This window comes from Paralichthys olivaceus, chromosome 7, assembly GCF_024713975.1.
Source record: "Paralichthys olivaceus isolate ysfri-2021 chromosome 7, ASM2471397v2, whole genome shotgun sequence".
NCBI lineage: Eukaryota > Metazoa > Chordata > Actinopteri > Pleuronectiformes > Paralichthyidae > Paralichthys > Paralichthys olivaceus.
This window is the reverse complement of record NC_091099.1, coordinates 25,877,793-26,021,971: the sequence shown is the minus strand read 5'-3', so window position 1 is coordinate 26,021,971 and position 144,179 is coordinate 25,877,793. Positions and strand designations below refer to the sequence as shown.

The 144,179-nt window shown below is 39.7% G+C and overlaps 5 protein-coding genes across 7 annotated transcripts in view; 4 read left to right on the top strand and 1 right to left on the bottom strand.

Moving 5' to 3' along the window:
• The window catches only part of LOC138410786 (anoctamin-1-like), a 44,721-nt gene extending 16,328 nt beyond the window's left edge, over positions 1–28,393 (top strand). Inside the window, exons 5-25 of one of the 2 annotated variants that reach the window (XM_069527932.1) lie at positions 1,959–2,013; positions 2,308–2,356; positions 3,646–3,701; positions 4,065–4,106; positions 5,052–5,116; positions 5,997–6,131; positions 7,174–7,334; positions 8,804–8,886; positions 11,114–11,125; positions 16,230–16,304; positions 17,008–17,076; positions 17,245–17,446; positions 18,656–18,767; positions 18,874–18,931; positions 19,751–19,851; positions 21,280–21,422; positions 21,697–21,849; positions 22,059–22,111; positions 24,623–24,807; positions 25,913–26,018; positions 26,876–28,393. In XM_069527932.1, coding sequence (XP_069384033.1) covers positions 1,959–2,013; positions 2,308–2,356; positions 3,646–3,701; positions 4,065–4,106; positions 5,052–5,116; positions 5,997–6,131; positions 7,174–7,334; positions 8,804–8,886; positions 11,114–11,125; positions 16,230–16,304; positions 17,008–17,076; positions 17,245–17,446; positions 18,656–18,767; positions 18,874–18,931; positions 19,751–19,851; positions 21,280–21,422; positions 21,697–21,849; positions 22,059–22,111; positions 24,623–24,807; positions 25,913–26,018; positions 26,876–27,130 — 2,170 coding nt within the window. In that variant the 3' untranslated portion in view covers positions 27,131–28,393. The remainder of the gene's footprint in view (positions 1–1,958; positions 2,014–2,307; positions 2,357–3,645; positions 3,702–4,064; positions 4,107–5,051; positions 5,117–5,996; positions 6,132–7,173; positions 7,335–8,803; positions 8,887–11,113; positions 11,126–16,229; positions 16,305–17,007; positions 17,077–17,244; positions 17,447–18,655; positions 18,768–18,873; positions 18,932–19,750; positions 19,852–21,279; positions 21,423–21,696; positions 21,850–22,058; positions 22,112–24,622; positions 24,808–25,912; positions 26,019–26,875) is intronic. The other variant, XM_069527933.1, reaches the window with a different exon arrangement.
• A 7,554-nt stretch (positions 28,394–35,947) lies between these two features.
• LOC109624210 (olfactomedin-4-like) lies at positions 35,948–41,128 on the bottom strand. Its single transcript, XM_020078743.2, has 7 exons — positions 40,911–41,128; positions 40,665–40,787; positions 40,297–40,515; positions 39,785–39,938; positions 39,018–39,245; positions 38,089–38,257; positions 35,948–36,893 (listed from the first exon to the last, which is right to left on the bottom strand). The coding sequence occupies exons 1-7, from the start codon at positions 40,962–40,964 to the stop codon at positions 36,458–36,460; spliced, it is 1,383 nt and encodes a 460-aa protein (XP_019934302.1). The 5' UTR covers positions 40,965–41,128; the 3' UTR covers positions 35,948–36,457.
• Positions 41,129–43,642: 2,514 nt separating this feature from the next.
• Positions 43,643–47,041, top strand: LOC109624211 (olfactomedin-like). Its single transcript, XM_020078744.2, has 5 exons — positions 43,643–43,834; positions 44,005–44,163; positions 44,275–44,487; positions 44,588–44,720; positions 45,964–47,041. The coding sequence occupies exons 1-5, from the start codon at positions 43,709–43,711 to the stop codon at positions 46,809–46,811; spliced, it is 1,479 nt and encodes a 492-aa protein (XP_019934303.2). The 5' UTR covers positions 43,643–43,708; the 3' UTR covers positions 46,812–47,041.
• Positions 47,042–70,109: 23,068 nt separating this feature from the next.
• smpd3 (sphingomyelin phosphodiesterase 3) lies at positions 70,110–130,234 on the top strand. Its single transcript, XM_020078198.2, has 10 exons — positions 70,110–70,320; positions 98,263–98,976; positions 100,881–101,126; positions 101,266–102,217; positions 117,630–117,705; positions 121,661–121,822; positions 122,422–122,511; positions 125,393–125,456; positions 126,489–126,657; positions 128,595–130,234. The coding sequence occupies exons 2-10, from the start codon at positions 98,675–98,677 to the stop codon at positions 128,694–128,696; spliced, it is 2,163 nt and encodes a 720-aa protein (XP_019933757.1). The 5' UTR covers positions 70,110–70,320; positions 98,263–98,674; the 3' UTR covers positions 128,697–130,234.
• Positions 130,235–140,657: 10,423 nt separating this feature from the next.
• Positions 140,658–143,694, top strand: LOC109624246 (C-C motif chemokine 4-like). Of its 2 annotated transcripts, XR_011243378.1 has the most exons (4): positions 140,669–140,951; positions 142,333–142,447; positions 142,540–142,762; positions 142,838–143,694. XR_011243378.1 is itself a non-coding variant. In XM_020078794.2 (3 exons), exons 1-3 carry the CDS (start codon positions 140,885–140,887, stop codon positions 142,652–142,654), a joined length of 297 nt encoding a protein of 98 aa, XP_019934353.2. In that variant the 5' UTR covers positions 140,658–140,884; the 3' UTR covers positions 142,655–143,694. The 2 variants fall into 2 exon arrangements, 1 of the variants encoding a protein (XP_019934353.2); XM_020078794.2 differs by having other exon boundaries at positions 140,658–140,951; positions 142,540–143,694.
• Positions 143,695–144,179: the final 485 nt, after the last annotated feature.

The following is a 144,179-nucleotide window of genomic DNA, read 5'->3' as shown; positions in this document are numbered from 1 at the left end:
TGATTGTTAAGGGCTTTAAATGTGAGGAGCAGGATCTTGAATTCTATTCTGAATTTTACAGGGAGCCAATGTAGAGAAGCTAAGACAGGAGTGACATGATCTCTCCTTCTAGTTCTTGTCAGCACTCGTGCTGCAGCATTTTGGACCAACTGGAGACTTTTTACCGATTTCCTGGGACATCCTGATAATAAAGAGTTCCAGTAATCTAGTCTAGAGGTAACAAATGCGTGGACTAGTTTCTCAGCATCCTTCTTAGACAGGATGTTTCTAATTTTGTGAATATTGTGCAGATAGAAGAAAGCTGTCCTAGAGACTTGTTTTATGTGTTTGTTAAATGACATGTCCTGGTCAAAGATAACTCCAAGGTTCCTCAGAGTGGAGCTGGAGGCCAGACTGACACCATCCAAGGTAACTATCTGGTCAGACAGTGATTCTCTGAGATGTTTAGGGCCGATTACAACGACCTCAGTTTTGTCTGAATTTAGAAGTAAGAAGTTTTGGGTCATCCAGGCCTTGATGTTCTGGAGACATTCCTGAAGTTGAACTAAGTGATTAGATTCATCATGCTTCACAGAAATGTACAGCTTGGTGTCGTCTGCGTAACAATGGTGGTGGACATGGTGCTTTCTCATGATGTTGCCTAAGGGGAGCATATATAAGGTGAAGAGAATCGGTCCAAGGACAGAAACTTGTGGAACTTCATGATTAACTTGCATGTGCATGGAGGGGTCATTGTTGACGTAAACAAGTTGAAATCTATCTGATAAATATGATTTAAACCAGTCTAGTGCCGTTCCTCTGATCCCTACATGTTGTTCTAGTCTTTGTAACAGGATCTTATGATCTATGGTGTCAAATGCTGCACTAAGGTCCAACAAGACGAGGACAGAGACAAGTCCATCATCTGATGCCATAAGAAGGTCATTAGTGACTTTCAATAGAGCTGTTTCTGTGCTGTGATGGATTCTAAATCCTGACTGAAAGTTTTCCAATAAACCGTTACTATCTAAGTAACCACACAGCTGGTTAGCAACAGCTTTTTCTAAGATTTTTTAAATGAAGGGCAGGTTTGATGAGTCTGTAATTAGCTAAAACCTCTGGATCAAGTGTAGGCTTTTTCAGAAGAGGTTTAATAACAGCTACCTTAAAATCTTGTGGTACGTAGCCGGTTAACAAAGACATGTTAATCTGATTTAATATGGAACTGGCAATCAGGGGAACATTTCCTTAAAAAGTCCAGTTGGGACAGAGTCTCACTGACAAGTTGTTGGTTTACATGATGAAACTAATGAGGTCAGTTCAGGAAGGTCAATAGAAGTAAAATGGTTCAAACATAAATCTGGTTCTATGGTTTCAGGACCAGGCAATGTTTCTATGTATGTGCTATTCATTGGGAGGAGGTGGTGGATTTTATCCCTGATGGTTATAATTTTATTTGTAAAGAAGCTCATGAAATCATTGCTTCTCAGGGTTAGAGGAATAGATGGGTCAGTAGAATGATATGGCAGGCTAAATGTAGCCACTTTAACCCAACGCTCTGTTTGTGCAGCTGTCATAATGTCATCTGAGGTTCTAGTCCAGTGTGAGTAATCTGAGTTTCCTCTGTGACGTGAGGGTTGAAAATAAATATACAGAATGTTTAACAGGAAACTTGACTTAAAATAAAACTGAGCAAAGTAATTGAAAGTATCTCAGTGTATATGTGTGTAGACAAACCATTTCTATATTCTGTTGAAGTATTTTGCGATCAGAGATCAAAATAAGAATTGTCCACAACTGTTTAAAATAGACTTTTTCATCTCAGTGCTACCAATTCCAGTCTGGATTTACCAAATGATCACTGCATTATCACCTAACTTTACATCGAGTGAATACCTTTCACAGTCCAGGAGAAAATAAAACTCCTCTATCTCTGAAAAAATGTCAGCTTCATCTTTTGTGTGTCTGTGTGTTCACAGGTTCGACCTCTCAGACAAAGATTCTTTCTTTGACAGCAAAACCAGGAGTTCAATAGTGAGTCCATTGAAGCTCCATTGTGATTTATCCAACTGATGGAAGAGAAGTATTCATTCTGTTCTGACATTATTTCAGTCAATGAACAAATGAAAAACATATAGTGAACAGTATAGTGGTGGGCGGGTAATTCTCAGTTTAATATACATTTGAAAAGAAACAATTGGTACTTTGTTGGTGACCATTATTGAAGATTAGAGCTAGACCAACAAAAAATAAATATTTGTTGTAATTATTTTTCTTCGGCAGCACAGATAATTTCATTTACTTCTCATGTCTTTCATTTCCATTCAGGTTTTTGAAATACTAAAGAGAACCAAATGCAAGGCCAAGTACAGCATGGGTAAGTGTGGAGCTCTCTTACATCTCGACAAAATGTGTGTCAAGTATTTATAGCAGAGATGGAAATATTTCAAAACATCTTATATGTGACCCATTGCAGCTTTTGAAGCCCAGTGAAATAAAAAATAAACGAAGAAACTACAATAATCTACTTACTAACTAACCTAACTAACCAACCAACAAATGTTAGTTCACCACAAATTGTCAAAACCATAAATCCAGTCTAACAACACACCTATTCACATTCTCTCACAACACAAAGGAATCACTCGTGTTGAGCAGGACTCAAATAAACTGGGAATGGGAGGCAGCATGATGGTGATGAAGATGATGATGAAGGCAGGGGTGCTTATTACATTACACTCTGAATCCCTGTGGAGAAGCCCCCTCCTTCTGGGTCTGGGGACTGCTCATTGTGGAGCCTCCAACTGTTCAGTCCCATCCCAGGGATCAATTTAGGATGCCTCAGTCTTTAGTGTGACTAAGCTGGAAGCACTAAATGCGTGTTTGGCGGCGGTGCATACACCATACCGCTACCACGGTTACATGATTCATAAGCTGGATAATCTTTTGATTCTGCAGACTGGCCTGTTGTGTGAATGGATCATGCACATGTAGCAGGTTGACAGGGATTCACTTTTTTAAAGGTCCAGTGTGTAAGATTTAGGTGAAAGCGATCTATTGGCAGAAATTGAATGTAGAATAATCCTCATGATGTTTTCACAAGTTTGTTTCATCTAAATTGTATGATTTGTAGTTTTCTTTACCCCATAAAAGGCCCTTTATATTTAAATACTTTATATTTACATCGAGGGGACCCTCTCTACAGAGGCTGCCATGTTTTTTCACATTAGTCCTGACTGGAAAAACTAAACACCTTTAGAGTTTTTAACAATTAAAGTCTACCACAGTTTCTTTTTCATGTTTGGAAGGGGAGGATGAGGTGAGGGGTGTTCAGCTGCAACATGTAACTTCAACACTAGATATCACAAAATTCTACACACTGTACCTTTAAATATTAATTGTTTTTTAAATGGAGAAAATACAGACAGCTGAAAGGGCAGAAAAGATTCACAAAGAGGTAGCATAGACCGCCCTGTCCAAACCGTTAAAAAAATATTTTTCTCTTGTCTCCTCGGTCCAATAATGTTGATGGTATTCTACAGAGATTTGAGAACAGGTTTAATTGAATGGATATTGGACCGCTGACTATTTTGTAATAAAAGGAACTGAGCTAGGATCAAAAGATGTGAAATGCATAAAACATGTGCCTCTGTTTTCCCTTGGCAGGTATCACCAGTCTCCTTGGTAGCGGTGTCTATACAGCAGCTTACCCTCTTCATGATGTGAGTAGTAAAAATGCTACTATATAATTACAGATGATAGTTCAACAGTATGGTTTATACTATACTGTATATACTCAGGCTTTAGAGCTGTTCACCAGATGATAAGCTAAAAAGACAGTGGCAATTGACCACTATGGCTTCACCTCCACTCTTTGGGTACAGCCAAGTACTGTTTGTCTTTTCCTGTGGAAGTGTAACCCTTTTGCTAATTATCCGAGAATTCCACAAAATGTTTTCAAAAAGAAATTCCCTTTTATGCTGAAAACTCTGAGAATTTAGACTCATTTATTCAGAAAATGAAATGAAATAGAGTTAAAAAAAACTCAGGTGAATGCATTATGATTCTGTACTTTCCACTTACAGGGGGAAATAAATCAGGAGAGTGCAGAGTCCAATGACAGAAAGGTAAGAGAGTTTTTTCTCACTTTATACAGACTGATGTTCATGGGTAATATTCAGACAGGTTCACACATGTTCACATTTAGAGCAAAATGCACTACCGCCCTATGACCAGACCTGATACTCTGGTCCAACCCCCTGTCCGTAGTCCTCTCTCTAGAATTGACAGTACCCTGGATACTGTTGATGAAGCAAATCAGAGGAAAAGTCTTGTCTTTTGAGGCAACGTGGCTGGAATGTAATAGTTGCCCTGTGGAGGTTGGCTGCAGGGGTTTCATTGCAACATCCGCCATCAAGTTGCTCAAAGATCTGGAGATCCATGGACACGCCCTGCGCCAGACCATAAATGTAAAAGAGTTGCTCATAGTCATGAACCTACAGAGAATAAGCACCTGAATATGCAGCTCTCGTCACCTGTATGGAGCCTGACAGGGTTTTAGCTGATCCGTCAGCTGCCTGCTCTGTGCATTTATTTGTCGGACCAATTCTCATTTTTACTGTTCCCATCATTAAACTTTGGTTGAAGCTGTTAAAAACTTCATAAAGCAACTGAACACTACCCTCCCATCTGCATTCAGCAGCTAAAGAGCCGCAGGAGGAGACCAAAAACAGAGCTAAAAGCTGAAGGAACTTTTGACTAGTAGCAAGAAAAAAATAGTCCAATTGAAATGTTGTTGTACTATTTGATTGACTGTCGGTGAATACATTTGACAAATTAATAATTCATAATAATGATAAAAAGGGGGGCTATAAATCAATGCTTGTTTACACTGCCCCAAGTGGCCAAAATATCAGTCATCGTAGTTTTGACTCAGATTAAACTGCCAGGCAATACAAAGAAGAAGGCTAACAAACTTTTGTAATGATAACAGTTATGTTAATAGAAAGGCTAAAAGTGTGATACAACGAGTACAATAAATGTGTAAATAAATGTCTGATTGTCTTCTTCAGCTTTTGTATGAGGAGTGGGCAAACTACGGTGTCTTCTACAAGTATCAGCCTATCGGACTTGTGCGGTAAGTACCTATTTCTGTAGGTTCATGATTATTGGCAATCATCCTTTTAAGGCTTTTATTCACAGCAGATGTCGTCTTTGACTGAACAACATACAACGAATGTCATCTTGTATCCAACAGTTTTAACCTCTTCTAGTGTTGCCTCGAGGGCTGGTTAATAACACGATGTTCATAACTGCTCTGTCTTCTTTATTAATGGCCTGGCTTGTATAGTTTGTGATGAGGATAAAAGAGTGGGTGTATGTGTGACAGATACAGACAAAGGAAGACAATAATTCAGGCAGTGATGAGGACAACATAAAACCCACCCATTGTCTACTGGTTAGTTTTTATGCTTTCTCACCTCCTAAACATGACAAGTACCAGAATCTTTACAAGGAAATGGGAGCTTAAGTATGTCCCCTGTAACTCAGCTGTTAAAGCTTATGTTTAATACACTGAGACCTGAGTTTGTCATAATGCAGACTGTGCCAGTAAGTTTATACATACGCAAAACCCCTTTAAGTTATAATACAGTAAGATTGTGCATAACTTACCCACAATAGTACAGAATAGCATTGAGAGGGGCAGGAAGGCCTAAAAATGGCAAATGTTCATGAATGTAATGCAGGCAACCTGACTGACTTTTATCATATGCCTAATTCTTATTTATCTTTATATTTATTCATGCTAAGTCTTCTTAATATGTCATTTCTTCCTCTACCTGGATTGTATCACTTATCTCACCAGCACCTGAAATAACACCACTGATCATCCCTTCCTGCTTTACTGCACAGCTCTTTTTGTCCGGACAAATGAATACCTTTACCTCTCTCTCTCTCTCTCTCTCTCTCTGTATGTGTGTGTGTGTGTGTGTGTGTGTGTGTGTGTGTGTGAGTAGAAAGTACTTTGGCGAGAAGATTGGTCTGTACTTTGCCTGGTTAGGCCTGTATACCCAGATGCTGATTCCTGCCTCTCTAGTTGGGGTCATTGTCTTTCTCTATGGATGTGCCACAGTTGATGACAACATACCAAGGTAACCATGCACACTTACATGCACAAACACACACACACAAACTTTGTTCAACAAGCACAGGAATGAAGAGAGCATGATGGTCAGTGTGTTGAATTGTCACAGCAAACTGAATACGTGTTGCTTTTGCTTAATGTGCAGGAAACTGTTTTGGGCCTAAATCTTATGGTTGACACAATATGTTCTTAAAAATCATCAGACCTGCAGAGAAATCGAATATGGAATGTGGTGACATCACTAGAGTGGTTCTACAACTTGTAAATTGTTTTATTATCATAAAGGAACAACATTCTATACTGTACATTGTTAGAATCAAAACTGTTTTAAGTGACTTGATATTCTTAAAGTTTACAACATTGACTTCTTTTGTTCGTCATTAAGAGAAAATGAAATCAACGTGGATGAAAAAATGAAAATCAGAAATACAAAGGGGGAGACAAAGGAAGCACATTGATAAATGAGTTGAGAAAATAGAGGGGCCTCCTCTCCTTCCTCTGCTTCTCATCATCCACAGGATATTATGACACACACTGCCGGTACATATTTTCACCTGCTGCAGACACCCACCACACACGCTTAGCAGAAGTGTTAGGATCAGAGTGTCTCACAGCACTTAACCACACAGTAAGACAAAGCAGAACCCCAAAGCAGTCAGGAAGCTGTCTGTCTAATGGAACTCATTCTGTGGAAATTAACACCTCAGGGGGAACTGCAGGTGATATAAATAAAAAATGTTCAGATCTGAAAGAGAGCAAAGAGATTAGAAAGGTTTTACATGATTTGTGTGTATATAAATGTGTGTGTGTGGATATATATACTGTATATACACACACCACACACACATATTATATATATATATATATATATATATATATATATATATATATATATATAGACCACATTTTTAGGGTTAAGATTTGTCAGGTTCTGGTTAGCATTTGGTTTAGGTTAGGGGTATGGAATAGGTTTGGGTTGGGAGCTTTTAAATGCAAGCCTCCTCCTTGGGGGTAGTAAAACAGGTGTGTGTCTGTATCTTGTTTTCCAGCATGGAGATCTGCCATCCAAAGAACAACATCACCATGTGTCCTCTGTGTGACAGAGTGTGCAGCTACTGGAAACTGAGCACAGCCTGTGGAACAGCTCGGGCCAGCCACCTGTTTGACAACCCTGCCACTGTTTTCTTCTCTATATTCATGGCTCTGTGGGGTGAGGAACACAAACAATTCACTCAAAAATATGCTAATATAACCAGTGTCCACCTTATGAGGTCTAACTAGCTACACACATTTGCAGTTGAACCGACTCATTAGAATAGTATACACCTTTAAATTCCAATGGGCACTTTATAGATTGTGTATAGAAAGTTTAAACACTGCATATAACTGTGTTTTCAAATGTTACATTGAAAATAATTACTAAAGGCAAGTAACACAGATATAAACTGTATGAAATAAATAAACTCCACAATGGCTGCAGCCTAATAAAACATATATTGAAACACTGTTTTTAAAATGGTGTTTGATTTTCACCAACAATGAAATTTGAGGCTACCTACAATATGTAACAAATCCATGTTTAAAAAAAAAACATTTTTAACATGTAGTTGGACTTAGTGTGCACTTTTACATCTTGCACACGAAGTCTGGAAGGTTTTATTCTTCTATTTTTTGAGACATTTGTGAAACAAATTGGAGTCACTAAGCAGTGAGAATGGTGAAGGGATCCTCTCACTTCTTTTCACAGCTTCAATTACAAAGAGAAAAAATAAATGATTGGTCTCTGCACTAGCTGCAGAATTATCCAGATCATTTTCAGTTTTCAAGTCTGAACCTGCTCTGAAAACGTTGATGTCTGATAGAGTTAGTTTGTAAAACTGACAAAACGTGAATTTTTACATAATTTCAAATATGTGACAATAACTGATGAACTTGGATTTGTTTTGCAAAATACTTTCCTGCGTTGTCCAATGTGTGTTTCTAACGTCGCTCTCTAAGTTAAAGAGCAAACCAGCAAATGACAAATTGTTTCACTGTTTCCCAGTGAAGACTTTCAGTAAACAAGCTGAGCCACGTGTTTCAAATAAACAGCAGCCCTCACACTACTTCTGCGAACGTTTCAGATACTTTGTATCATGTTTTAGATCTAAGTCTGTGAGTTGGACCTGGATTAATATCTCGGTGATTGCTAGACTGCAGGATAACTCTTGAGAGTATTCCAACAATAACACACCAAAGCTGACATTTAGTCACTATGTCTCATTGTTTAAGCATGTGAGGAAATTATGAAGATGTACTGATTTACAGAGTTGCTACAAGTGGCACAGAAATCCTCTCACATTCCCCCTTCACACTCGACTGCTCACAGTATATGGCACTACATACTCTGTTTGCTGTCTGTAAGGAAGAGGTGTCACACTGATTCACTTGTGACTTTCTTGTTAACTTACCTAGTTATCTTGGTCATCTTGTTACCCTGCAGCAGTCTTTCCATTCACTTTACCTACAGCATATAAGTTAGCAATCTGTCACTTTCTATCAGCGACCTGAGTATCATCATGTTCCTTACCTAGTGTATTAATCAACCCATTTCAGTGAAGCTGATAGATGACATTAACTTCACCCAACCAGTCCCCCCCCCCATATTACCTGAGCCTGATCTTTGTCTCTGCTTCAAAGCTGCCATGTTCATGGAGCACTGGAAGAGGCTGCAGATGAGACTGAACCACGAATGGGACCTGACAGGGTTTGAAGATGAGGAGGTGAGTGGTGCTGAAATCATAGACAGGTAGAGGTAAGCTACATTAACTAGAGTTAACATAGAGTATATAGTATATATATATATTCCTATTAAAGGAAAGGAAATTCCTGGTTCTGATAAGTGAATACATTATAATATATATTTTAAATGTAAGTTGACAGTACTCAATAGTCTTACTTGTGTTAATCACATGTGCGATATGATTTCCTGAATGTGTATGGTGGACCCTATGGACTAAAACACAAAAGATCAAAACCAAGGAAACGGAAAGAGACTCCAAATCCAAAGTGTTACAAAGTGTAACAAATACGCAAACAGAAAAAATATACTGCTGCAATATGTGTGGACGTGTGGAAGCAGAAGCAACAAGCGAACACAACATTTACATTCAAAGATTTTCAGTTGATGCAGTGAACCTGTTAGCCAACAGATGCTTCTTGACGTATCAGCTTTTATGGAGCAACATTATCATTGATTTTGAAGTTGCTTTTCAGGCACTTTGTTTGTTTACCAAGCGGGATAGTCCCAATAGTCCCAAAGTCCCTGTCACAAACATTTCAATGAATAATGAACATGGACAGAGAACACAGCAGTTTCATTTAATTGATATATTCAATTCAATTTTGTTTAATATACATTTTCTCAAGGCATTTCCCATAGGAGGTCAAGACATTCAAAATTATCAAGAGATCCAACAGTTCCCCCAGTGAGCAGGCATTATAATTGTTGTGTGAGCGTTTAGGTTTATGTTGAATCCTGTCGCCTGCCTCACAATCTCACTGTGACTGTGTCATTGTGTTTGTGTCGGAGAGAGAGGAAGGATTCAAGGATTCAAACGGTGCTGTCATCCTGCTCTTGTCAATTAAGCCCTTATAGTGGATGGAATGGGATTGGAAATGAACGGGTCGTTATGGGGATGTTTTTTGAGGGATTAAGGTGACTGGCATCCCCCCTCATCCACAAACAAACCACTGGTTGTATTTGTCGGAGTAAATTTCCATGAATGTCCACTTTTGCACTTTTGTATGTGTTTTGGTTTTTCTCTAATTATTTCAAGTGCAGATTATTGCAGTAATTTTCTTACCATCGAGCACTTAACTGAAACAACAATACCCAAAGAACTGAGTAACATCTATTATTTCCCTCTTCATTCTTTAAAACAGTTGTTATTGGACATATGTTATCATCTGCAGTAGTGCGTGGTCATTGTTTTACTACTCATTTTACTAAATAATGTGTGTTTTGCTCTATTGTTTATGTGCCTTTCTTGTTACACTCATGTATTTATGTTGTTTTACTTATAATTTTTACTTTTGTGCCTTTCGTGTGCTATGTGCTTTTGTACATGCATACACACGTGACTATAATAGTGTAAGTCATTGTATGTTTTTAACATCCACCTGCATTTTATTTACATGATGGACCTAAGTGTGCATCTTTATTAATGTGCACATTCCTTTTTAAAAAAATAACATGAAATACACACATTACATGTGTATCTTTATACAATATTTTTCACAATTATACTATTTGTGAGTCGTGAGTGTTGGTGATTTTCCTCCTCTTTTGTTGTAATGTTTTTCAGAGCACATTTTCTATGTGTCTTGTCCCTGGAGGCTGCAAACTATTTTTTTATACATGCTAAATATTAATAGTACAAACTTATCATGTTGTATTTGCTATTTCATGACACAAAATGTGCAGCAATCCACAATAGAAATATACACCATGAGTGGTCCCGACATAAACAGAACTTCACAGATAAAATGTAGAGTTGGTTGTCATTGTTTGTTTAATACAATACTGACAGTTATGTATGATGTCCTTGTCTTTTATCATTAACTGTGTTGGAATTGTGATAGTTTGCAGTGTTACAAATGTTTGGTTGGTCATTTCTGAAATGTCAGCACACGTCACTGTGGTCAAATGGATGAGGTCATACTTACTGTACAGGGCATGTTGCTGAGATGTAGGAACACGGTAACATCGTCACAGCAAAGTGTTTTGAGGAACAGAAGGACATGACAATGGCAGCACTTCAGTGTTGTGCTCTTTTAGTTAAAGCTTGACTTCCCCAAACAACATCACCAGAGCATTCAAGGCCTCTGCAACACATTCAAAACATGCCGTGTTACTTGCAATGGTATAATCTGACTTGTTCATACTAACTCTGACATCCCCTGATCCCCCCCCCCCCCCTCTGTCTCTCTGGGTTCCTCTTTTCACAGGAAGCTCTCAAGGTTTGGATACATTCCTGTTTTTAGATTAAGTTCTCTGTTTCTGTCCTTTCTGCTGCTGCTGCTGCCAATCTCTAACATAACAAATCACAAAGACGACTGCTGCAGTTTCACTGTAAATAATATTTGCAAATGTAGTCTGTGTCTACAACACTCTGTGGCTGCGGTGACTGTGGTTTTCTTCCTTCGGTATTTCACTAGATTTTCTTGCTTTAGATTTATTACAATTTCACAATTACACTAAACAAATGGTCACACCTAATGCCTGCAAAACAGGTACAAGTGATCGTGATTCAAAGCTCAGGAAACCAGTCTGAAAAAACTTGTTTCACGTATTTCTCAGGAGAATGAACAAGGACACAAAGAGCACACAAACCTGACCTATCGAGGTCATTTGGTATGAAAAGTAATTGACCATGTTTCCTTCCATGTATACACCTAAGTGCACATTCCACATAAAAACTCTCTGTGTGTATACGAGATAGAAATCACCAGCACAGTCCATAAATATTTGGACAGTTGTGCATTTTTGTTCTTCAGATTCCAGGCTTCACTACATTCAGTTTGAGATGAAATAATAGCTGCTGAAGTGTAGAGTCTCTGGTTTGATTTCAGTTGGTTTACCTCAGTGTCAAAGAACCGTGCAGGAGATACAGTATCACCCTTTTGAATGCATAGTGCCAAAGGTCCAAGTGTAATTGAACACTTGGCTACTGTCTCGAGCAGCTGTGTGTTGTTTCAAGTTTTTGGAAAAATCATTTGCAGAATATGTGCTCACAGAATTATTCCTCCCATCACATATCTTCTTCCTGACCAGGACACAGAGGTCATCTCCATGTGCCTGGAAGCGCTGGCTGATTTTAGTGGCAACAACTTTAAGTTGTTTTAAAAGCATGATTCAAAAAGCAACAATTAGTGTCTGTATTCTTACAGGAGCACTGCAGTGGACGAGAGAGCTTAACGTACTGCAACTGAAACTCCGTTCTCAGTGATCTCAATGTTTCTGCAAGTGAACTCCTTCCAGAAAAGACAGAAACATGCATCTGTATTCTTTCACACACACACACACACACACGTGTACACATGGTTCTGTTATAAAACAGTGCTCCGGCTCTAACATCAGTTTCACTCCTACTCATTAACACTGAAAGGATAAATATGTACATGATCAGCTGTCTGCTCATCCAACAGTACTAGTCAGTACTTTAAATAAAATAAAAGAGGCATTGTGACAAAATTGTGGAAGCAAAATAAGACACCACAATAAAAGACAAAGAAGAGTGACATAGGGAATAAAAATGAATGAATAAAATAAGAAATAAAAGGGAGCAAGTAACGTGCAGTGTAAGAATTGAAGATTTAATAGACAGCAGAGTTAAACTGGAAATTCTTAAGCATTTATGGATAAGAACTAAGAGTGTTGTGGTTATTGTTTAAGTGGACCCAGAAGCCGACACAGACACAGCAGTGGAAAATGTAAATGGCTTTAATAATTCTAATCAGGGGGTATGATGGTGGTTGAAGTACAGGACAGGCAGGCAGACGAGCGCAGGGAGAATGGAGAAGACTGGAATTTGGCTGGAGTGGAGGCTACAGCAGGCATGGGTGGTATTGCAGGTGATTCTAACAAAGAATTCCTGAGCACAAGAGAGAGAGAACATTACTTTATTTTTTTTTACTTGTAGCAATAGACACTATAGAGAAACGTGCGGTTAAAAACAAAGCGACCGAGAGAACTTACACCAACTAAACTGGTCAAACGATCTGGCAAGGAGTATCAGGAGCACTGTATTTGTATTACTGGGTTGATAAGCGGATGGAATACAGATGTGTCCTCAACACACACACATAGAACACACAGGGTAGGAGGGGGCAAAGGGAGACACAGGAAGAACACAGGAACACATGGGAAACACGGTGGTCATAGCAGGAGTACAAAAAACTGAATGCTGCTTTTCTCTGTTTAGTTTCGACTCTGCAGACAGAGAGCAGACCTGTTCCAGATGACCTGAGGGGTCCAGATGATTCATTAAGTGCTTCATGTTGTGATCACGGTGATCACTCAGTTTTGATTGGTTGCTCTTGTAAGGAGGGTGGGTCTTAACTAATATGTGTGGGGAAGAAGACTGATGTATGGTTTATTTTCTCTTTGTTAAAATGGGGGGGGAACCCCACCGAGCTTGGTGATTAATTCTTGACATAAGAAGATAGGAGCTTTGACAAGTGCAGACTGAGCCAACCACAGAGGAGTGGAGCTCTGGCAGAAAACTATAGCTGAGCTCCTCTGTGTTGTGGGTAATGCCGTCAGTGTTTCTGCTGTTGGCAGCAAAGCCATGTCTCCTGTCAGTAGCTGGTGTAGACAGTGAGGCTTGGTGGTAATTCTGTTGTCCAACAGCAAATCATTTTCTCCATCACAATTTACAATCAGGAATCAGTTAAATGATCAGAAACTTCTCTAACCTTATTGCCCCATCTGTACCATAGTGCATCGTGCTCAGGTCAGTCTAGAAAACCATGTGTACACGTGTGTATGTGAGAGGTGAACAGACATAGCAGATTTGTCTTTTGTAACAGGCAATGGCCTCCTTGACTGTAATCTTATTATAGCAAGATTTAAATCAAATAAAAAAATACACATGGCTTTAAACATTATGTTAAATGCTGTTTTCCATTGACAAACTCTAAAAGCTCAGGGAACTCACTATTAAACAATGTGTACACACCGAACACAAAGGTGTGATGCATATGGCAGTCACCATCCTTCCAACACATTGTGAGCTCATGTTTTTCTACAATACACCCGATCCCAATCCAGCTGTGTGAGATCATCCTGGGAACAAGGAGCTTTGTGATTGTTTCATATCTGAGTCACTTTGCTCTCTTGATTGCTGCTGCTTCTCTCTCTCTCTCTCTCTCTCTCTCTCACCCAGCCACACAGACTGGAGCCTGGGAAAGATTCAACTACACCACATACTACAGCAGGGGACAGGCAACATACAGTAAATAGGATCATTTAATAATGCAGCTGTATATATATTCTAAACTCAAACGGACCCTAACAAGTTTTCTTCAAATATTAATATATTTTGCACGTACTACAATCTTTTTTTCAGCTTTTTAACTTCATGAAAATTGTAATGCATTTAACAAAGTATTAACATGTGTTGCAGGGTTTTTTAATTACTGTTTCTGCCTCTTAAATAAAATCACAAAAAGCTATACATTTTAGACATTTGCTTTTATATACATGTATGTGCGTATATCTGTCCAGTACAACAGCACACAAACTGCAGTGCCAGTGGGAAATGTGAAATCAACACATTCTTACTGCCATAAAAAGAAAAAGACATTTCACTGATTAATGTTATTTTTTACCCACATATTTAACATATGTTAATTAACTATCATTTTCCAGGGTAAGAGAATCCCTCTCCCAGGCTCCATAAACTGCTGCTTCTTCAATTACCATCAACCTTTATAATGGTATAACGTGCACTCTATCACAGTGCTTTCACTTCAAGCTTTTCCTCTACATCAGTGTTCACTTCACTGTCTTACAGTCTTTCACTTTAACGTTCCTTTTGAAACTGTTTGATATTAAAACACTTGTTCAAGTGGTGAGTATAACTGGACTCTACATGTGTCTCCCTGCTCTGCGTCCCTGAAGCTGTTGGTGAAAATAGCTGCCACTGCAGGGGTATGAAGGGTTGTTGGGTGATGTGGGGGTTGAGACGTGTTATCTGGGTGTGCGGGGGTGGAGGGGAAAGAGAAGTTGTTGGTTTGTGGGGGTGAAAGGTTAAGGGGGGGTTTTGGTGAAGTAACTGTAACCAACTGCAGATTTTCTGCAACTTGCTTAACACTGCTAATCACTCAACTATTCCAATCAGCCAAAGAAGAAAGCGCTGAGGGAAAAACACTATGTGCATGCTCTTACATTCAGACACCCTGTCCCTGTGTATTTTTAGAACTGATAAATGTTAACTCATCACAGTACATGAATGAGTGTCAACAGTCACTGATGAGAGGTGAACTCCCCAAAGATATCAGAAATAATCTCTGTATTCAGACAGACAATGTAAATATTCATTTTGCAGAATATGCAGCATGTGTAGGAAATGTGCCCAGCATTACCTTCTTGTTTTCCAAACAACATTGTTAAGCAGGATCTAGCCAAGTCCTCCACATGCACTCCAAGTACCATAATCACCTGGTGTACAAATAAATGACATATGATTAGGTTTGGATCAATACCTTAGGATCCTTCCTGTTGCTGTTTCTAAGGAAATAATGACACCTCATTAACAACATGACAAATATACATGTGCCCCACTTTATCATCATCACTTTCATACCAAGGCAATATGTGTTTGTGTAAAATAAGAATAACGATTCCAATGAATACAGACAACTTCATTTGTGAGATGTTAAACGAATTAGCCTCCTACAAATGTGCTCTTTCCATATAAGGCAAGTACAAACAAAGCAAAGGGACTGTCAGTAGGACCTACTGATCACACCAGTACATTTTTGAGAAAAAAACCAAAACATTCCTTAAAACTAGACCCCTTGAAAATGCTCACACAGCATTGAAATATTTAAAGGTACAGTGTGTAGAATTTTGTGATATCTAGTGTTGAAGTTGCAGCTGAACACCCCTCACCTCACCCTCTCCTTCCAAACATGAAAAAGAAACTGTGGTAGCTTTTAATTTTCATAAAAACTCAAAAGGTGTTTAGTTTGTCCAGTCTGGACTAATGTAGAAAACATGGCAGCCTCCGTAGAGAGGGTCCCCTCGATGTAAATATAAAGTATTTAAATATAAAGGGCCTTTTCTGGGGTAAAGAAAACTACAATTCATACAATTTAGATGAAACCAACTAGTGAAAACATCATGAGGATTATTCTACATTAAATTTCTGACAATAGTTCCCTTTCACCTAAATCTTACACACTGCACCTTTAATACCCACTAGTTTTTAGCGCTTATATGACACTAAGCTGATCAAACTCCCCACCTGTACAATACACATACATCTGGTCATTCTGCTTCGATTCAACAGCCTTTCTATGTGTTTCACTTTCATTTCTCTTTGTGTCACTGTTACAGGACCACCCCAGGGCTGAATATGAATTCAGTGTGATGCAGAAGTCTATGAGCAAAGATCAGAAATCACAGCACAAGGTAATAATATATAGGCTCTGCATATTTGTATCTCTAAAGTTATATGTGTTAATTCACATTACATCACATACATTATTTGCAATACGCTTTACATGCCAGGTTACTTGGTTGTATCTTATTGACTTGTATTTGCACTTTACATATGTTTGAAAGCTGAACTGGAATAGATAATGACTCAATTGAAGTATCTTTAAAAATGCACCCAAACCTCCAACAGTGGTTTGTGCTTTGCAATTTGTGTTTTAAACGCATGGTTACAGAGATTTTTTCAAAGATCTATTTAAAGATGCAGTACCAAATCCACTCAACAGAAAAAAGGTCAGTCCACCAGATGCAGGGTTAAAAAGGGTTGTTCTTAGTCTTTTCATAAATCTGTATGGTTTTGGTGTAACATTGATTGTAACCAAAAAAGTATCACCTTCTACTCGTGAAGTTAGTCAAATATAAAATGTCATATCCTTAAGTGCCTTTTTGACCTTCAAACTTAAGGTTCAGACTGTATTACTCCTTTTCTTCAGTTCTATGGTGAAAAATCAGCCGAGCTGTTTCTGTTGTGATCATCCTAGCTTTGTTTAAACGTCTCACAAAAGACAATAGATCATTTTCAACATCCTCTCAATGGTTGGAATATCTGTATTTACAACACGCTTCACTAAATCTGGATGTTGCAGCTTTATTGAACATCTTTGTGTATCTACTTCAGGTGGAAAAGCTCACCTTTCGAGACCGCCTTCCTGCCTACATGACTAATATTGTCATGATGTTGTTGATGGTGAGGAAAACGTCTTGACGTACTGTGCTGGTGATGGTGAGTGTGGTGTTGACACCAGGCCCACCCTCACCCTCACACGTATGTTGTAAATCACTGATGAATGATTATTCCTTTTCTCTCAAGGTCCACGTATCCTGTGTTTAATTCTGCACACCTTTGCCTTGTCAGATTGGTGTTACATTTGCCATTGTGTTTGGTGTAATCCTCTACCGGATCTCCACCAAAGCCGCTCTCCACATGAGTTCCAATCCCACCACACGGAACCATGTACAGCTGACGGTTAAAACCACCGCAGCCATCATCAACCTGGTGGTCATCCTCATACTGGATGAGGTGTACGGTGCTGTGGCACGATGGCTCACTGTGTTAGGTAAGTTAAGTAAAAAACTGGCATAGCTGTAAAAACAGGCCCCATGTCATCACAATTGGACCTTTCAACTGTTTTGCAAGTGTATTTTGAAAACATGATCATGGCTTGCATTGATATAGGTGTGACATAATTCTTTGTTTGTTACTACGTTGCACAAAAAAAAAGATTATTGTTGTTCTGCCATTGTAGGTTTGTGTCTCTTAGATGTGTACATTGTGTACATTAGGTACATCAGTCGACATTTGATGTGATGCATTTAAATATTTTTTAATTCATGAAAAGCTTTTCGGTGAATGGATGTTCTTTAGATTCAATCAATGAGTCAATCAATCTAGAGGCATCATTTCAAGACCATATTTTTTTTACACCAAAACTTGGCGTTTCAACGTTTTCTAAGTGCAAAGGTGTTAATCTATGATGGCAGAGATGTTTCAGACAAGCGTAGTGTAACACTTGCTTGTGACTGCTGTGGGTTTTCTCAGCACAGGACACAGGGCTTTGATCACTGATCTTTATTGCTGCGTTTACTGCTCAGCTGCCCTGGCACACAGGCTCCTTCCAAAGTCTTTGTCTTTCCTGCATGTGCTTTTTCTCTCTGTGATCAGTCTGTACCTCTCACATGCTGCCACCTTTAAACAAGGGAGTCAAGGTGAACTATTTGTTATGGGAGGAGCTAAATATTACATGTTATTGGACACATTCAAGGTCTTTACCAGAGAAATGGCTAATAACCATTACACTCGTACCCGATGCACAGCGGTTGTCATGGAGATGAGTCAAGCCCCCATTCCGTCATTGCAAATATGGATGGGGGGGCTTGTTTTCAGCTGCATTTACTGTCCTGTTCCTTTCTTTTGTTTAGTTTTTTCATATGAACATCTCTTTGCAGATTGGGTGACTTTAATTTGTGCTGTGTTTATTTTTTTTATTTAGTCGTTTAGCAGACGCTTTTATCCAAAGCGACTTACAAGGGAGACATAACATTCAAGCTACATAGCAACAAAGATCTTAATTGGCCGAAAAAAATCAAACAAAATCTCACTTGTCTGTAACGGCTTCTGCAGGCAGCTTCACTTACCTGAACGTTTCGTGAGAGAGGTGACGGTGTGTGATCTGTTTGACTGAATGGTGGAGGGCCTGTGCTCAGAAGTACTTTTGGTCTATTTGTCATTTTAAGTTAAAATGAAACAATCTAATGTTCACTTTTAGAGGTTCCTAAAACAGACAAGAGTTTTGAGGAACGACTCATCTTCAAGACCTTCATCCTGAAGTTTTTCAATGCTTTCACCCCCATCATCTATATTGCTTTCTTCAGGGGAAGGTTAGTAACATTGTTATGTACTCACATGAGTAGTAATATTTATTCTATGAATAGTAAAATGCATTATATTGACGAAATGTATCATATTTAAATAACTCTCCTCCAGACTGGTAGGCAGACCAGGCAGCTACCTGTATGTGTTTGAGTCCTACAGAATGGAAGAGGTAAGGTTTACACATTTGCAAATTAAATGCAAACTAAATACTTCCTAATCAGACACAAGGATTAGAGTTGAAGTAAACACCCATGTTGTGTTGACAGTATATTGCTCTGGAAATAAAGTACAGGTAAAAAGTTGATATAGTTACTATTATACAGTAACTAAAGGGGAACACTTGAGTAAATTAAACTATCACAAATAAAAACATCAATCATTGGAATCCTTCACTTCACCCTTCTTATTGTATGAAGCAGAAGTTATGTCAGGGAATTGTTCCAGATTTTTTATTTGTATATTTTGTCAATATTTGTTTTCATTATACTGCTAAAAAACTGCATATTTTCAAATATGTATATATATATATCTTATATATGGTATCACCATATAAAAAACATTTTTTTTTTTGCTTAAAGATTCTGGCTGTCACTTAAAAACATGGTGGGCCAGATTAAACCAAAAAAACCTCCTTTGTGGAAACCATATCAGCCTAAACATATCTGGAGTTTGTACAGAATTTGACGTAACGCCTCCATGTGAATGTGAAAAAATATGCTCCAGCTTGATGCTAGACTGCATTTTTTGTATTGTGCATTTGAAATAAATAAAAAAGAAAGTGTAGTATGTTTAGGCATTAATAACTATACACCCTTTATTACCTAACTCCTTTACAACCAAACGACAGCAGCAGCTTGTGGGTCTTGTTTCTGTAACTACTGCAACAACACACACAGTGCTGCTGTATGTCTTGTGACGTGCGTCTACAGAGCCATGCAAGAGCTGTTTCTGTGGTTTTGGTAAACACAGAACATGGAATGTTTTGCAGTGTGCTCATGGAGGCTGTTTGATGGAGCTGTGTATCCAGCTGAGTATCACCATGTTGGGAAAGCAGCTAATTCAGAACAACCTTTTTGAAATTGGAGTACCGTAAGTATGCAAAACTTGCACGTCATGAAGCTTGAACATGATAATCACTGCATATTTTTAACGAGGAAATGCATTAACACCAAATAAATTATCTTCTTGACCATCATGGAAATTAAATTCTGTGCAACTTCACTCACTCACACTTTTATATGTCCCAACGTACAGTACAACAGAAACATTGCAAGAATAGAAAACATGCTCTTTGTATAAATCACACTTTTTTATTATTTTGCTTTATTATTACTATTATCTTTGTGCAAGAGCAGTTGCTTCCTGTCAATAATTATGAAGACATAAACGCATGAGGAAAATGATAATAAAGAATCATTTTCTTTATTTTAGAGATTATTAAAGTAAGTTGGATTATATAGTACATACTTTCCCCCTTTTCCAAATAGAATTATGCAATTCAATGATAAGAGAAAATAACTGTATGTAGACCTGCATCTTTAATCACTTCTCAACCACACTACCCCATGAAGTTCCACTATACATGCAGGTAGAGCAATTACTTACTATACTATTACTATGGTATAAAATCATTTTTAAAGCTCCGAATGTTTCCAGAAACTAAATGGCCTCCATATTAATGTCAAAGGTTTTGGATTCACCAGGACTCTCACTAGGAATGATAAAGTACTCACTAGTCTCTCTAACAGAGCTGCAGAGGTCCTCTGCTGGGATGGGAGAACCTGCTGGAACCACGACTATCTCCATCAGTCAGAACTTCCAGATGAGTGGTTGGGTAGTAAAAGACATTGAACAGCTTAGATTGTAGATTGAACGGTACTGAAAGAACTCATTGGGGAAAAATATTATCTGCTCCGAAGAGACACAAATTAGACCCTTTAAACAAAACTCCATACACAGTGTTTGGTTAACCTCATCATCTGGTTAATACCTTGGTCAAAAAGGAATGAAGACAGCCAAATACAGAGGTTCTAAAGAAAACCTGCTCCAAAGTGGACACAACCTGAGACGAGCTGAGGCAAAAACAACACTGGAGTAACTTCGGGACAAGTCTCTGATTTAAGTGGCCGACCCAAACTGCAGTCTTCTTCTGCTTGTCCTAAATCTTTTTAAAGAAGTTAAGATCAGGGTCAGAGGTTTACAGACACGAACTGTCAAGATGAGTGAGATCCAGGTGGAGACTGCTGATGGATAGACGGAATTAGATGGAAGATTATTTCATATTCAATTTCTGCCAATAGATCCTTTTCACCTCAATCTTACACACTCATGACAAAAACTGAAATGTACATGTAATTATTGCTGCATACCACTCAATCAAGAATATGTCTGCATGCTTGTGTGTGTGTCTGTGTGTCTGTGTGTGTGTGTCTGTGTGTCTGTGTGTGTGTGTGTGTGTGTGTGTGTGTGTGTGTGTGTGTGTGTGTGTGTGTGTTTGCAAATGTGCATGTTCCTCAGCAAGCTTAAGAAGTTGATTCGCTACATTCGGTCAAAGCAAGGTGCTTTTCAAGAAGAAGAGAGAAAGAAGAAGCTGATGAGATATGAAACAGACCACTTTCTGGAACCATTTGCAGGGTTAACACCAGAATATATGGAAATGAGTCAGTATCACACACACACACACAGTCATAAAATATTTAATTTTTCAGTGTTTTCCTCAGGTTAACAATCCTGTTAACCCCTTCATACAATATTAGTCCAATGTGACCAAATACTTTGCCGTGTATAATGTAATGTTTAGGGCTTCCAACCAAACCAGGCTGGATTAAAACACACACATATATATATACAGTATATATATATATATATATATGTATATGGCTGAGAGCTGTTGGTGATAACTTCATATTTTTATCTGTCGTCCTCTATGTCCAGTCATCCAGTTTGGTTTTGTTACCTTGTTTGTGGCATCCTTCCCGTTGGCTCCGCTCTTTGCTCTGCTCAACAACATCATTGAAATACGACTTGATGCCAAAAAATTTGTGACAGAGTTGCGGAGACCAGTGGCAGCAAGAGCCAAAGACATTGGTGGGTTACATTTATTATACTGCTGATATTATAAAAAGGCATGACATGCACAGTCACATATGTAATATTAAAGGAATACAGTGAGATCTGGGGAAATGTAGTTATTTTGTCCTATGGACTTGCTCTTTAAGACCAACAAGCTGTGAGGACATATCCTTTCACTGTTATCACTGAAATTCAGTAATCTATGCATGTTGTTATATCTACAGGTATATGGTACAACATACTTAGAGGAGTGGCAAAAGTGGCAGTCATCATCAATGTAAGTAACATATGAATGTATTGACTTGTGCTAATGCATATCTGTATGCAGTCTGACTAGATATTGGCTCTGTACTCCAGGACTCTGGGTTTAAAATGATGCAGGGACGGACAGACAAAATGGGCCATGAAACGCTGTTTGCTCTGCTTCTGCTCAAACTGTGACTCAGATATATTGTTACTCACCACGATTTCCTGCTCTCCACGGCTTAATTATATGAACTTCCCCTGTCCTTTTATTCCAAGAAGTCAAAGAGAAAGCAAGGGGAAGTCCATATAATTAATTCGTGGGGGTTGGGAGTGGATGAACCCGGTTAAAGAGTAACCATCCACACGGGACACTCTGAAGTAAAGCCAACGCACCCGCAACGAGACAGGGATCATATCCTTCATTTCATTGGTTGGCCAGTGGTCAACACGGCACCTATTGGTTGGGGAATTTTGACAGGGTTGTAACACAAAAAAATCCAAGAGCAGGGGAGAAATCTGAGAGCAGACGATTCACGAGCGCACAGAAACCAGCCCGGGAGCTGACAAGGGCTGAAGCTTGAGAGCAGGAAATCCGTAGGCGCAACAATATATCTGAGTGCAAGCACTGAAAGACCACGCTCTTGAATAAAGATAGGAAAAAACCTCCATACATTTATAGCCTGAAATATCTGCACAGTATTAGTCATGGAGCACACCTGTAATATTGATGTCCTGCCAATACACCTGATCGATCACAAGCCAATGACAAGTAACTTATCAGAACTAAATTTAATCTTTTGGAAAAGATATTTGGAGTAGTGATGTCCCATCTGCTAACATGGAAAAGACAAGACTTATGATAGGTAGCCACCCCTGCAGTGATCCAAATTATTTTCACTTAAGGGAGTTGTCATTTTTTGGTCAAATCAAGGTAGAGACATTTTCTTTGCAATTTCCGTCACAACAGTGCTTAAAGCCAATAGAGAATTTAAATGCTTGAGGAAAAAAAAGGGTGTCCTGCTCCATTTTAATTACACTTCTTACTATTACTATTAACTGTTCAGCTTACTTTTTCATTCAGCTCCTCCGCTTAGTCTTTCTGTGACACTTTGGGCCATGTGCTGGTTAAACAAGGTAAAACACATTAGCCAAGAAATGACACAGCTCTCTCATAGGAAGTAGGTGCAGCTTTTTACCCAATCATCAAGTGCAAATGATTAAAATACATTTTTGTTACATAATTAACATCCGTTAATTTAATTATTTAAATTGTATTTGTAAAGCATGTTACAGTGCCAAATCATACCAAGCATTATCTCAAGGCTCTTGAGACACTTAAGGCACTTCAAGGGATAATTCCCCCCAAAAATTTGATTCACTATTTAACTACTCAGCACTATGCCGGTGGAGGGATTGATGAAGTGTTTGAATCGCAGGGGTAAACAGTGTTGCAGCCAAATCCAATATAATTGAAGAAACTGGTGACTCCTTCTTAAAACACGATGCAAATGACAATGTTTCAAGTGGAATTTGAATGTCGGGGCTTCAGGACACAATATCTTAGCTATAGCTCACTTCAGTTCAATTCACTGATGACCACACAGCTAAACTGATGGGATTTGATTCTGACACAGTAAAGTTCCATCAACACTGCTGCACAGCCAAGAATAAAAGAAAATGATATCATCAGATATAAAGAAACTAAGATCGTAGTTACATATAGCACAGCAGTTACCTATAGATTCATAAGGGCGGGGTTGAGGAACAGTCACATAAGCAGGGCACACAAGAATGAGGAACGTATAGGGGGACACTACTCAGCCACCATGTTGCCAAATTACCAGAGATCATTGACAGAGCCACACCTCTGTCTGCCTCTACAATTCATCTTGTGACTCAATCAAAGCTGCAAAGTTAAAAAGCCCAAATTACAAAATGAACGGAGCTTATCTCCTTCATAAAAATACTGTGGCCTCTTTATGAGTGATAGAACAAGTTCAACTCAAACACTGTAGTCCGGTGGATTGTTTAATTTCAACTCAACACTATGCTATGGCCCACTTCAGGGGTTTGCACTGCTGTTCCACATCTGGTCTGATTTTATTTTTCTCATCAATTATTTCTTGTTACTCGGCACAAATATATTTATTCTTACCTTTGTGCCAATAGCTATTCGCGTGAGTTAAAGCCTGATACTCAAAAATCCTGGTCACTGGGGTGCAATGAATCCTGGGATAGGTTGGCCAAAGAAAGATACACTCATTGGATCCTTCGTTGGCCAGGAATGAAATAATGCATTTGTTAACCACTTTTGAAGGAGCCTTCAAAATGGCATGTCCAAGTTGTCCAAGCCTCCAAAAGGTCTTCAAAATCCAAAAGATTCAGCCCCTGAATTGTGACGTAGTATTTTCTTTTGTCACATTCCACACAGTTTTGATTGTACAAGGTAAATGACATATATTTTCACATTAGCCTAACTCCCATTTGTGTCTCTGACCTTTGAACCCCCACCCTACCACTCCATCCCCAACTCCAATTCCAGGCGTTTGTCATCTCCTTCACCTCAGACTTCATACCTCGGATGGTCTACCAGTACATGTACAGCCCAGATGGCTCCATGCATGGATTTGTCAACCACACGCTGTCCCATTTTAATGTCAGCCACTTCCAGGACGGCAAAGAACCCATGGATCCATTGCAACTTGGCTACCCTGTTGAGATTTGCAGGTGGGAAATACATTTCATTTCACAGTTGTCAATTTCTTGATGAAACATGTAAGAGACATGAAATGTAAGAGGACTATGCTGATAGGTCTAGAAGTGGGAGGAGGCAACTCGCTCAGGAATACACCTAACAACACTTATATAACTCAGTAATTAACACATTGTCCAAAGTTGTGGTGTTGTTGGGAGTTACATGCTGGTAACACAACAACTTGCTGGGGTGGTAATAAAATAGCTTTTAATGGTAAAAAAAAACTTTGAATGGAAAAATGGCACAGCTGGTGGCTGTCACTTTTTGTTTTGTATAAATAATTTAAACATTGATACACTTCTCCATTCATGTTAGACACTGACTTCTCTCATGAATATTGTAAATATTGTTATTTTGTTGATGTTCGGCTACACTCTCTAGTGCAGTCCTGTCTCCTGACATACACCTCTCTCTGACGTGTCTACACTTTTTCATACCTCCGTGCCAGCAACAGCCAGCAGAGGAGTTATGTAGTGGGGTTGTCCATCTGTGTCTGTCTGTCCAATTCTTGTGAACGTGATATCTCCAGAAGGCCTTGACGGAATTTCATTACATCTTAGAATTTGGCGGTCAAAGGTCAAGTCACATGTTTTACCTTGTGAATGTGATATCTCAGGGATGCCTTGAGGGAATCCTTTCACATTTGGGACAAACATGCACTTGGAGTTATAGATTAAATGATTTGTTTTTGATGATCAGAGAACAAAGGGAAAGGTCAGGGTGGCCTCAGAAAACATACCTTTGCCTCTTGAATGTGATATTTAAAGACTACATTAAAAATAATTAATTAATTATATTTCAGTGGTCAAAGGTAAAGGTTGTGGGGATCTTATAATTATCTGAGGGGAAAAAAGTGAAGATAGAAACTGCACCTGTTGGTTGAAGAATACAAATGCACTGTGGTAATTTTGTTTTATGGTTGTTTTGACTTTTCCTTTTTCTCACTGAGGGTTAAGGGCAGAGGATGTGACACAATGTTAGGCCTTTGAGACAAATTGTCATATGGGAATATGGGCTATACAATATATAATGATTGATTGGTTGGTTGGTTGGTTGATTGATTGATCTTCACTAAAGGTATAAGGACTACAGAGAACCTCCTTGGTCAGCCACTCCATATGAGATCTCCAAGGAGTTCTGGGCAGTACTGGCAGTGCGACTGGCCTTTGTCATTGTTTTCCAGGTAAGTTGACATATGCAGAAAGTCATAGAGATGTATGTATTTATTATATGTTTAAATCAAGGCAGCTGTCCCCTGGCCAGTTTGACCATCTGGATGGATTCGCTGACAGATCAGTTATTCTCCATCACCAGTCCAGGCACTGTTGGGTGCCATCTGACAGCACATTCAGCTCAGAATCAACTGTGAACTCTTACAGCAGGAATTGAAGACTTCAGAACAGAGTGGAGGAAACATAACCCCATATTGACATAGAAGTTGGACAGAATTTTTCCATAAATGACCAAATTTTGTCAAGTCAGCAAAAACCACTTGCCAGTCTGACTTGATATCGCCATCCAGAAAATCAGGCTACTGGCACTGTGCTGATGTCACGCTGCCATCTAGTGTTGCTCCCTTCATACAAAGTGAGTGTGGTAGCAGTAAGTCAAATGCAAACTTCCACATCATTGGAAAGATTGAGCAACCAACTGCAGTGTTTTCAGGTGTGTTAATACAGTATGTGTGGAGATTATTTCTGAAAAATCTGAAACCTTCAACTGGATGGAGATTGTTTTCATTTTAGAGTGAAAACATATTATTGTGGATGTAGCCTTAGTCAAACATAATCATTATCATGTTGTCTCTGCAGTCTCCCTAATTTATTTTGCATCCAAATTTGACTCAAGCTTTAGTGATTTAATGTTTTCTTTAACTTCATGTTTTAATATATGACATATATTCCTTTATACACAGTGTAGGATTGAAGATTCTGCATTTTCTTTACACATTTCAGCTGTAACAATTAGTTTTTAATATTTCATTAGAGAAAACACAAACAAAGACAAAAGAACTGATTTTCTTGCATTTATCTCCACCAGAATGTCGTGCTGCTGATGAATGACGTTGTAGACTGGCTAATTCCAGACATCCCTAAGGACATCAGCCTTCAGATCCACAAGGAGAAGATTCTATTGGTAGACCTCTTCATGAAGGAAGAGCAGGGCAAGATCCATATCCTTGAGAGCAGATCCTCTACTGGAGGCAAGGAGAACTGCAGTGGGAGCAACAACAACAACTGCACAATGGCCCACCCGCGTCCTGGACTCCAAAACAACAACACTAAGAGTTTCTAATGCTCGTAACAGCGATTTCTTGGTACAGTCTTTGTTAGCAAGTCAAAGCTTGCTAGCAGCCTGCTTGCTCAGGCCAACCTTAACACTTTGTATTTGTTCTTGTTCAGAACATTCCATCAACTGGGAGAGCTGCTGGCTGATGATGTGTGTGGAAAATGGGGCCAAATGTGTTGCAGTGTGTGTGCACAGCTTTCAAACTGAAAACTACTTCGTAAATGTACATTTGTGAAAGTGTACAGCAATCTTTAAAAGTGTAGTCAGTTTTGTGTATGTGTACGGGAATCTTTGAACGTGTACGCAATCATTTTTATTACTAAATATTTTTTATTTTAAACAGTATTAGACAACATAGCATGTGGATATATAATTTAACGTAGAAGGGCAGTAAGGAATATCATTTTTGTTTTCATCAAAGTTATTGGACGAGTCTGTTGTTACTCCCATCATGCTAGAAAATATTATATATATATATCTCACAGCCACAAACAGCCATTTACAGTCACATACACATTTACTAATGACCTGCATTTCTTTGGAGTACTGGTACGGTTATGTGAGGAACTTTAATAAGGACAAATGAGTGAGTGTTGAAATGAGTGTTAAATGAGTGTAGAAAAGGGAAGGGGTATTTAGTATCAAGAGCTGGAAAAAAGAATACTTCGCCTCCATCTCAGGTACACTTGTCACTTGACTGTTCTCTGTAATATGACTTGCACTACACTCCTAACATATCTGAACATTTAAGGTTTTCTTAGGCCTGACACAAAGCTCACAGGCCCACAGTGCCAGCGGCATTCTTTTCATGCAGTTTAGAGAACTGCACCATGGGAAGCATCCAAAACAATGATGCTGTGATGGTGCGCTGGAGCTGCAAAAGCCACTGCACTGTCACCAACACCTCTGGAACAAATAAACAGGCTTAGCCATGTTTTCACTACTTTCCATCTGTCAAGTAACTGCCAGCTTGATAGCATTGCCTACTTTGTACCTGAAATCTGTTTTGGGCTATCTTTAAATGACTAAAGCAAAATAGCATCAACAGTGTTTCTTCAAAGTAAATCTGACTTTTATTACTTATTAGAGTAGCTTCCCATGTTCTGTATTTTATTGTTGAAGGCCAGCTAGCACTTTTCTGGTTTCTGTAAGCGAATGTATATGTAACATTAAAGCCTGATTTGTTATTATTTTGAAAATGCTATACAGATGGTTATGTTGGTAGCTATGTAAGGATAAGGATAACTGGATTAAAGTTCACCCACTGCATGTTGTGACCGTATATTTCTACAGTAAGTGGTCGCCTTAGTTCCATTTGTAATAGCAATCCATATCTTACACTGTGAGTCAGTCACTGTGTTCCTAAAGACAAAGTAAATTGGGACACTGTGCTGGGCTCAGAAAGTAACATGACGTCAGTGCGACTATGGACACATCATCCCTTGAATACTGGGAAAAATTACATTTTCATATATAAATATAATTTAGCATTTGGAGCGTGGTAGCTGAAACATAGCAGTGTGGGCGTGACTGAGGGGTAGAGCGGTTGTCCTCCAACCAGTAGGTCAGCAGTTTGATCCCAGGCTTCCCCATCTGTATGCCAAAGTGTCCTTGGGCAAGATGCTGAACCCTGAATTGAAAAAAAAGTGCAGCTAATAGATGCACTGTGTGAATGGAAAACTCTACTGTTTAGCGCTTTGAGTGGTCATCAAGACTAGAAAAGCTCTATATAAATACTTACCATTTACTACTGCAGTGGGATAATAAAGATTAAAGTTGCATGCATTTAGCCCCCTAGAATATTGAGTGAATGCATCAGTAATTATTTTTTCTGTGCTGTATTCAGAGGGGGCGACAAACAGCCGCAGTGTCACCCACCACTATCTTACACACAGCAGTGAGGATATTGCTGTCACAACAGTCTTCAGATATAAATGCCTCATATCTGATAGAAAATGATCAAGGACAAACTTGACAATATGGTCACTGGGCAGAACAAGGCTCAAAGGTTCAGTGTGTAAGATTTAGGTGAAAAGGATCTATTGGCATTGAATATGATATAATCCTAGTGATGTAGTGAATAATGTGTGATCATCTAAATAGTATGAATTGTTGTTTTCTTTAGAATGGGCCCTTTATAAAAATACTTTATATTCACATCGGGAGCGGGTCCTCTCTACAGAGGCTGCCATGTTTTTGACATTAGTCTAGACTGAACAAATCAAACACCTTTTGAGTTTCTATGACAACCGAAGGATACCATAGGTTCTCTTTCCTGTTTGGAAGTGGAGGGTGAGGTCAGGGGTATTCAGCTGCAACATGCAACTTCACCAGTAGATGTCACTAAATTCTACACACTGAACCTTTAAGATATCTTCCTGTAGACAAGTTAACATTACTGCTACTGGTACAGGTAGACAGCATGATGTGTGTACTACCTTTCAACAAGTCAGGGAAGGCACTGTTAACAGGTAATGTAACTATAAGATAGTTCTATTATATACAATGTGTGTAGCCCTACACTGCAGTGTGCAAGATTAATGATTAGATTCATGATTGAAAGTCTTTCTCTGTCATTTCTGGGTGGGATTTTTTTGCTACTTTCCAGTGTGCCACATTATCAAAATGTCAAGTGAAATTTCAGTTTAAACCTGATTTGGCAGAACATGACAATCACTGTGCTGCCCAATTTTCATTTCAAACATGAATGCCATACCAAAACAGCACTGTATCAACTACCTAATAAATCTCTTTACTCCTACATTTGTGAAGATGGTTATAATTGGTCTGACATCAGCCAATTTGACAGATAATAATGTATGGATGAGTTTAACACCTTCTCACTAATGTTAAAGGTCGTACAAGGAACCTTTGGTTGATTTTGTGCCTCTGTGGACAGAAGCGGTAGTGTTTCCACTGTCACCTGTTGTAAAAACCTTGGTTCGGACGGCATGTGCATTTGTTTTTGAAAAAAAAAGACTCACATCTAGTGTGTTCAGGACACGAACCAAGATGTTTATACAATAAAGTTACATAGAGTATGAACCCTTTTGTCTTTAAAGACATCTTCTAACAATATTAGAACTGATTTAACATAACCATTGAGTATTAAATAAATGTATACAGTTATGAGAAATCCATACATGGAACATCCCACCTGAGACAATACCAAGTCACTCAACGTATAGGGGCTTAAAGTTGGCTGGAATATAAAACCACACCATTACACAGCTGTTTGAAGGATGCATAGCGATGAGGTCATCTTATAATCAGAATTCTCATTCTGATATCATCTATCTTGCTTGTAAGAGACGTGGAGTTGGCGAGGAACAGACTCAGAAGCATTGGTCTGTATGATTTAACCTTTAGCCTAGAGCGTAGCCCAGCTCACTGCCCCTGCTCCGTTTCCTATCCCTCTGCCTAAACATAAGCATTTCCAGCCTGAATGTCATAGATTGTTGCTCTGACATCACAGGTGACATTCTTCCTGAATGTCTCATTTGCTGTTGTAGGTCATAAAGAGGCAGCAATATGAAAATAAGACCATTTCACAACCAGTTAAAAACACCTATAGTAGGGGCTTAAATACCGTAAAAATACTGTATTAGTTTTAACTAATAGTGTCAGTTTAACTGACACTATTAAGGCTGATTCATGCTTCTGCTTTAAAGCTACGCCGTCAGTACACACATTAGTCACACTGCAATTACATTGCCAGGACGCTAGTGGTGGTAGAGTTTCTATGCTGGTAATGAGCGTCTTCCTGGTTCTGGTCGGCTTATTTACAAATTCTCTGGCATCTCACTTTCCTTCAGAACAATGGTGAGTGTTACTAAGCAGATTGGGTTGAAGCTGATAGATGTTGAAGAGCAATTAGTTTTTCTTGAAGAACTGCAATGAAGAAAAGATGCTGTCCGTATTAGTTCCTTCAACTCAATTCAAAAATGGCAACGAGTATGCTACCAATCACAGCACTTGCGGTCTGCGTCGCCTCGATGCTCAGTTACACTTTTGGGGAGGTGCACGTCAGGGTGCAGCATAGGGCTCTGCGTAGGGTACATGTCTACGCATAGTCTATGACATAGCTTGGACACAGAAGCATGAATTGGGCTTTTGTAATTATACTTTTAATGGAGACATGTATCATGGAATCAATACTCAAAAATCCCAGCACCATGATTCTTACACATTAACAAAGATAACAACATTTAGAGATTCTTGTACACTTTCATACATTTGAGTACAAATGTGGAGAGAGAAGCAGTTTCACAACTCATCACAGTAGTTATTTTGTTCCGAACAGATGTTTCCTTACATGCTGGTAGTGTCACAATAGGGGCACATAAATATAAAAAAATAGTCATGCTGACTTCCATGCTTACAGTGTTTCATTTTTGGAAGCATTACTTAATTTGCTAGTTTTGTAATACACTGTATTATCAAGCTTTAAACTATAGAGTTGTGTTAGTTGTCTATTATTTATATTATTATATGGACTGCCTGCTAGTGTAACTAGACATTTTTTGGAGAAAAAAAAACTTGCTTCACTTTCTAGAAATGTTCCAAACTATTTTTAAATTGTACTTTCTGTCTCAATTGCGTAATGAAATATGAAGAGGAAGTTCCATGTTTCTGAATAAATATATGTTATATAGCAACTTTACTGTGGATATTGTGATTACTATGCATGGCTTACCACAAATACATTGGCTTTATAAAGATAATAACGCAACACTAAATGTTGTCAGGTTCCGGAGGGTGTGAGGCGGGAACGAACGTAGTAGGAAAAAAGGGAAGGGAAGGACCAAAATGCAGAAACTAAATATTGTTTAACAAAAAGTGTATTTTATTTAAAAGGTAAACGTAACAAAAGAAATCTTCAAGATACAAAAGTCACACGCAAAAGCAGGAGTGGAACAAGGAAGGACAGGAAACAACTTACGGGGAAACGTGACGAGAGCTGACGGGACACATGAACATGACTAGAATAGATGATGATGAACAGGACATGACAAGAATGAAAACACACAGGGAGCAAGGACTACAAAATAAAACAGGAAACACTGAACAAACTTATCAACGAGAACAAAATACAATAACCAAGACAGGGATGAACACGGGAGAGGCACAGGGTGAAACATAGCGAGGGACAAGGAGGGGAACACAGGAGAGGGACACAGAGAACAACACAGGAGAAGCACAGGGTGGAGCACAGAGGAAGGCAGAAGGGAACATGAGAGGAACACAGGAGGGAACATGAGAGGAATGAAGAAAAATACATAACCGTGACAAAATACACCATTACGTGACAGAATACAATACCAGTGACAGAAAACACCATAACCATGACCAAATAAAACCATAACCGTGACAAATGTTGTGGGTCAGACTTATTAAAGTGTCCGTGATTGATAGACACAGCACATGAAAATGGAGAAAATATCTACATCAATTTGGTCACACATACAGTATGTAGCATCACAAAAATGTGCTGCAAATACTCACAAGACAACCAAATCCGTGCAACACAACAGAACTGTTTGCAGTGAAATTTGAACCACCTTTACTTGGCGGCTGTGGCCAATGGGTAGATCAGTTGTCCTCCAACCATGAGGGCAGAAGTTTAATCCCAGCCTTCCCCATCTGCATGTCCACGTTTCCTTGGACAAGATGCGAATTGCCAAATTGGTGAATAGCAAACCTGTACTTTAAAAGTACAGTGTGTAGAATTTTGTGATATGTAGTGTTGAAATTTCATGTTGCAGCTGGACACCCGTCACTTCACCCTCTCCTCCTTCCTTTCTGAAGACCTTTTACTTTGACTTACATTTTAACACAAATATATATAATTTTGATTGCTTACAGTTTCAAAACAGGCTTGTTACTTTAATTGGATGCATCCCATTCAATGCTTCAACCTAAATGAATGGGATCATAACATAGGAAAGACAATTCTTTGTATATATCACACACAACATAAATGGCTTAAAAGACATATAAATGAAACAGTCCAGAGAGGGACTCAACCACCAAGAGGAGCAGCACATATGTCTGTGACAAGGACTTTTTCCTTGAGCCAAGAAGTTGAATATATACTTACACATTTAGTTGAGTCACTAACACAAATCTCTGTTTAGTTTAGCTTTGAAACTCAAACGTTTCATTACTGAAAAATTAAGATGAGGAGTAGTTTATGTAGCCTTGTGATGAATTTGTACATTAAAAAGGGGCACCAACTATAATCTGAGCATATTTTCAGTTCTGTACTCCAAAAAAACACAGATACATCAACACGATGCAAAAATATGAAATATATTGACTAACATTGTACTAGGGAAGACATGTTATATGCAAATAGAATTAATATAGCAACGGAATTGAAAGGTGATTATTCTGGTGATGGTGAAATGTAATTTGTTAAGCATAGGACTGTGCGGTGATAACGTAAATGGCAAATAATCTATTAGTGAATGAGTGAGGGATTCTATGAAGGTAAATTTGGAGATTACAATTCAAAAAGAGTGGACAATCTCGGCTGGAAGACAGACCATGGTTCAGTGGCTGGTAACCTCACATAAGGTCCAGGTGGATTCTCCTTGAGACAACAACAGTTATTCAGCAGGGAGTTCAGCCAATAGTTACAGCTTCAGTGAGGCCTCTTCTCCAAGCTCTCTCCTTGGCTGTCTGAATGAGACTTAGACAGATTAACAAAAATTTGCATTTGGTGCATTATTCTTGCAGCTGGCTGTTGTTATGGCTTAAAAAAGTTAAAATGACAAACATTAAAGTTACTTAAACATACAGATAAGATAAAGTTAGTCTATGGGTACATTTTAAAGGTGAGACACTTAAAAGAAATACTTGTGTAAAGAAGTTAAAGCAAAAACTGCTAAAGTGTGTAAAAAAAAATCGAAGTGGAACCACAGGTGATTGAGTCTTTGCATCTCCACAATAACCCAACAAACATGTGTTGTGAGGAAAACCAAATAATAAACAATGCAAGTAAGAAAGTGAATTCGACAAATGTGGTATAAAGGGAATCATGGATAGATGATTGTTAATTCTACATTATGAAGAAATAAAATTAATAAATAAAGCATGTATCTTTATGAAAAACGAAAATAGAACAAAAAATATATCTAATTGCAGTCTCTTCATATGGTAAATGTATGGTTGCATGTGAGATGAACATCAGAATACCAGACCTGGAAATCAATTTAGCTTGCATTAAGACTTTAAATGGTGTACAATTCTTATCAAATTATCTGAAAATAATATCATACAAAACACAATTCTCTCATTGTTTTAGACATTCAATTAAATTAGCTGGTTTTTAGATCAGAGTGGAAAGTTGTATGACCTTTGTCTGATATCTGGTCATGGTGAGCTCCCACTGAGTGGGAAGAGAAGCGCTCATAATGAACCGACCAGGTTAAAAAATATCTCTTTGTAAGAATAGCAACCCTTCTTTTTGGTTTACTGGCGGGAATCAAGTTTTATGGTATGGAGATATGGTGGAGGTCAACTTGCATGTCACAGTATCTGTTTCCCCCAACTTGGCTCAGTGACGCCTGAAACTAGGCCAGGAACGTCACTACTTTTCATTATCAGGGATTTTTCAGAACTTTATGAGAGCTTCTGACATCTGTCATATGTAAAGAGAGGCAGGTAACCATGGTCTTGGATTACATTATTTACTGGCTTGTTTAGATTTTTTTTCTGCCATTCGATTTTGGAAACACTGGATTACATGTGACCAAAATAAAACACTTATTTACATGGTCTGCAATGTATTGCTAACAAGCCTCACTGGCCTGTGTTATATTTTGGCATTGATGTTTCTTTGAACTGTGCATAAATGCATTCCTGGGGCCAGAGCCTTAAATGATGTTTCAAACTGCCGGCTAAGGATAAAAGTAGATATGGTATAATTGTTATTCACATCTATGGTAATGATACACAATTACATCAGTTGGAGGTCCCAAAAATATGATAATATTGAGTTGGTAGTTTCAAAAATAATGTCGGAGTCCGTAGTATTTCTGCATAATCTCACCAGTGACAACATGTGGGCTCCATATCATCCATTGTCCTTCCACTGCTGGTTGTCGACGTTGTGTCCAGAAAACTGAAAGTGTGCCGGGCCCATCTAGTGCATTTCTGTCCATCCTTAATTCTCTCACTTGCAGCTCTCTCTGAGATTTATTCCCCCACCAAAATAGCCTTTTGGGTCATTTATGTGAAAATGGGCTATAGATCGAATGATTGATCTGAATTCTGCCTCCTGTCATCCATGCTGCAACAGGGGGAAAAAGAGACACAGCTGGATGGTGACTTCAGCTTTAGGGGTGCTGCTTGAAAGGACCCGAGTCAGGCAGTATGGTCAAAGTGACTGCATCTTACTATATTGCCCTTATCAAAGCAATAGTCGACAAGCTAATTCATACTCTAAATTGATATGGTTCAATTATTCATTCTGTTTTATTAGATTATGATTAGCTATATATGCCTTTTAGTTAACAGCACACAGAGGGAGAGAGGTAGATGGAGTCAGAGAGAAGGAGGGAGAGAAGGATGGAGTGGACAGAAAGGGAGCAAGGTGAAAAAGTGGACAGACAGCATCTATTGATTTCCAATAACTAAGCAGTGCAATGATTGTAAATGTAAATACCCTCCAACCTCTCATATTAACATTACTCAACATTACTCTTTTTGCTTTATTCACTACCAGGCTGTATGCTACTTTCTGATTGAAAGCAATGTAATACAATAACTCATTTGGTTGCTTGTTGAATTGCAGTTGAATTCAGTGAAAGGGTTGAATACTTTTGCAGAAAGGACTTTTAATTAAAACATTTTCTGGAAAAGAAAATATTGGGAGAGAGTCATGTTAAATGCAATTATATTAGCAAATAGCTACAAATATTAATTTGTCCAATCCATTTGTCCCTCAGTTTTTTTTACATAATACACACTTACATTTGAACTAACAGTGTAAATAGTAAACTGTTCTCATATGTTTGACAGTGGAAGGAAAGGTGTCGTATAGAAGCATTTTGGGAACTGTTGATGTTGCAGCAGGTAGGTTTGGTCAAGACCTCACATGAATGTTTCAGTGGATTTACTCTCTACATTATTTGTATCACTCCACTTTGACATTTTCTGTTTTTATCCAGTGGTAAGGACATGACAATACATTGTACACTTCATAAAGCAAATTTGTAGAAACTCTTAGTAATTAGTCAAATCTACATTATTGGGACATGGTTGGCACAGGCAACTTTTACTTAATCCCTTATTCAAATGCAGAAGTAGGCAAAATGTATTATTCATTCATTCAAACAAAACCTTATAGGAGACCATGAACGAGTCACAGTATGCATGTAGCATCTGGTCCACAGGGCTATAGTTCAGGGAATATATGTTGGGGGACATCTTCTTGAGGAAGATTCCAAGGTTGAATTTCTCCTCCCCTGTCACGGTGTCCAACGAGTAGAAGATCTCTTCCATTTCTTTGTTGATGTACCGTGTTGCATAGAGCACACCACAGGCCATAAAGGTATTGGTCACCCCCTGCTTGTAGACCGAGGTGTTCCAGGTTTGGCCAAGTGTCGGACTCTCATCGTCCTCCACCTTGGTCAGCACCAGGTTTCCATAGTCCTGGGTCGTGGTGTAGATCACCCAGACACCAGACTCATCTGTTGCCAGGTCCAGGTCGGTGAACGGGTAGCATTCATCAAGGTGGCAGAAGTTTCCCTTTGAGTTAAATCTGACAAAACAGGACAGAAGTGATGGATTGGGGATATTTTTTGTTCTTCTCCACACGGTGAATACAAATATGAACTGTATGGAGTTTTAAATGGTAAATGGGCCCTCTTTATATCCAGACTTATTTACCACTCAAAACACTTCGAGGTACAAGTCACATGCATCCATTCGCGCACACGTTCATACAGTGCTTCTCATACACAGCTCTTTTTCAGTCATACACCATTCATACATTGTCAGCTTGGGGTTCAGTATATTGCTTAAGGACACTTCACTTTTTTTCTGTAATTCTTACTCCTTGCTACAAAACAACAAGTAGTGTAGTTTATAGTTTATAGTGATTGAAACACTGTAAAGTTTCTACTTCCATTGTGACATTATCATTTGCTTTTGAATTCCCACCTGCTTGCTCTTTAATTATGCAGCATACGTGATTGTAAATACACTAAAACTAGTCTTAGTCTAGTGTAGTCTCAGACTTAATCTTGGCATACACTAATATTAAAGGTATAGTTCACAGAATAAAGGAAAACTCACTCATTATCTACTCACCACTATGTGGATGGAAGGGTGGGTGAAGTGAACTTTGCTGCGGCCAAATCAAACACAATTTAAGTAACTGGTGATCAATTCTTCAAACGTAAACAAAAACATAAAATGCTACCATACTGATTCTGTGGTGTCAACCAAGTGTCTACACTTTTTTTCACCAGATACTTCAATTGTATTTGATTTGGCTGCAACAAAGTTTACCCCTGAAACTCCAAAAGGGTTTTGTTGGCTCAAACACTTCCCCACCCTTCCATCGGCACAGTGGTGAGTGGATAATGAATTACTTTTTTATTTTTGGATGGATAGACTAATATACTCGCTGCTACTGTAGTTAAGTATTCCTTTCTCTGTCAAGTGTAACTTTGCTTTTCTTCTTCTCACTGGTGCTTCATTCCCTGGTATACACTTTAATTTTCATCTTCATTTATATTTAGACTTCATTTCATTTTCTTTTTTTCCCACTGTATTCTATTCTACTATGTATTGTTCTGTACTGTAATCTTCAAGAATTTCCTTCTGGATAAATATCTTTTTTAATCTTATCTTGAATACAAATAATTTTTTTATAATTGTTTGTGGTCTGTAATGAATAAAACATTGACATGAACATTGAATGAGCTGAAAGACAAAGGTGAGCAGCGAACCTGGTGCCTTTGGGTAGTTTTACAGTGGTAATGGTTTTAGAGGTGAGGTTGAATCGGCAAACTGCATCTTGGTTATAACAGTTGTAGTATAAGGCCCCACTAAACAGAACAACATTTGGACCCTGGATGGTGTTGGTGGTTGGGTTACTGCTGTGGATCAGGACATTCCCTGGAAGAAGGGGAGAGAGGGGTTATCAGTACATAAAAGTAATCAATAATATATGTGCCATAGTTTTTTAGTGGCAGGTCCATCGCTGTCCAAAATCAGTGAGCCCCATAATTACTTGACAATTACTTTTGTGTCCGTTACCAACCATTCCATTTCAACATGAATAATTTATAAAGGCTTATTATCTCCCAATTTGATCCTACCGATACTTTCACAAAACTTTGGAACAAATTCAATATGTGTTTAAATAATGTAATTTTAAAATTTTGTAATTTGATTTTACAATTTATTAGATTTAAAACACTAGACCATGAGGGAGAGTTCCATTTTTATTCCAAGAGACTATGTATATCATGAATCATATTTTTTTAAGTTTTATTCCAGTAGCATCATTGCTTTAAACAACTTGGATTGGTCTTTTTCTTCAATTTACACTGAAGAGGTCATCAGGTCATAGGTGGATATAGAAGTCTTATACCTGTTATATAAAGGACTGTTATAAAGTGCAGACTTTGGAATCATGTTATAGTAGTCAAGCAAAGTACAGTTAAAAAAGGTAGTATTATTACTGTTATAATAAAGAAATAAAGTTAATTAAACTTGAAGCTTTCAGTCAACAAATATTCTGGAATTAGCATTTTGATTTAAAAACTGTAAAAAAGAATGAAAAGATACAGAGATAGTGACGTTGTTTCCATGGTTATTATTATCAGTGAGACTTTAATGTCTAGTGAGCTGATATGACAAAACAATTCTTTACCTGGGACGCTAACCCCAACAATGATAGAACTCAGGCTTGAGTACAGACGGACATAGTTGGAGTATCTGTTGCTGGCGGTCATCATTACCAGCCAGTACCAGTTCTCTTTCCCCACCTCTGGTTGGGGATCCCGACCCCAAGCGCCATACTTGTAGGAGCCAGGATACTCTCCTGCTGTGTACACCCTGGGCCCAGTGATGTTCACAAACTCACCGTGTGGACAGTTCCCTGAGGGGTAAATGTGAAAATAGATGAATACCCTGTGCCAATGTTGTGCCAACTGAACTGCAAATATTTAAAAAAATAATGAACAACACCCATCATAATGATCTATATAGTCCATCTGCTACCTTGACATGACAAGTATGGTAAATGGTATTTATATAGCGTTTTTCTCGTCTTGATGACCACTATAGGTGCTTTGCAATACAGTGTGTCGTTCACACACACGTTCATACAGTTCATCATTGAGCCGCCGACCCTCTGGTTGGTGGACTACACGCTCTACTTCCCAAATCACAGCCACCCCAAATGCATGTGAAGTCTTAAAAAGGTCCTCATAATCAACCTTATCAAGTGCCTTCTCCTGCTCCGAACTAAGGAATTCAAACTTGATTTGATTGATTGAAACCTCACATTTACAGTTTTGACAAGTTCACTGTGTCACACAAAAGGTGTTGGTTATCATGTATTGAAAATACTAATAATATGACTTGTCACATTGTAATATTGTCTCTAACTGCCTTCAGCGTGGTTTAGAGACTTACTACGTGGGGGCTGAGTGGGTTGGATGATGTGGTTATGTCCATTCTTGCACTGGTCTAGATCTCTCTTCAAACGCATGTTAGCTTCTTGTCTCCTCACCACCTGCATAGTGTCGTACTTTTCCAGCTCTTGCATCTCTGCTTTCGCCTCTTCAAGCTGAGGGATAGCAGCACAGCAGATGTCATAACATGTTCCGTCTACAAATATAAATGACTTTGAATATAGCATCGCCTATCATCTGAGAAACTGGACTGGCTGATACATTAATAGTGAGCACAATGAGTTAAAAGACAAAAACTCTCTCTACTTCCATGTTTTTCACTACAGAGGAAACACTGACATTTCACATACTGTAATGTGACCGGAAAAGTCAAAATTTCATTATGACATATGTTCATGTATGCTGTGAGGACAGTGCAATAAGACTTAAAATTAACATTAATAGCATACTAGCACACAGATGCTGCCTTCATTAGTGATAACCGTGGTGAGCAGCAGGTGTTGGTGAATCTACCTGTTTCGTGGCGCCAATGGTGAGATGCTGGTCTCTCATGGTGGTGCTATTCAGCTTGTCCATGAGCTGTTTGATGTCCTTCAATTCATTCTCTATTACCTGCAGGCTGAGAACCCCATAAAGATCTTGGTCATCCTCTCTCTCCAGCATCGACACGTCTTCCAGCAGCTGGGGGAGACGTCGGTCCAAACCCAGCAGCAGACTGTCCAGCTCTAGAGTCTTCAGGGAGGACAGGTAGACCCTTTGATCAGACATCACTAAGAGCTCCATTAGTATGACTGTACGCTTAAAAAGAGTAGTGTAATGCAATGTTGAGAATCTGAAGGAGGATCTGTTATACACAGTCTGGTTTTACAAGTAGTAGTTACCTTCCTGGCGGTAATCTCACTGTTGCATTCTGATGCATTGTCCTCCACTGCGCTGAGTTCGTCATGAGGGAATGCCTGCTCAGAATTAGTCAACTCACACACACATTTTTCTGCTGAAGTCACCTGAAATCCAAAATATTAAACATGGCATGTTAAGAAAAAATCCTAAATATTTCTGTTTCACATGGGCAGTGTGTAGTTGTAATAAAAATGATAATAATCACTATATCAATAGTGTTTTCTTACCTGTTGGCTGAAAGTGAACAGAGCACACAGTGGCACAAAGATATACAACATCATAGTGGAGTGAAGACCAAAACTTAATGAAACTGGCCCTGAGCAGTTTTGATGTTACTGTCTCGCTGTAGAAGCAGGTTGTGAACAATTAAGTGTGCGTGTGTGTGTGTGTGTGTGTGAGGGACAGCAAGATGTGTCATGTTTCCTTCAAAATGGGACCACTTCCTTATTTTGGTGGGGATTGCAAAAGCAGGGAATTTTCTTTTACCCAATAAAGGGAAATACTGAACAATTTAGAGAAAAGCCTTTTGAAAGTAACATGCAAACACTAAAATTAGTGGCGCAGGAGTTATTCCGATTTTTTACGGAAATAAAATGTAAAAACAATCCATTCAGCATTTTATTTGCCTGAGTACAGAACTATTAACAGAACAATGGACTGAAAGCTGTATATCATGGCGATCAAATGACAATGTGAAGGGTATTGCTCATAGTGACTAAACCAAAGGGATTTATCACTTAACTTTGCTTTTCCTTTCAGCTTTATGGCATATTTTATTATCTCTAAGGTATTTGTTTTATTGCCATCACCTTCAGCAGATTCATCACGCGGCTGCTTTAAGTGATAAAGATTCCACAAGTTTACCAGCATCAAACAGCAGACAGCTTGTGAACATACCAGATATATTTTTCTGTTGGTGGACTGTAACACAGCTAAAAGCATGTCAGGATTAGTTTCCCTGTTAACGAAATACACAACAGTAATAATATATCAACATTCATGCAATTGTCACTTTTCTTTATTTAAAATGTTTGAAATTCTACATATTAGCATCATTGTGCTTCTAAACATGAATTATCGTGTGCTGTATAACTGGAATATTCATCTGACAACCACATTGATTTTAGTTTATATTGATGGATAAACATTTATACAAGTTTTTACTAATTGATGCATCATTAGAAACAAATGTTGCCTTCAGATACCAGTGTCAGTGCCCACTCTGTCCAAAGGGTTGAGAAACGTTGATGGGAAGGAAAGAGGAAGGGAAACAGTAACCATTGCATGCAAATGTACAGTATGTGATGTTTGTGCAGTAGATATGGTGAATATGTGGTAACAGGATTCAGGAACATAAAGTTTTCTAGTGTTTTATGTTCTGTATTTTATGGATCATATTCACTTTGTCCCCATCAATAGCACAGATACATTGTCTGGTCCTGAAACCATAGAACCAGATTTATATTTGAACCATTTTTCTTCTATTGATCTTCCTGAACTGACCTTATTCGGTTCATCATCTAAACCAACAACTTGTCAATTAGACTCTGTCCCAATTAGACTTTTTAAGGAAGTTTTCCCCTGATTGACAGTTCCATATTAAATCAGATTAATATGTCTTTGTTAACCGGCTACGTACCACAAGATTTTAAGGCTGTTGTAGCTGTTATTAAACCTCTGCTCAAAAAGCCTACACTTGATCCAGAGGTTTTAGCTCATTACAGACCCATATCCAAGCTGCCTTTCATTTCCAAAATCCTAGAAAAAGCTGTTGCTAACCAGCTGTGTGATTACTTAGATATTAACGGTTTGCTGGAAAACTTTCAATCAGGATTTAAATCAGACAGATTTCAATTTGTTAACGTCAACAATGACCCCTCCATGAACATGCAAGTTAGTCATGGAGTTCCACAAGGTTCTGTCCTTGGACCGATACTCACCTTATATATGCTCCCCTTAGGCATCATGAGAAAGCACCATGTCCACCACCATTGTTACACAGATGACACCCAGCTGTACATTTCTCTGAAGCATGATGAATCTAATCACTTAGTTCAACTTCAGGAATGTCTCAAGAACATCAAGGCGTGGATGACCCAAAACTTCCTACTTCTAAATAAAAAAACTGAGGTCGTTGTAATGGGCCCTAAACATCTTAGATAAACACTGTCTGAACAGATAGTTACCTTGGATGGTGTCAGTTTGGCCTACAGCTCCACTGTGAGGAACCTTGGAGTTATGTTTGACCAGGACATGTCATTTAACAAACACATAAAACAAGTCTCTAGGACAGCTTTCTTCCACCTGCACAATATTCACAAAATTAGAAACATCCTGTCTAAGAAGGATGCTGAAAGACTAGTCCACGCATTCGTTACCTCTAGACTAGATTACTGGAACTCTTTATTATCAGGATGTCCCAGGAAATCAGTAAAAAATCTCCAGTTGGTCCAAAATGCTGCAGCACGAGTGCTGACAGGAACAAGAAGGAGAGATCATATCACTCCTGTCTTAGCTTCTCTACATTGGCTCCCTGTAAAATTCAGAATATAATTCAAGATCCTGCTCCTCACATTTAAAGCCCTTAACAATCAAGCCCCCTCATATATCAAAGAGCTGATAACACCATATTATCCAAATAGATCACTTCGTTCACAAAACACAGGCTCTCTAGTGGTTCCAAGAGTCTGTAAGAGAAGAACAGGAGGTAGACAGAATATTTGTATGATTACTTTTTGCCTTTTATTAATTAATTTATTAAATTTGATAATTTGAGTTACCCTATTTGATTAGACTGTGTTGATTCAGTTCACAAAAATAAATATATAAGTTAAATATATCCTACTGTGTTTTTTATTAATTTTATGAATACTTTTGACGATGGGTGCCCTTTTTTTGGCTTGAGCACCTGCCCCCAAAAATGTCTGTGCACGTGCCTGGCTGTTGGTAATAGTGAAACTCCATAATTTCAACTTTTTGGAGTTTCACATCTACATTTGAGGTTTCAAGGCTGCGTCAGCAAAAGATGTGTATGAGTAAGAAAGGCGGACTGGTCTTTCCAGTACTGACAGCTTCTGTCATTGTCCGTCCACAATTCCTTTCTCCAGCTCTAAAGATGCTGCTGCTGCTCCTCCTGCTGCTGTCATTTACTGTGAGTTTCATTCAGAGTCTTACTCCTACAAACTAACCATAAAGGAAAATACTTTTTGGTTCTTTGTTTTGTTGCAGTCTCTTTTCTGCAGTTCGTCAACTGGAAATGCTGTAACATCTGGTATTACATGTTGTATGAATAATAATTTTATGTTAAATTCAAATGTGCAGGATGACAGTCAGACTCAGCGTGTGTGGGGTTTGAAGAAAAATGGCTCGTGCGTGTGCGCAGTAAACTCCAACATTTGGTCATTCCCTGTTATGAAGTACGAGGCTGTGATGCAGCAGGTTCTGTCCTGTGAAGGTTCTTTAAACAACTTGCAGGAGCAGGTAAGATCAATAACAGTTGTAATTCTGATAACTATCAGACCCTTCAATTTACCTGATCAGCATTTCTTGTGAAAGAGTCAAATTTCAGTTTCCCTCTGTGTTTCCTTGCAGGTGAGATTGTCTCATCAGCGTCTCCCTCAGGTCCAGGCTCTGCTTACGAATATAACAGCTCGGCTGCAGCCGTACCAGCACTTGCACTACCAGGGTCTGTACACTGACTTGTCTTTGCGAATGCTGGGAGAGGAGCTGATCCAGCTGGAGTCAGACGTCAGTGCCATCCACAGCAAGTTAAACAACGACCTAACACAGAAACTCTCTAAAGAGGTACTGCATTAATCATTATAGTACAGCAGAGAAAAATACTAGCACATTAATGCATTAAGCAGCATGAAGATATAAAATGTGTGTGTGTGTGTGTGTGTAGGTGGGTAAATTTCGCAAGGATATAGACAAGATGACAATGTCAGACACCATTAACATGAAGACTGTCAAAGAGAAACTGCGCTACCTGAAGAACAGTGCTGAGTCCTGCAAGTCAATCCCCCAAGACTTCAAAGGTAAGTGTGTGTGTGTGTGTGTGTGTGTGTGTGTGTGTGTGTGTGTGTGTGTGTGTGTGTGTGTGTGTGTGTGTGTGTGTGTGTGTGTGTGAAACATTTTAAGCATCAATCGTAAGTTGTGAAGACATTTTAACTGTGACTCACTTTTTCAATGGGCTGTTTGAGGATTGAGACTTGGTTCCTTATTAATCCATATTTAGGTGGGTAGAATTTTTCCTTAAATTAGAAAGTGTAAGGGTTAGGCATTTAGTTTTTACAATAAAGGTTTGGGTAAGGGAATGCATTGTTAATGAGTGTACTCAATACTATATTCTAGAAGTACAAACATACGAGTGTGTGTGTGTGTATTGTGAAGACCTTCATCTTTAGGGGTTAGGGCTCGGCAGGTAATAGTTATGTCTCTAAGAAATGAATGCAAGTCAATATAATGACATATGTAGCATGATTGCAATAAGCAAAACAAACTAAATTAATACAAAACTAATTGAAAAAGCATAAAAATGTATCTACTCTATCTCATATACAGATACAATAACTGTGCAGAAAACATGTTGACACAAAAGGGGAAAAAATCCTAAAAACTGTGTCAAAACAAAAACATTGAACGTGTAACATTGTAAGATCCCTACAGAAGCTACAAGACATACTGACCATGCAAAAAACCTAAATACGGGAGAAACCTATGTTTTTGGAGTATTCTGGCATCTTGGACAATGTTTTATGAAATACAATTCAACTTGGATTTGAATAATAAGAAACATTAAATAGTAAAAAATGTAATATGTTTAAGTGAGGCAGGGGCAATAATTTATTTTCGAAAAAATCTTTATCTATTTTTAAGAATTTGTCTCTAAACTGTGTTGTGAGAATGCCAGAATCCAGAAAAAAGACCTTCCACATTCTCTGTATGATAACGAAAATAATTTCATCTATATTTTTATTTCAATTAGAACTTCAGGTCTCAGTTTAGAAATTTTGATACCAGAGATAAAGCAGTAAAGCACAGTGCTCTTAATGTGGAAGCCAGAAATGCATAACATAATCATTAATATTAGGTCCCTGTCAAACATTAAATTCCAAGTTTTAACATAAATTATGGATGCCATGCATATACATGCATTATGTAAATCATAATTTCTGAAACCAATCCTATACCCTCAGGCATAAAGACAGAGACATTTAGTCCGTCTATACTGTACTGTACTTCACATTACCTTGAGACTCCTCCACTCTCTATTTCCAGGCCGGGAAAGGTACTGCCTTAAAGGTCTGATGACCAACATCAGTGAACCTGTCACTACTAAGATCAGTCCCAATGGAAAGAGCTTAATCTCTGGTTCATGGGGCAAACAGGCGAAGATGGACAGTGATGAGCAGAAGAACAGCTATTGGGTTCAGTCTCTGATCAACAGCAACATCTGGGGAAACACTCTGCGCTTATATGAAAGCTATGATGACTTTATGGCCTCTGTCAACCACAAGGATTTTCCCTTTGCTCCAGCATTCAGCCATGCCAATGCTATTGAGGGTCCCAGTGCTGTCCTATATGGTGAAGCGCTGTACTATCATTGTTACCGCTCTATAGATGTTTGCCGCTACGACCTCCTGACCAGCAAGGTCAATCGGGTAACTCTTCCAGGCAACGAAGTGGGTTTTAACAACAAGTTCCCTTATTGTTACTATGACTGTCGTGCCAACAGTGATGTGGATGTGGAGGCAGATGAGACAGGACTATGGGCCATCTATGCCACCGTTGGTAACCATGGTAACCTCGTGGTGAGCCGGCTAGTTTGGGACAGTGAAGGTGAAACACTCAATGTCTCACAGACATGGGAAACAAGGATTTTCAAGAAGGCAGTGAGTAATGCTTTTATGGCGTGCGGCGTGCTGTATGCCACTCGTTTTGTGGACACCTACCATGAAGAGGTTTTCTATGCTTTCGACACTGCAACAGGCAGAGAGGACAACACACTCAAACTGTCATTGGAAAAGGTGGTTAATGGAGTAGCTAGTCTGAGCTACAACCCCACCAACAGGCAGATCTACATGTACAATGATGGATATCTGCTGGCCTACCAGGCCCTCTTCTGATCTGATGCAGTTGTACTTGCTTTTTCTCATGTTAGCCATGTTCCTATAACACAAGAAAGGAGCAAAGCTTGAAACATATCATTTGAGAGTATTCAAACTGTGTCATGGGTTAGCCAATTTCTGCAATTGTTTAAAAGATTAAAAGCATTTCATATACTCCATGTGTCTTTATAAGAAGTAATTATGGTGTAAATAAATAAAAAATACAGCAATTTATTTCATCAAGAATAGCAGTGGTTCCATTTGCCTCTTTATTCTGGCCATATACTAAACATGTGTAGGGGGAGGTGGGAATATCGTTCTGAACTAAATTCAGAAGGCAATATACAGCATATGTAATAGTTGACAACACCAACACAAATGTGCAAAAGCATGTTATATTATAAACTGTCTTATAAGACAGTCCAAGTGATGAAAATAGCATTCAATAAAGTGAATCTATCTATCTATCTATCTATCTATCTATCTATCTATCTATCTATCTATCTATATTAATTATTAATTATAAACATCTACTATGTTCCTAATTATACAATTCTATCACTTATCCAATGCACAATATACTATATAAACATATACTTTGGGGTTTTAGCTAATTATAGACCCATAACCAACCCCCATAAGAAAGTAAAATATTTTATTTTAATTTAAAGGTGTGTAGAATTCAGTGACATCTAGTGGTAAAGTTGCATGTTGCAGCTGAACACCCCTCACCGCACCCTCTTCTTCCAAACATGAAAAAGATCCTGTGATAGACTTCAGTTGTCACAAAAACTCAAAAGACGTTTCGTTTGTCCAGTTTGGACTAATGTTAAAAAACATGGCGGCCCCTGCAGAGAGGACCCACCCCTGATTTAAATATAAGTATTTAAATGTAAAGGGATAATTCTAGAGTAAAGAAAACAATATTTCATACAATTTAGATGAAACGCACCAGTGAAAACATCACTAGGATTATTTTATATTAAACTTCTGACAATAGATCCCTTTAATTTAAATCTTACACACTGGTCCTTCAAGGTCAAGATTTCAATGTTTGGTTTGGGTTATGGTTGGATTAGCGAAAGTTAACACCTAAAATGAAGTTTCCTGTTTGGTTGATGCCCATTAGTTCAACAAATCTTACTAAATGGTTTAATTTTAATCTGTTTTTGATCTTTGAGGCAATTAATATTCTATTTTTTTTTTGGTAATGAAGCCAAAATACCCACAAGCCTGTGCTGTTGGAGAGTTAGTTAGTACCTCCTGATTTCGTCATTGAAACTTAAGGTTTTGGAACTTTAAATTGGTTCCACATTGAACGCACAATGGAATGTACATAGTAAATGTCATAAAGAGTTTGTAGCAGTACTGCTAGTGCACAGTAGGAGGCAGTGGACTCTCGTGCTGACTTCAGGAGGACAGATGCTTCTGCTGCTGTGGCCTGGTTTCCAGTTTCTGGCTGGCTGCCTCTCAGACACACCCAAAGCGCTGTTCACATAATGACAGACCTGCTGCCCTGCAGATTTATAGAAGGCAAACAGCAGTCGGCTGGCTCAGGACAGAACTTAATGGCCTACTCTTCACTGCATGTGGTTAGACTGATTTCATGTTTCTGTACAGGGAAACAGACTGGGGAGGATCTACATGTTCTGTAATGACATACTGGGATATTGTAACATTTTGATTGCCTTCAGTCATAATTTAATCTTCAATTCTTCTCTTTCATCATTGCTATCCCCCCCTTCTGTAGAAATGATCAGTTACAGATCAGCTACTCTAAAATCTTGTCATACTGAAACAAATTAGAACGCATGATAATAGATGAAGAACTCCAGTAGATCTACTACCAGAGAGCATAACCTTCCCTAAGGAAGTTGTGTTTTCACTTGTCTTTTTGTTTGTGGGTTGGTTTGTATATATTTCTTTGTTTGGAAAGAAGATATCACAAAAACACCAGAACAGATTTCAACAAAACTTGGTGGAAAGACTTGGTATATGGCTCAGGAACAAACCCATTCAACTTTGCTGTGGATCCAGATCAGGGGGTGGATCCACACATTTCTTTTTCCCACTTTCTTTAACATTGCAAGATTTCAACATATTCACAATTCTCCCAGGGAATAATTCATGGATCATGAAAATGCCATTTTGGTTCTGGAATTGTTTTGCTTTAGGTGTCACAAACACAGCAGGTTAACATTAAATAACCATGAAGTGATGAGGGAGCACCGCTCAGTGTGATGTATGATTTTAGTTCAACGGATTTAAGCAATATTTGGTGGAATGATGCAATATAGTACAGGAAACAACTATCTAAACTTTGGTGTTGATCTGGAGGATTTGTTTTCACTTTCTTCATGATTTCAAGCGTTTTCAACATTTTCCTTGATTTCTCAGAGTAAAACAGACATGTGTAGGTGGACTGATATTTATGAGTGTTCTGGGAGTTTTCTGGAAGCTGGTGAAGAAAGAACTCAGGCAGCAGCTGACGTCTTATCCAAAAGATTTGAATGTACACTTGATGCATCAAGGAGACCAGAAGGTGAAACAATACACAAACACTAACACAGTAACATTAGCTAATGTCCCCCCCAAGTCTGAAGATGTCTCCCACAGCATCCCCATATATCTTCCTCTACTTGTGTCACCCATTCTAACAGCTCATCAATGAATGGCTAGAATTGCTGTCACTCTCTAAGTTACATGTAGGTGCTCACATCCTGTTAGATAGTTCAATCTAAATATGCATTCCTAAACCACATTGTGTCCTCACGTCTGGACACTGGTGGAAAACACAAAAGAGTGGAAGTTGGTGTCTCTCTGTCTGCGACATCTGAGTTAGATATGAAAGTCTCTAAGTGTAGACACTACAATGCACTGTTGGTTGGTCCTTTATCTACAACCTGACCTTGGGTACTGCTTAGAGAGAGAAGAGAGACAGACACACTTCTCTTAATGGTGTACAGATATAATGTAATATACACTATATATACCTAATACAGTATATAGTGGCATACACAGTAATGTGTGAGGTTTTACAAAAAATCCTCAACAATGAGTGTATGCATTTTGGGGAAGATCCAAATAAAAATCCAGATCTGATAAATTGAAATGTGGATTCATAAGAGGTCTGTTGGGTCTTGGCGGAGGTATGCACTCCTCAGAGTGCCATTCTAGTTTTTATTGCTGATTGATAGACAATAAGTGTGAAACTGAATCAATACTAAGAGATCCTGTTAATTGCAATTCATTTCTTCTGGCAGATCTGTAGCTTTTTTTCCCTTCATATAATAGTAATAAAATATCTGTGACATCACAGCCCTTTGAGAGAACCAGGACATTTCCCAGTGTCCTCGTGCATCAGGTGTAGCTCATACCTCGCCTATGCATGACAGCTACCTCAGCAGTGCAGGCATGTGTGTGTGTCCATAGCACTGCTGGCATTTAGTAATGTGGATAACTTACCTACAGAGTCAGTGGTCTGATGGTTTGTGTGAGGGCTGTCTGGGATGGAATCCATTTCTCAGCTTGAACTTATACTTTGGTTGTAAATTGAAATATGACTGAAAATAAAACATGATTTTCTTGTATGAACACTGTTGTCACCACTTCACACTCAGCTAAAATTAGACAATGTGTGTTTTTTAAAACAGAGCCTGAAGGCAGGAAAGAAAATTCCTGTTTTGAAACTGTCCCTCACAAACACATATCCACAGACGGTCTCTGGCTCAGTCTTATTGGGAAGCTAATGACAAATATAACACAGCTAATATATGAACCGAGGGTGTAATATATAAATAAAGATACTTTGAAAAAGAGTTAACTATTAATAGCAATATGTAAACAAATGCTCCTTTCCTTACAAACCCATTTTCACTCCTGGGAAATATATTGTTATACTGTTAATGCTGATAAATAAATATAAATAGTAACTAATAATATACATTACTAATACTAACACTAATATACATAATTGTTCATTGTTATTAGTAGTAGTAGTACTATCTGTGCTCTCCTCACTCTTTGGTCATCTGTGGTTGTTCCTGTATTCCGGGTCCCTGTCTTTGGATGACATGTTTTTGAGATTCCGGTTTTTGAGAAATTCCTCCTCATTTATATAAATACCTTCATTGCATCCTGTCATTGTATGTGTCTGCATTTGGCTCCTTACATCAATTAACTGTCACAATTCAGTCCCTACAAATGAAGTGGAGTCTAAAGACCAATGCAGTGGTTTAAAAAGTATTGTTCCTCATCACATTTGTCTTTTAAAACGCATTATCACTGTGTGTTGTAGCAGCGGTGAGCACTTAGTACATCATCAAAGTTATTGCCAGGAAGTCCATCCTTTTAAGTCTCCATGGTCAGGTCATACTATGATGACAGCCTGACCGCTTTACCTTAAAACATCATCACTCCATCATCACCCATAAATATGTAATGGTCACATTAAAGAGTCTATTTGATAAACACAGCCATTATCACTTGCTGCTGGTAACGAGAAAATATATTACCAGTAATGACTGACATCAGCTGACCAATCTTCATAAGCCTATCTTCCTTGGGATAGTTCACTGAAGAATTGAATTTCACTCACTCATCTACTCACCACTATGCCAATGGAGGGGGTGAAGTGTTTGAGTCCACAAAACACTTTAGGAGTCTCAGGGGTAAACAGTGTTTCAGCCAAGGTGACCTCTTCTACAGACGTAATAAAACAACAGAAAAAACATAGCATGCCTGCATACTGCTCGTGTGGTGTCATCTAAGCTCCGCAAGCCTAGACATTCATATTCAACTGGAAACGAGGTCATGTACATTGTGTTTTTAGACTAAAAGTTCTCTACGGGAAGTAACGAAGCTTGCAGACATAGCCACATGAGTGAGGCATTTTTTCTGTTGTTTTATCACGTTTGAGGAAGAGGCCACAACTGATTTCAATTGTATTGGATTTTGCTGTGTTTTGTGGAGTCAAACACTTCACCTATCCCTCCATCGGCATAGTGGCGAGTAGATGAAGACTGAATTTTGATATTTCAGTGAACTATCTCTTTAAAGCTGCACCAGGCTGATTTCATGATAACAAATAAGCCTGGTTCATCAGCTTAAATCCATAGGAGCATGTACTGTTCAAACAAGATCTCATAGACAGATAATGAAATGATGATATATTTGTAATGTAATGATGTTGGCTGGTTGCTCAGGCACACTTAAGAATAAATTGTTTTGTTTTTTTTATAAAAATTCAATTCTAATTTACTATACCGGGATTCCCACTTGGCTTTGACAAGTGTGACTAATAGCAAAAAAAAGTACACAGACACACTGTAAATGGAGCAAGTGTCGTGTTTCAGAAATTATTGCACATTGCTGATACATTTTTAATTCTTAAAGGGCTCCTGCATGTTTGTTTCCTCTGCAAACATTTGCTATTTTTTCTGTCTGTCAGCAGGATTACTCAAAAACTACTAAACTGAGCTTCCATCCATTTATTTGGAATTATTCGGATTAATACTCATATTTTGATCCCAGTCTTCCCCACCTGCATGCCAACGTGTCCTTGGGCGAGATACTGAACCACAAATGTCCCCTCATAGAAGAAGTGCTGCACATAGATGCACTGTATGAATGTGTGTGTGAATGGGTGAATGGCAATAAACTACTGAAAGGTGCTTTGAGTGGTCATCAAAACTAGAAACGTGCTGTATAAATACAGATCATTTACCATAGCTAATCATTTGTTGGGTGTAGAATTGTGCTTCAGTCAACATACTGGTGTACAGTCCTGTACAGATGGTTCACATTGATCATGAAAATCCATACATGGAACACATCACAAAACATAACCTATGTTTGAATATGTTCTTCTACTTTTTCAGCCCAGTTTGGTTGGAGTGTAAACCAAATGTACTTCCTGTGTGGTGGCTGCTGGAAGAAAGAAAATGTATAGATGGGGCTTTAATGTCTACAGACTAAATGCTTTACAGAGCCAGCAGGTCAACCAACTGGACTCCAGTATGTATGTTACAGTACCTAGATGATGTCTCAGCATTAATCCACCCAAGAACACTCCTCCACCCCCCCTCCTCCTACATCAGCATGTGTGTCATTGCTCTGCTTGTACTGTAATCTGCACACAATGTCTGCATGATTTAATACATGATGGTAACAGTTAAGACACCATTTCCTGTAACATAGTCATCAGCCAAATATCTACAGTCCCCAATACTGCAGTTTATTTACACAGCATGTGACTGTTGACAGTTTTATAATGATATATACAGCCAGGGAGTGGATAGGCACAGTACAGCAAGGCTGTAGGGGTTATTGGATTATAAAAGTGCTACACTAGATTAACATGAATGAATGCCAGATGTTTATATATATATATATGGCAGATGCTACCACTCATATTGCCCCTCTGTTATTTATGATTAGTGCTGCCAGTTACATGTTTTTCCACATTCTGTATTTTAGTACCTTTGCACATGAGGGCATAGTCTTTCATACACATGTAGTCCACCACTATTCATATGCTGTATGTATGCACGTTCAATCGGTATCTTCGCACCTCAGGTTCGGAAGAAGCATTTCCAAGGACGCCCTTTAGTGTCCTTTGAAATTCTGTCAAGGTTTCATTCATTTGTAATGCATTTGTATTGTAAATTCAAGTTTTTATGGACCACTTGACTCACAATGAATTGTTGTATTAGGTTGAATGCGTATCATCCAGGCATACGAACAGCGGAATATCAGACTTTATTCTCAGATACACAGAGTCAAATAACTGTTAGGCCAAAACAACCTATTTGTTTGTGTAGCTCATATTTCCAGTCTGGCAGAAGTACACTTACAAAAAGATAATGATGGATAATGAAAATGACTTTCCCCCTCACCTACTGCTCCAACCAGGCCTTTTTCATTTTCTATAACATGCTTCAATGGCTATCCTGATTGGTTGAAAACATACACACATGTATAGTACACTTAGTTCTCAAATGCCTTGACAGGAACGGCATCTTTTTGGCAAGGTGTCTGATAGAAGTGATGATGATGATGATGATGATGATGATGATCACAGCTGGTTTTAATTGAAAAAACACTTAACCAAGTTCATGTATGTATAATGGAGAGAATCAGTCAAACAAAGTCATGATGAAGACAAAACCAAAAAACAGAGGGATCCAAGAAAAGGACTAAGACACATATGTCTGTGTGTAAAATGATTCCACTTATCTACTAAATGTTAGCATTAGTGTTCGCTGCCTCCTGCTAGTATGACAGAGAGGCACAGCTCCATCAAACCCAGTATTCCTCCATCCCTGAGTAGCAAGGCCTTTATGACCTTCTTTAACGATACAATTCTAACTATTAGAAAAACAATCTATCATCTCCTGCCCTCAGTTGAGTCTAATATATCGTCAAGCACAGAAATCTCAGGAACAGCTGAGAATGCCACCTATTATTTAGACAGCTTCTCTCTGATTACCCTTGATCTGCCGACCACAATAATGTCATCGTCTAAACCTTCAACCAGTATCTATCCTTATCATCAGGATATGTACCACAGTCCTTTAAGCTAACTGTAATCAAACCCCTCCTCATAAAACCCACCCTGGACCCTGGATTCACAGCAGAATCCATTCTTGTGTTAAAAAAAAAAAAAGTTTTATTGTGAAATATTTGCAGGAGCGGTAGATGAACGATTTCATACTGTGTACTTAGTACATACTTTCATACAGGGACATAATCATATTTATGGCCATATTCAAGGCAAAACCTGTGTAAACACATTGTGCTGCAGTAGCAGCTCCTCTGCAGAACATATTGTTGAAGTGAGAGGTTAAATATTGTGCATTCAACAGATGCTGTAAAAATGAATTGATATTAATGTGAATAGTGTTTATTGAATAGATACAGTTGCATAACTGCCTTTCTTTGTGTATCTTTACGCTGCTCGTACATTGAGCCTTTAACAGAAATTGTTAAAAAATAATAAATACCCTCCTGTGTTTCTTGGAAGATATCAGGGTGGTAGATCTCGGCTTACGTTTGGAATTAAAATGTGACCTTAGGCTCGAAAAGGTTTGTGACCACTGGTCTAGAATGTCGGGGGGACACATGACACATGGAGCTTCTCTTTCCTCCTCTCCCTCCTTATCACATTAATGTCTAATCAATACATATCACTGACCTGACTTCTTCCCCAGAGTCCTTGTGCTTTATCGTTTGCAGATCCAGCCACATCATTGTTCATCATTAGTGGATCTTTTGAATCAGAGATCGAAATGGCGTATTGTGATCGTATTGGTGGATCGTATGTTGCAGCTGAACACCCCTCACCTCACCCTGTAAGAACCTGTGGTAGACTTTAATTGTCATAAAAACTCAAAAGGTTTTAGTTTGTCCAGCCTGGACTAATGTGAAAAACATGGCGGCCTCCGTAGAGAGGGTCCCCTCGATGTAAATATAAAGTATTTAAATATAAAGGGCTTTTTCTGGGGTAAGGAAAACTACAATTCATACAATTTAGATGAAAAGAACTAGTGAAAATATCATGAGGATTATTCTACATTCAATTTCTGCCAATAGTTCCCTTTCACCTAAATCTCACACACTGGACCTTTAATCCTCACTGTTTCCTCACCAAGAACAGTTTGTCAAATGCTGGCTTTACTGGCTCACTTAGTTGATTTAATTCAAATTATTGTCAAAATTGTCATGGTTTGTTCACAGAAATGATTTCTGTTGGACACAATGAGAGGAGAAATGAAAGGGTGGAGAAAGAGTACTGCAGCAGACATCAGGCCCGAGCTGGAGGTTGGTAGCACCCCTTTTAATTTCAGAGAGTAAGAGAGTAATTGCACACCAATTTTACCTCCACCTCCCTTGACTCCCACTGCGACTCTTCCCGACCTCCTCCCTCCTTCTCCCCCTCCAACACAACCCATCCCTGCCCTCCTCCTATCACCTCCTCACTATTGCACCTCCCTCTGTGTTTTATAACCTCCGCCATTCTCCTCCACTCATGGTGGTTTGATTAAGCAGTGAACCATCCCTGATATAAATGGATATAAAGCAGCTTGTTTAAATCATCCATGACAAACTTAGCATTTAAAAGTTTCTTTATTTTAAGTTGGGAAACCAACAAGAATTCATATTTATAAACTATTACAACAAACTAGTGGAAGAGTACAAGATATTTCTGATCACATCAGACAGTGACACAGAGAAATTCATGTGTGTGTCCTGAAAAACATGGTGCTGGAAACTTGAGAACATCAAGAGTCTAAGTGAACCCCGAACTTTCAAGTTCTGTTGTAGAAGAATTATTCCAACAAAATATCACTGACATTTTTGACCATGCAAATAACAAAAATGCAACATTTTGACATGAGGTGGATGTGATTATATGGATAGAAAACCTCGGGAACAATTTTCTTCAGAAAGACAAGTGAAAGATATGTTGAATGACAGATACTCCTGAGTTACTGAACATGAAGCAACAGGGGTTAACCTGAATTGCATCATGACTATTTAGGACCATCCAGATGCTTTGTAGGTATCAACATGAATGTCAAAATTATAAAAGCTCAGAGCAGAGCAAGGTTTTGCTGATGTAAATGATAAAGTGATTCCATCCTCAAACTGCTATTTTTAGGCCTTTTTACACAAGGTATGTCAAAAAACTAAATGAAACTGCCAAATACAAGAAGGAGTATCCGCAGGCCCCTCATACTGGGATCCTAGTGAACCAGAATGGTGTCTGATGGTTGGTCTGAGGTAAGTAGTTGTAAAGCCTGAGCTGGTTTAACGTACTAATAAAACAAGCACTGTCCTGTGACTCTGCAAACAAAGATGAAAACCTTGTGCCTGCACTTACACATGTGTGTTATGCAAAGATTATAAAGAGTAGCACTGTGTCAGGTAAGGGGGCGCTGAAGGAATAAATAGACAAGACAGAAATGAATTACATAATTCTAAGAAATGAGAATTTCCAATACAGCTGAGGTTAAAATAAATACAAGCAGCATTCTTTTTTATAATTAAAATATAATATATAATTAAAGAAAGAATGTTACTGTAAAGGAATCAATGGAACCATCTTATAGACTAAGCGATGCAGCCATAATAAGTCTCATTCTTTGACTATTTAATTCACTTGTAACAACCCTAAAGCTACATCATGGCAAACCAAATGAAAAGAGTGTATGTTAGCAAGTATATGGAGTTTCAGTGGGAACCAGATAGTGAATGGGACTGGCTGCTTGAACCACTGTGGGTTTATGATGTCGCAGCCAGATGTTTGCTACTTGTGTCTACAAAGAAGCTATAAGACAAACTGCAGCAAAGAAAGCATTGGGATACACTTGTTCAGTGTAACATTCATCTGAAAAAGCTGCTGGTACTGTTTAAGCAAAACCACAGAGGTACTGGCCCTGATGAGAGAGGGAGAGGCAGGGAGAAAGGGGTATGGGAGGCGAGCTGTAATGGGTGGAACCAGCCTGCTGCTATATGAGGCCGTCTAATGACAAGGCATCTAGAGTTTGAAGATATAAATACTTTAAAAAAAACTGTTCCATGCAAAATGTGGAAAGAGTCCACCATTCCGGCTTAAAATGACAGGGTGGTTGGAGAGGCAGTGTGGGTGGGTGTGCGTGTTTGTGTGTGTGAGTTAATTTATACACTGGGTGGACAGTTTTTCTTTCTAACTTGTTCTGCGCTCCACAGTGTGCTACTGTGTCACAGATGTTTCTCATGTTGAGCACCCATTTAACACACACACGGTCCCCAGCTGTATAATTGTGATGGATTTACATTTGAAATGTGTTGTCTCACATGTCTTGTAAATGGGTAACTGTAGCCTCAGACACTTTTTGAGTTTTGCTCATAATTCAAAGTTTCACAGATGTTTGCCCTCTGTTGACAAAAGAGTGGGGGAACTGCAATAAATGAATGAAATGACAAGAACCACACGTAGACAGAGGAATCCTTTTAGCAGGACACAAACTCTCTAATGTTTGTTTTTTTCTCTTTGGTGCGACCAAACCTGCTGCAGGTTTTTCTGTTTGTCTGCTAGTTTTTTTTTTTTATAGATTTGTTTTTATTGGATTCTTTTGGCAGTGACACTCGTCACCTGTGTTGGCTAATCACTCCTTGGGCGCAGGAAGTGAATATCAGTGAGAGTGTGGCGTACTTGTCAGAGTGTTTTATATCTGTTTTAAATGGTTTGTTCGTGTCCCTGATGATTGGTTGTTTCACTTGAATGGGTTATAGCTATTTTTGCACATTTGGCCTTTTCCAATTTGTGTTTGATAACATTTTTGGCAATTCACTGACGAGGGAACCCACAGTTACTCACTGAGTGTGATCACCATGTTCTTCTTTGGTAATTGAGAGATCACTTTCTGTTTTTGTCTGATATTTGGTTTTACAAAGGTCACGTGGTCAGAGATTTTTGGAAAATTGGAGGAAAAAAATATGTGTTGACAAGTCAATAAAGAAACAAGCCAAACTGTGTTCGCCTGCCTTGCCCCACTCTGTGGAACCAGACCTGAGCAGCAGTCCCAGCCTTAACTTGCAAGTTTTTACAATAAAGTTTATAAGATGTTTCTTGAGTGTGTGTCCCTGTGTCTTACATTTAAAGTTCAGGACATTTTGTGTAAGTTCATGACAGAAAAAAAAGAGCCTGTAGCCTGTGTGTGTGTGTGTGTGTGTGTGTGTTTCCTGACTAGAAGCTCAGCGGTTACAGTAAGTGACAGTGTAGTTGGATCAGCTTCAGTGTTTTATTTAGAGCAGGACAGGGCAGAACAGACAGGCTTTTTCCCCTCAACTAAATGTAATCCCTGAGCTCCTGTTGATGGCAGGATAGAGAGCTTTTGTTCATCTACAACAAAAAATGGGAGACATGTATTTGGGCACCTATTTCTGTGCATATGACATCATTTATGCAGTTGATTTGTGATTTAATTAGATATGTGCATATAAGCACGCCTGTATGATAAGTTACTGTGGAATTGTACTAGATATGTTTCCAACAGATGCTCATTTAGATTATTAAATTACTCACAGTGAAATGATGACAGTCATTAACCCTCCTGAGTGTCTGAATGAAATACATTTTGTCACAAAAGTACAAAAAGATCAACAGAACATGCAGCATATAAACTTAACACACAAAATAAAAACAGAGCAAGACTATGAATGTGTGTTTCATATGACTGCTGGTGGAGCAGGTGCTGTGTGCAAAGCCATATGAAAGCCCAGCAAAAAGAAACCATGATTGAAATAAATATTAAATACTGAACCGAATAAAAACAGCAGATTTTAATATATTTCTTCAGTAGCAAATAAATGATGGGTTAGTGGTTTGATGTGATGTTCGAAGAGCATGGGCTTATCAAATATTACACCAAGATTTGTATTTAGACTGTGCAGCAGAAGAAAGGAACCAATAGTTTGAACTTGCAAATATGCTGTCTGGAGCAATGTAAAAGGTTCCGGCCATCCAGACCTCTATGGCTGTCCGACAATGCCACAAGATCGATATCAGTCTTAAGGCTTGGAAGAAACATACAGGTAAATATACTAGCATAACAGAGGCCGGTGATTTGCTCATGATATGACCTAAAGGTAGCATATACACAACACACAAAGAGAGCAGCAGTTTCAGACATATTGGAAGTGACACCAAAAAGCTTCTATCTGAAAGATAGGAGGCAAACCAGTCAAGGGGACTTCTAGAAATAATGTGTGTGGAGAGAGAGAAGGGATGTTTCAGTGGATTGCTTCTGACAGAAACCAAGTTGGGATATGTCAAATATACTGTGTGCTGACAGTATGGAATTAAGTTGTTTGGAAACAAAATTCTTAAAAAAGATATATATATAAATATATATAAATATAAGGCAGCTTAGATATGGGCCTGCAGATATTGGGAAGTGGTGGATCACTTTTTTTGAGAAGAGGCTGAACATCTGCATGTTTAAATATGTTGTGACACAGTCCCACTGCAGGGAGCTTTTAATAATGGTGACTAAGCATAAATCAATCAATCAGAATGAATTTACATAGCAACAAACTAAATATAGCACTAAGTGCTTCACATACAAAATAATAACACTACCCCCCAACCCCAAAGTACAGTCTCACCAATCTTCAGGACTTGTACAAGTGCCCATGGGCAACTGCACCCACCCAGGCCCCCTGGGAAATGACCCACCTTCCATCCAAGAGGCCTCCCCAGCCCCAACTGACCAGCTGGGGGGGTCTCGGGCAAATAACTTCTGTACCCAAAAAGGCCCGTCGGCAAGCCCAGCCGCCCGTGCACATCCGCACAACTTGGAGGAATTGATGAGAAATTGTCATGGACCAATAGACCTGAGTACATTTTTATGCATGACTATCTACAAGGCTGGAGGAGGGTTTCATATTCAGATCAATAATGATCCATAATTGATCAAGCCTCGATGATGTTAGAACTGTGAATATCTGAACTGTTGCTGACTTTTTTTTTCTGTCAAGAGGTTGCTTTTAACTTCGACAGAAGGGGCAAGATGTCACCTCTGTTTCTGTTAAATAGAACCAACCACTACACAGCAGTACATATTGTAAAAAAAGGTTGTGTTAGCCGGAGGAGTAACCATAAACACTGCACTACATACAGTCAGCATCCAAACTTCTGTCAACCACTCAGCCTCTTGTGCCGAATGCTTTCCGGAGAAGTGAGGGTCAGTTATGTGTGATAAGCTGAAGCAGGCAGAAGAATGAAAGCATTTGAGGAGTGGTTCGGCTCAAAGCCTCTTTAATCTTATAACCTCTAATACAATAGCTCTTGTGAGCTGATTTTGGTCCCTGGAGTCAAACTCTATGCTGCTCCTGCCCTTCTGTTTCCTGCCTATTAGCATCACATCAACATACACACACAGTCTATTGACAGCAACACACACAAATGTACACCTGACACATACTGATGCTAATACTGGTTCTGCTTTCTAATAAGAAAGCACTTAAATGCATTAACGTCCCTCAATCTTTTCAAATCTGCCGATGCTATCATCCAGTTAGTTTGACATCTGCAGCTCCCCCCTGGTCAGCGCTATATCATTCCTCTCTCTGATGAGGACTTCCATCAGCCAGTAGCTGCAGGCTGCTCCAGAGATGACCACAGTCGCATTATCCATTCATTGATTTCAATAATCTCTCTGTGAGGTGGAGTCTGAGTCTAGATGAGCTTGTTAGGAGAGGGACGTCCTGGGATATTTGTTTGCACTATTCTTTATTCTCCTTGTTAAATTCATGATGTTTTTTACTGTATCGAAGATTCAGGTGGAAAAACTACAACAATAAGTGCAAATGTTTTCACAAACCATATTTTTTACATCTTGTTTTTGCTCTATAAAATAGAATAGTAGGCAGAGCAACAGATGGCAACGTGGCAGCTACCCATTACGGAGGCCAAAGCATTTTAATTGCCCCCTGGTTGCAGTATAGATCATGAACCCTGCCACCTCCATGTTACCAGATGGAACAGGGTGAAAACTAAAAAGAAGAGTAAATTGTAAATTGAGAGTTTATATTTAGCTATTTTCTAGTCTTATCGACCGTTTTACAGTACAAGTTGCATTCACCCATTCATGCACACATTAATATAATTTCTAAATGCAGCAATATTTTTAATCACACACCATTGATACACTGTCAGCACAGCTGGGAGGCATTTTGGGGTTCAGTATCCAAGGTCATTAGAGTGAAGGTGCTGGAAATTGAACCAGAGATGGTTTCTGTCATTTGAGGTAGTTCATAGAACACTGGTGCATGGGCGAAGGATGCAGCCTCTAAACTGAGGCGTAGCTAGTGAGACACAGACTTAACACACGTTCATGTTTGTGCACACAAACCACACAAACTCTCTCGCCCAAGTGTGCATTAGCATCCTTGGTTCTGGTAGCATCACTGCATACTTGCAGTTACTGCCGAGTATTGCCAATGTCGTCACTTGCCCCTTGGGTGAGAGCACAGAGGCGAGAGCTCATGTGCGTTGTTTGCACGTGAATGCGGCTCTGGGTTGAGGATATCAGAGGACATTAAGACTAAATACATGGTGTAAATGATGCTGTTATGAGTTCAATTTTAATGTCAAGACTTGTGAAAACTTGGATGACACCACAGGAGCAGTATGGAGGCCTTTTATGTTGTTTTTTTTTGTGGTCACCATTTACTTCAGTTGTTTCAGATTTGGCTGCAATGCCGTTTACCACTCAACCCTCCATCGGCAGAGTGGTGAGTAGATGAGTGCATTTTCATTTTTGGGTGAACTATCCCTTTTAGTTCTGTAAATGGGGGAGATATGCATTTAAAGAGTTCCTGAAGTAAATAAAGATCAACTAAAGAGATGTAGCATATGATCTTCAGTTGTCAGACAGGAGTTAGTGGTAAACTGATATGATAGCACATACAGTAAATCATCTCACTAGGACAGACATGATCCAAAAGAAGTGTGTCTGTCCTGTGGTCTTCAGCCATTGATGTCACAAAACATGTGGAGAAGACAATGGGCTGATGATGGCCTCTGCCCCAATAGATGGAAAATTACTGAATGAACAATTTGTTATTGTTGCTTGCTGTTGATTGAATTTTAATTGATCATGTGATACAACGTTAATTGAAAGCTTTAAAATAATATTAAAAATGTTAATGTTAAGTTCTTTAAGAAACACATATGACTTTTACATGTTAATATAAATTATTGACATTTCTATGAATAATATGCATTTTCATTGTCTCAGTAATCTTTTTCATAATGCTTTATAAATAAAAAACAAATGTTCAAATCCCAATACAAGTGCCCCAGATTACAAAGTGACCTGTCCCAGATTGTCAAATTTCCTTTTGGCATGAAGAACACTAACAGCTGTGTCATTTCTACTCTGAGTATATCTCCATTATAAGTATTGAATGATAACATATGATTATCAAACTGATGTCTATTTTTTGTCAGTGCCGAATCACTAATAAAAGATCATCTGATCTGATGTGATCACTCAGACTGCAAAAGCTGCATTTTTCTTTTTAAATTGTCATTAATCATTTTTGTTTTCATCAACATCGAAAAATGTCAAAGAGAAAACAAGGCAGCTGACTGGCCAACCAGCTTTGGATTGACCAGGAAAAGGAATGGTTGTGTCTATTAAAAAACAGCATCACTGGCATTCACAAACCTATGTAATCACTATATTTGAGCCAGATTCTACATTTGCAACGACAACACAAGACTTCTTTATGATTATTGGCTCCTTGGATCTGTGTTACCCAGCAGCCAATCACTTCCTCTTCTGTCCCATAAAGACGCTCTTCTAATCACACAACCAATGTATTTGTAATGACAAGAGAACAAGAAAGCAAGTGCTGCGACTAATTTACAGTAAGCAACAGGGCTGAATTTGGCTTGAATATGAGCTACTCAGCAACTATTTTTCTCTCTCTCACTCTCTCACTCTATCTCTCTCTCTCTCCGTCATGAAACACACACACTCACACACACAAACACACTGTGGTCCACCACCTCATCTTGACAAGAGCAGGAATTATTGACATGGTTAATGGGCTCACAGGATAAGAGTCGGCGTCTGTACTACTTTGTATATTTTATCTGTGTGAGTGTGTGTGTGTGTGTGTACTTGTACTTGTGTGTACTTTTTGGGAAAGTGAGGACTTTCTGGCCAACCTTTAATGGGCTGTTTGAGGGTCAAGACTTGATTTGAGGGTTACAATAGAATGAGGTTTAGGTTAGGGTTAGGATTGTACTTTTGTTGGAAAAGGTTAGGGTAAGGGGCTAGGGAATTGATTATGTCAATGAGGGTAAGGGTTAACCCTCTGACACTAACTACTCTGCAAAACTGTTGATGGTGAACCACCCAGAATGCATCACTGTGATGTCACTTTGGTGAAATTGGCCTGCTTTGTCAAGGTGGTATTGTTTTCTCCTGACGTGTGTGTGATTGTTATCAGCAGGATGATATATATGTGTGTTATGTGACTGATATTCATGAGTGTGTGTAATTTGGTGCAGATCCAAAAATCTGGATGTAGTGAATTTAAATGTGGTTTAACCAGACATCCTGGTATGTGACAAAGAGATCTCAGAAAAGGAGAAACAGAAATAGGGATTATAATGTAGTTCTATATATATATGCTTTTATGTTTCCATTCATAACCAACTTCACTCATGGGTAATTCATGAATCTGTTTACTCGTCACATTGAGTCTAACTCAGTGGAAACAACTTTAAAATGTCTTCTCTCTTTGCTCTGGAGGAACGTTGTGCATTTCACCAGTTTTCACTTGGATTCTAAACTTCTCACAGAAAATCTGCATCGGACATTGATGGGGTTAAGGTTAGGGTTAAAGTAAAGGTGTTAAAGTAAAGGTGTCTCAAAATGTTTCGATTTTGGATTCATCACCAGTGTGTCGCATTTCCCTGTACTTGACAGTGAACCGTCAAATTATAATTTATTACACAATCTGTTACATTTATTACGTTGCATACAATTACAAAATGAACACATTATAATTCATCACTCTAAATACAGCAGTGACAGGCAGTGACTGCTCTGCAGAGACAGTTGGGGTAACACCCGGATATTGTGAAAGGAGCACTGCATCTATCCCCTCAGCCGTCCACTGAAGCCAGGTGCTGCTCACATGATGCATTGCAAATCTCCTTAGACACAGACACCTTCCTGCCCTAGATTTATTGTTACAGCCCTCTTCCACATCCTCTAACATCCCCTTTTTCTGTCTGCATGGCAGCCTGGGACACCTCAGCATCTCAGCTGAAATGTGTGTGTGTGTGTGTGGGAGAAAACTATTTTAGTGCATGTCTTTGCCACCAGTAAGTGCTCGCTTCATTAAGATGTGTGTTTTGCCACAGAATTAAAACATTGCCAGTCCTTAAAGATGAATAATTATGCCACACAAAAAGAATCATTGCAGGTCATTTGGGATCATGGTTGTAGTAGTTGCAGTTGTAAAGAGATGCATGGGTTGTTGCAGCATGTCAGCTAAAGATAACATAAGCTATGTTGGCCCCAAAGTACACAGTGCTTTTCAAGAGCGCACACTTTAAGGGAAACATATTCCAGATCCAGGAACACGTCACCATACAGGGAGCACAACCTGTGGTAGACCGAGAGGAGGCCATAAATTACCATCTGCCTCGAGGATACTTAGAAGTGAGGGGCGCTAGATGGTTGGATGGAGCATCATTACTTCGTATGATATCTGACCTTATGTGTTTGTTTGATGCTTCCAAACACATAGCATATTTTCCATTTTTGTTATGAGGTCCGGTGCATGTGGATGTGCTGTAGAGAAAAACACATGACCTCTGCAGAAGTTTTATTTAAGCTTTTTATAAAGCTCAGTGCCACATTATGTTTTACTGTGTATGTTTCATGTTATTGTGCTACTTTTAAGTTTAGTGAACCTTTGGTCGATAAAAGATTATTTTTTTATTATATATATTTTGTATTGATTTATTTCATAGAAATGTGAGGTTCCTATGGACCCATGAGAAAAATATCTGTTATTCAGTATGTATGATAAACTGGCTTATAGTTAGAGTTGCTCCTTTTCACAAAGAAAGGAATGGAGAAAAAAATCATGGCAAGACTGTGCAGCAGTTTGATATACAACTTGTAATTTAACTGGGTTCATTTCACAGGGATTTTTTAGAAACTAGTCATTCCACTGTCAAACATTTCCCTTTGTTGCTTTGTCTAGCTGTGTCGCTTGTTGAAAACAATTCCACTATCATATTTTTCTCTCTGTCTAAGAAGTGAAGGGTTTATATTTTATTTCTGTTAACATATTCTCATTTATTCGCCAGAGGTTTTTTAATTCACTAAATCCTAAACTTTCATATAATTTGCTATCAAATCCCCTAAATACACAAAGGAAAGATGCCTATCTATCCCTGACAGCGTCTGTATACAGAAAATGATATATTTAATCTGTGAGAGTGAAGAATCTGTTGATGTGTCTGCAGTCGACATCACTTTAGAGCCTCTGCAGTCCTTGTTGGATTTCATTAAAACAGCCAGACCTCACAGCAGGGGGATTGGCTCACTAAAAAAGTCTGTACATCTGATGTCTGGATTCACAATGACTGACGAAATGCCAAAAGATATCACATGACATTACATAAACCTCCACTCCATCATCATGTGTGAACCAATAACTAAAAAATAATTGTGCTCAACTTCACCAAGCTGACGATCATATTATCAGATTCACGGCCCTCCACTTTTTCAACCAACTCTAAATATTTATATAATGTAGGCGAGTTTGGCATTTTGAATCAAATTTGTACTGGTCCCCTTAAGTCAAGCACTCAAAACTGTCCTTTAGAATAAACAAATTCTTCAATATATGAGCTAACATCAGTAACAGAGTCGTAGTGGCTATAAAATGCACAGCGGCAAAGTTCAACACAAAGTAAATAGTACAATAAAAACTGCATTTCACACATTAGGATAATAATAAACCCAGCAAGATAAGAACAATTAGACAAAATTAGACATATAAATAAAACCTAATCATAAAAAGATCATACACAACCGAGGACATGTAAATATAGATACACATCTCCTCACAGCCTAATGCTTCTAGTCTGTTAGTAGAACAAAAGGGGTTTGGCCAAGGTTTTCGCTTGTTGAGTTTTAGAGTGACTTGTTATCTGCCAGTTTACACAGGCTCCGTTTCTGTGATGGGTAAGAAGCCGTAAAACATGTTGGGTCTGTATGTGTTAACCCTTCTCTTGCGGCAGCCTGTGTCTCCCACCACCAACCTGTGTCTCCCACCACCAACCTGTGTCTCCCACCACCAACCTGTGTCTCCCACCACCAACCTGTGTGTCCCACCACCAACCTGTGTGTCCCAACACCAACCTGTGTCTCCCAACACCAACCTGTGTCTCCCACCACCAATCTGTGTCTCCCACCACCAACCTGTGTCTCCCACCACCAATCTGTGTCTCCCACCACCAACCTGTGTCTCCCACCACCAACCTGTGTGTCCCAACACCAACCTGTGTCTCCCACCACCAATCTGTGTCTCCCACCACCAACCTGTGTCTCCCACCACCAACCTGTGTCTCCCCCTAACTCTAAAGTCACACCTGTGTCTCTTAACTTCTCAAAGTACACACCTTTCCTCTCCTTTGCCTCTTCCTTGTACCCAGACTCTCTCTCCAGGTAGCAGCAGTGAGGCTCTGGCCCTCTTGTCGCATGTGTTGTTTGTGGGAGGTAGCATTACACAAGTCCACAAGGCTTTTACTCTGGTCTGAGCTCAGTCACAGCCAAACTAAGGGCCAGAGGTTACTATTAGAATGCACTGTTGTTGACATAATTCCATTCTCTTGGATGTAGGCTTTAGCTGTTATTACACTCTGTCGCCCTCCTTGAACCAGGGCTGGAGCTGCTCCTAATCCCTGGTTGTTTGCCTCTGTGTAGACGATAAAGGGCAGAGAGTAGTTAGCATATGCAAAAACAGGTGCTTGTGTCAAAGCTGTTTCAGTGCATCAAAATATTCTTGGGACTTGGAACTGAATTCACGGTGTCTCTAATCTGGAGCTGGAATGCCTGTCAGTAGTTGGTTTAGAGGGCGTGCGACTCTGGCATGCTTACGCTCTTGCTTGACCATGTGCAGTTTCAGCCGATGCTGTCACAGCCTGTGGATCTCCTGTTCTGCAGGTGGGAGGAGAAACCAGGTGATAATGTGATCCTTATATGCCAGTGAGGATTTAGCTTCCTGGCAATTTTAAACACTGGTAGCTGCTAGAATCTTGCCGGAGCAATAACGAGACCAAAGGTGGCCCACGTGGTTTTCTCTGGGTATTCTCGTCTGCCAGTAGGGAGGAACACAGAAAACCACTGTGTTCGGATCAGGCTGCAATATCTTCTTGGTTCTGGGAAAGAGAAAAGCATCTCGTGGTTTATTGTATCTGACATCCTGTAGTTGACACAGCTGCTTCCAACTGCTGTCCTTCCAACTTTTCTTTTGCAGATTTAAATTCAGACAGTTTGTGTGTGGAGTAATTGCCTTTACACACAGCTCCATCAAACCTTTCGGCTTACTGACGGGAATATAATTGTTTGGTATATTCATTCTAAGATGTCAACACAACAGAGTTTGATATGAATATTTGTTAATGCCTTTGTCTCTAATTTATTATCAAGGAACTTGATCAAGGTATGAGGTACTTGTGAACTCCCCAGTAAAAGCTCAGTCGATACTAATCATGAGTAATGAGGAACTACTATTCAATATGATGTGACAGGTTCTGTGGGCTTGTACAGAAAGAGCAATGAATCATCAAGTTGTAAGTAATGAATACATTTGTGCTGCTCAACAGTTCATTTATGGTTTATCGGGTATGATTTATAAAGACAGTGATCACACATGAACTCATCATCAGCTAATGCAGGGTCGAAAAACATCCAGCCTCTGACCATATAAGGCCTGTGAGCCAGTTTGATCAGGGTCATGTAACAACTCATTTATACAGACAATAATTATGACAATAATTAATTTTTATGGGAGAAATTAACATTTTTTAAATGATTTTTAATGTATGTAGTTTTGGTGAGCACTCTCACTGATGAATCATCATTACAACTGCATTACATGTTGCTAAACTAGATGAGCTACAAGAACAAATGATCTTGGGCATAATTAATGAACATTAATACACTTGGGTGGAGTTTGGGCTTTGTTTGCTGCTGTGGAGCTGCTGGAACCAGACAGAGTCTGTTTGTTACAAAGTATCAGTCTGGTTTTAAGAGCCGTCACACAGCAGATTATTGATGTAGTAAAAGACAGTGCAAAAATACTAGAAAATACAATAAAAAGAGTGAAAATACAATATTTTTTTTGTTTTTTCCCCCCGGGACTGTCATGAAACAACAGACTTAACAAATAAAGAACAACTAGATATTTTTATGTGTGACATCACTGCTGAGTATGATGGAAGAGAGGATAAACTGTTTCGAAGTTGTTTGTGTACTGTGCTGTTGCAAGTACAAGTGGAAAAGATTAAAACTCAATCTTCTCTCCAAGAACCAATTTTGCTGCGACATCAGAATATGTTCAGGTAAGTTTGCAAAACTCCTTCAGGCATTTAAGGAAATGAAAAGTAAACAAAAGGAAATGAACATAATGAGATGATATGCCCTGATGGAACACAACATGAAATGAGTGAACTGCAAAACAATGACGAGCTCAAAGCTACAGCAACAACCTCTCTCTGGTCCAGTTCTGATCATCATCATCATCATCATCATCATCATCATCACCACCACCACTAACATCTTCTATCAGACATGTTGCCAGAGAGATGCAGTTCCAGCCATTACATTGTGATGTTAGTGTCTTCAACAATTTCGGCCTATATGAATTGTGACCCGACAAGGTAGCCGATTATTTATACAATGGCTGAATCCTAGGAGTCTCAGCCACCTCACTATCAAACCTTACATTTCATACACAAACAGTCTGACTCCAAGGCCTTAGTCAGTTGACACACAATGACATTGTGACAATTACAGCAACTCCATGGACAGCACCACACATCAAACAAGTAGGACTATGACAGCATGAAGCTCGGGACGTTTTATTCTACTCTTACATGTCTGTATAGACAACTTCCACTTAAAAGTCATACTTACATGTTTCATTACATGAGGTGGGTGATCCTTGTAGTGAGGCTGTAGCTGCTGCTGAGCGACCATCATCTTTAGTTGAGCTTAACTCATTGGTAAACCCCTTTCTTATGTCTATTTCCACAGAGAAAAACTAGGACAAACACTAACATTGTGAGGCATAAAGCTGATTTAAGAGACACGCTTAACTCTCCGTTGGTCCACATCACTCACGCTGTCACCAACTCAACACCAGTTTATTGGATTACCAGCAGAGGGTGCATGTTCTTTCAGACTTTCCGACTATAAAAATGTTCGAATGTTGCAAGGCCCTACTGTGTGGCCCTTGATGGATGCTACAAAAAAAAGGAAATGGCCGTTGGTAAGCAAGAAGGTTCCTCGCCCTTGGTCCAATGATTTATTGGCATGGAAACCCACAGTCCAATTATCCAGAGTAAGAAATCATCATATGTTAGTCTAAGCTCTCTCTCACTCTCTCTCTCTCTCTCTCTCTCTCTCTCTCTCTCTCTCTCTCTCTCTCCCTCCAGAGGCGGTCGCTAGGGGAGAGGGCGTGGCGTCGTATCTAGGCAGTGACGTCAGCGGGAGCTGTTCACAGTGGCGTGGTGCTGAATAGGATCGTCTGCTCTCAGTCAGACAGCCGCTCCCTCGCTCGGTTGGTCGCAGCCATCAGCTGCTGCCCCAACGCTGGATTTCGTTTATCGGCGCTCAGCACGGGAACATACAGAAGCGGAGGAGGAAGAGGAGGAAGAAACCGCCCGCACCGTTTACATGTCACCTGAAACCCATGTGCAAGCGATTTACTACAAGTAAGTCACCTCGTTTCTTTCAGTCTCTGTGTGTGCGGAGTCTTAAAGCAGCGGGGATGGATTTCATCGTTATGGCTTCGAACTGCTAATAAATCACAAGTGATCTCGTGAGGGCTGCAGAACAGATAACCTACATCCCTGCTGTGTGTAATTACCAGCCCGTGTTTGTCCACTGAGGCAAGTCTTCCAGCCGCGCCTCAATCTTACCCTGAGTCTGCCCGGGGTAAAACATTTGACTCATATTTGCATGATCCAATGGTCAGAGATGCTCTCTCTCTCTCTCTCTCTCTCTCTCTCTCTCTCTCTCTCTCTCTCTCTCTCTCTCTCTCTCTCTCTCTCTCTCTGTCACACACGCGTTGAATGAGATCAAATAATAAATATAGGCAGATGCAAAAACGATATTGTACAACTATTATGAAAAATACAAATATAAAGCAGGGTAATGCTCACCTCTCTCTTATTATTATTGTCTCTATTCCCTCCTTCGTATTTGTGTGTGTGTGTGTGTGTGTCTGTGTGTGTGTGTATGTGTGTGTGTGTGTGTGTGTGTGTGTGTGTGTGTGTGTGTGTGTTTCTCAGATACACACTGTTCAAAAGGTGGCGTCTAGACTATAACTGCAAATTATTTCAATGCTATGGTGTTGATTCTTTCAGTTTGGAATTTTCCAGTTGGCTGACCCATTGCGAAGTAGTTTTACTGGTTGGAATAAAGAGATATACGCAGTTAGTGGTCACGTTGCTGCCGGTTTCTTCAAACAGAAAGTACAGGAGCTGGTGAATTTGCAGAGAGATGTTTATTTTGACTCCAGTACAATTAGGTGTGGCCTGGCTCCTGGCCTCCGCTCCTCTCATCTCCTCTCCTCTCCTCTCCTCTCATCTCCTCTCCTCTCCTCTCCTCTCATTTTGAAACAGACACAGTAGGTGCTGTAAAACTGCCTCTTTCCTTCATCTACACATATACATATATCTAAAGGGAAGCAACTGCCAATCTCGTTTATAGTGTCTTTGAATTTGAGTTGGCACTATAATACGGAGTTATTCCAGCCATTTAAACTCACAGTCCCATAAGGCTTGGACAAGAAACAAAATAAAATGTTAAAAACTGCGGCAGCAGATGCTGACAGAAGTCTGATTTGACTTTGACTGGATCAGAGTCCAAAAAGGCTGCACCCTCAATTTACTATAACACTACTTGTTATTGCCTTCTGAAACTTCCTCAAATACCACACTCAGAGACAGAATTACAACATAATGGGGAGACTGTTTCCTCCCTTCCTAAGATAGGGTTTTGTTGCAGAGGCTGGGATATTCCTGTTTGTGAATAGCAGCATCATGTTTTTGAGCTTTCCTCTCAGTTTCCACAAGATGCACATGGGCCATCTGTTTTCTCTTGGGTGCCACTCTCCACACTTCCTGAAATGAACACATCCTGACATTTGAGCACAAAGGCTGATATGTGAAAGGTGACATAATGACAGAGTTGCTAAAAATATTTAGAGGGGTGATCTAAATAGATGGAGAGCAGTGCCGTTCATTTTTTTCTTTGTGTCTACATGAGTTTAATTTCTGTCCCTGTGGAGTTAGATCTGCTCACATTTGAGTAATCATCTCTGCTTTTTGTTAACACACCATAGTTGCATTTGATTCTGTAAGTACTCTAATACAGCTCTTGGCTTTAGACGCGCCTGCAAGAGGAAGCAGAAGGCTTCACAACATGCCTGCATGTTGAAACATAATTGAGACTAAGCTATTCAGTCAGTTTTCATGATGTCTCCCTTTTTGATTGCTTAAATCTCCACCTTCTGTTTAATCATTTTGTTCAAAACTGTGTTAGTCATAGACCTCTTTGATGAGTTCCTGTAAGTGAGTTTTAAATCTGTAATTTGTCAAATACAAGGTCTGGTGTCTTTATTAAACCCAGCAGAGAGTTTTTTATGCATGGATCAAGCCTAAATGCTTTAATTCAAGTTCAGAGCATGTTGAGCACATGACTGTGTGATTGGTACTGAGTGCATATTGATGGCTGACTTCTGTTTATATTGTACTTTCAAAGTCACTCAAAAACTTCTGTCATTATGTGAAAATTTCTCCCAGCAAATGCCAGCCTTTCATCAAACCCCCATACCCACTGGCCTCTAAAAAGATCTGCACGTCTCTCTCTACATCCAGAAAAGTGGCTCTTATTGGGTGTCCAGTAAACAGGCTTCCTGGTCACGACAGAGCAGGCAGGTGGTTAAGTGGAGCTGGCAGGTTGATAGGGCAGTGGGGTGGGGTGTGGTGGTTGGATGGAGATTCGGGAGTCCAGTGAAACCTGATAGTAGAGGATCTGGTTTCTCAACCTGTGTGCTAGCGGAGAGACATTAGTGATAGTCTTTAATACTAAACAGTGCAAAGCATTGGATGAAAAGAAGTAATCGTGGTTTATATCACCATGATATGATGCTGATATAAATGAAGTCATGATGTGATGATAGTTTGACGGGTTTCTTTAATCTTTAATTGAGACAATAGGAGGATTGTGAGTTTGGAACTTCCTCTGTGGAGTTTGTGTTCTCCCTGTGTGTGTCAAGGTTTCCTCCAGTTTCCTCCCGCAGTCCGAACACATGCAGCTTCGTTGGTGACAGCAGGGGTGACTGTGAACGTGTACGGTTGTTTTTCTCTATATGTCAGTGCTCAGTGCATGGTACAGGGAGTACCATGCCTCTCCCCCAATGTCAGTAGGGATTGGCCCCAGGATAAGCACTTTAGATAATGAATAGATGGACATTCCTTGTTACTGTTGCTCTTCACAGAAAGTTCAGAAATCAGAGACTGTCACATAAAAACTCAACAGAGCTTGTACCGTGAGTGTTTATTTTGTAGATAACACACTGTGGGAACTTTGTGACTCTAAATTTCCTAAGAAACGAAGGGTTTAATGTCACAGACCTCCACATTCTTACTCTCAGTTGAAAATATTTTGATAAAACTGAAGACTTTATGTTTCACCATGTGAATACTTTAGGTTCTGTTGGCTTTGAGTCAATGCTGTGTTTTGAGTCAAATACTAACATCAGTGTGCCAACATGCTCACAATGAAAAATGCTAATATTCAGCAGGTATAAAGGCTGCCAAGTTCATGAGAGAGAACTGGAATGTTTGGGTATTTTCAGTCTTAGGTTATGATTAGAACAGACTTTCTAAATAAGAGTCTAGTCTAATCTAGAGTATCTAATAATAAAATGGTTATTATAAAACTGACAGAAAGGTACAAGAAGAGGTCAGAAGCTAAACTCCATACACTGCTCGCTTCATGTTGTCCTGTCAGTAAGTCTGAATTGACACTTTGTTTCACTTCATTCATTCAGCTTGTGTTATTTGTGTTATTTGATTACTTGCTGACTGTTCATCTTGCCGTGGGGGCAGTTATGCTGTTTTCAGCTGACACAGAAGCTGTGTTAGCATTTTCCAGGAGCAGAAAACATAACATTTTACACACTGACCAGAAAAACAACACACTCGGTATTTTACGTTTTGTACGTCATTTTACCACAGCTTACAGCTCTATCAATCTCCTGTTAAGTGGTTGACATATTCCTTCATGCAGCAAACAACGGGTAATGTGTAATCACTGTTGTGAATATTCTACGTTTTTTTGGTCAGTTTTCCTTAATCTTGTTGAGGGTTAATTGCAGAGGATGTCACACCTTGTTAAGCCTAATGAGACAAATTGTGATTTTTGAACATGGGCTATACTAATAACATTTTAATGATATGCAACCACATAATGTGTGTTGGAACCACTAACTGGTGAATATCCATTACTGGCTACTTAAGACCACATCTTGTCAGCATGTTGCTCTGTTCACACTGTGGGGTTGGTTGAAGTGTTTGAGTTCACAAAACACTTTTGGAGTCTCAGGGGTAAACAGTGTTGCAGGCAAATTCATTACAATAGAAGTAAACAGGACCCCTTCTTCTTAAAGAACAACCGAAAAAAAACATAACACGCCTCCATGCTGCTCGTGTAGTGTCATCCAAGTCTCCGGTTGCTTTCCCTGACTTCACCCACCCCTCCATCAGCATAGTGGTGAGTGATTGACGAGTAATTTTAAATTTTTCAGTGAACTATCCCTTTAAGATTAGGACAGAAGCCCTAAATACAGCTGCACTAACCACTAACATTCCTCTAAAAATATTAAGCATGATGCTATCGAGACCTTTTTGTGTTTTATCACCATAATAGCTTACTTTTAAGTTGTGTCTCTGCGTCACTGATGACTTTTTGAGTTTCTCCTCCCCAGTAACCACAATGATTGTGTTGTTATGGTCTACTTTATGGTTGAATCAGACAACGAGACTAGAGCTAATTAATACACATCGAACACCATACAACTACTCTGCACACACAGAGTAGCTGTTGTTTTTGAACTTGTATGAAACTTCCTTGGGAAGGGTGTCTTATTATGTAAAGTTTGAGGCTGTTAAATCTGACCATTAAATACACACAAAGAAAAACAGAAAAACAAAGAAAAGAGCAAAAAAGTTACACAATCAACCCCATCCAGTTGTAGTGAATTGAGGATGAGGTATATGGCCCACTGCCATCTTGGCCAGAGCAGCTGTAAAGTGCAGGAGAGACTCGCACTGTGAATGACAAAACAGGCAGACTGACAGCTGCCTGTGGACGGTGGCAGCCAGGGGTTCTCCCCATCACGGGGATGAAGCCACGTCAGCCATGGAGGAGGAATACAAAACATCAACATATTTTATATGACCCAGAAAACCCTCCCTCTCAGACGCACTCATGTACTCCCCTTCAGCAGCAGATGTGAGGGTGTTGAACACAGTTGGCAACGGTGATGATCCAGACATGTGGCTCAGCAAGGACCACAATGAGGAAGTAATATCAGCAATCATGGAGAACAGGCAGGTGCAAGGCAGCCTTTCATTGGCCGGAGGCAGCAAATCATGTGGATCATTTTTGTCAGATTAAATCTTTGCGCATGTTGCTGTGTTCACACATACCTATGTTGAGTTTCTTCTATGGCACTAAACAAACAGTCTCCCGTTTCAATATATTTAATAATATCTTGGTGGGACTGCAAGGTTGCAGTTTCAAGTTGGCAGAGCAGAACATGCTCAGGTCTACTGATCTCAGTTTCTTTCTGTTCCCACTAAGTCATACTCCTTCCTCTGGGTCTTCTGGACAAAACACCTCTGTTCATGTCTCAAGGACAGAATTCAGGAGACTTGGACAAAAAGGAACAGTGGCTAGGATGAGGATACTGTGGATCAAAGGAATTAGGAATACTAGAATTTGAACAAGTGGGACAGTAGCAGAGGTGCTTTGACGTGGTGACAAGCCATGAAAAGTCTGTTGCTGTATTGCTTGGTAAAGAGGCTTTACTGGGTATGAGGATGGAGTCAGAGGTAGTTACAGTGATATTTTTTTTCCTCCATTGTTTGTCTTCAATAGATCCACACCTATAGTATCAATGTTGGACCAGGTTGAACACAGTAAATTACCTGGTAGTCATATTATTTATATTTTTGTTGATTATCCCTTATATTTAGTCATAAATGGACTTAATGGTCCTAACTAAAATATATACAGAGTGGGACAAGAAATTCTGAGGTGTTCTTTTCTAAAATTGATAATAATCAGCAAGCTTGAATATCGGCCAATACCTCTAAAGATCAATAAGGAACATGTTGTTCTTCATTTGCTGTTCTTGTGCAGAGAGACATGTGAGAACAGTTTTTGTTTTAAAGTAATGTACGATATTTCTGAGAGAAGAACAGCTGGGTGCTGTGACCGTGTGGAGTCTGGTCTGAAAGCAGAAACTGTACTCACTGACTCTTTCGTGACACCTCACACACTAGCTGGAAATACTACACAGAAAGATAAAGTGTTGTCTGTCAAAAATAGCTCCAACACATACCTCCAAATACAATACCTCCACCTTAAACTACAAGTTATACTCATTATGCTAAGCTAAGTTAAACAAGTCCACAAGGACATACGACCGCTATTTATATTCTCAGGTTTATACAACTCACACCACTGTACACTACAAGTCACATTCACCCAATCAAACACAGGTTCTATATGCTGCACTGTTCTATCACATCACTCACACACTAACAGACCAGCTGTCAGGGGCAGTGTCTTGCCCAAGGACACTTTGGCATGTGGACTAAAGGGGCCTGGGATCAAACCACCCACCTTCTGATTAGTGAGTTAAAAGTATGGGCTTCACCCACTTAATAAGATGGATCAGGTTCAGGGAGTGCACCCACCCCAAACAGCACTATTTTTAACAGGCAGTATATACACATATATATATATATATATATATATATATGTACATGAAGATGGAGTGTATGATTACATGTGACTACGTTAGCCCTAATTAGACCCTGTAGATGTGATTAGAGACCAGACATTTATCATCTATCCTCCAGCCTCTGTACTATCCTCTCTCTTTCATTTCTATTCAGACCATAGAGGCTTCACCTTTCATCCTGCCTTCATGTGGGAGTGAGTCCTTTACATATCTCTCTCTTCCCCCATCAGTCTTGTGTGTCTGCCATCCTCCTGTCTTCTCTGTCTCCTCCATCTGTCTTTCTCCTCCCCTACTACCATGCCTGCAGGTCCATGTGCCAGCATGGCAGCACGGGTGTATGTCTGTTAAACTTCATGGCTATGGGTTGTACGTTGTCCTAAGACCATGAAGTTTTTCTTATTTGTCACTGCTACATATGCTGAAATCGTAGATTGGCTCCTGTAAAGGTGGTAGAGTTTGTCACGTGGCACCTATTCAGCTGACAATGCCATTGATATCTCACTTCTTCATTCTGGTCAGATAAGATTTACCCAGAGCAAATGACCGTTTCACTGCAATACAAAAATAACAAGGTTAGGTACTCATAGGCCATTTTTGCCACTGTCTGTGAATATATGCTACAGATTTCAGCATTTAACAATCTATTCTCAATCAAGTCACCATCCAACTGATACTGAAATCAGAGTCAGCTTTTCAGCAATTCTATTCATCTTATTCCAAAATCCTGTGCAAATCATTTACACGTGTTCACAATTATATTACATCTCAACTTCGTTAAAACAGAATCTCTTTTTTTTTATCTCCACAAATGAGGTTATGTGTTCCTCCGCATTTGTTAATTTGTGAGCAGGATTACGCAAACACCACTCAACCTTTTTCCATTAAATTTTGTGGTGAAGTGGGGCATGACCTGATGAAGCATTGATTCATCAGAGAATTATTCATGGACCTTCATAACAGAAAAGTAGACATGTTTTATTGGACTCATATCTAGGAGCAGATCCAAACTGAAATTTGGGTTTAGTGAATTTAAATGTGTTTTCATACGGAGGCTGTTTAATGGGTCTTGGTGGATGTATGCTCTCTATTGAGTGCCATAGCATCTTTTTTCCGCCACTTGGAGGCAGAACCTTTGCTGGATGGGCTGATGGTAATACACCACTGAGTACTAGCATGCATTTTAGCATTGCCTTGGTTTCCCACCTGATAAGATGTTCTGCTCTCACTCTGCTAAATGCGCCGCTGTGTTCACCATCTTGGTTGCTAACATTTGGTTTATCCGAATCCTGACAGTAAACACATGCTGAGAGTGAATTTAAAACAATGAGCTTAAAGACGCTAAACTATTCATGGAGCTGAGGATACCTGCAGAGAAAAGTTATTTAGTGTAGTTTTAAATCATGCATACACCCCAAAGAGATTTTCAGACTAAAAATGTAATTATGGATTTTTGAACATTTGTTCAAATCTTTGCAGAATACCAAAATATTTAAGGGGAGCACAGAACAATCTGTTTCTATTCTTTAATGTTACTCCTGACTATTACAGTGACATACCTAGCTGGAAGGGTCAAATCAATTTTATACAGTATTACTTCACAATCTGAATAGCATACAACCATTCATGCTGAGGGGACTTTTCCCACTGAGAAACAACCGGCACATAAAAAAAAAGTTTCTCAGACACACATTCCAGCAAAGGGGTTATATTTTCATTGTTGTTTGTCTGTTTGCTGGAATATGCAAAGACTAGAGAGCTGATTTTCCTGAAACCTGGTGGAATGGTGCAGTATGAGCCCAAGAAAAACTCTCCTGGTACAAATTCGAGTAAGTGGGTGGGTAAAATTCTGCTTTTTCACTTTCTTTAACATTGTGAGATAGGATGTAAGCCTTGTCAGAGGTATGTGCTCTCTGGCAGTCCCTTTTAATTCATCAAGTGTTAAGCATAAAGACAGATACCAGCAAAACTAGTGATTCATCTACGTCAGTGAAGGCTGCCACATTCGGGGGGATAACAGTAAAACCATACTTGATCCTTCACTCCTGGGTTTTCACTGAAGCTTTTCATCTTTTCCTCCTCTTTTAAAGAAGAACCATGACAGGAGATGAATTACAGTGGGCCTTGGCTGCAACATGACTCTCAATGTCTTTAATGATATGAAACTCTCTAAGCAGGATATGAGGATATGAGAAAACTCAAAACAGAGAAGTGCACTCACAGTCTGCAAAGTCCTGTTGTGTGAAGGGTTCCTAGTAGAAGCTAACTTCGTATCCTCCACTTACATCATTAATCGAGAGTTCATCACCACATCAGTTGTGGAGCAAAGGCAGCAGCATCAATGGAAGTGTGCTCAGAGTCAAACTGACTATGTGGACTATGACTTTGCACACACACACACACACACACACACACACACACACACACACACGCACACACACACACACACACACACACACACACTAACACAGAGAGAGAGTGAGTGGGGAGGAGAGATGCCACTCTGTCACTGGTTTCCTTCCTGTCCTGCTCACAGCTACTTCTCTGGGTCACTGGTTAAGGTTATCATTAGGGTAAGACAAGGCATGCTTAGCAGTAGGGTTAGTGTAGTCCTCCAGGAAACAAATGCAAGTCTATATAATGCCTCCATCCATATAAAGAAAATATGTGTGTGTGTGTGTGTGTGTGTGTGTGTGTGTGTGTGTGTGTGTGTGTGTGTGTGTGCTTGTGTGTCCTCAGGCATGTAACCTTTTCATACCCTATCAACATGCTGTTCTTGCATAGCTTAAACATATTGCAGGAGTAGCCCCATCAAACCAGTTTTCAATATTTAATGCTTGTGACTTGTAGTCCAAAGTTTGAAGACAACTGAGCCTCACATCTGCAAACATGACAGCTCTGATCTCTGGTGTACTGCAGAGAGGAGATGGAGCCTCTCCACCATATGAAATTACAAGACAGATTAATGTGATTGATTGTTCAAAAATATACACTGTGTAAAACCTCTTGATGTTTTACTGGTGTTAAATCTTTACTGACGACTGTACATGACAGTTTACAGTAGATTTGATCACAGTCATATTGCTGAATGTGTCACTTGTGGATGCATCACACTTGTAGAAGGACTGTTAAGGAACTATATAAAAGTTATTTGAGGGATCAAAAAGTGAGTATAGCAGTATTTTGATTGACATTGTTATGGAAGGAAGGGCTTTGCTACAGCACTAATGCTGCAGCACTAATTTAAAGAGACTTAGTTACAGATGCTAAATGTTATCCAATAGCTTAAGTTAGTGACTACTTCATGTTCACTAATGTAAACTGAGGGGACTGAGATTATAGCATCAACAAGCTCAAATTGGTTTTTCTCGGGGTGGATTAGGGAAGGGAAGGGTTTCTCTATGTAATCCATCTGAACGAGATTGGCTGGACGATATTTACTCTGGATAATATTCATTTTGTTGAAATATGTGCATCTCACTAAAGCTACATTTGGAGAAGACAGCTGTGCAGTCAGGGGTGGGGGCTGGTTGCCTGGCTGCTGCTGTTGGCAGGTCAGTGTGAACAGACTGTGTGAACATGGAGAGATTATGTTTCCACCACTGGTCCTGTCTTTACCTCTGCTGAGAGGACGCAGAGAGCAGGATTTGGGTTTGGTTGATTTAATCTGCAGTCTGAGGTTTATATTTGGAAACTGTGTGTGTGTGTGTGTGTGTGTGTGTGTGTGTGTGCTGTCAGTCATCTACCCTGTTAACTGATTAAATCATAGACATGCTCATCAGTCCTGTGTCTGTGGTCTGCACATGTTTGCTACAGTTAAGGTTGTGCTGCCGCTCTGTCTGCACCAGAGGTGCCCTCCTGTTATTTCTCAGAAAAGGCCTTAATCTACTTTTGTGAGGTCTGGAAGAGGTGCTTTGGGTGGAGTCAAGTGTGTGAGAGTGTGTGTTCACCACATCTGACGTGCACACATCTGGCTCTAGAAATTCAAGGAGAACCAGCCACACACCGATAACAAGAGGAGGAAACGTGAGGACCTCCTGAAGCTGTAAGCAGTCTGTCATTACCTGCATGGACTACAGGCCATGTTCTGACCTCAGTGTGTGTGTGCGTGTGTGTACAGCTCTGTATGGTATAAATTGAGGTGCTGAGGTTAAAGATGATGATGAGGTAGAGTATATGCTGTAGCTCCGTACTGCATGTTTTGCTTTGATTTTTAACTTCCTCCTCATGCTCTTTCCATCCTCAGATTCCTGTGTGGCAAATTCAAAGTGTCTTTCATGGCTGACAAAACACTCACAACATGGAGATGTAAATGCATCTGGTGCAGCTGGCAGCATTGATCAGGGAGAGGATCCACAGAGTCTGGTGTAACCAAATGAAGGAGTAGGAATAAGTGTACTTTGGCCAGAGCTCTCCTGCTGCTCAGTGTAGCCATTTGCAAACATGTCCTGCAGAACAACCCGGGAGATTTGGGCCTGGACTTTCTCCGCAGTTTGGTTTTCACACATGCACAATGCAGCTGCAGATTCACTACACAGACACATTCACAACAGCAATAAATCCACTGCAGAAGCTGAGGGGTGGTGCAGTAGACAGAGACAGGCCGTAACGTAAACGTATATACTCTCCAGCTGTGTTGTCACATTGTCTCCTCCAGATATTCTGAGTAATTCCGCTGAAACCCTGGATGCTCTCACTCTAAGTGACTACAACTTAAAGACCAACTAAGGGCAGTCTGGGCAAAGAGAATGTGTTGAAGCTTAAATACAATTCTCAAAGGTGCAGTAATCAACATTTCGTCATGAACAACTAATGCAATAATGTGATTTGTAAAATGAGACAGTCACTGTGTCTAAAGGATTTATTCAGTCCCCACAAGTGTAAGTGGTGTAGCATCTTTTTAGCTGTTTAATATTTTTGTTTATATTTTGGTCATTTGTCATGTGTTAAACAGCAACCGTTTTATAAGGTGATGATACCCTGCCCCCTGATCAGCAGACACAGGTTTAATGAGAGTGAACAGGTTTAGGGAGCATTGCTGCTCAACAGAAGATTATTACAACAGAAATTAACTGCATTAACATCTCAGACTGAAATGTAGCTTCTGAATTAGTTTTGTTGTGTCAAGGACAACATTCGGTCAAAAGAACATTTAAATCGCACAAAAGCATATTCCCCATTTTCAAGTTGCAATCTGTCAGACATCAGCTGCTGTTGCAGAGCTCTGCTAAGTGATTAGAAATGTAAGATGGCCCAGCTGAAACAAGCAGCTCATGTCACACATGTGTAAACAATCATGGGGGAACAAGATAAATACAGGGCACCTTGCAGTAAATCACATGCAGAACCAAGAGGATTATATGTTACATAAACTCCGCCAGTCTCAGCCTCTCATCCAAACCACTGAACCAAAGTCACCAAAACCAAAACCCACTCTGAGACACACAGACAGCCAGCACTGCACAAAGTAAAGAACAAAAATGAACTTTATTTGACACTGAAATACATTAAGAGTAAAACTAGTATTTGTTTTGAAAAAACATGGTATTATAGGGTTATCCATCAATCCATCCATTTTCTATACTTTTTTTCTCTTTTTAATGTGGCAAACCCAGCTCACATTGGGTGAGAGGTGGGGTACACACTGGACAGATCGGCAGGCAATTTTATTTGCACAAATTTGCTTGTTTAATTAAAATATTTCAAAACTTCAAAGTCTAAGCAAAGTCCATTGTGAGCCTCTATTTATTTAAAATGACTGTTCCATAACGACTTACGAATTGTATGATATTGTGAAAAGTTATGCAATCAAGGCAACAAAAAACCCACAATGCTTCATGTGAGCTTAAGAGATCAAAAACTGTCTCCTTGACTACATCTGGTGTTGTTCGTATTTGGTGTCATTGATCAAAAACAACAGCTCGGCTGAATGAATCAGGGTCTTTTGTCTCTGAGGATGCTGACATTTACACATCAACTCTGTTTAAACAAAGGAGCACCCCCCATGATGTGTTGATTTCAATGCTGCATGTTTTCATTTGCACACATAGCTTAAATGTAATAGCTCCATTACAAATGAATAGCTCCAACTTGCCTGTTAATGAGGCTGGTTTAATTACTTTCCTCTGGCAGATGGCAAACAGTCCTGTCATTCTTTTTTTTTTTCATTTTAAATTAAAACTGTGCATCACCCGTAATGCTGGTATAATTGTGAGGCTTTGATCATTCTGACATCAATATTGTGTTTGGACTCATACGTTGTTGTGTTTGGAATGGGTAGTTGATTGATTTGTGGCGTAGCAAATGAAAGAGGACCCAACTGCAAAAAAAGCATTTAATCAAACTAACAAAGAAACTAGAAAAACTGAAACTGAGAGGATATATAGGTCTCCAAAGACATGCAGGCCAGAGAAGACCCCACCTGAGTCAAAGGGTCAGATCAGATAAAAAAGGGTGGCGAAAATTGGTAGTCCTGGAAATCTGGTGTCAGGAAGCAAGACGGGGGCCGTGGAAGAAATGGGAGAGCATAGAGAAAAGGAAGATCAGCTGAAAGGATCTGTGGGGAATGCAAGTAAGCAGGATTAGCTTCCTGCTTAGAGCAACCTATGACGTCCTTCCATCACACAAAAACCTACAGCAGTGGCTGAACAAAGATCCATCCTGCCCACTACGCTCAACTCCAGCTGCCCTCAGACACATTCTCACTGGTTGTAAAATAAGTCTATCCCAAGGTAGGTATACATAGAGACACAACCAGGTACTATAGACAAGCAACAATAGACACAAAGAGAACTGCCACCATTGCCTTGCCATCAAAAACACCAAACGCAGTTCAAAGGACAACATTTGTCCGTGAGGGGGAACAGGGACAGAGACAGCCTCCTCCACTGACCAGGGGTCTCATTTATAACCCTTGTATACGCACAAAGCAGGGCCTGAAACGTGCATACGCCACTTCTCACGCAAAGACTTGACAGGAGAATGTATGCATTTCCACACAAACCCTGACCCATGCATACGGACATTTTGGAGACGGAAAAGTGGCAATGCAGACGTGAGGTGGTGAACTGAAGGAGATTATTGATCGTCTTCATCATCCACACATGACTTTTATCTGCCTTTTTGTCTCTGATATGTGTATCTAAGCCAAAACTGGATCCAAGGCCAACACACACGAACATATGAGCTTCTGAACATGAATTGAAATGTTCTGGTTATAGTTGAGTATTTTTTCCTCATATTATAAGCACATATTCTATATGTATGTCTTATGTAGTTCTGTTGCTTTCTTTTATCCACACTTCATTGCATGAACGTGCATGTGCAACACACATTACAGTTTAATCTAATTTAATGTCAACTCTTATCATTTCCACATGACTGGCAACATATGGAGATGTAGAGGGACATCTCAATTCAGCCTCTGTACCACCCGAACACTTCATCTGTGTTTGATGTTACCTGAACTTTGGGCCGTTACTAAGGCAACATTTGCCACACATGGTGACAGCGACAGCCAGTCAGCCAGCGATCATTTGCTACGTTCACCAACTATGTGTTCCTCTCTCTCCCACTTGTTCCATTTGTTCTTCCCATCGCCATTCCCCTGAGTAAGGAGTTGGTGGGAGGTCTGCACAGCAAATTCTTTAGGGTTAGAGACGAGACAGATAAAGTCACCATAAAGGCTGTTCATTTGTAGGTGCTATCTAGAACTTGGAAACAGACCAGGCCTCTATGACTGAGATATGAAGCATGCATTATGCACTAGGTCGAAAGTGCTGTCACAAGAATGATAAATAATAAGAGACTAGAACAGGAAGAGGCTTTTGTTGTCAAGGGAAAGATCAGTGCAAGAAACAATGGAAAAATGTATTGTAGGGAGGTTGAAGAAGCGCTGACAACAGGAGCAGTCTGATCTGGTCCTCCAGTCCTGAGATCACAGCCTTGTTCAGGGATACACATGCATGTGTTCGTTGTGGAAAGAAGAAAGCCACAGGAACATGGAGAGACCAAGTAAACCCAACACAGTGATTTTTCCAACAACTTGAGTGGGTTGAAACAAAGACACAGTTTGTGACTGTTTGTGACTCATCAAGATAAACCAATGAGTGCTCGTAGTGCTGCTTTAAGGGGAGAAAAGGTCATTGGTTTGAGTTCTCTTCTGCTGTTTTGTTCAGTGGTTCTGGTTCATTATTTCTAAAACTGTAAAAACCAGAGCAAATGTGAAAGTGTTTGAGATGCAGTCGGTAAATATTAATAATAATAATAAGTTGAAATATGCTAAAATCTTAATTCAACATGGCATTTTACTATGAAGCCGAATTTATTGGGTTTCCAGTCCTGTGAGGCTCATCCTATGAAGCTTATAGGACTTTAAGTAGGGGAGGCAGTAGCCTCAGTCCATAGCGACTTGGCTTGGGAACCGGAGGGTGGCCGGTTCAAGTCCAGCATGGACGTAAGTTGGAGAGGTGCCAGTTCACCTCCTGGGCACTGCCGAGGTGCCCTTGAGCAAGGCACCGAACCTCCCAATTGCTCACCAGGCGCCTTCATGGCTGCCCACTGTTCCGTGTGGTCACTGTGTAGATTGTGTTCCGTGTGTGCTCCATTCACACGGACGGGTTAAATACAGAGGTCAAATTTCCCCATGCTGTGTGTGGGACCATAAAGAGGAATCTTAAGGTTTATACTATGAAATGTAATATTCATTTGGAATGGGGAGTAGATAGTTAACAGATTTATCTTGTGCCTCTCTCTCTCTCTCTCTCTGAGACAGTCAACCCTCACCAACATGACTACACTGCTTTGCAGTATATGGGAAGTTTCAAACAATGTCTGGTTGGTTAAATCCATCTCCGCCGTGAACACACTCAGTACATCTTAATCTCTCCAATGTTTCCAGATGTGCCAGGAGCATCCTGTCACCAGATTAGTCATATTCCCAAAAACAGATCCATGTGCTTAAGTAATAGCAAACGTTTCCACCACAGTGTGTCCCTCAGAGTCAGTGCAGACAGTGTGTGTCAAACTAAAGCTCATTATAGAGGCTACATCATGTGATTAAGTGAAACGTTTCATCCAAGAGGCTTCCTTCAGTTCCACAGGTCTTGTTAGTAACGAACAGATTCATACTTCGTGGCCCCGAGTTATTTACCTCGTTCCCATTCGTTATGATTTCGCAGTCACATAATTAATTTTTTCACAATCAGTAACTTACACATTGACACATTCAGAGACCTTTTACCAGCTGTTCTTCCTGCATTTAGCAGCTTTAGTTGTTTCTTTTAGTCTGGACACGTGTTTGTACTAATATATATATTTTATAAATAAAATAACAGTTTGCTCCTTATGAAATATGAGGCTCTGCTGCCAGTCAAACACTGGTCTGTGATTGGTCATTTGCAGTAAAGACCGCCCCTTTTCTGTGCACGCGCTCAGATCTTGATGAGAAAAACCTAAGTTGACTTACTGAGTTAATAACCAGCTACATATGACCACTTAGCATGACTGTGATTGTGAGGTTAAGTTCAGCTGGATCTCGGAAAGATATCCCGGGTATGTTGAACTTAGTACAGACCCCAGATGCTCTTCACTCATTTGAGACATTTTTTAAATAAAAACAATTTTGAATGCACCTTATTAACACATATTTTCTCTAGATAATCTCTAGCCACAAAGTGACTAAGAGTGGACGCTCCTATCTAATGATTTAAAGAAGCAAGTTCAACCTTTGCTTTGGTTTTACTTTTTAGAAATAAAATCTTTCTATTCCTGTATGTACGTGTTCATCTGTTGGAAGCCATGAAGTATTTACAAAAGGCAACTCTCCCACTCAGTGACCTATGTACTGGCAAAAATATTGCACCTTTGCTCCACTTCCTCACTTCCATAGCATGTTAGGGAGCAGTCAGTAGCTCTGTTTGACTCTGACCAATCATTGAAGGAAGATCCAACACAGAGAAGCAGCAAAAATAAACAGAGAAAGAAAGAAAGAAAAGTCATTTTAGATCATAGAATCACTTCATCATCTTGAGATTTAATAACAACATAAGTTACATCATATGAGTATAGTGAATCTCTTAAAGCTAACCTTTTGTGCACTATAATCTTTGTCTATTTATGTCTCACTTTCATTCTGAAACTCATACTAATTTAGTGCCAATTGTTTTATTTTTTTTATAGTATTATTTTTATGTTTATGTTATGTTTGAATTGCCTCTGTGTTTTAAATACAGGAAGGAGTCAGATGCCTTGCCTTAAATCATACAGATTTTTTCCATCTACTACATCTCGCTTTGTAATTTAACGTCTAATTTAAGACAGCCATATATTTGCCAGTTTGGCTTTCGTAAATATACATTTTCCCATCACTGCACAGTCAGCTCCACGTGGGAACTTTTTGAGCCTCTTCAGTGTTTTCACTTTAAAGTTTAGCGTTCACACCTGCTTGTCAGTGTAAACTTCTCACCATGTTTGAGGCAAAGATGATTAAGAAAATCATTACCTTGTTATGGGAGCATGTTGGTGAATGACCACAGGCACATGATGGTTTAGCTTTCTGTCTATCTTTTTTTTGGCTGTTTGGGCAGGGGGGCATACATGAGTTGAAAGGCAACTTGTAAATGTGATGGTGTGCCAGCACATGTGGCACAGGGATATAAAATACATTTCCATGGCTTGACTGGGAGTGAAACTGTTGTTGTGTGATGGTGCTTTGACAGTGGATCAGTAGGCAGCTGTTAGCTGTAACAAATGTAGAGCAAATCAATGCTGAACAATCTATACCGCTTTGTCTGCAGCCACGCCTTAGAGCAGTGTGTGTGTGTGTGTGTGTGTGTGTTTTGGGGCTTGTGTTCACAGCTGTTGTGCATTGTAATGACCCGGTCAAGTATTGATGACTTAAAGAAGCGGCAGTGAAAACTCGTGTCAGTCTGTCTTTATGTCCCTGCCTGTTATTGGTTGTGTGTGGGTGTGTGTGCGCTGGGGCAACGAGGCAAAAGTCAGAGGTCAATAGGTCAAAGAAAAAGAGCGAAAGCATTACGAGGGGGGCAGGGTATGAATCCTATCATTTGGGCAGAGGCCAGTGGTGTGCAGTCAAGGCGGTCAAGTCTAACAATCTGAAAATAGACATGAATTAAATCATACCTATGTGAAGCGATATCTGTCCTTATATGTGGTTTTTAGAACCGCACTTTGAATTTACACCCTCTTGTGGTGGCAGCGGGTTGTTGTATCTGGAAGATGGATTCACTTCCAGCCGCTACATCTACAATTTCTGTCATTTTCGTGGGTGTGTCCCGTTTGCAAGGGCTGGGGCTTCTCAAGCGGAGGGGAGAGCAGCTTGTTCTGGATTATTGCACATTGGATCTCAACGGTACGGACGCAAATAAGTAAGTGCAAAGTGAATAACATGGGTCGGAGATCACCAAAGTTAAACTCGTTTTGGATTGGTTTTCTTATTTGCCCCTGCACTTGCACTGATTGAAAGTGATCTGGGATGCAAAGGCTCACCACTGCTTTATTTCCATGTAAGTGGGCACTGATGGGCTACAGAGTTCTTGTCAAGCTGACTGACTCCACTGTTCTGCGATCAGGTATCTTGCACATGGGCAGTGTGGAAACTACTTAGAAAATGATTACATTAGTCTTTTCTTCTACACTGGTAAGATGCAGCAGGGAGTAAACCGGCAAATGACACCGATTAGTTTCAGTATAATTCACCCATTTACTCACTAATGCTGTCCTTCCAGCCAAAAGAGGCAAAGACTGATTTGCACCAATGTCACACACTCGTCTGTTCCACTTCTGCGAGTCAGTAAAACTGATTTCAGATGCACTGATCCATCTCACAATTGTTAGAAAACACTGTGGCATTTCATATTTATTAGAATTAAAAATAACACAATGAAAATACTTGATTGGTTGAGAGCCTATTTCTGAAATAGCTTGTAAAATCTGTTTCTTTACTTTGAGTCTCACATTTCATTTGGAAAACGCTTTGTCACACTTTGACTCCATAATCTAATTTTCAAAGCAATAAATGATGAGTGACAGCAGCATGATTTGATGATGCACTCACTGGCCTACTGGAAACAGTCGACACAGCCTTAAAACATATCATGTTATTCAAACCTTTCTCTCCAACACGTATCTGGACTGTGTTCTTTCCCTCTCAAAGGGATGGCAACAGTTAATCAGTCAGTCCTGTAGACCCTGTGAAAAATAGAAAATTACTTAAAACATGAAGAAATACAATTAAATATCCTATCTTCACGATAGAGCATGAGTGTGGTATTTAACAGCAGATGGTCATGAATCGTATAATGAAAATAAACCAGATAAACTGGTGCATAGGACATCTATGAAAAGAGACATTGTCTGCTCCTGGCAGCATGTCTGAGCTGCTATTATCCCAGGTAACAGTACGTTTCCTCTCACAAAAGCATAGGACACACAAAGCTGTTCAACGTTCCTTTGAAAACTTCGCAAAAAACTATGGCCCACTGAAGTGTCAATTCAGCTACTGCTCTATTAGGCATGTGACTACAAGGAAATGAATGGGGCTTTTGGATGAGCCATAGGAGAGCCATCAGTCCTGCCATAAAACATCCCTGTCTGCTGCACGGATTCAACTGGCTGCTCTAGATTACATGGAACAAACACAGCAGCTGCTCCGCATTCATTCACACGTCCATGCAAATGTGCACACAGGCAGGGGCCATGCACGCAACGACACACACAGATGTATGGATGAGTGCAGTGAGGGCTGATGGGTAATTGGGAGTCATGATTACAAAAAGTTGAATGAGAGCATATCATCTAAGAGTGTGCTCTGCAATAGGCAGGTCTGATTGGACTGGATTGTCTTAAAGTGGTTGTCAAGTGGTCTCACAGCACTGACTGAGTCTGCGTCTCAAATACTTCATACTTCAGTCATTACGCTACTCAGTACACAGTAGGCTCCTCTCACAGGAGGCGGGCATTTTTCCAACCTACGATTCCGACAGGGATGTGCTGTCTTAGCTCGAACACGCTGTGCGCTCACTGAGGATAACAAGTGAATCATGTGACCATGTTTGACATCGGTGTACTAAACCGAACTAAACTCAGTGGGTAGTCACCAAAAGAGGAGCGAGAGAGAGAAGGTGAGAACTTACTGATCTGGCTGATAATGTGTCGTTGTCAACATGCTACCAAGCCACTTGAGATTTTTCTTGTCTTATAATATTAAGACTTAAGGTTGAGAAATGAAAGGAAAAGAAACAATGAGAGGTGGAGGGTGAGGACATCTTCCGGCTCTGCAATTTCTTGCCTGTGGTTTTTGTAATGTTGAGAGATAGAAGATAAACAGAGTTCATACAAATGTGCCAATGAGTCTGAGTATGATTCCCTATCACCAGCCTGTGTCAGTAGTGGAGGATTCTGCCACAACCCCAGAATATGGTCAACGACATGGCCGTTAAACAGCCCATGTGTGTTGTGTATGTCTGGTGATTAAATTGTGCTTAAAACAGCTGCAATCAATGTCTTTATAATAACATTAAATACAATTCTGTATTAATATAATGCTTTCCCCGGCAACTCCTGTCACCATTTCCTTGGCCAAGATTTCCTGACTGCTTTGCTGACAATGTGTGATGGTGTGTCTTATAAAAAGTACTGCTGTGTGAATGCTTGTGTCTATTCACCATTCACATACAAACTGTAAAACAGCATCATACGTTTCAAACTGCAGATGGTAATGTGTTTGATTTCGAATGACTGACGCAATCTTGTCTGACCAGTAGCAGATCTTTTAAATAGTTGACCAGCTAAAACAACAATAACAACTATGTACCATAACCATATAGTTCCCCCTCCTGCTGTGATTCATCCTTGTCCCATTTGTCGTCATGGGAGCAGTAATGTTGCTCAAGAGCAGGTGGCAGTAGGTCCTGATCTGATCAAATTACCACACTGATTACATTGTGTCTCATAGTGATGGTATTATATGCTACCACTCACCACATTATGCAACCACAATTACACAGACAGAGGAGACAGAGAGACGGAGGGAGAGGAGGAGGGTGTGATCTCTTGATAGCTCAAAATACTCACTGATATAAATGTAGGAGATACTGAAAATGAATTTAATAACAACAAAGGGAGCGGAAATATATTTCTTCAAAATGGGTGCAAATTGTGAGCAGCAGCCTCTGGCACGAGCGCTCGTGAGTGCCACAAAGTCATTTTTGCGGTGTTAGTGGCCAGAGGCACAAGTGCAATCAGGTCACAGTGAAAGCTCAAGAAAAATTACAGTACGACTGATAGGAATATGAGCAGGTGGGGTCTGGGCTCACAGAGTTAATGCTTTCCCTTTAACACACATCACACAGTTACATGTGACTGAGAGTCCTGCTGAGGGAACTGCCTGTCTCTGGGAATAGTTGTTTTTGATCTCTGCACAGTCAGACTAAAACTACATTCACATCAACTACACATGTGTATCTGTTGTTATTGTCTGTTCACTGTTACCATGCCAGCAGCATAGGGATGGGTCACTCTGGTCTAATCCTCTAATTGCCAGACTTTGTGCAGATATTCATCATACCCAGAGGAGGAATCCTAATGAACTGGAGATCATTTGCTTTATCTTCCAGTGCCACCACCAGATTGAACCTTTACTTTGTCCAAACTTTAGCTTGTGAATAAATACAACTAATGACATACCAGTCAGCCTTATGGAGTAATATGGATTTAGCACTGCACAACTACTGAGCTTTAAGTTAGTGTTGGTAATCCTGAAGGTAGAAGGGGCTACACTTTGAATAAATGCTATAGATACACCCCAACCTCTCCAATTGGTCCTCTCGTTACAGCTACGCAGTGAATGTGCACTGCTTGACAGATGCTTGAAGCCAACTTTTCTATGATCATATGCTTACTTCTAGCAGTAAATGTCTCTCTGGCATGAGGACTCCGGTCAGGCGCAGTGAGAGCACCGACATGGAGCATGCAAACTTGCAGCCAATCATTTCATTCAATGTGTTGTGTTTATTATAGTCCTGTGAGGGCCCCTGACAAGGTTTTCTTCTTTCTTTTTTTATTTAGACTTTATTTATTGACAGCTATGGGGGGGGTTATATTTACACAATTTTGGCCTGCACATATAGACAACCTCCTAGGACGAGCTATAATACAGATGAGAAAATACTGAGGGTAATTAGCTGCAGCCTCTCCTCCTGCTCAAAACAAGTCATTTGACGGTTCATCATCACGCGCCACTGTTTCTGTAGTCCTGATTTCAGCCAAGATTGCTTGTTTGTTGATGTAAATGTGTAGCCATTGACAGAGCCCTGAGTCTTATCTGAAAGGAAATATAACCCTCCATGAAAAAGCACTAGGGTATCTCTTGTTGGGGTTACCGTTCCCCCGCTGGACAATAAAACATGAGCTAAGCACCTGACATGCGTGTGTGTGTGTGTGTGTGTCTGTGTGTGAGAGAGAGAGAGAGTGAGAGAGCCACAGCTGTGTCCTGACTGCCTGCTCTCTGTACACTGACGGGCAGCTACACTAGTACAGTTACATGTGACTGGGTCACCATGACAACAGAACTCCCTGGAGCATGCAGAGAGCACAGTGACGTCACTGGCCTTTGCATGCTCGTGTCTGTGTGTGTGTTCCTGTGTGTACAGTATATGTGGCATTTGCTGAATTCACTGTGGGTCCTGCCAAATCTGCTGGAGTGCAACAGAAACAGACCCAGGAAATGAAATGGTCTGTAAATTAAAAGAGAATATGAAGTGTATGGGAAAAAGGAGAGTGAGGAAAAACAGACAGGTGGAGCCAAAAGACTGACAAAGGAAAATTAAAAGACACATTAGACGCAGAGAGTCTGATACTCTGAACCTAGCACTATGTTATTTCTTCCACATGGTCCGATTTGTCTTATCAGTGGTCCCTCAGCTGTGATTGTCTGAGCTGTGTGTGTGCATTGCTCAACACTATTCTCTCTCCTACATAACAAAAGAACAGCATTGATTACTGTTATTCTCCATGCAGCCACAGAACTACATATTGACAGACTGACTCACATGAACACGGATGCAGGTTTATGCCTCGCAATGTGCATGTACAAGTACACAGACATCATAGCACCCAAATACACTTACAGACCAACATTTTACTGAGGGTCTCAAGCCACTTGCACACACCCGCACACATGCACATGCTCAAACAGTGAGCACTCACACAGTTTTTCCTCTGTTTACTCAGACAGACAGTATTGATTGTGGTGAGGGAGGGTGGAGCAGATCTTTGGGGAAACTTTAACAGACTACAGTTTCCAAGCCGACAGGTCATTTATCACTTGCTTCCTGGTTGTCGATCCATGGGGTCCTAATAAGCTCCTCAGTACAGTGAGGTGTGCATCATTTAGAGGATGTGTTTGGGTTAGGATGTGTACGAATAACGCTCCATTTCCACTAACTGTATACAATCAGGAAACATAAAGAAGATTGGAAATAAGGAAATGTGACCTCTATATTGTTACAAGGTAGTTTCAGGGGGTGCTGGTTAGCAGCTTCTATCCCCCATAATGTGTCATATTTCATTTCACTCTGTTCATTATCTATGGAAATGAAGAAAAGGTCATTTTGAAGTGATACTGTTTTTTGTCCCAATAGGAGACAAACTCCCACACATCCCTTTGATTAAAGCACCACTATTGTATTCATGCTGGGCGCTAGAGTTCTCATCTCTTTGTAATGTAAAACAAGGCCCCTCTCTCTGGATTGATTAACAGCAGCAGGCACACAGCTAACAAATATTAACTTTGGGTAAATAATATTCACAGTGACTTGTTTTTTCTTTGGCACCTGTAAGAATATAATAGTCATTTTGCATGTTGCATTAAATGAGTAAAAAATACATGACACATGTACAAGGTTGTGGATTCATCCATTTCTGTGAAACGTGTATCTTGCAAGCTGCTACAGAATCATCCAATCAACTTCACACTTGGCGTGAGTATTCTTAGTGGTACTGGAAGTGCAGTTAGGTACATTTTGGACACAAGAAACTTAATCGTCTTCATGGACTCATTTGAATCCTCTTCTATTGGATAAACTAATGCAGCAGCAAATGGGTCAGGTAAAAAATCACCACCAGATCATTTTTGATCATGTTTTTGATTTCATCAGACTGACCCAGATATTCACAGTTGCAGTTGGTGCTGGTCTCCATCACGACAGCAGCATTCAACAGAATCACTTTCTGTTTGGCAAATTATCTTTAAAGTAAAAGCATATTAAAATTGTTGCTTTTTTATTCAACTTTTTGTTGAAGTACTCAACATGCATCATATGAAAAATAACAGCAGTTTAAGTAAATAAGAAAAGTCTGTTTCATTTTATGAAAAACATTGACTATAAAATCTTCATTGCAGATAGACCAGGAGTAAGTATTTTCACTTCTCCCTGCACCATTGAGCACACAAAGAATAAAAAGTGACAGTATTTTGAACTGTTTGAGGAGAACTCATTAATGACATGGAATAATCCTGCCATGTTTAGAACGAGCCCTGCTCTAGTTGTGATATAATTAAATGTACAGGGCCTGGCAGCTAGATCAATGTTTTTGACCTAAAGATGCAAAAGCCAAATGTTACTACTCAGTCACAAATGAACACTGAACTACCTTTGGCCCTGAAAGTCCTTCAAAGAAGCTGAAGGTCTTTTTTAGTGCAATTTGGTGCTATTAGTCTCATGCATTCATTATTATTGGTGGATAACTAGCCAACATAATGAGGGTTAACTTGCTGAAAGAAGGGTGAGCCCATAAAGTCAAGGGTGTGTTTGACTTTTAATCTCAAGGAGATTAAACACAACGATAACTCACAACTTCAGTGAAATGTTTTTGTTTTGTTGTTTATCATGGAATACAGATGTCCAATGTGATGTCAGTGTGAGATTAGGCCTTTTTTACTTTTGTCTCATGTCTAGGACATAAATTAGGTTTAAATTAGATCATCTTATTATCTAATTACCCTTTTTTTTATATGTAATCGATCATTAAAAGTGCTATTAAATTGTCAATAGGCACCTGTTTACAGTCATAAATACAGAAGAAGAAAAGAGCAATGGCTGTCGAACATAATCAAGTGTTAAGGGGCTTTAACAAAGAACTTCTTCACAGGAATTGCGACTAAAACAGTAGTTAATTTTGTCTTATGACCAATATAGCACTATAACGCTGGTAGTGTTGTTTGCTTCCCAACAAATTCACTTTGACAACACTAAAGCACTAATATACCAGTGATGGGCAAATGAATGGTGTTTTAAACAATGCTTACAATCAACAATTAAGCTTACTTTATCTTAACTGTTGCAACAAAGTGTGATGTCATATGAGAAGAACCAGCTGCCCTTAGTTGCTTCAAGCGACATGACAAAAACGTCAACCTGAAAAAAGTTCGGCTTTGTTGAGGAGACTTGATCTCTATGTGACTTATGTAATTTAAAGTTATAATTCATAACCCAATGGCCCACACAGCATACTACAACACTGATGTCTGTGAAGCTTGATCAGTAACAATAATTCAACTGCACGGCCTCTAACTCCAGTTTGGCTGTCACAAAGCTTAAATGTGGTTTTCAAGATATTCTCCAGAAGAAGATTTCATACACGGCCACAAAAGACAGAAGAGACACTTCAGTCTGCCTCTGCAGGAGACAATGTTTGTTCCTATTAGTCATTGTTCCTCTGGTAGTAGGATTTAAGAAGTAAACATCAATGGCTCTAATTAGTAGCCGCCGGCACCCAAGAATAATGCAGTATATTAAAGGATTTCTCTCTGGCACTAAAGTGTATAAATGAATTATGCACTGCTGTGTTTCCCATGATGAGGTCAGATTAGTGGATGTCTTTCAAGCTCTTTTTCTGGTTGTTGATGTTGTCTGCAAATACAGAAAGAAAACATTCTCACCAGTTGAGGAAAACTTGTCCTGTTCTAAGGGGATTTAACACAGCATCATAACAGAAGTGTAAAATTAGCATAGCCTCTCGTTATATTTCAGTTTTAGGCCAACCCAGAAATCTCATGATCTAACTCTGGGCAAGAAAATTACTTCCTGTATTTTTGAAAAATGTCAAAGATACCTTTCACTCAAGTTCCGCATATTAGCATGCTCTGGGTCTTTCAGTTGCATTTCAAAGTCTTCTTCTGAAAGTAGTAGTTTTCATATCCTAGCATGTCTATCGATCATTTTGAAGAGTAGTGCAGTGCCTGTTCTGACCTGTCTGTCTGGAGCGGGCTGTTTTCCTGACCTGTGGTAACGCCGGTTGCAGCTTTCTTTCCGTAACTGTGACTCTGACCTGCAGTATTTGAGCCACAGCAAGTGAAGACCAGCTGCAGAACTCAGTCTACAGAATACTGAATTTACACACAGTGGTGCTATATGCTGCGATTTGTCTCTCACACCATTCACAAACTTTGGTTTATTATCTTACCCAGAGACACTTCGGCATGTGGACTAGTGGAGCCGGGGATCAAACCACTGACAGGTTTTGTTTTTTTTTATTTAACAGGAACTGTACAAATGTACAAACAAAGCTGAAATTTCTATTGAATCATGCATTAGTTTTTCTTAATGAAACTTAATACAATGAGCCGTAAATTGCTCCTAATAGAGGAAAGGCAGCAAATTGCATCACCAGGCAGTTGTGTAATAAGTTAATTTGTCTGGATTAGAGTTTATGTAGGGAGGTAAACCTTCTGCTTGCCTCCTTTCATTAATTCATTAACTTTTTCTCTGCTTGCTCAGTCCCTTCCTTTATGCTAAATACTTGTGAGGGTTACATTAGTGGGTTGATCATTAATATTCACAATCTTAAATATACAGTAACTACACGTCATAACCCTCAATCCTGAGCATTTTCCCAGTTAAAACAACTGCTGTCGACCTGCTAATCTGCCATTCAGACGGTGAAACAGTCAGTCTGTCTGTCAGCTGGAGGCACAGCAGTCCAGTCATGCTGCTCAGGCCCAGTGGTGAGTCAGCAGGTCCTGTCTCTAGGTCGCGTTTGGTCAACCAGGACACCAAAAAGTCAGTCAGTCATGTGGCTAAATAACATAAATCATCATACACAAAGGTTTTGAGCATAGAGAGGAGGATTGTTATTCTGATGGAGATGTGCTATTGTCATTGTAGAAGACAAAAGCGGACTGTAATGAGAAATAGCTCATGCAGTGGTGTTCAGTTGAAAGGTGTTCTTGCAGTATTCATACATTCCAGGCCATGTATTGGCCTTGTCTGGTTTTCTTTTTTGAAAAGGGACAATGTGTCACCGTCTAATGTCAAAATTGCAGTTGAAAGAATCAACTACAAATTCAGTAAATATAAAATATATTGTGTCTTTTAATTTTACATGCTTGCTTCTGTTTCTGAGTTGCCTGGATGAAGACTTAATTGCATGTTCTTCAATTATTTGACTGTCGTTCGACTGCCACTCACCAGTGTAATTGGAGACAGTCCTACTGCATGTTTTCATATAGGATGTGCATGTACCACATTTTAGCATATTGTGTGTTTGATAGGTTATTGAGTTATACCGTCATGCTGGAGATGATACACTGCAATCACTTCAAGGCTGGAGGTTGTGGAAGCATTGCTCGGTGGTCCCTGTGGAGCATGTGGGGTTGCACTGAGGTCAGCTCTCTCCCTGAGTCTTTGTGTCACCCTGAGCTGTTGACATGAATGAATCTATTATTATTATTTATCAATCCGAGAGGACTTGATTCTCTTTTCACTCTGAACTGTGATGGTGAAAATCATTCAAGGACTGAAATTTCTGTTTAAGTCATCTGTAGGCAGGAGGTAAATAAGATCATTCTCTTTGTCATCAGGAATAGTATTTCACATCATATATATATATGATGGCATCATTTCCGTTCTCTAGGAAAATACACATTACTTATCGTTGTGCTCTCAGAGGGTATAGCCACCTTTAATCAAATGTACAGTATAGCTTCATGACTATAGATGTCAGTCATATAGCTTTGCTATAGAGTCTATTAGAGGTTAATTTGCATGTCTCCACATAACCAGTGCCTATATTACATTTAGTGTTGAATCAGTTAGCCTAATGTAATTAAATATAATTCTGCTTCTGTCCATAATACCAAGCATAACTGCTAGATGAATGTGTGAATGAATATGTGTGTGACTGGATACATGTTGGCTGTAATTAAAGCACTTTGAGAGGCCATTAAGTACAGAAAAAAAATTTGCAGTGCATACTTAGCAATTACACTAAAATGAGATTCATTGTAATAATTTGTCTCTCGTCAACTGGATCAAATATCATTTAATTCATCAAAGATTTGATTAGAAATTTCAGTGTAAAAAACATTGGATGTCTTCTAAAATATATCAAAATGACACATAAAGACAATTATGATATCCAGAGGACAAACCCTATAATTCGATTTTATTTATTTGTATTTTATTGAAAGGTTTATTCTGTACCCAGCATGTCTACATCCGAACTAGTGAATCATTTATCTGCTTCTTTTTCCTCCCTCTCTCCCCCTCCCTTTCTCCTTCCTCTATTCTTCCATCATTCTGCTCACTTTCTCCAGGTCTTCAAGATATGCTGATGTTTGAGTGTAACCCCCCCCAGAGGTTGTGCAAGTCTTCGCAATCATAGATCCGTCGTCAAGGGAAAAGCTCTCATCATGGCAACCCCCTACCTCCAGTCTGTGCTCCTTGACCCTTCCTGTAGAGGGTGTAATTGCTAAGGGAGGGTTAGTGAGACTTAGACACGCTTGCCTGTGAAGATACAATCACATAAAACATGTAGTGTAGCTTTCTCCAAGGAGGAGGGAGGGTCTACAATTGCATCTGGTTTATTTTATTTTTTTATTATTATTTGTGTTTCTCCCTGGAACAGAGTTGTACTTGTTTCAACATTTTATGTGGGTGTGGACAGAGTGTGTGAGGTGAGGAGAAAGTGACAGAGAGGAAGAAAGAAGGAAAGAAAGAAGGAAAGAGATGGTCCTCCACACCACCCCTTACACCAGTGCCTGTCTGCACTTCCTGGATGGCTTATCGTGGAGCTTGGTGTTCCCCTGCTACTGGCTCCTGGACCGGCTCCTGGCCTCATGTGTAGCCACCTCACTGGAGAAGCGCCAGCGCTCCCAGGACCCCTGCTCCTTCCTCACCCTGTGCGTCCTGATCTCTGCACCCCTTTACTTGCTCCTCGTCCTCGCCTCCCTGCCTTTTGCCCTTCTAGGCTTCATCATCTGGGCTCCTCTGCAGGCCGTCCGCCAACCCTACTTTTACACCTACCGCAGGTTAGTGTTAACCTTGGTGAAAGTGGCACCGATGTTTCTACTACGACTGATTCTTGTTGTCATGTTACAAACAAATGAGACGATTGGTAACGTCAACATCAAAACTAATTATCCTGTGTCTCATCTCCTCCCTGGTGTCTTTTGCTCCAGTTGAAAAGACTCAACTCACCAGAAGTGATTTGTTTCAATAGTTTATAGTTTTAAATGTTTTACAAAATATATTTAATATGAAAAATACCATGTTGAGTGATGATGTACTATTAAGTACTGGACCATATGGTGTGGTTAAATGTAGGACAGAGACACTTTAACATCGAAAGATTGCAGGTTTGTTGACATGTTGATAAAGTTACCATTACATTTGACATAATTTAACCAGCACCACAATCTTTCCCTTATCTAAACAAAGTACCAAACCACTCAAACATTTTAGTCAGTGCTTTATTGTGAGTGGCTATCAGATTGGAAGAGCAGTAGAAAAAATGTACAATACATGTTGCAGGAATATAACATTGTGCCACTCTCCAAATACCTTCATCGTGTTGACCAAGGTTTGAGTGACCATGAAATATCAGGGAGTCTGGAGTGTGTCATAGAACTCTCAAGGTTCTAGACCATGGAGATAAAATATGATAATAGACATCAACTATATCAAAAGAACATTTCAGTGCAAAATATCCAAACCTGATGACTGCAGAAATATGGTCTGAGACAATTGAACAAACCTGATTGAAACAGATAAATTGAACATAACGAACATCCATGGTTTTGTTAAATTCTCATGGACATTACTATATTATGTTAAACATTGAGGATATCAATATAAAAAGACTGCTGGTAAAAACACTACTCCAATAACAACATTTTAAATGGTTAATTATTTTAGATGGGCAGTAACTGATGAATGACAGTTTGATCTTTCACTCAGTCATCATTACGAACTCATCTTACATCTGATTGGATAGACGCTCACTCACTCATTCACTCATTCCCTTTTCTGGACCCAGCCTGTAACCAGCCTGTGACATTGCCATGTGTTTTCAAAACTCTGCATTTAAATGGCTTTTTGAACCAGTTTGAGATCATCACACAGAAATCATTTTGGAACTGGCTTGTTTCCTCCAGGAGCACCACTTATAGGCCGTGCAGTTGAGTCATGCCTCATTTGATATAAAGAAAGCCAGTGGTTCAGATTGCCTGTGGATTTCAAGAAGTTTGCCTGTTGGTCTGACCTCCAGCTGTCAGGCTCAATCAGTTCTCAACGGGTGTTTGTGGCTTCTCACCATAACCACAAACTAGGAAAAAGTGTTTGGCCCTGTTTGCTGTGGAAGAGCCGCGCTCTCTTCTAGCTACTCAGCAGGCTCACACAGTGTGATCGATGTTCCCTTGGCTATCTGTTTTTTTTTTCAGTAATTATACTGCTCTCCCACTTCAATGTAGTAGTGGTTTGTTGAATTTTAGGAGTACCACCAGTTTGAACAAAATAAGATGTGGCCCGGGAGAGTGCAGGAGCAAAAAGCAAAAGGGTTTTATTAGAAAAACTTGACTTAATGATTTGTCTTTTTACTAAAGAAAGGTATATAAACATTTGAAAGTAACCTAATCTTCTCAAAAATAAACAGCCATTTTTGTAATAAGAAGAAATGGTGAATAAAAAAATGGGACCATTTCCTTGCATAACCACAACCTGTATATCCATGGAGGGCTTATGGTGCTTCTCCACTTCTGGATGTTTTTGAGTGACATGCTGGTGCATCTGTATGACTGGATGCCCGCTTCATGACAAAATGCCGGATGCACTGCAAGGATAATTTTATAATGAGCTTGTGAACTTTTACTGAACTTGCTTGGGGGGTGTTTTCTCCAGTCTGACTTAATGTGATATTCTTTCTTACCTTGTGCAGACCAGACAAACACCAGGCCGAGCAGGGCCAGGCAGGGGGCATAGGTAATGCAGAATGGAGGCCACAGGGCAGAAGCTTCTGTTTCTGCAGTGCCAATGTATGCCTGCTGCCCGACTCCCTGGCCAGATTCAACAACCTGTCAGACACCCACAGGAGAGCCCGTGAGGTGGGGAAGAGGATCCGCAATGGTGCCAGTCGACCTCAAATAAAAATCTACATCGACTCACCTACCAACACCTCCATCAGGTGAGGAGAACTTTCTGCTGGGCCCCTCCGACTGGGGCCTAACAGCTGGAGAACCATTTATTTCCATCAGAAATATCAACCAAACAAAAGTATTTTCAATAAATCTTTCTTTGCTTCACACTTCCTGTCTTTTCATCAGTGCGGCATCCTTCAGCAGCCTTGCCACAGGTTTCCGTCGTACCTCCTCTCTGGACCAGCGTCCAGAGCAAACACACACCACAAATGGCCCAGCCGACACTGAAACTGAACCCGTCACCGAGTGCCCAATTCACCCCTCAGGTGCTGCCGACTGCCCTGTTCACCCTGCTGCTGGAGACCAGGGCTCCTCTGGATGCCCGCTTCACACAGATGTAGTAGACACAACGGCAGACTGCCAACTCCACTCTGCAGGGGCTAACAACAACCCAGACTGTCCTGTTCACATCTCAGGAGGGGCTACAGACTGCCCCATGCATTCGACAGGGCATCAGAACGGCCCTGGCCAGCATGATTGTCCCTTACATGGTGAAGGGACGCAGGCAAAATCCTCCACAGACTGCCCACTTCACACCTCAGGTGTTCAAATCAGCATCAGCGCACCAGAGCCAGACCCTGAGGAGGAAGAGGCAGAAACAGGGAACCATCGACCTGGGGATCAGGGAGACACAAGCAGCATGACTGCTTCCAGGGAGTCCCTTGCTCGTTACCATGGAGGTGACGGTGGAGTAGGGGTAACCTCCAACAATACTCTCTCTCATGTTCCACGTATGTCAGTCTTTAAGCGCCCGGGAAGAAAACGCCGCCATGGGGACGAGACGTTCGACCATGACATCTCTGCCTTTTTCCCTGCCAACTTGGATTTCCTGGCTCTACAGGAAGTGTTTGACCATGGATCGACAACTAGACTGCGGAAGCAATTGCATCGCTACTTTCCCTATGTGCTGAGTGATGTTGGGCGATATGGCTGGAAAGGCTGCTGCTCCAGGTTCAAATTCCTGAACAGTGGGCTGATGTTGGCCAGCCGCTACCCTATTCTGGATGTGCTGTACGAATGCTACCCTAATGGGAAAGGAGAGGATGCGCTGGCAGCCAAGGGGGCGCTGTTTGCCAAGGTCAGAGGTTTTACTTTACTTTTACTTACCCTGGTTCTGTCCTGTAAAGCCTGTCAACCTCACACTAACTAACAGAACATTGCACAAGACATAGTCTAACACAGATTAGTAAAACTAGCTAACCAGATACAGTGTGCTCCCACCTCATATTGAATGTAGTAGTAGTAATATTACATAATACAACATTATTGTAGTCCTATCTCGACTGGGCTAACAGTTCACTTCAGCCTAAAATGATAATAGTGTCTCAGCGATTTGTCAGGTGTTTTTTTCCTGTCAGAAAAAAAAAAATTCTACCTTTTGAAAAACATTTTCTCTTCAGCCTCTCAGGGCTGTGTAATATTTACTTTACTTTGAATACTACAGTATGTGTCTATGCTGCAAACGCTGCTTGGTGCTCTTTCAGCCAATCCTGTCATCTCTGATGGTATGAATTCTGGAAAAGTGCAAATGGAATCTTTCCATTAAATCTATTTTTACTAGAATAACTTATTTTACATCTGTAAAAGAGGGTGTGAGTGTGAAAGACACTGTGAAAGAGGGAAAGAGTGTTGTATCTAAAATAACCTACCAGCTGTCTATTCTGTCACCACAGAGCTTTGTCGTATGGTAAAGTATCCTGCGGGAAAAATACTTAGATCTGATCACCCCTGTAAAAGCACTGATACATCAGTATCTGTCTACCACAATGGTGGTGGGATGAAGAATCCACAGATTGCAGATAGTACTTGACAAATGCGATTACTTACACCCACATCCCTTTACCTATTACACATCTGTCATTGTGATGAGTGCACACACCCTGGTTATTGCAGACTGCTCAGTCTTTCCACCAATGCTGTGTGGAAAAAGTTAAAATACATGTTATCCCGTGTTTTCAAGTCCCAAGCATTGAAGCGTTTTTTTTTTTTTTTCAATATATGTCCAATGCATTAAAGGGATAGTTAACCCCAAAATTTAAATTCAGTCATTATCGACTGCACTATACCGATGGAGGGGTGAGTGAAGTGTTTGAATCTATAAAACTCTTTTGGAGTTTCAGGGGTAAACAGTGTTGCAGCCAAGTCCAATACAATTGAAGTACATGGTGATGATTTTTCAAATTAGCCTAAATGTCCACTGTGACCCCGCTGTGAACACATTTGAACGTATGGACACACAGATGACACTACAAGAGCTGTATGGAGGCATATTATGTTTTTTGAGTTTGAAGAATCTCTTAAAATAATTAGGAACAATCTTGTACCTTTGCCTTTTTCGGTTTTCAAATCATTTATTTTGGTCTGAATCAATTTGTTATGGTTAACAATTCAGCTTGTGGCTGGCCGGCCTGGTTTCACACTCGCACATACTATATGTCTTGCCATGGGTTTATATAGTGTTATTGAGAGTAACTCTAACTGATTCACTCAGTTGCATGCGTGTGTTTCACCATAATGGATTCTTTCTTTTTTTCAAATGATCAGAAAACCTTAATTTTTACACATGACAATGATACTTCGGAGACACTGAAAAATCACAAAGTGACACACGCACAAGGGTGATTATTTATGGATGCCCGATAGTTGTTCCAGTTGTTCCACCTCTCAATAGTACCTGAGAGATATTCTGTCATGTATCCCAATGCAGTCACAAGCTGCTGTATAAACACTAAGTTAAAAAGTAAAGTAGACGTGTTCAGTAGTAAGACAGATCAGATGTAGGTATGACATAAAGAGAACGCCCAACACCTCTTTGGAGATAAAAAAGCAGATCATGTGCAACAAATCAGAGAGGAAGCAAACAGTGATCAGGTATGTCTTGTTGTATGTTCAGTGATGAGTGCGGTCAGCCTGGGACTTCATTAATCAGCCACGCACTTGACAGTGAGGAAGTGAGTCTGCAGTTGATCCCGCTGCAATTGGAATGGATCTATCTGCTTAATGCGACCTGATGCTGACGACGGGTACCTGTACGTGTGTGAGTGTCTGTGTGTACATGTCCTTCATATACCAGATCTAGTAAAGACACACTGCCATCACAGCCTGCATGCTGACAGTCTCATCCTGTTAGCCCTGCTGCCTGCTGACTGTCGCTGCAGTTTACAAGCTGGCCTCACATTCATCTTTCATCAACTCCTTGTATATGAGTTCACTCCAGGTCCCACTGACAAGCCAGCTCTCAGCCAGCTGGCACGTACATGGTTCAATGCAAGCTGCTTATGCTTGCACCTGACAGAGAAAGAAACAACCATGCTAGCCCAATGGGAGAGGGGAGGAACTATTTTGATTAACAGTGTAAAAAAATATTCTCCATACTGCCAGGATGAAGTTATTTATTGGAGGCTACAGCTAGACCCATTCGGAGTCCAACATGAGTGACACATGCGCCTCCTTTGGTGTAAAATCCTCATGTTCTTCATTCTAATTAAGGAAACATGACGAGTTGACACACTTGGCGTTTCAGATGTGAACTCTGTTTACCAATTACGCCTTTTCATCTCTAGATGTGTTTGTTGTTGCTGCTCTGGATTGTCATTGCAAAAAAAAAAACTGAATAGATTGATGTTTGTAGAACTCTCAATCTTTGTGTCAGGATTAATTGGTGCTTGTTAACCATTGTGTTCTTCAGTTGCCAAAGCAGTGTGCATATGAAAAAACTGACATGTCAGATTATAACAGTGTTGGTTTATTCATAGTTAGAGAAATACTTGTGAGTATACTTTCATTCTTAATTTAAGACTCACTTAAGTGCTGCTCCTCTTGACATTTGAGCTCTTGCTTAATTTATCCGTGTACCATTAGTGGTTCACAAACAACACTTTTTGTTCCTGTTTCAAAGTAAAATCCTCCCTATTATGTAATTGTCATTATGTACATTACAGTTTAGCCGCTATTATTTATATATATTCTTTCTTTGTTAGGTCATCACAATATACAGGCCACTAATTGCTAATCACATTGTTTTCAATGTGTTTGTGCCTGGCACAGTCTTTTTCTATTTCAGCTGCTCACTGACTGTATTGAAAACATAAAGCTTGCATCATCTTTTACTGTGGCTGCCTGTTTAAAGTCAAGTGCAGTAGGTTTTTATTAGGCAGGACGTTGTTTCTTCCACATATCTCCTAAGTAGAGACAAAATAATTCCTGTTGATGTTTCAAAGTGTTTCGTTTCATTCAAGCAACACAGACAGCAGTCCAAACAAGGCATGTCACTTCAAGGACTGTGACTGATCTTAGCTATGTTGTGAGCTGCTTAAAATGTCTGGATGTGTCGGTCCCATCCTTGCTAAATTTGTGGACAGCCGCAATAATAATAACAAAAAGACAAATGATGATGAGGATGATTATGTAAATATTAAACCATTGTCTTCTAGTGTAAGACAAAGATGCATGGGGAACATTTACAAAAATAACCTTCCGCCTTATTTATTTAAAGCTGTCCGTGATCTGACAGTAATACATGAGGCAGATAACTTGGCGCCACATACAGCTTGTAATGCAATTTTGAATAATCCAATGACCTGTTTCTAAACCTCCAATCAGACCCGGGGGGAGTGTCTAACTAAATGTCACTGCTCGCTGGCCTCTTCTGTTGCCATGGTTACTATCCTGCGCATGCACTACAGCCTGGTCTGCGGTACAGAGGGGAGGGAGGGGCCTGGAAGCCACTGTCAAGCACTGTCTGTTTCTCTCTCTCCCCTCTCTCTCCTACCGACTGCAGCTTTAAGTGTTGCAATAAAGGGGCTCTATAATTTAATATTATTGAGAAAATAAGCATTGTTTGGCTGCCTGGCCAGCGAATTTACACAAGTGGCCTGTAAAACCCTGACGTACTGGCCAACTTGGCCAGTGGGGGGAAGAGAATTTATGTTGGACACTGCTGCCTCATTTGCCCAGATTATATTTTATAGCAGTTAATTAAAAAGCCTCGTGTCTTACATCAGTTTTGGGGCTGATTGTCAGGTGAAGTTCTGATTAGATGCCATATGTTGCTGTTGTCATGGTTATTTGAATAGTATGAGTTTCGAACAGTGTATTTGTTAAGGACTTGTATAGAGTAAGTTAAGATTGGCATATACCAGCAAAGAATAACAGAGCAGGACGATGTCTCCATAGGTCACGTTTTTAGCAGAGTTCAAATGGACATTTGGGATGTCACTTTGCATGCCATGCTTTAAACATCAATATCAAGTAAGAGCCACATGATTCTTACTATGCTCTGACTTCCCTGACTGCATGTTGTTTTCCTTATCAATGTTCAGCTTTGCTTTTTTGCTGTAACCTGCCTGTCTCTCAGCCAGCTGCAGACTTTGATGTGCTCAGTGTTCATTACCCGCCCCTGACTGACCTCCAGACGTCTTGGCAGCTCTCCATTGCTGCTTCTTGTTGTGATCCCTCTCTTCCTCCTCCATGAACCTTAAGCTATTCTGACTCATTATGACCCAATACTCCGCCTCGCTTCGTTGCCATCTGGGAGGCATCTCATTAGCTGCATTTCATTTGATTTACCTGATGTTCATGCTACTGGGTGCAGTCTTATCAAACACGAACTAGGATGCTCTATCAGCATTATTGTTAAAGTGATTCTTGTCTGTTCGGTGTTGTTCTGCCTAATTTGAATAAACTGTAATCCTCAACAAGCCCCCTGCCACAGGATTTTCCTTGTTATCTGCACATTTTTAAATTATTAATAAGTAGAGATTCATGATCTAACATTCAACATTTCCATACGTAGCAGTTGATGAAAGGAATGTTGCATATATTTACAGCAAACTGTGGGAGCCAGGCTCCTGCACATGTACATATTTTCCCATAGGCTGAGTTTTGCAAAGTAGAACCATGTGCACATATGTATGATGCTGACAACAAGCAGTTGAGTTTTCTGTTGTATGCATCTAAACCCACTGTATGATGCATGAGTGAAGATGATAGCAGCACATCTGACTTTCCTGTTGGAAATCAAAGTTTGCTTTACAGACCAACAATGAATGCCTCTTATTTAACTCCAACCTTAATCATTTTATAACCTTGATTATACTTTATATTATAAAACCATGGGCAAAAGAATGTTGAGGGAAAACGTCAAGTAAATGTCGTACAGATGTTTTTGTCTTGCACAGGATTGGTCTGAGGATGATATAAAAGTGTTTAACATAAGCAGCTTTTTATGAAGTGGTCACTTTATTGTTTCTTTATTACTGTGTTTCAGTGTGGGTTTATTTAGGTAAACATATCAAGCACATGATTAATGACCTACATCAGGAAGGTTCTGTTTTCTCCCCTGTCCATTTGTTGGTTTGTTTGTGAGCAAAATTACACAGGTGTGTAATTGGGCCTCAGTATGAGCTCTTCCATTTCCGTATGAGCTCTGCTGTTGTGTCCAGATGTATTTCAACCATTACCGTGTTTAGTTCTGCTCTCTCTTCTCCATGGCTGCATTTCCCTGTAGGTACCTGCAGGTCAGCAACATAAATCTGAACTGAAGAACTGATGGACCAGAGGAAGAGAGAGATGGGTGGGTGAGGGAGAGATAGAATATTAATTAAAAAATGTTTCCCTAAAGAGAAAGCCAGCGCTGGCTCCGTAATTACAGCTTTTCAGTCTCAACATTTATCCCCTCTTATAATTATTTCAAACTGCTAAGTGCATGGTTGAAGTGTGTGTGTGTGTGTGTGTGTGTGTGTGTGTGTGTGTGTGTGTGTGTGTGTGTGTGTGTGTGTGTGTGTGTGTGTGTGTGTGTAAATACAAAGCCAAAATGCATCACAGATTAGACCTTAAAACAGGGACACACTCAAATCTAGGGTGGATAGAAAGGGAATCAATGGGAGAATCCCCCCAACTCTACCCCTGGTCATTAATGACCGAAAGGACCTTTGTTCGCTATCTGGGTCAATTCGGTTTATTGACACACATCGCTTTCCTCTTCAAAGTTTTCAAAAAAACCCTTAATCAAACACTAGCAGCAAGCTATTCTTGTGTATAGACCGCAATTATTTCCTCTTTTTAGTTATCGCAATATAGAAACCAGTGCTCCAAAATAGTTGTTTAAATACAGTTTTGGGGGATGGATATCCGAGTTTAAGTTTTGTTCTACTCTTATGCTTTTCATTCTTGCTTGTTTTGGGTGTTGATGGGCAAATTTTTTCACTGCCCTTGGCTGTTGAAATTGTTCTTCCTTAGCTGAAGTTCCTCAGCCAGTGTAGCAAGAGGTATATTTCCTGCATATATAGATATGTATATATGTAATATTCCATAATCTGAGGGAGCATCTATATGCTGATTCGAAGACCCTTGAGGAATACCACTTTTTTTTGGCTTAAATTCATATTTACAGACTGACATGAAGTACTCCCTATCTTGTAAATGTAGGTTGAACCAATTTAGCACATTGCCAGAAAGTCCCATCCACTTTTGCAGTCTGTCCAGTAGTGTAAACAGCTGCTGATGCTAAAGTTGTCTATGTAACAATATCAAAAACTTGACTTAATTATTTCTTTCTTTACTGATTTTAGACTTGGCTTGGACTTTAACTGACCTCAGACTTGATAGGAACTTGTTTAACACACATTGATTAACATTTCCTCAGATCACTTGAGACTGGACTTGAACATCTCATAATTATTTTTAACCAGCCCAAAACCCTTGAGAAGAGTTTTGTGATACAGTGTGTAATGAAGAGATTATGCATTGAAATGGATGTGAGGGAACTGTCTGAAAACTGCAGGCAGGATCTTCAGTACCACAAGATTTACAGCATTGAAACACCCTTGATACACTGCACCCATTAAGGATTATACTGCGACCATGCTGAATGAGAAAAGACTTGTTTTCCTCATCTGGAAAGATCGACAAACAAATCCAAATATCAAGGCACGTAGTGGCAGAAAGCCACCCTGAAGCTTCCTGCCGCCTGTCTGTCATCACAATAAAATGGCTGCTTGGTTTCCAAGTGAAGCCATCAAACTCATGTGAGTAATGCAGAGTGATAGATCGACTCACCCCTCAAAATTAAAAAGGTAATTAGTTACAGCACCCTTGAAGGCTTCATAATCTAAATTTTATAACTCAGATTGCTTTGCTTGGCTTTTAGTGTGAAATCACCTCTCACAGCTCATTTCAGTTCTGCTCAGTTCTGACTCAATGGCCTGTGAACAATGGGAGAATCTTGGGAAGTTGCAGCATCTCATATTGGGTATTCTGACTCATTTTCTGTGTTTAAAGAAATGCAGTTTTTTTTTTAACATGTTCTTTTTTAATGTAGACTATGCAAAGCTAAAGGGGTAAAGACACTCTGTGCTCAATTCAGCATAAATTGCTTCCCGTCCAGTTTTTCCTACATCACTGAACAGAACTCCAACAGATTTACCTTTCTGAACTTCATCTCCTGCAAAAACCACAGACAAAATAAACACAATGGAAGTCCAGTCTTTCCTGTATGCATGACACATTAGATCCCCCTCAGGCCTCTAGTCAGCTTCATGGTGCGCACACACCTATTGAAGCATAGATAAGCTCCTGAAATATTAATACAGAGCATGGCATGCAGATGGAGAGAAGAGCAGACGGGAAGGAAGACGGAGAGAGGGAGGGAGCAATATAAAGAGAGGCAATGAGGACAGAGTCAGGGGGATGGGACAGAAAAAAAAGATGAGATGATTAGATGAAATTTTAATGGCCCCTGTGGTAAGATTTATTCAAACTGAGACATTAAAACCAACGTGGAACTAAAACGCATCTAACAGAAACAAATACAGGCTCTCATATTAAATATATGTCATCGATTTAGTGGTCAAAGCAGACTGAGTGGGCACATTTTTACATTTATGGATTTAATTACAGTTAATATATTAGTGCTTGAGGGAAGAGTTCAAGTAAATCTCTGTGGGAAATTATTATTGACTTATTTTGCCAAGCGTACGATAAGAATAGTAAGATAACTTGTCTGGCTCTCTTAACAAGCAAAAAAAACAGCATTATGTATATCTGTTTTGTAGAATCCATACAAAAACAAAGTTTAAATATGTCAGTCTGTGGATTCATTGGGTTGGATGAGCTGGAATATTTCCTGGCCAGGTACAATGGTTACCTAATTACTGTATTACTATACTAGCTGATGTTTTTCCAACATTGAACGTGTTAATTAATGAACCTCAGAGGTGGTGGTTGTGTTACTCCTTTAATGTGTGGAAGAAGCCAGGCTGATTTTCTAACCGAGCCCTCTCCTGGCTATAGCTTCAGGTCTCCCCCACGGTCTGTCTGCTAAGATAACCATCTCCAGGTGCTACCATTCTGAAGGAGCAAACATGAGGGTGGCAACTCATAGAAATGATGTTTACATATTATTATAGTGCAGTTATAATGTAATTACGGACCAGATTAAGTTTGTGTTGGTGCGGATTTGAGGGGAATGGGGGTTTTGTTAAACATATATAAACTGTGTTTTGAGAAACAGAACCATGAACATTTTACTGATATATTAAATATAATATAGATATTTATCACTAATACGTTCATTTACAACAGTCCCTCATAAATAAAATAAAAACTATTCATCCAAAATGATGAAAATTCAGAACATACACTCACAGAGCACTTTTTTGTTTCTTGTAATTTCATATTATTATCCAATCGCAGCAGTGCAATGCCTACAAGGTCAGGAGCTTCAGTCAAGTTTCACGTCAGATTATAGAATGATGAAAACACGGGATCTCAGTAAGTGTGGCCTGATTGTTGGAGTCGGTCGAGCTGGTTTGAGTGTTTCTGCTGATCGCTGTTCTTTTTACACACAACAGTCTCTGGAGCCAGAAACAGAAACATTCATTGAACAGCAGTTCTGTGTTGATGAGAGAGGTCAGAGGAGAAGGGTCAGACTGGTTGGAGCTGACAGAAAGTCTACAGTTACTCAGATAACGACGTGAAGTATATCAGACTGAACAGCACGTCCTTGAGGTGGATGATCCACAGCAGCAGAGACGACAACAGGTACCACTCCTGTCAGCCAAGAACAGAAATCTGAAAAACATAGCCATGTCTCATGAAGGTGGATTTTGAGCATGAATCCATGGAGCCAACCTGCCTTGTGTCAACAGTCCAGGCTGCTACTGGTGGTGTGATGGTGTGAGGGATGTTTTCTTGTCACACTTTGGGCCTTGAATACCAATCAGTCATGGTTATATGACTGGTCATATGTCTCAACTGGTTTTCATGAAGATGAGAGCTAGGTCTTTAGGATGTGGTAGAACAGTAGACTGACAGCATGAACGTGCAGCCGACAAATCTGCAGAAATGATATGATGCTGTCATGACAACGTAGAGCAGAATCTCAGAGGAAACGTTCCAACATTAATGTAGTATAAAGTGTTCGTGTGTGCATGCAACAGTCATTTATTGGGGACCAGGTGGATCAGGCAGTATCAACAAACCAATACAGTCTCACATTTTCATTTACATACGTCTTATTCAACGTGATTAAAAAAGCAACTGATAATGCGCTTAACAAAATTGAACAAATCTGCTCCGCAAGCCTGTTCTTACAAAGTACTCATTCCATTAAGAGCAATTCAATTAGAACCTAAAATCTTCAGAGGGAAAGTATGACCTTTGCTGTAAGGTGTATTCACTGTGCTCCGGTCTGCATTGAGAGCTTTGGTATTAAAATCAACCTAATTAGGAGAAAGCTTTATTGTGGCTGTCAGGATTTTTCATTAAGAGCTCGCCACAGATATCAAGCCAAAACAGCCATCACATTATTGGCAACTGTTTTCCAATTGTCCAAATGAAAGTCCCATCCTCAGTGGGCTGCTTTAACACCATGGCCCAATGTGTTTGTGTGAATTTCTTTCCTCATTATAGTAGACACGAATTGATCCTAAATTATACACATTAATTTGACTGAATGAAGGCATCACACAAAAAGCATGTTATGAACTCATTTTGGTGAAGGACACCGTTATCTAAATTTATTTCTCACTACCTACAGCCTTCATATTTTTAAGAGAAGTTCTATTCTATACGGAACGTTTGTTTTCATTGTGAACTGACGAGATCAACTGAACCATTTTACTCACTGGGTTGATCATCAGAGGTTTGCGCAGATATCCTTTTTAAGACTTTGCGTTGACTTCATTGTGGACAGCCTAACCGAAACCTTATCACTAACCTGCCCATGACCAATTTATGCGTAACCCTGACCTTAACATGTTCATGCAAAGAAACTATGCAGCTCTTTCTGGCTCTGCATCGTTCATCATGTTGTGTCTGGCCATTGATTGACAAACTCAAACTCGACTTAATCAGACTTAAATTGAAATTCATCGTTAATCATCACCAACAAAACCCATCCTCATGTGAAGGGAAGGGTGAGCTTGATGTGGAGCTGGCTCAGGTGAGCAGGTCCAGCTGCAGCAGTGTGACAGTGTGTCTGACCCTGGGAGAGCTTCCACACTGCCTGGTGATGATATGAGACGGACCTGTGTGCACGACAGAAGCCAGGCTCTCATATGTTGGCAGGGGACTTCACCACACCCACCCCTTTTGAGAAGTCATGTTAGAGCATGTGTGCAGCAGTTTGACTTTCTCTCCATCTACTTGAAAAGTTTAGTTTTTTTGTGACAGCATCATGTGTTTGTTTGTTGTAGGAATGTTGCTCTCATGACATGTTTCTGTCACTGTATTCCACAGTGCCAAATTTAAGGGGGGTAATTTTTGCGATGATGGCTAAGATTACCTGTTAAATGCTAAATACTGCTCACTTTAACACGGAGTCCTGCTGTTAACGTCGTGTCTCCTCATTTTTCATGATGTTTAAATGCAGCCTCATAAACTCAATCAAGCAAACGCGAAGTTACTTCATGTACTGATCAGGTCCTATATATATATTCTCATATAACTGATGAGTATTTATTTGTTAAAGGTTCAGTGGGTAGAATTAAGTGACATCTAGAGGTGAAGTTTCATGTTGCAGCTGAATGCTCCTCATCTCATCCTTCCCTTCCCAACATGAAAGAGAACCTGTGGTGAACCTCAGTTGTCCTGAAAACTCAAAAGGTTTCAGTTTGTCCAGTAAAAAGGAGGAGGAGAAAACAGAAACTCCAGCTCGATACATACTAACTGCAGCTTCAGCTCTGATCATGAAGCAGCTGATCACTGAGCAGCTGTGACCAGTGGCAGGACCAACTGTCCTGAGAATTTGTATGACAATTAACAAAATGTATCAGTATCATCTTTTTTCCTTTATTTCTTTGGGATGACAGCGCCGTATCGCCCCCTATTGACCAGCCACCCCTGTTCCACAGCTCATTGAAGCTGTCCTCATTGCAGTATTCTTCAAAGGTCTGCCTGAGGGTTTCAGTGAAGTCAGCTGCTTTGGTTCGGTCAAGCACAGTTTAGTGGAGCATGTTGGATCAAAGCGTCTCTCTGAACACGACCAGGAGCCCTATCATAAATATATGAAACAGCCGAAATGTTTGCTTAAAGACTGATTTTTAAAGTAATGCTTATATCCCTCTGTATACACTGTAAACATGTTATCATAAACTTATAAGTAATGACAACTTTGTTAATGTGATATGTTAGATAGTTTGCCAAGTTGAAACCACACAATTTCCAGGACATTTTGCAGACTCCAACCAGAGACTGCGTCAACTCCAGCCACAAAATTAGTAGTGAAGTCCTTCCGGTTTTACACTGCACATGTCTGTAATCAGAGAAAAACAAGCAATAACTGTGCATGTTAGGGGACAGGGTAACACAAACTCAGTGAAACTTACAGTTCAGCATCAGGCTCAGGTTCAGACAGAGAAAACATAATGTCTGTGGGTTCGTTTTCAGTTACTTTTCTCTTAGGCTCGATTTCTATTCTTTACAACTGTGATGTCCACTGAACTGTTTCACCTCTCCCCCAGCCTGATGTGTCATTCTGTGTGCAGGGTAGTAATAGTAATATTAATAATTATTCATATTATTTATAGGTGCTTTTCACAGCACTAAAGGTCACCTTACCAGGCAGGATGATGCAGAAGAGCTGGAGGATCATTTTGACTCACTATAGACCAGATATACTTGTCAGGGGTTTTCTCTCTGTGAAAGATCATGTAGTGCGTGACCACCCCAGTCAGTCGTGTAGTGGGAACTCATAACTGCAAGACTCCACATTTGCATTATGAAGTCATGTCCGGTGAACCGAGCAGCGATCCAGTGAAGTGTTGTAGTGTGAACTGGGCTGTGCACTGTTCTGCTGTAAACATACTTTAAATCCAATAAATCTTATTGGTTTGTGATTCAGTTTTAACAAACCATGCTGCCATAAACTTAAACTTAGATATGTAGGAGGCTTTTTCATTACTTTAACTGATTATGGTTTGGTTAATCATATTTAATCATATTTAAATAGGGATTGGTTTGGAACCCGTCAGGGAGTCTGATAATTTACTTTGCTTGACTTGCTGGATTACTTAAATTGTGGCTGCTGGAGTCACTGAAACGTCAGATGTGTAGATGGTGAATACAAATAATGTTATCTTAACTGGTAGGGATGATGGCCTCTCACAAGTGAAACTGTATAATCATGTTACTCTACAGTACTAACATATGTTACAGCAAAGTGATGTTTGTGTCTTTGGTCCTTCAGAGCAGAGTTAACCAACAGGTCGATCGCGATTAACTGGTTGATCCTGAAAGCCTTCACTGACGATCACCTTAACCCTCGGGCCACACTGGCTGCAGTTTCGCCGCAGATCTGCTGCATGTCACCGGGTCTGTTGTTCACGCTGGTAGAGTGCCTGTTTTTCAGTGGTAGTGCTGGTATATCGATTGTATGTACTCAAATGAACAAATAAGTTAAATTAGTTATTTCAGGACTCTACAATATGAAGCCATGCATCTTCTGGTCTTGTGAATCGATAACAATGAAAGATTTGTTTAAGACGAATGACTGGAGTGCTGGAGTGCTTTTACTTTAAAACTTGTGTGCTTCAAATATGTATGTTTAGGACATTTTCGACAGATAAACATTGCATGCAGTTCACAGCCGAATAGACAGTGAACTTATCATTCATTATAGTTTTAACGTCTATCTTTTGAATTGATTTCACAACTACAACAACACGTCCTGTACACGTTTCAAAATAAAGGCGTGTCTGTTGACTAAAATCTATTCATTCGTTCAAAAAAGGGTTTTATTGTCAGATATGTGCAGGAGTGGAGGAGGCACTGCTACATACTTTCGAGTACTGGTATTCATTTGAGTACATAGACCTAAAACATTGCTTGGATCTGGACTCTGGGAGCAACATGCACAGACTCCCCACAAAAAGGCCAGCTGTTCTGTTGAATACAGACTGAAAGGTAAAGCACCATTTTCCTGTTTGTCAGAGGATTATTCTGAGCAAAAAACCTTGCCAGACAGCAAGCTTTTAGAACAGCAAATATAAAAGCTTTCATTAATTGGATAAACAGGATGTTGAATCACTTATGTGTTGCAGCTGGCAATATATATGCATTGTGGTTTGTTACTTAGATGAAGTGGCACATTGCTTGCTGACTTTGATAAAACCCTTTCTTGATGATGAGGATGGAGCTACAGTACATTAAGTGTTGAAGGCCTCTAACAGGGTGTATTCTGCCTTGTTACAGATCTACTCCACCCAGACACCTTCCCACTCCACAATCACCATCTCCCTTTCTCTGTAGCCCTTTATTCCTCCTCCTCCTCATCAGTCTGCAGCCACCCACCAGCACTTCAGAGCTGCCAGCCTCTGCCTCACTCCATGTCTTGTTTCCCTGTTACTGAAGCACTTCTTAAAACCGATGCTAAAGGTCTCTGATTAAATCTTGTGTGATGCTGAGTTCACTGCAGCATCGCTCACTCTGCTGCTCGGCGAATAAAGAAATTGGGAATAAGTATTGAAAAATGTATAAAGTGTAGTAGGACTTGTGTAAAACATAATATTCTCAGTTACGTGTTGAGCTCACAATGATTGAGCAGACTATTAACCCACTCACTCCAACCTAATACAGAGATAATATTTCGGTATGAAGAACCTTGAAACTTTCATTGGCTTTGGTGCAGAGGCTCTGTACTTCCATTTTGTCTTTTGTTTACACTGGTCAGTAGCTGACATTTTCCCTCCCTGCTGATAAAAAGTGTACTATGTCCATGAGAGCATGGCATGCTTTTCATAATACAGGGATATGGCGTATTGTATGTATTGATAACATATAAATCACCAAATGTCTGTTAGAGTTTAATGATTCAATGTTGTTCATAAAAGTCATCATCACAATGGCAATGCTAAGTGCTCATAAAGTGCTCATAAAGTATAATGTTAACCATGTTCAATTTCTTAGTTTATCATGTTACTTGCGTTTTGCCCTTTTTAGCACATGTCTCAGCCGTCAGATCAGCTGACAGAGCACAATCAAAGCAGAGAAACATATAATTATAAACATATACATTCATTTAAAATGTGTCCAAGCGGACTCTGTCAGGGACTCTGTTTGAACTTGGTTTCAACTTTACAGCTTTTCATACTTCAAAATCCAGTTTTTGATTTTTCATCTATAAATTAAAAATGTCTATTGCTTTTTCCAATACATTCTGTATATATCTAACCCCTCTTTATTCCCATGGATGGACTTTTTGCTACGTGTATCAGATCTTATCTTATCTCTTATCATTTTCCACTTATTATACGGTTTACTTACATTGGAATACTGCATTCAGTAAAGAAAACAGGTTATGATTACATCATGTGGTTCTCATGATTATGTTTTTTCAGAATTATGAAAGGAGTCTCATAATAACAAGAGCCATATCTCGTCATTTGAAACAAATCTCATAATAACAAGAAATTGACTTGAAATGATTTAAAGATATGGAGATGAAACTCATCTCTAAATTATACCATTACATATTATTTACAGAGTTAGTACAAAATTATTTTCTGATTATTATTATCACAAGTTAAGCATCATGTAAATATGGTGTATGGATCTCAGAATTAAACATTTTTTCTAACTGTAAAAATGATGTAAGTTCCTTATATTATCTTACTTATGGATTAATTTCACTTGACATAATTGTTACACTGTAAGCATGGTATTATGATGATCTTATTAGATGCTTTTCCTTTAATCATGCGATGTGGATTATGAGCTGTGAAGCCAACAGTCGGTGAATTTTGTTCACCCAGGTAAATACAATGTGCTGCTGTGCATTTTCATATGGTACATATTTTTCATTCATCCTCTTTACCCCAGGATTCACCCAAACTGCAGAAATGTCTCTGTTCCCCCACAGGGTTTGGTTTCAGCTCAGCTTTCATGATCACACACTCTTCATACACAAACACACTTGTTAAGTGGGCTTTGATGTTGCTCGTTTGAACACAGTGGAGTGACATTAAGTCATGTTTGTCTCTGGTCCCCTGCAGGTTCACGTGGGCACCTCCCATCAGGAGCAAAGGGTTGTGGGATATCTCACGTGTACACACCTCCATGCCATAGAAGGTACAGTAAGATATTCTGCATTTGTCTAAACTCTCTGTGTCGCTTTGTCTGACCAACATTCACACAAACAAATGTTCATGCACACAATAATATATATATACAGTTTTAAGACTGGAGAACCAAGTGGTTGTGCACGTGCATGTGTGTTTGTGTGTGTGCATGTGTGTGTGTGTGTGTGTGTGTGTGTGTGTGTGTGTGTTCAGATAGCTAGATAAATGGGTGCATCAAAACCCCTGCTTGCCTCCCCCTGCTGTTCCCATGGTGACTGGCTCAAGCTGTTTAAGGCGTCACAGCCCTATTTAAAGCCTCTGGTCGATGCCTCCCTCATATTTTACCAAAGACATATCTCCCCACTTACGCCTGCTATTTAGAGCTACTCCTACTATTCACACAGGCCTAAATATAGAAATGCCAGGGCTGTTTCTAAAAATAGATCAAGCATGAGCCCTTTGGGGGCGGGGGGCTAAGATACAGAGGTAAAAAGGGGAATGGTGACCTGTTTTTTTCCAAGAGGAAGGACTTGTATATAAGAAATCTGTGTGATGTCATGAGCTATAATGATGTCTGTAAGTGGTAAAACCTTAATCTGACATTGCTGCTGTAATGCTGTAAGGCTGTTGTTTTACTCCAGTTTCAGTGTAGTTTGGATGTGTAAGAGTGGGCAATGTGTCCAGACCTTTTATATAAATGTGTACGTATGCTGTCATAGCAGCTTCTCAGATGTGTAACAGCTTTCATATCTAGTTTGCTGGTTGTAGCATCATTAGCAGCAGTAGGAAGGATTTAATCGACATGCATTTCAGTGTGTTTTTTTTAAATTTAGGTTAGTTTTGGTCAATAAATAATTAATACTATACTTATTATAAAGCAGGCGTAGGCTTCTAACCTGAACCCTTTTTACAATACACAACCTAACTGAGGTCATATGGTAACAGAAGGTAAGACATGTTGCACTGTCCCTGCAAAATGTGATTCTGATTATACACTTGCTACATGTATGCTGCATGTTTTCTGGATACATCTGCAATGAGCTGGTTGGCAACTCTTTTCTTTTTTATCCTTCTTCCTCTTGACAAATAACAAAACTGTACAGTGCAGCCAAAATAATAAGGAGGGAGACAATGATTATTCCATTGTCGGGTCCTCTGACAAAATCAACATTAATGCAGTTTAATGAGAGGAGCCATGCTGTATCATTGTCTCCCGTCCTCTGTTATCCACCATATTCAGGGTCATTGCAGCCAAATTCATATTATTCTCACTTACATCAGACATCTGAATAAACATTAAATACTTAATCTATTTCCATAAAGATTACACATTAACAAGGATTCATTTTCCAATGCACCGTGTGTTAGAATCCTTAATTTATGGTCATGATGTCTGACAAAATCAACAACAGCAGCTCTGCTGTGTGTTTGGCAACGCTGGCATTAAGAGGCAGCTACATGTTTGCTGCCACACAGCACCTGACCCTCAGTGGGCTGGCTCAGGTCATCCCTTTGGAAAAAGTCTGTTTACTGTGCACACACTGAAACACCACACTGCTGTTTTAGGATATACTGTACATACTCCAGAGACCATTTTGGAAAAGCTCCTCTGCAGAGGGAGAAAAACATTATTTTATTTGGAAAAGAGGACTGCAACAGAGAGATGCATTTACAGACTGGCTTAATGTGAACATAGTGCCTCTTTGTATCTGTTCCAGTAATTCATCCCTTATACTGAAATGAAAATGTCTTACATTAGTCCTGTTGTATGGAAGTATGGAAGGGCATTGCTGTCACACTAGAAACATTTTTTAAAACTGAAATTCCACGCTGTGATGTGACATGATGAAATGAGGAAAATGAATCCAGTAAAGTTGAAAAGAATTTTCGAATCAATAACTAATAAACTAAACGTCCTAAAACACAAGGGAAGCCTCCTTCCAATCAAAGTAAGCTACCCAACCAGCTACATGATGGTCTCCATGTACAGCCTGCAGTAGGACGAGTGAGCAGGGACCATCTCCAAAGTCCAAAGCCAGAAACACCTACTGCAAACATATTTAATAGGTTAACTCCTGTGCAGTGTTGGATCACCAAAATCAATACAACCTTTAATGGTCTCTACTTGGTTAGATCTAATTATTAATAGCAGATCTGTGCAATTCATGATCTATTATTTTAGTGTCTATAGTAATATAAATGGTTAAAAAAAAAGATTTGTATTTGTCTGACATGTATTTCACAATGCAAACATACATAATGTTTGATGCTAATTTTCCCCATTGATATTTAACATTTTGTTGACCATTTTCAGGACAATATTCTGGTTGCGTTACAGCTACAAACATTAACAACCCACAAACACACACACACTTTTCACACCTCCACCTTCCCAAGCTTTATCTCTCTTTCTAAGTGATCCAGTAACACAAAAAGAGAAAAGAAAACACACTACATTTCACTTGTACTTGAGCTGGAGCTGAGAGTAATCAAAGCCCAAGCCACCCACTCACCCACCAATATCTTGACACCTCTTTGTTTCTCACACTCTCACCCACCAGCTCCCTCTATACACACCTTCTCCTTTCGCTCTCCACTTCCAATTTATCTGATGTCCTGGCAGCAGGGGACAGAGGCAACACTGCCAATAGCAAAATAGCACCAAAAATGCACTAACATTTGTTACACAACAAATAAACTTAAATGCATGCCATCATGTAAGGAAAAAATTATACTGTCAGTAAAATCAGGGACAGTTCTAGTTTGTGCAACATGACAATACAGCAATGTCCAATGAAAAGACAATAGAAACCATATAGTGAAACATGGCAGCAGACATTAAGTAGGAGCAAAGTCCCATAGTTAATCTCTTTTTAGCTCTGACTTTGGACTCCACCAACTTCTGAGTGAACTATTAACAGAAGCTTTTTTAGCTGCTAAATCCAACACTGTTCTCCTGCTGGTCACCAACTGTTTGGTGCTGAGCAGGTCCGGTGATTTAAACCACAGTTTTACTCTGAAAAGGCTGCTGGAAACAATCATTAGAAGAAGTGAAAGAAAACCAATACAGTCAAGTTTTTACTTCGTAAAACACAAACAATGTTGGGTCACGAGTGTGTGAGGGTTTCTGAACCTTAAAGGTTCAGTGTGTAGAATTTAGGGACATCTAGTGGTGAAAAGTGTCATATTGCAGCTGAACACACCTCACCTCACCCTTCTCTTCCAAATAATAATGGCACACCTGTGGAAACCTTCAGTTGTCATAAAAACTCAAAAGGTCCCTTTCACCTAAAATCTTACACACTGAACCTATAACATGACAACGATGAGTGCGTAGCAAATATTACCATGGTATGGACAATTTTCCCCATATGTTGGCGATAATACGGAAATGATCTCTCGACATGATCACATGCAAATATCATACAGTTGTTATGAGCTGTAACATACCTGATTGAATGAATGCCTTACTGTGGTAAAGCTTCTCATTTACCTACTTGTCAGGAACACTTATTAAAGAGATTTATTTCTTACTTATCTCCTGTGCAACACCTGCAAATTTCTCAAAGTCAAAAGCACTGGTAATCAGTAACAGAGGAATTACTAACTCACCCTTGGATAATATCGTCACTATTACATCTTTGACATACCCACTGGCGTGCAAGATACAGAACAGTCAGCTATACAATTACAAATGTAAAGCACAAACACAGTGGCAGGGCGCACTGTTTGATTGAATATTCTGTATTGTGTCCTGATGTGTTGAATTTTGTTATATATATTTTTTTCATATTATATAATGATATATATTATGTGCTAATTGGACACAGCTTTTCTGACTGCCCCTCCCATATTCTCTCATGTGTAGATCAGTTCAGGTCATATTGTCTTTGTGGTACTTTGTATTAAATGACTTCTGTCACATTCCCCCTCTCTTTACATACACACACTGCTTTTTCCATCAGGTGACTCCTCTGTACGATGTGAGCAGCTGGACCTGTTGCTCCGGTGGGGGGCCGAGTTTCGTCAGTCCTCGTCCCAGCCGCCTGAAGGAGAGAAAGTGCTGGAAGACCTGGTGGCCTTCGATGTCATCCTGGGAGACCTCAACTTCGACAACTGCTCCTCGGGTATGCAGCAGTCACAGCTAAACCACTGTACTCTTAATTACTTTGAAGCCAATCAGTTCACACGACAACCTGAAAGAGTTTCCATTGTCCAACACCTCTTCCATAAGAAGCACCAATTACATACAGTTCTGCAATGTAAACTGTAATTCATTGAGCATGTGTAGGACCTCCTATAGCTGCATGGGGCCAGGGTTCCCACAGTGCAAAATAAGAAGAATATTATTGTAACATTAACATAATTGCTTTTCCCACAATTGCATTGCAATTTATTTATTTTGTAGTTGCAGAATTATTATCACAGTTACTTAATAATTAGCCGTTATCTTTCTGTCTACCTACTCTAAATATGATGGATGTTAATCTACTGAAAACCCCACCTCATATTTCATGTCCTCAGAGGTTGCATGTTCTTATTATACCTTGTTCCCATCAGTTTAATCTCATTTCATTTCCCTGATAAGTGTCTCTCTTCAAAGTTGTACACTGTTTGCAGCTACCCAACCTTTAGCACTCATCAAACAAACTCCACAGACGGAGACAGAGTATGGAAGCCAAACAGGAGGCAAGTGACATCACAATTGTGTGTGTGTGTTTTCCAGAGGACAAGCTGGAGCAGCAGCACGCACTTTTTACTCAGTACAAGGACCCATGTCGCCTGGGGCCAGGGGAGGACAAACCATGGGCTCTGGGTAACAACGCGCACCCAAATGCACACAAGCACAGCCATACATAGGGATACACTATGACATCACACACACTAGATCGTCATGCACAAAGATATGCATTGACAGACAACACCACAAACTCATCCTTTACCAATGGTGTTGTACTGCAGTATAACATTCGTGTCATAATGAAGAAATCTGGTGATATATACAGAGCATGTAGAGCAGAGCATATAATCTGACTCTGTATGGCTAAATCAGGATTCACCCACTGTGTGAATGAAAATACACCCAGTAGCCTACAGCGCGCTGATACATGGGCATTAGTGACGTAAAGACTGGGGGGTTTTGGTCAGGATTATTTAGGCCAGCGGTATTTTAGGGACACGTGTGGGAAGGACGGAGTGAAAGGGCTCGTTTAGAGGGCGTGTTTATTTGGACAGGGACATTTTGCAAGAGGAGCCAGAGGAGCACAGCCCTTTTAGGTCGCTTTTACAAGAAGGGAAGAGGGAGAGCGAGGGAAGAATAGAACAATGAATCATTAACAGAAAAAGGGAAAAAGGATGATCCCGTTTCATAAAGATTATGCAAAGGAGATTGGACCTAAATGAAAACAATAGCCAGCACAAAGAGATGAGCAGAGAGACGGGCTGCCGGCGATTCAGATTTCATGAAATGTGCTGTGCTCCGAGAGACACGCTACACTGTCACCCAAGTGCACACACACAACCTACAGAGCTCATGTTAGATTGAAGTTTCTGGGAATGATGGCAAGCCAGGGACCATTGAGACCATTTAGGGACTCACACGACTGAAATTTGATCATCACCATTACTCTATTGAAGGTGCCTTTCAGTTCATGTTTGATGGCAAATGAAACAACCAAAAACCAAAAACCACATTGTGTAGTTAACTGTGGCTCTCTGTGTATTTTAGGAGGTGTGGTATAAACTGGTGCGAATGCACATTTCTCTTATTCACCACATGTAGACGACAGCTGGTCTGTGATGTCAGGATTGAAGAGGACAGGGAAACAGGGCTCATGTTAACCACTTGAAAGAGGCAAACTCTGTTTGGATCTTCTCTTTCCCAAATGAGCTGAAGGTAGCACAGCAGACAGGCAGCAGCCACCCCGTGCTTCATTGAGTATGACACCTCACCATCTTTGTTTCAGTGATCTTAAACCTGCTTTTAGATGTGTGAAAAGTGCCAGCTACACATCAGACGCCTACTTTTACTAAGAGCTGCCAAAACCTGTGAATAGACTGGAGTAACACTGAAGTGCTGCTCTCCATATGGACCATTTTAAACACATTTGAACATCGGCCTCACATCCTCGTTGTCTCTGAGTGCTCGTCTCTCTCTGGCTCTTATATTTCACAGGATGAGGACAGTGCATTGTGGTCTGAGGCCCATAAACGCACATATAGAGGCTGTGCTCAGAATAAAGTGCTGACTCCTTCTTCGCCAAATCAAATACAGCCAAGTTGCACTTAAAGAGCATTTACATTTTATATAACATTACATATCATTTGGCTGACGCTTTTATCCGAAGCGACTCACAATAAGTGCATTATATATATATATATTATATGTGCTCGTCACCAGTAGTAGGAGGATTGTAACGTGTACACTGGATCAATAAGTATGCTACAGAAAAGAGATGTGGACATATTTGCAGAAACTTGGAAATGGAGTCTGCCAGTGACCCAGACCCATCAGATTTGAACTACTTTTATTACATCCTTTTCTCATCTAGAGTGTGTAGGTGCAAAAATATTCTATCCTAACTGCAAACACAGTTTTTTACATGCTTGTGCAATCATCCTGTGTCACTGCACTTTACCAAATAGCATTTCTGTACAAACCACTTCTGCAGTGAAAGGTGTATATTATGCATTTTGTATGTATTTTTTTTTATTTTTAATTGTCCACCTCGTTTTGACTTGCCTGCTGCTATAACAACTGAATTCCCCCAGTGTGTGGATGAATTCAGTTTTATCTTATCTTATCTTACCTTATCTTATCTAAGTAATTTCACCTCATCAACATGTTGACAGTAGATTCAGCCCCGTCTCCAAGAAATGACGTTCACGATGCACTGCTGTCGTAGGTGTCAACGTCACTTATGTTGATGTAGTCACCACTGCTACAGAGCGCTGGTCACCTGTTTATTGAAAGCTGACTGATAACATATTTTGTGTCCAAATTGCACCAGATTCAACACTGCACTTCTTTGGGCCCTTATAAACATGCCATGGAAGATATGGCTCACATATCTTGAGTGTGAGATAAAATGTCATCACCTCACTAATACACTGATACTGAATCTATCAGTAAAATGTTCACAAGTGGACACTGTAGTGTTTATATGCATGTATGAGTTTAAAATGTGTTTATTCTATACATGGGTATCAAATATTGTTACTAGTCTACAAATGCTACAAGTTCATTTTTATTTTAAAAAGAAATCTAGTCGAAAACCAGCCCTGGTGTGTGGCCTCTTACATCAAGCAGTGGGGCGTTCAGAGGGAAATGGTGTCACCCATGCTACTCTATAAATTCTGAAAGCCTGTTTCACATGGAGATTAAAAGTAGAAGTTCCTGGCAGGTTGAATGCCATCCATAAATCACTGAACGGTCTTATTCTTTTGTCATTCCATAGATGTAATGAGATATAAATCTCCACCGAGAAAGAGAAAGGTGTGGTACCAGTCACACAGTTAAAGCTTTACAAGACTGCAATACTTAGATATCATTTGAGAGTGCATGCAGTCAGTTTTCCAACAATAAAGCAAATGACATTATGAGGGGGGTGTCTTATGTCTTGTCTTAAGGTTTTTTAAGGAGACAATGAAATAAGATAAATTATTATAAATAGAAATGTGTATGAATATTCCAACAGGTACTCTACTGGATCCCAGTGGCCTTTACGACGATGAGGTCAGCTCACCGGAAAGTTTACAAAAGTAAGTCACGCACACAAATGTTTTCGGATTCATTTTGTTTTTGTCACTTAGGAGGACATGACATTGACTTGCATTGATTTCCTAGGAACTTACTCTAACGCTAACCTAAACCTGACCTTAAAACATGTATTCGCCTTAAAACTTCACCTTAGGAAGTCCCCATGATGTGACGGAGTCGTTGCAGATGACTAATAAAGAGCCAATATGCCTCTAATATCTATGCAAACTAAGCGACTAGTTAATGGTTGATATGTGTTCCCTAATATAAAGTGTTACCGTCATTTCCTATAAACAATAGTTCAGCGAGTGTCTTTAGGATGGCTGTGACCTTACTGATAAGGCAGACAGCCATAACATGCAATGTCTCATGGTCACCCGGTCTCTCTCAGGGGGACGGCGGTCAGAAGGATCTACAACATAAGTCTGTACAATGTGATGTTATTTGTCTGTAAATGTCTCCTGTAAAGACATCAGAAGTACACAGTGTTAACTACTGCTTATCTCTCTTCTACTTGATGCAGGGAGCATCAATACACTGCCTGTGCTCCTCCAGCAGCTCACTAGATTCTCCATCACTTTAGTCTCTGATCCATTCTTTATCAGCCAGAAGATGCTTCCATGGTTCCACATGTTCTACTGCATGTTTGCTGAACTGTGCGGGACAAAGGCATTGCAGGAGTCTCTGCCGATCAGTGCCTTTCAGTGGAAATGATGTGGGAAGCCACACACAAGAATGTAACAGCACGCCCTAGAGGAGAAGCAGGCAGCAGTACAATCAGTAGCAGTTTTCAGTGTTAGCAGGTTCATAGAAACCAGGAAAAGATTAAATTTACAGGTGTATTATTCTAATAATGGATTGAAAATAAAACCTTTTTGGGGCTTGTGATTTTTGCTTCCTTGACTTTTCCTGTATTTGGAGTTTGACCAAATATATTCAAGGCTACCTTCTCTGTCCCCCTTTGTATCTGTCCCGTTCTCTGTCCAATCTTCACTACATGTTCTGATGCTTCCCCTGCACTGTGTGTACATCAGAGTGATGGAGAACGAGGATGGGAGGAAGGAGTACCTGGTGTTTCCCCCCAGTAAGAGCCAGTGTCCCGCCAGCAGTCAGAAGGGGAGGAAGATCCCACTGAAGGGCAATGGACGCCGGATTGATTACATCCTCTACAGCGATGAGGGGCTGCAGCAGGATTGGAAACTGGTACGGATCAGGAGCAAATGGTTTCAGAGGATAATGCTGCTAAAGACATTCAGTACTTTTATCACTGTCAACAGATCCTATAAAACAATGATATAATCTGTGTATCCAAAGCTTGATATATGTTATTCTTCTGTGCCATAGAGTCTCCATGCTATAGTACATTCAGAAAGTGCTCGTATTTTTAATTTTTACATATTTTGTTATGTTCCAGCCTAATGCTAAATTCAAAAATAATAATTTTCCATCAAAAAATCTACAAACAATACCTAAAGCAAAAACAGATTTGTATTAAATGTATTGAAAAGGAAAAGCATTGAGACACTTTGCAATGAATCTTTGACTCCTGGGCTAATTTCAATTGATTGGACGTTTTATTTGGAAAGTCAAACACATAACAACTTTATTTATACATGTCTGTATAGGTTCTCTCAGCTTACAATTAAGAGCAAAAACCTACCAGTTAAACTTTATCATTACACTAGATCTAAAACAATTTTGAACAATGACACTCAAAAACACAAGTTCGGAGGGTAGTGAATGAGGGCAATAGTGTCATGGCCAAAGGTCTGTGTGACGGATCAAAGAGAACTGGAAAACTAAATCTCAACATTTAACCTGAACAGCTCTCTTTCTGTTCTGACTCTCAATCCACAGCCACTTGATGCCACCTTGTGCCAGAATGTAGTAACTGTAGTATAATTTCGCTTCACACTGACAGTGAAACTGATCTATTGACTGACTATTGTTGTTTTGCTTAAAACAAAGGTAATTTACGCAGTTTTAACGAAGATTTTGACTTTCACCAATGTTTTCTTATCTGGAATTTGTTCATATGTAAGAACATAATCTATGCACACTAAAGACTATTGTGTTTTTTACTTTTAATTCTACGGTTGTAATGTTTAAATCACCATAATATTTAATAATTTGTATCTTGCATCGTTATTGTGATATCTTATGTTCAGTGCTGACGCTACGGTTTGAGTCTGGTGCAGTGTCGTCAATCAATTCTGGCTTCTTAAATGTTCTTTTCAGTTTCAGTGATTTCTCTGTGTGCACATGGTAGTCTCATGCCCTTTTATGGCATTCATCAATATAAGTGTCAATTTTCTGAGAAGACTTCTTAGGAACAAATTTTAAAAAATCTTAAGAAGATATTGGTGAATGAGGCCCATTGTTTATCCTGGAAAATCCCCTTGAGAGGCATCAAAAATGAGTACTAACACACACACACACACACACATATATATATATATACAGTACAACCTGACAGTCAGAGACATTATAGAGCCCTGAGGAAATAAGGCTGCCTTACCTTAAGCATACAGTGTTTAGAAAACTGTGGATTTAAAGGTCCAGTGTGTAAGATTTAGGTGAAAGGGATTTTTGGCAGAAATTGAATATAAAATAATCCTAGTGATGTTTTCACTGGTGTTTCATCTTAATTGTATGAATTGTTGTTTTCTTTACCATAGAATGGACCTTTATATTTAAATACTTTATATTTACATGGAGGGGAGGTCCTCTCTGTGGAGGCCGCCATGTTTTTTACTGTCGTCCAGACTGGACAAACTAAAACCTTTTGAAGTTTTATGACAACTGAAGTTCACCACAGGTTCTCTCTCATGTTGGGAAGGGGAGGGGGAGATGAGGGGTGTTCAGCTGTAACATGAAACTTCACCTCTAGATGTCACTGAATTCTACATACTGAACCTTCAAGACATTGATGCACAAACAGATAATTCTATACTCTGGTTTCTGTCTGGATATGCTCGACATTGTATTTAAAAATTGGGAAGATAGATCATGATAGCAAAACAATATTTAGTTTTAAAGATTTATATGATTTTTGGAAGAGTGCCCATCCTTAGGTAAACCTTTACTTGTACCCCTTCCCATTGATGATTTGATGATAAGTGTTTTTATTGCCCCTACAGGACATCGAGGAGTTCAGCTTTGTCACCCAATTGGCTGGCCTCACCGACCACCTGTCTGTGGCTATGCGATTGGCTGTTTCCACCGGGGAGGAGGAGCCTTAGATTGACCACCTGAGCTTTTCTAAAATACTGCCATGGAGGAACGACAGGCGTCCAGAAGAGAAGAAAGAATTAAGAGTTTACAGATATGGAGCTTCTTGAGAGAAGAATGCGATGGACAGTGTAAGGGGGAGGAGTGCTAGGATGAATTGAGAATCAGCAGGTAGACAAGAATGAGCAGTAATTTTATATGAAAAGAAAACGACTCTGGACTTAGTTTAGAAAGCCAGAAAGATGTTCATCACACACACACACACACACACTCACACACACACCACAGGTAATCAAGACTTTTGACTGTTGAATATCGCCTGGCGTCTCCGTTCCTCTCCTCAAACACTCCCTTTTGACTTTAGAGAGTTTTATTTACAGTGAATTGTTTTATGTAGCCATTTTACACTCTCTCCTTTTATTGGATCTGTTTTAGTTGTAGTGCAAGTATATTTTTTTTATGCCTCTACCTTCAGGGACAGTTGGATCCTCCTTTACTGACTATGTAAAAAGAGGAAAACACATGATTTAAGTGATGAGAGTGTACAGCAGCTGACTGGCCTTTACACTGACAGTCTGTGTCCACGTGTTCTGCTGTCAGTCATTCACCTTACTGCTCCCATGTCATTCCCAGGAACCTCAACAAGTGTCTTTTTTTCGTAAAAAAAATGTAACTAAAACTAGTGTTTCTAAAAGCAGAAAAATAATATGATACAATTTCTATTGTCGCCACATTACTTTTTATAGTAAGTTTAATGCCTGTTTAATACTATATTGTATGTTTCTCACAAGAGGTATTGTTTAATGGGATGAATTTGAAGAAGAAAGTTGTTTGATGCAAAGCTTATAGCATGTTTTTCAGCCACGATTGGTGACAATTTAAAAAGTAAAGGACATTTTTGGTATAATAGTTTGAACTGAGAATTTGCTGATGCATGAAGGAAACGGTATCAGTTTACAGCATTAATATAGAGGCCCGATACTTGCTTGCTTAAGTCTGGATGCCTGACAGGTCAGGAAGCATTTTGTCCTGAAACATACACTAACTGTAAGCCAGAGTGGCATCTGTGCATGTGAGAATGGACTCTGCTGATGTAACCTGCAAAGGCAACAGACTGATGTTTTACTGAAAGCAGAAACACAACTACACACATCAGAGGATGATGTAACACAGTCTCTGCTGGCTGTGTATGGGGTGCTTAAATAACAACTTGGCCGTGTCTACAACCATTGATATTGTCAGTCTAACAAACTATTGTATCTCTCTTGTTAGTAAGCCATCATGGTGCTGTAAGCACATCTGATCTGTGCACTTGCTAACTTATAGCATGCAGCCCAGATGTTTTGTATGAGCACAGCCATATTGGCTAGTGGAAAACCTCATGACACAGAAACCCCTTCAAGACCTAAAGGCTGCACTGTATAATTTATAGTAATTCATATGTTTACAAATTGTATTAAGTTCCAATCAAGATCAAGAATAGCCCACCAACAAATTTACAGCATTCATGTGGTGAGTGTGGCAAAATAGTCAAATCAAAGTAAAAAAATATTGCAAGGTGTGATGTTTTTTCCACATTCATTCAGCCTTTAGTATTCTGCTCTTCTCACCTATTCACACATTACTTACTAGTGTTGCTGGTTGGACATCAATGTGATCTAAAGAAGGATGCACACAATTGTATTTAGTTCATAAAAATACTGTTGCACTATTACAATAGCATTCAACTCCCAATCTTTAACAGAGCAACACAGACTGTTTACAGGAGCTGAAATGTTGTCTAGAGCCGTTGAGTCAGTGTAGTTGTGAAGAGATTTGTTTACATGAACTTTCCTTGTGTCCCCTGTAGACCCATTAGCTCAGGTGCTCCCATTGAACACTATGTTAAATGTGGAAGCAGGCCCAGACCTAAATTATCAGTCATTTTTAATGAGATATGGCCATATCTTTGCTTAGAGAGTATATTGTTATTGTTAATGTATATTGTTCTTTATACAACAAAAATTAAACTAAAGTTTGCTTATAAATTATCAGTCATACAAAACCAAATAAGGTTGATGCGGGAAAAACACAAATGAGTAAGGGTGTTTTTTATTGATGAATTTAGCTTTTCATTTGTAACAGGAAATTCGAGGGGGGGGTTTTTTCTTCTTGAAAATGCTCTGATTAAAGCTATTAAAAAATGAGTTGGTTTTTGTGATGGTATCCCCCCTATAGATCAATATTAATCATGATAACATGCAGGAAATTCCAGGTCAATGATCTACTGTACTGGGAACACAAGGATCATGTTGCCGTCGATGTCATTAGTCAACATGGGACAACTACCAAAGTCAGGCGGTTATTTCTTTTAAAGGGGATTTTGCTACGTAGTCAGTTAAATTGTTTTTAGCAGGAACGTCGCAAATTCAGCATCAAACCTAACTTTTATTTCACTCTTGTTTTGTTGCTCTTTCTATCACTTCTTTTCCTCTACTAAAGTTAGCATGCAAACAAGCTAGCCCAGGCCCAGGTCATCTCGCAACACTACTTTGTGACAGCGAATCACATCTGGAGAAGTAGAGCTGCCGGGAGGACATTTTCCAACCTCTTGTCTTGTAAATGCAACGACGGCTGAACCTTGTGGCAAGTAAACAGCGGTTAATGCTAACATTAGCGCCTTTATATAGCCTAACGTGTGTAAAAAAAATAGATTATGTCTGTTTCTTGAATAAAACATGGATTACAGTAACAGTTAAAGGTTTCAGATACAGTTTGATTTCCAAGGTTAACAATGTTTACAACCGTTTTTGACCTGTTACTTTGCACCAGGAGTCAGTTTCAACTTAGATGTCTGTGAGTGTTTGGGCAGCTCATTGTGTTTTTCAACTAACTGTTTTTTCTCTCTGAACACACTGTGCTGAAGGGCAGTAGGTTACAATATGAATCATACAAGTGTGCAACTCTGTGTGTGTGTGTGTGTGTGAATGCAGGAAACATATTCATTGATTTGTTTGCATGTGCAACTGTAGTTGTTCTCACTATGAGACGACAGGTCAGGTGTCTGCTCTGTCTCTTTTTGTTATCTTCACTTAAGGTGAGTCACTGCCAGGCATGTGGGTTAACGGTGACCTTCAGGTGGGATTGAACTATAAAATATGTTGTTTACATGAACATAAATACTCAAGTAAATACACTATTGGTCAACAATGAGTTATAGAAAGTTGAATTTTTTTTTGAGAGGGCAAATAAGTCATCGTCTGGGGGCAGCCGTCCTCTTCTATTACACATTGTCTGAATACTGCCCAACAATTCATTAATAAGTATGGAGAGTTGTGTGATGTTACATCTTCAAAATAAAACCACTTTTTTTTGTGGAGGTATTTCAACTTCTGTTTTATTTTGCTGATGTTCATGTGTTTGTATTTCTGCATATTTGTAATGAAAAAAAGACTGAAGACACAAATCGTTAAGAAGCTTTTTGGTTGATTTAAAGGTCAAAGGTAACAGTGTGAAGACAAAGGTTTGTTTGGTGTATGGATGTCGGTGGTGCCCAAATGTGGGAAGGCTACATGGTGGGATCCAGACATTTCTGTCAGTTAGCTACAATTCGAATTCATGATAGGAGGAAATCGGATGATGGGCAATCTTCTTGGCAATTTCTAAAATGTTTCATCCTTTTTTTGCCATTTGGTCTCACCAACACTGTGAAAAATATCTCTCTTTAGCTACTAAATGCTGTTCTATTTTAAGTTGATTTTTGCCTTTGGATGGGGATATTTCCAGGTGAGCTCATTGGCTTGTTTCTAGAGATCAATAGCTTTTCTCTTTCTAAGCTTCATCAACAAACTGTTTATTTTAAGCAATTAATTCTCCTTTTTAAAAATCTAATTAGTTTTCAACCCTTTATTAGTCATTATTTGAACAGTGGGCATTCAGTAATAGTAATGATAATGATAACTAGTACTATAATATTAATATTATAAATTATTCGTATATATGGTCTATGTAATGGTATATGGATAAAAAGGTCAAACAATATAGAAAATGTAATAATGCATTGTATGAAGACTTTCAGTCAGGATTTGGAATCCATCACAGCACAGAAACAGCACAACACTTTATAAAATGCTGCAGCACGAGTGCTGACAGGAACTAGAAGGAGAGATCATATTACTCCTGTCTTAGCTTCTCTGTAAATTTCAGAATAGAATTCAAGATCCTGCTCTTCACATATAAAGCCCTTATCAATCAAGCCCCTTCATATATCAAAGAGCTGATAACACTGTATTATCCAAATAGATCACTTCGTTCCTTAAATGCAGGCTTACTTGTACTTCCTAGAATCTGTACACTAATCTGTACTCTCTACCTCCTGCTCTAGAGTAGAACGGGAGGTAGCCTTCAGCTACCAGGCTCCTCTCCTGTGGAACCAGCTCCCACTCTGGGTACAACACAAAGGCATAAAACTGGTCAAAGTGGAAGAGTTTTCCCCAGATTTTAAGCTGTTTCTTAACTCGGTGAGAATCTTCATGAAAAACACTGAAGGTACCAACCAACCAACCTTCACTGACCAGGAAGTTTTCCCGCCTCAGAATACTAATGTCCAAAGTCAGAGCACAAATTACCAACGATGGTTAAACTCTGCTTGTTCTCCTCTGTCTGTGTGATCCTCTACGCTTGGTTTAAACTCAGCCTCATCCTCAACATATGTGTGATTAAACTGGGCTCTGTTCAATCTGTGTAAGATCAGAAAACTAAATGTTGTTAGGTTTTCTTCAGCCATAAGAGCAGCGACAGTGGTGGAGTTGCCATCTTTTTTTCCAGGGACATTCTACCTGTTTCCTCTACTGCAGAGGACGTTGTAGAGGGTCGCTTGTTAAAAATAACCTTCATTAATGTTTGTGCTCCGACTGTAGGCACAGAAAGAGTGTTTTTTTTAAACACTTTAAATTCTGTTGTTAACTCAAGTAGTGAAGGGCACATGTTCCTGGGTGAGTTTAACTGCACAGCAAATGTAACTCTTGACAGAAATCATGCATCATTTCATGGAGCCTCCAGGAGTTGTCTTCTCAAACTGACTGAACAAAATGATTTTTGTGACACCTGGAGGCTCCTGCATCACACTCAGCGACAGTACACGTGGGTCCATGCTAGAGACAATTCTTTATCTATGGCCCGGCTGGACAGATTTTACCGCTTCGCACATCAGGCCAATGCTCTTCAGAGTTGCCCCATACACCCAGACGGTTTTACAGATCACTCACTTGTTCAGGTCTCCATAAAAAATGTAGAATGCAGCAGTAGCTACTGGCACTTCAATGTGGCCCTGCTTTTAGATAACGTTTTTGAAAAGATTTTCAGTTTGTTTTGGAACAATTATCAAGAGACTAAATCTGATTACACATCTCTACAACAGTAGTGGGACATAGGATTAATGGTGGTTTAAGCTCTCCTTTAAAAGTGGAGGGGAATCAGACAAGGTTGCTCTCTCTCAGGCATGTCGTACTCTAGCCATAGAGGTGATCCTGCACAAACTGAGGATACAGGTTATGCTGACGATGTCATTGTCCTCATCAAAAAACAAGATGACATCAATACATTTGTTGAAACTATTAATTCCGCAAACTATCCTCTGCAAAAACTAACTGGGACAAAAGTGAAGCTTTAACAGTGGGAGCTGAACTAAGCAGAGAGCTTGTTTTCCCCGGGGGGTTGACCTGGAACAAAGAAGGTCTGAGATATCTGGGTGTTTATCTTGGGGATGAAACCTTTATGAGTATAAACTGGGATAATGTTTTAGAAAAGGTACAGGGAGGTGACTTCTACCACACATGTCTTTTAAAGGCTGCACCCTTCTTATTAACAACCTGGTGTCTTCCATGCTATGGCACCGACTGGCATGTGTGGACCCCCCAGCACGTCTGCTGGCCAGGATGGGACTGTCTGCACTGGGTCCCACAGAGCATGCTGTACCTACCAAAAGAAGGAAAAGTGGACAGGGCCTGGTTCACCTGGCCAGCAGGGGTGCTGCCTTCCAATGTCCATCTACATCAGTAGAAAGCACAAATTGATCATTTTGATTCACAAATCAATCCCATTCAGGCTTAACCAGGAAGTAATTGATCCAGCTGGCAGATATATTATTTTGCAGGGAACAATATTAGAAGTCCACATTACGCTGGTCAACATTTATGGACCTAATGAGGACAATGACTCTTTTTTTAGGAGTCTCTTTCTTACTATATTGGTGACTATAACTGTGTGCTAGACCCCGTTAACGATCGCTCTTCAGGCATTGACACTTCTCATCCTCATACTAGAAAGCTCTTGCTACAGTCTACAGATGATCTTAACTTAAATGGTGTCTGGAGAAAGTTCCATCCCAACAGAAAGGAGTTTTCATGTTGACTATTTTTTGATCTCCATGAGTTTACTACCTCAGGTAAATGAATGTGGTTATGATATATGGTATAGTTTTATCTGACCATGCTCCCATCTCTCTAATCTTTTATATACCAAGGCTTGCTCGATGTCCCCCGAAATGGTGCTTTCAAACCAAATGGCTGCAAGACTCCAAATTTGTTCAATTTCTTGGTGATAAAATTGACATCTACTTCCAGATGAATACAGATCAAACGTGCAAGTGTAAAATGGGAAGCATTTAAAGCTTACATTAGAGGCATGATGATAAACTATACAAGATTTAAATCTAAGACCCATTTTGAAGAACTAATCAATCTTGAGACTCAGATTAAAATTTTGGAGTTAGATCATATATCAAAATGATAGCCCAGAGAAACATAAAGAGCTTCTTCTGTTGAGAGCTAGGTACGAAAAGCTTTCCACTAACAAAATTGCCGCAAATCTTCTTTGGTTGAAACAATTGTACTATGACCAAGTTGACAAAGCGGGCAAGCTCCTTGAATGGAGAATTAAAAGAATGCAATCAGATAGAGCTATAAATTCAATTAGATCAGAAAATGGAAATATGGCAATAGACCCAGCTGCAATAAACTCCTCCTTTTTTGAATCCCTTTATCAATCAGAATATCCAGAGACCACGCAGTCACAGACTGAATTCTTAGACCAATTAGATATCCCGACTATAGCAGATCAAGATAAGACGGAACTGGATAAACTTTTTACAGTTAAGGAAATGTTAGAAGCTGTGCGGAGCATGAGAAGTGGAAAAACCCCAGGGCCAGATGAGATTCCCATTTAGATGTATACATTTTTTCCAGAAAAATTGTTCCCTCCACTGCTAGAAATGTTAGAAGAGGCATATGAATCAGGAATCCGGTCCCCATTCTTATGGTCTGCACTAATTACCTTGGTGCCAAAGCCTGGCAAGTCGCCAACAGAAAGGTAATCTTGTCGCTCCCTATGTGCTGCGACACAAAGATATTATACAAGGCTTTAGGTATGAGACTACAGATATGTGTTCCATCCCTAATTTCTTACGATCAGAATGGTTTTGTTCTTGGGCATCAGGCATTTCATAATATACGTAGAGTATTGAATATATTACATGAAAGGCGGGATGCCAAAAATAATTGGCTACCGAAAAGGCCTTCGACAGGATTGACTGGAAATATTTGATGGAGGTCCTGGCAAGGTTTGGGATGAGAGAAAAGTACCTTAAATGGGTGAAACTTTTATATACAGAACCAACAGCAGAAATAATAATGAACAACCTCATATCACAAACCTTTAGTCTTTACCGAGGCACGCGACAAGATTATCCTTTGTCGCCTCTTTTTATTTTTGTTTGCTACTGAACCCCTGGCCTTGGCCATCCGGCAGCATCCAAAATCTCTGGTATTAAAACAGGAGACAGTCCACCAGCGAATCTTTGAGTAGGTGGATGCCAATGCCAATATCTATGTAGGCCGTATTAATATAATTAAAATGTCAATCCTCCCTAAATCCCTTTATTTATTTCAATCGATCCCTCTCCCACTTTCACATAAATTTTTTTGTAAACTTAGAAAATTCTTCTCAAATTTTATATGGAATAACAGGCGTCCAAGACTGCAGCTCTCTTTACTGTACCTTCCCTACGATAGAGGGGGGCTTCAACTACCTAACCTACAATGGAACTATTGGGCAGCACAGCTGCGCATGGCTATGTTTTACTTCTCCTCTGACCCCCCATCATGGATAGCAATCGAATTCACTGCAACATACGGTTTACTTCTTCAATCATATATGTATTCTGCTCATATTAAGACACTCAAGAAACAGACGAAAAATCCATTTGTTAAAAATACCCTCTCTGTTTGGCATGAAGCACATGCTTTACGGGGGATGCACCCAAACTCTCCCAATTCTCCCCGATATGGGGAAATGATAGCTTTGTTCCTGGTAGAACTGATGGTGGATTCAAACAATGGGCGGACAGAGGTTTGGGCAAAATAGCTGATTTATATGTAGAAGGGAGACTAATGACTTTTGATCAGCTGGTTCATAGATATGCCATTCCTAGAAAACACTACTTTAAGTATTTACAGTTAAGAAGCTTTATAACATCACAGACCCACAGCTTAGAGGAGCCATCCCTCTCAGATACAGAGAGAATCACTGTAAATAGTGAAGATAGTCGAAGACAAATGGCACTTTAGTATACTATGCTGAGATCCAAATCCAAAGACACCTCACATTCAAGACCTTATGCCTGCAGAGACAATCTACGAGTAGATATCACTGAGGATGAGTGGGAAAATACTTGCTTAAATGCACAAACACAGATTGTCCTAAATGCAATGTTAATGTTGGCACACTGTTGCACTGTATGTGGGAATGCCCAAAAATTCAGTTGTTTTGGAAGAATACAGTTAACCTGGTCTCACGAATAGCTGCCATAGAGGTCCCTCTTGAGGCAAAATTCTGTATATTAGCTATCTATACTAATCACTTTGTACCAAACTGCAAAACAGCACCTTTGATCAACCTGTCTATGCTTCAAACTAGGAGAGTATTGCTTTGAGATGGAAAAGTATGGACAGTCCTACAACTGCAATGTGGCTACAGGAAATGGCTTCTTGAGTGAAACAGAATAAAATAGCAGCACCTAATAAGATTAATAGGAATTGTTCTAAATAATATTATTAATAAGAGAGCATTATTTTATCCAGGCTCTTGATTTGATTGATTGAATTTTATTTTATTTATTTGTATTTGTATATCAATATTTGTATTTACTTTCATTTAATCTTATATATATATTTTTTTTTTTATTATTCGATTTCATTTTATTTAATTTTATTTAATATTCGTCTCCTTCTCAATAAATATATTGTTAAAAAAAAAGAAAGCACAAATTGGAGAGCTCAGCAAATTGTGACATAAACACAATATTCATCAGAATGATAAAAAAAATTAAAAAGCATCTGGTGCAAAGAAAGTGTTTTCTGTTCTGTTGTAGAGAAAGACCTGATCTTGGGCTAATTTATGTTCTTTTTGTTTTTATTTTTTCTATATATTATTATTACATGTATGGATTTCTGCCTTTTGTTTTAGAAAAAGCTGTTTTATATAACGAAAATCTGAAACCTGTTTTAAGCAAATAAAGAACTTTGGAAAAAATCTAAAAATTCCCATACTCTCTTTCTCTCTCTTTCTCTTTTGCTTTCTCTCTCTCTTGCTTTCTCTCTCTCTCTTAAATTGTTGCTGCCATCATTAATAACATCTTTACATCCATTATCACTTGTTTTCATGATAATGACGAGACTAGCTGAAACCTGATGGTGCCACAACAGTTCCTGGTCTCTACTCCTCTCTCTCCCCCTCTACTATCTCTCCCCCTATCTCTCTTTTCCTTATCTCCCTTCTATTCTACCCATCTCCCCTTTCCTCCCCATTTTCTCTGCTCACCCAAACCTGTCGCGGCAGATGGCTGCCCACATTGGCCATTTCTCACCAAAGTGCTGCTCATTGTGGGAACTGTTGGGTTTCTCTATAATTTGAAGGTGTCAGCCTTCTATGTAAAGTGCCTTGAGATAATGTGTATTATGATTTGGCGCTTTACAAAAATACTTATAAAATATTTAATTAAATAGTAGGCTAATAGCTAGCAGACCAAAATAACAGTGACCTTACATAATGCAAGGACAAAAGATGTATTCAGTGAAAGCTATGGTTGACGTCAAGTTTCACTCAAATGAAAGGGCATATATAAAGTGATTTGTGTCAGTGTGTTTCCCCTTTTTTATATATTCACAGACAGTAAAAATATGACTAGGTCTCGGATTCTCCAGTTAGGCTAGTATATAAATACAACACTGAGTTTTACAAGCAACAGCTCATTTGTCTCGCTTAAAGGACAAGCATGGAGAAGTGAAACAAATGTGTGTGGTGTCTTCTGCTTTTTATTAACAGCGGTACAGTTTAGCACTGAAAATTTACATAAATCTACTCCGAAAGTGAATTCCCCGTCACGGTAGATTCCATCACATCAGTCATATCATGCATCTGTAAAAAGAATCAGTGCACTGGAACCATGTCAAAAAGTGGTGTTCAAACAACTTTACAACCTGCATGCCAAGCGTATAACATATTTGACTCCCATCATGGTAAAAACAAGCTCACAAGTTCCATTTGAAGGCAGCATATCACTCATCTCTCTAGCTCAGTTCTACAGAGTTCTGTACCGTCTGTCAGCTCCATGGTTTTGTTCGATTGTTTCATTTAAGTGTCACCGTGCTCATCGATTTTAGCAGCAGACTGTTCAAAAACAGCTTTCAAAACCAGGGACTATAGTGCACACGAGCTGCCCAGCGCCCAACCTTGGAGACAATTGTCTGTCATCTGATGATGATTAGTCTCTGTGGGCAATGGCCAATATTTTGAAACTGACACCAGTCTTTCCCCACAACACATAGTGATGGAGTGATTGTAGGTGTTTTAGGTCCAGACATTTTGACTAATCTCTTTTATGCATCATCATATGCAGATAAATGCAGATGAATTAAAAACACAATCGCAGACATATGTCATATGTAGGCCTTTAAGGGACACCCAAAAATTAATATTCAAATTGCTAATTCTGTTTCGCAAGAATTCTATCTACTTATGCCACAAATGTCTGTCTATGTGTGGAACACTTATTGGCTTAATGCTTGGCATATGTATTGTTGATGGCCCGAGAAAGTGCAGTGTCGATTTGGACACACGATATGCTCAATATTAATAGAATTTGAATAAACATGTGAACAGCGCCTTTCAGTCAGTAGACGTATATGCCACTATATATTATGTATATTGTATATTACACTGTATCTGTACAGGAGAATAGTGCCTGTCTAATTCCACAGATACTCCCTTCTCTCTCTAAGCAGTACACAAGGTCAGGTTGTAGATAAAGGACCAACCAACAGTGCATTGTAGTGTCTACGCTTAGAGACTTTCATATCTAACTCAGATGTCCCAGACAGAGAGACACCAACTTCAACTCTCACCAACTTCCTCTCTTTTGTGTATTCCACCAGTGTCAATATGTGAGGACACAATGTGGTTTAGGAATGCATATTTAGCAATGGGGTGGCTGTAGCTGAGTGGTAGAGCAGTTGCCCTCCAACCAGAAGGTTGTAAGTTCAATCCCCAGTCTTCCCATGCCCATGCATGCCAAAGTATCCTTGGCAAGATGGTGGTCATAGAACAACCAAAAGTGCTTCACAGTGCTGTTAATAGATGCACTGTTTGTGTGGGTGAATGGCCATTTACCATTTGCAAATCCTGATTGTTAGGTTGGGAACAAGAGTGCTTTTATTCATTTGAAGTAAGAGCCAATCACATTATGCTCTCTATTTGTCACTTTAATTAATTCAATTACTTTAATAATAATTTCAGCCACGCTGTGGTTAATAATAAACTACTGTGGAATGCAACAAAAAGGTTTAAAAATCAAAAGGTCTGTGAGGTCAGAATGAAAGCATTGACATGTGACATGTAGGCAGTGATACTTCTTACTTCAATTTTAAGGAACTAAGATCAGCTTTCATTAACACACACACACACCCACACACCCACACAACAAGGCCTTCCCATGAAAGAGGTGAATTCCATGACCAAAGGTGACACGTCATGCGGTTCTTTCCAATCGACGCTGCTGCTCTATAAATATGGAAGCTGATGGAGTGGACATCCAAACAGTTGGAACTGTTCATCTGAGACATTCACCCAGTACTACACTGTGAAGGGAACACATACGTTTCAGGAGATGGCTGCTGCTCGTCTATGTCTGTCTGTGTTGGTGCTGATGCTGGCTGCCATTACTGTGAGCGAAGGTAAGAAGGAGCTTAATTGATAACTGTGTTCGATCTGTAAGTGAGCTAGATGTGAATAACTCTAATCTTCTTTCAAATGCTACAACTGCAGTCATGTATGATTCAGTCTGATTCATAATTTGTTGAACTAATGTGTTTGGGAAGTGAATCTGTCACCAGTGATGATGAAAAGTACTATTTTTATAATAGAAATGAAACAGGGAAACAAATAACATCCTATTAGAATGAAGTAGATAAAAAAAGCATGCTAGCATAGCTTCTATGTGATCATATTTTGGAGCTTCCTCCACACTCAACCATGCTCAGCTTCACATGTTAATTTGACAGCTCCCTTGAGGCTCTGGTTGTGAGTTACAGGACATTAAAGCTGCACCAATCAGTATTTGAAAACAAACACTGCACTGAATGTGAAAGAGATCTCTGTAAAGCTGCTTTCAGACATGCACTGAACTCGGGAGATCCTCCAAATGTTTCTCACATGTAACAGACGTAAACAAAAAAAAAGAGAACAAATATTTGAAGAGGACAAAGTGGAGCCATACAAGTAGAAGATGAAGATGTCAAGAGATTTTGTGGTGATAACGCCAGTGTTAATGTCCTGTACACAAAATCATATGATCTCTGTAGCAGAATGAAACATCCTGACATTCTATCTGCTGCACCACCCCTCACCTGAATCCTCCAAAACATTTGTTTCTGATGTCTGAGCAGAGAATCTCTCAAGCTAAGCTCTGCTTAGCTCCGTAGCCCATTTTGGCTTTACTGTTCAGAGTCACTCTCAACATTTGCCTCAGCCTTGATTCTAGCAGCAGCAGGCTGCTCTCTTTGAGAAAAGAGATTCAGATAAACTGACTTACTGCCAGGCACCAAACAGCAGACAGGCTAACAGAATAGACTTGCTGTGGACCAAATCAGAGTAGAAACAAGTGTGAATATTGGACATAAATGCAAAGATATGACTCCAAATGAATGCTAATGTCACTGTGTGTCTGCTGAATGTGTAAATACGCAACACATTAGCCATGACAACTCATTTTATCTTGTTCTGCTGCTCCTTGGTGGTCAGGTTTTAACACTGCATATACGAGTTGTATCAGAGATCTGTTCTAAAATAAATATAAAAATGTCAAACAAAATTGCTGTACTTTTCTAAACTGAACAAGCCCTCTTTCATCTACACAGCAGTGTTACATACGTCAGTGAGCTTTTCCATATCACAATGGAACAACTGAGAAGTGACACACTTTCTCCAGTGATAAAAAAAGTCATTAGGTTTGGTGTCACATAGGAAATCAAAGGGGGAACAAAAGGAGGAACTAACAGTCAATGTATGAGATGTTGTTGGTTGCTGAGTTGTATTTTCATAGATGACTGTTTGTAGGTGTGCGTGGTTCCGGCCCAAAGAAGTGCTGCGTTCGTTTCATCAAGAAACTGCCCGAGGACAAGGTGGTCGGCTACATGAGGACTAGCCAGCGGTGCTCACAACCGGCCATCGTGTAAGGAGAATGAAAAATAGAGCATTAACATTATTGCACCTAAGCATGAATGTACTAAACCTGTTGTTGGTCTGTGTGTGTGTGTGTATCAGGTTGAAGACAGAGGCAGGTCACCAGCTGTGTGCCAGACCTTCAGCCGCATGGGTGAAAGAGACCATCAAGAACCTGAACGCCAAATCCAAGCCAGGAGAGGCGTCCAACCTGTAACCATGGCAACTTCTCTTATCATAAGAGTCTTCTCTGAACAAGATCTTAATGTGATTTGATGCTACAACAAACTTTTAGATTAAGAGTTGTTTTAAACATATATAGTTTGTGGCTATCTCCAACAAAAGTCCTGCAGGGAAACCACCATAAGCTGAACAGCAGCTCTTTGCTACTATATGTCAGCAATATATACTTCTAATATTATATTACATAGTCTTGAATAAAATATGCAAGGATGCGATCCAGTTATGCTATACATAACATTTATATATAACATGTAGAGTTGTCTTTATTCCAACATTGAAATTATCAGTATAGGGTTTTTTTTATATCTGGTTGGAAAAATAATTGACTTTCATCAGGTATCATTTTTTGGTTAAAGGTCCCGTGTGCAAAATTTAGGTGAGAGGGAACTATTGGGGGAAATTTAATGTAGAATAATCCTCATGATGTTTTCATTAGTTTGTTTCATCTAAATTGTATGAATTGTAGTTTTTTTTACTCCAGAAAAGACCCTTTATATTTAAATACTTTATATTTACATCGAGGGGACCCTGTCTACGGAGGCTGCCATGTTTTTTACATTAGTCCAAACTGGACAAGCTACACACCTTTTGAGTTTTTATGACAACTGAAAGCTACAACGGGTTCTTTTTCATGTTTGGGAGGGGAGGCTGAGGTGAGGGGTGTTCAGCTGCAACATGTAATTTCAACACTGGATATCAACAAATTCTACACACTGTACCTTTAAGACAACACTTAAAGTCTGGCCATAAACACTGTGATGTACTGTTTGAACTATGTCACAAAAAGACCAGTCACTGTGAAAGACCATTGTGTTGCATCTCCCCATGGTGTCATCAGTTGACTAAGCTACGGACTAATGCACTGTTTCTACACTGAATCATTGTGAGCTCTTTGACTTGTTTTATATGAAGTAAGGATGTGTTTTTTTAAGTCATGTTTTTACTCAAGGTACTTTGTAACCCACGTTAAATTATGATATGAATAAGAATAAATAACTTTAAAAGTTGCATAAATATCTGTGTTGATGTTCTGTGTATCCGTGCCTAATGTTGATTGGCTAACCTGCAGGTTCAGGAGGGGGTGGAGTTAAGGGGTGGGAGAGACAGGGGAGTTGTGTGTGTGAGGGAGTTGGATAGAGGTGAAGAGTTGTAAGGGGAGTGTTAGAGAAGTATCAGCGTGAGTTGTGGCTGTGACAGCAGCTCATGTTTAGGGACCCATATTGTGGTTCAAATAAAGCATTGAAAGAAAGGCAACAACTCTGGCTCTCCTCCTTTAACCAGAGGCATTACAATATGTTGAAAGATTAATAGTGTGCCTATATAAATTCATGTCATTGCCCCTTTAAGGGCCTAGTCGCAGCACCCCAGTGACTCTGCTGGAGCAGAGACCTGAGGGAGAAATCAAAGGAGAGATCGGAGAGAATGAGCGGTGATCAATTAGCAGCAAGAAAAACTGTGAACAAGTTGATTTAGAACCTATAAACCAGCGGTTTTCAAAC

Bases quoted from the DNA above. Each gene is read 5' to 3' on its own strand.
- LOC109624210 (XM_020078743.2), bottom strand. From the start codon at position 40,964: ATGATGTTGTATATCTTTGTGCCACTGTGTGCTCTGTTCACTTTCAGC. The intron at 40,516-40,664 runs GTAACTACTACT...TCCTCCCTGAAG, and splicing joins GTGAGATTACCGCCAGGAAG to ACTCTAGAGCTGGACAGTCT. The intron at 38,258-39,017 runs GTAAAGAATTGT...CCCTTCTTCCAG, and splicing joins TGTTGGGGTTAGCGTCCCAG to GGAATGTCCTGATCCACAGC.
- LOC109624211 (XM_020078744.2), top strand. From the start codon at position 43,709: ATGTGTATGAGTAAGAAAGGCGGACTGGTCTTTCCAGTACTGACAGCT. The intron at 44,488-44,587 runs GTACTGCATTAA...GTGTGTGTGTAG, and splicing joins CACAGAAACTCTCTAAAGAG to GTGGGTAAATTTCGCAAGGA. The intron at 44,721-45,963 runs GTAAGTGTGTGT...CTCTATTTCCAG, and splicing joins AATCCCCCAAGACTTCAAAG to GCCGGGAAAGGTACTGCCTT.
- smpd3 (XM_020078198.2), top strand. From the start codon at position 98,675: ATGGTCCTCCACACCACCCCTTACACCAGTGCCTGTCTGCACTTCCTG. The intron at 117,706-121,660 runs GTACAGTAAGAT...TTTTTCCATCAG, and splicing joins ACACCTCCATGCCATAGAAG to GTGACTCCTCTGTACGATGT. The intron at 122,512-125,392 runs GTAACAACGCGC...ATATTCCAACAG, and splicing joins GGACAAACCATGGGCTCTGG to GTACTCTACTGGATCCCAGT.
- LOC109624246 (XM_020078794.2), top strand. From the start codon at position 140,885: ATGGCTGCTGCTCGTCTATGTCTGTCTGTGTTGGTGCTGATGCTGGCT. The intron at 140,952-142,332 runs GTAAGAAGGAGC...GACTGTTTGTAG, and splicing joins TGCCATTACTGTGAGCGAAG to GTGTGCGTGGTTCCGGCCCA. The intron at 142,448-142,539 runs GTAAGGAGAATG...TGTGTGTATCAG, and splicing joins TGCTCACAACCGGCCATCGT to GTTGAAGACAGAGGCAGGTC.